This window comes from Pleurodeles waltl, chromosome 9 (assembly GCF_031143425.1).
Source record: "Pleurodeles waltl isolate 20211129_DDA chromosome 9, aPleWal1.hap1.20221129, whole genome shotgun sequence".
NCBI classification, from domain to species: domain Eukaryota; kingdom Metazoa; phylum Chordata; class Amphibia; order Caudata; family Salamandridae; genus Pleurodeles; species Pleurodeles waltl.
This window is the reverse complement of record NC_090448.1, coordinates 1,064,787,029-1,064,931,207: the sequence shown is the minus strand read 5'-3', so window position 1 is coordinate 1,064,931,207 and position 144,179 is coordinate 1,064,787,029.

Genomic DNA, 144,179 nt, shown 5'->3' with positions numbered 1-144,179 from the left:
GCTAGGGGCCATATCTACCACAGAAATTGCATTGGATATTCAGGGCACAGAGAGCGTCATAGATCAGGATCCTATACAATTCTCTTTGAATGACAAACTCAGGGCCATCCACACCCTGTTACCCTGGAAGGTGCCAGGCCTAGATAAGGTTCCAGGTGATCTGTTTATTCTGAGCACGCCGTGTAGTAACTACACAAAAACACATCGTAAAATAGAATCATAACAGGGGAGATAATTCGCCTGCTCAATTATCCCCAGTAATTACGAACCCATCAGTCTTATCAACAACTTATGGAAGGTTATTGGTTCCCAAGTCCTAGATATACTAAGCAGGTTTTGGGACCATGATGGGCACAATAGATTACGTTTTTTGACTCAGCCTTATTGCATGAAAATACTTAAAGCTCTCTAAAGACCATTTTTATATGGCTTTCATGGATCTCTGGGCAGCATTTGACCTAGTCCCTAGACAACAACTGTGATCCACCCATGCCCAATCATTAATCCTGAATTGCTAGGTGTTCTAATTAGACTGCATGAGAAGAAATTTGCCCAAGTAAGATGGGCGGCAGGAGGTAAGCTTATGGACCATGTACCTATAGAAGATGGGGTGCACCAGGGTTGTTTGCTTATCCCCGATTCTATTTTCACTTTACATAAATCATGTTGTTAATCATTTAGGCTCCTGTGTCCACGACTCACCTAGACTGGGGTCTTTACTGCTTTAGGATTGGCAGATGACACTCTGGGGGTTATTCCAACTTTGAAGGAGGTGTTAATCCGTCCCAAAAGTGATGGTAAAGTGACGGATATACCACCAGCCGTATTACGAGTTCCATAGGATATAATGGACTTGTAATACGGCTGGTGGTATATCTGTCACTTTACCGTCACTTTTGGGGCAGATTAACACCTCCTCCAAAGTTGGAATAACCCCCTCTGTCCCATAGACTGGCTGGGCTACAAAATCTGCTCAATAAATTTGTCGACTTCAGGGACCTCCATGATCTGGAAGTGAACACATCTAAGACAAAGATCATGTTGTTCAAACTCCATAGATCATATAAAGGTGGAACCCAAATGAAGGGGACGATACTGCGAATGGTTAACAACTTTGACTGTCTAGGAGTCAGGATATATAAATTATACAATTGGATGTTACATATTCAAAAATGTGAAATGTCATTACCTTATGGTGCACCTGCAGTTAATAAGAGGTACAAAGCTGCTACTCCTAAATCTGTCTCTCTGACTATTGAGATATATAGTGCAAAGGTGAAGGCTTTGGCCCCTGCTGGTTGGAGATTTGTGGAAGAGGGGAAGAAATACTTATGGTTTGACGTCTAACATGAACAGTTCTTTAACATCCTTATTTAGCCTGCCTAAGAGTACCCCAATTGTTCCTTTATTTTTCAATACGGGCTCAAAAGGATAGATGATTTAGCTTTTTTTAAACCTCTCCTCTTATAGGTAAGATTGTGGTCAACCTCAGAATTATCCAGTTATAGGTTAACTATGGAAGTACTATTGAACTTAGTGAAGTGTATTCTCATCCCATGGTTTTCACATATTAAATCACACCTTAGTGGCCTATTTTTGAGCATGTATTAGAGTAACCCCTCACTGATAAATAACAACACTAAAGTTGTTAAAGAGGCATTGGGGAAAAGCATAATTGATTGATATCTTCGTAATACTAAATCAGGAGGCTTGGTACCTGCTTTGGAAGTATACATGGACACATAGGGGGTCATTATGACCCCGGCGGTCGGTGATAATGTGGCGGTAGTACTGGCAACAGGCTGGCAGTACATACCACCACATTATGACTTTGGCAGGTTGGCTGCAGCCAACCGCCTATTTACCATACTGACTGCCGTGGGGGTAGCACCCGCCGGGCCGGAGATAACAATCTCCAACCGGGAGGCCACTATTGTACCACCAGCGGCATCATGACCCTGCTACCGCCATGGTTTTTGTGGTACTCACAATGCACGAAAACCATGGCGGTAGGCCCTACCAGTGACAGGGAATTCTTTCTCTGTCACAGGTAGGAGGCCCACGCACCCCTCCAAACACTCCCCAGACACCCTCCACCGCACCTTCCATCCACGCTCCCCCATCAGATCCCCCACCCCCCATGCACGCACACTTGCATACATGCACCACGCATTCACACACTCACTGACACAGGCATACATACATTCATTCATACGTGCATCCATTCATTCTCAAAAACATCCGTACACACATTCACACTGACACGCAGACACGCATTCACATTTCCATTCATACACACATTCTCACACATGCATACACCCACGCAAACAACACTACACACACATTCTCCTTCACCCACACACTCACATATCCATGCACGCACCCCCCACACACACACACAACACCTTCCACCCCCCTCCCTGGTCGGAACCCCAACTTACCTGCATCCAGGGGGTCTTACAGCAGGGGATGGGACGGGGAGCTGCTACTGCAAGCAGCACCCACCAGCAGAACACTGCCAGGCTGTATTATTTTTCATAATATGGCTGGCGGCAGTCTACTGGCATGGCATTCCTGGTGGTAGCAGCGCCACCTTAACACCACCTGCCAGTATGGCTTTAGCCGGATTTCCGCCCTTTTTGTGGACGGAATCCGACTGTGGTCATAATTTGGCAGATGGCTGTTAGCCACGGCAACAGTCTTTTGGCAGCCGTCGCTGCAGTCGTAGGTGGCATTTCCCGCCGATCTTGAAATGAGGGCCATATTTACCACCTCAGACCCACACCTGGTATAAGACATTTAGGCTTGGCACACTACAGGTCAATAAATGTACATGTAAGAAGATTTTAAACCTGAAGAAATCCTCACAATGTGCACTTTATGTCTATGTAACTGAGGATCTAGTTTTTACCCTGTGTTTGCAAGACCAAGGTGGACGTGGATTAAGACAACCTGCATTGCCTGTAGTGTGAGTAACTTGAAAGTGGCTTAGTACATTTTTTTAATGAATAGCAACCCTTTCATAGTTATTAGTCTTAGTAGCTATTTGTTTGCAGCCTGGCTATTAAGAATATCATTGGTTATTTTGTTATAGTCTCTGAATTAATTATTGTTTATCCAAATGTTCTCTCTCTTTTTTCTTTTCATTGTTGTCTTTTCTTTTAACTTTTGTTTTAGCTTCAATTTTTTGATCTCCTGCAGTTTGGTGCTTGTTACCATGGAATTATACTAAATTATTAAATGTGCACTGCTTTTTGACGATGATTCTATGAATTCCTGATTCATGTGCTATCTCGCATGTGATCTTAGTTGCTGGATTGACCACAATGTCCCTTGCTTGTTGAAAGTATTGTTAGCCAATTGTTTTAGGATTTGCTTATGCATTTTATTTGTGCTTATTTATTTGGGTTTGAAATATGACTTGTTTTATGGGCTAGTTCCAAAAATAAACATTCATACTAACTAATGTCCAATCACAGACATGGTGGTCTGTTGACACAAGCAGGCGACTATCTTTGTGATGGAGCTGAGTCCGAGTGGGTCACCAACTGTAACCTTCCATATCAGTATTCCTGGGGCAGCAATGAGGTCTGCAACCCACTTTCAATCGCTACTTTTAAATTAAAAGTTTCATAAATTAGAAATAGTGATGTTCTAATTGCGATTCAGAAAAAAATACAATGTGGAAATCGTTATTCCCATTGTTAACATACTTGTACCATGTTTCCTTATTTGATTGGGCTTACAAATTACTTTAATCAGTCTGTTTTTTTCAAACATTTTATTGGTTGATGATATATATCATCCATTTGACATATTTAATTCAATATATGGTGTATTATGTTCAAAGAAGTTGTTTTTAAAGGGTAGAATAGTATTGACTATATATGACTTTTGCTAAATATATTTTTCCTTACAAAGAGATAGTGATTTCCCCATGGCTAGTATATGCCTTTAATTAGGATAACGGTAATAACTTTAGTAAACCTTTCCTTAGCTTTCGCACATCCTAAATATGGCTGCTCATCTAACAGAAGATACAAATTGTATGATCTAGAAAAGTTTTAAAATAGAGAAATATTCCAGGCAAGGATGTTCAGTATCTGCTCTTCTTTTACAGTCTATATGGAGCCAATGGAAATATCTATTCAGTAAAATGCAAGTAGTCAGGGATTTTACTAGAGAGATAAAAAATATTGGGCCATATGTATGAAAACATGAGTTTGCGAATCGCAAATAGCGATTTTTAAGAAATCGCTATTTTCGAGTCGCGATAGGCCATGTAACAAAATTGCGATTCGGAATTAACGCTATTTGTGGTTTGCGAGGCCCATTTACCGAATCGCAATTTGCATTCTCACAATTTGCGATTTTTTTGCGATTCGGTAAAAAATCGCAAATTGCGAGAAAGTTCGAGAATGCACACCTGGAGGAGTCTGATGAAATCACCAGCAGGAAATGAGTCATCCCAGGCAGTTTCAGGTGCCACACCCAAACCAGCATCCTGAGAGAGAGCAGCCCAGCCACACAGAGCAGCACTCAGCAGGAGCAGAAACACCTGAGCCAGGATGGAGACCCCAGGCGCAGCACAGGAGAAGGCAGAAAGGAATCGCAAGCTTAAATTTAGTGAACAGTAGCTTGAGGTCCTGACTGAGGAGGTGGTGAGGAGCCATGACGGCCTGTTCGGAAAAAGTTCACTCCAGGTTCCTGAGAGTGAAAAGAGAAAATTATGGCTGGACATCCAATCCAAAATCTGCGCCATTGGAGTGGCACAGTGCTCCATCGAGGAAATAAAAAAAAGGTGGTACGACCTGCGCTCCCATGCAAAGGAGATGGTGGCAAGGAGACTTGCGGAGGCCAGGGGTACAGGTGGCGGACCATCAACAGAAGCACCATCCACACCATTGAAGGACCTGGTGGAATCCACACTCCTTCCCCTGAAGTATGCACAAAAGCCCCTTAGGAATTAGCATGTAATGTGAAGCAGTGTGTGAAGTAGTCCAGTCCACATCTTAGAAGCAGCACAACAATGCATTATGGGAGTGGCAGTCCACAAACTAGTACAGACAGTAGCATAACAATGTAATGAAGTATAGTGACACCCAAGGTAACACAACACACACAACACCGTGTAGAGCAGTACCTGTACCTTTATTGCCATTTTCTGACAGGTAATGTAACATTCAGAACTTACATGCTGCATATTGTTGTTGCAGGTGGGCCAGGCCCAGCAGCCACACAAAGTACATGTGTAGGAGAGACGGACACCCATCAGCCCTCGGATACCAAAACCAGTGGGTCAAGCCACATGTCCACTGTCCGCCGCAGGCCCAGGGCACTACCACTGCCAGAGTTGAGTGGCGACTCGGAAGAGCACTTGGAAGGGCCAAGCACACCGTCAGCACAGCCAGATTCTGTAGGGCAGGAGTCAGCCAGCACCACGCAGGATTGCAATAGAGTCCCAGCAGCAACATCATGAGGCGGGTGAGGGTCCCTCCTTATTCAGGGGCCTTGGGGCTGCTATGATGCAGCAGCAGCGTCTGCAAAATAAGCGGATCTTCAGTTTAGACCGGAACCTGCGAGTGCACGACCGAAACATGATGAGCCTGCATCACTAACAGGACGCACTAAATGGCAATATTTTACAGCTGCGTGAGGGACAGGTGCAGGCTTCAGAGGACACCAGGGACCTAACAAGTGCTGTCCGTGACCTCTGCCAGGAGCTGCGCCATGAAAGGGTTAGCCAGCACAGACAGGAACACAGGTTCCAGACAATGTTTGGCAGCTACTGCAGGTCCTCCAACAGGATGGCAAATTCCACTGCACTAATCGCCCGTCGCACAGTGGCGGCACAAGTGGAGGCTGCACATAGCAGCAGGGACGTTGTCCAGGGACTAGTTCACATCACAAATGTGATTGAACACATAATGGGACAAAGATCTGCCACTCCCAGTGAGGTAGCCTTGGGGGACACTGAGGACAGTTCAAGCCTCAGTAGTGTTGCCGTACCAGCAGCAGACACCAGACGGTGCAGTGCCAGGCACAGCACTGCCACTGAAGGTGACAATCAAGGTGCCAGTGACTTAACTGGGCACCCGTGTGGTGTGCGTGGGAGAAGAAAGTGACTCTTGCCGCCATTACACTGCTGCTGCCACTATGAGGGAATAGTGCATGACTCTGTTCATTAGTTTATTTGCATTTGTGACATCACCTGTTTCGTTTATTTCTCAATCATTCATTACCTGACATAAGGTAATAAATTTATATCACTACAGGTACAGTTGTCAGTGGATTTTTGTCATTCATACTCATGTCTGAAATGGTTGTGCGTGATGTCGGCACGCCTTTGCCTTCCCTCTGCTGCACTGGTCCTGTCTGTTGGCTGTAGAGGTGGTGTGGGATCCTCATCCTCATCTGATTCAGTGTCACTGATTTCTATAGGTATGCCCCTGGTTGTAACTATATTGTGCAAGATTGCACAAGTAGCCACTATTCTACATGTGGTCTCTGGACTGTACTGTAGTGCCCCTCCACTTTTGTGGAGGCAACGGAAGCGATTCTTCAGCAGTAGAAATATGCGCTCCACCAGGGATAAGACAGGGATATATTTGTCAATGCTGATGGACAGATTTGGTAAATTATTGGATTAAAAAGCAAACTGGAATGTGTGAGAAAGTGAATTAGGCTGGATGCTAGCCCACCTCAAGTAATAAAGTCAGTATTCATATCAGGTCTAGTAATGGTGTCATTAATTTAAATCAGAGCTCATCCTCTTATGTCTATGGCACAGAACAGACAGGCTTAACATTAGAAAATGTTTAAAGAACTACCAAAACAGTTAAAAAGCCAAAAAACACAGTAGAAATCTCACTTCAATTTACAAAAATAGAGAATATTGTAATGAACCAAATAACACCCAAATAAACAAATCCAATAGAGGTGGCAGGGATTTGAATTTAAAAGGTTTTTAATAAAAATAACACCAAAAAGCTCAAAGTGCCAACACAAGCTACTGGTAGCTCTTGACAAGGGTTAAGGTTAAGGCCGACCACAATGGAGTGTGGGTCGTATACACAGATTTGATTGGTCCTGGGAAGAAAGTTACCTTCACACTTTGAAAATGTTCAAGAAGGTAGAGTTTTTTGTGGGGGCAAGGCTGAAGGCTGAATATTAAGACAGGCTTAATGACTATGGGTTGACAAAGGATGAGGTTCTGGTGAAGCTGTCAACAAAGGTGGAAAAGGTCCAAGCTATAAATTCTGCTGTTCACACTTAGGAAGTAGGTGACACAGATCAGATGCTGTTTTGTGTCCAGTGAAGTTTCCTCCTTAGGACTCAGACTCTGGTACTGATTTAGATCTTGGCAGAACTGGTCCTGCCATAAATTTGCTGTTAGAATTCCCACCTGCCGCCTTGGCCGTCCACCCGCTCTATTTAGATTTTGATTGTTCCCTAGAGGACAGAACGCCAACAAATCGCTATCACCTCCAGAATTCTTCACCTGCGACAAAAGCACCATAGGCAAAAGTGGTTGATGGCAGGACTCCAGCCACTTTTACCGCTGAGCCAATTACGATGTCTCTTCCTGCTGACGCAACTGTGGTGGCTAACCTGCCACAGCTAAGTTGGCAGATTGGAAAGAATAAAAGCATGAAACTTTTCACATTTCCTGCCTCTATGGTCCCGATCGTACAAATCCTAACTTTTCTGCTGCTTCTGGACCAAGATGAAAATCAATCCCATTGTCACCAGAAATTAAGATAAGTCGCTGTTTTACCTGTCAGCCTCAGAATTGCCTGTGTACATTAGCAATGGACTGGTGCATGTTTAAAAAAAAAACATGCAAGCAACAGGACAATGATGTGCACTGCATGTGTGTGTAATGTGATAGTTGCAAAACATCTAAATAAAATACCTCAACATATTAACACTCACCAATCTTGTGCCAACTGCCTTTATGTCAATGGTAATGTAAACAAAAAAGCACAGCAATCTCTAAATTGGAATGTTTCCATACAGGTGTGTGCACTACCGTTTCATATACATAAATAGTACAGGACATTCTATATGTAATGTAGTATTTGCACTACACAGTGAAACAAGTGGGTTTGCACAAAATGTACAACCAATTACCCTTTAGACTTTAAACATGTCAGAGATATATTAATGTCAAAAGTCCCCTTGGCTTGTGCAATTTCTGTCACACAGTAGATGTCATTTAACTCTAAAGTGTCATATCCCCAGTGTAATGCATATGTGTATACGTTAACACTTCACGTTGAAATAAACACATGTGCATTCTCAAGTGACAAAAATGAAACTTATATACTTTTGGTGTAATTGTCCAGTAACATGACAAATGCTTGCACCAAAATCAACATGTGGCATGGTTTTGGGTGTGGCAGGTGGTTTTTGTGATTGGGAGGGGTGAGTTAAGCTGTGGGAGGTGTGAGTTGGGGTTTGAGAGGGGAGGGACTACATTTTGGAGAGGTGGTTTTAGATGTGGAAGGAGTCAGGGCCAGTGAAAACAAAAGGTATTCTTTAGGAAAATGTGTAGGATGGTTGGCAGGGGTTGGCGCTGGGGGATAGAGGGAGTTGCAGTGGGTGATGTGTGTGTGTCTGCTGAGGGTGGAGTTGCCTGTGGGTCTGTCATACGCAGTGTATGGTTTAAGGGTGTTATTTTTTCTGGGTGTCTTATGTTCGGGTGAGTGTGTGCATTTGTGTCCTGTGGGTGTGGATGTGGTGCTTGCAGATGTGGTGGTGCATGTGGGTGTGGTGGTGGGCATATGTCTTGAGGTGTGCTGGTGATAGTGGTGCATGAGGGTGCGGTGGTGGGAGTGGTGTGTGCAGGTGTGCTGGTGTTGAAGGTGCATTCAGGTGTGGTGTGGGTGTGGTATCTGCAGGTGTGCTCTTGGTTGAGGTGGTGGGTGGTGTGGTGTCTGTACGTTTTTTCTGTATATGTGTTTACGTGCAGATGTGCTGCTGGTGTTTGTTGGAGTGGGAGCATGCAAAGGAATGTATGTGCTTTGGACAGGGCTGGGAATAGGACATTGAGATAGGGAAGGGGTGGGGATTGGGGCATGAGGGTGGAAAAAGTGGGAGGCTGACGTCAGTGAGGGGGCCAGACCTTGGAATGACCTCTGCAGATCAGATGTTGCACTATTAATGCCTTCCAGGTAAGCCAACATTTGTCGCATCTGGCAACTAAGGCCCTCATTATGCCTCTGGCAGTCAGTGATAAAGTGGCGTAATACCGCCAACAGGCTGGGAGTAAGTACCTCCAAATTATGACCATGGCGTTTAGATCTCCGAAAGACAGCCAATGTATCACACAGACCGCCATGGCGGAAACACCACGGAGGTAGCCGCCTACAGCCAGACAGGAGACAAAGTTCCGCTCACCATATAATGACATGCAATCCGCCACCTTTTCTGGGGCGGTACCAACGCCATTAAAAGCCTGGCAGGAACACATCACAGAAGTGAAAGGACTTACCATTGTAGGCACAGGGAAGAACCATGCCACCATGGAACCAGAACTGCAAGTCTTCCCGATGATCTTCTACGTTATGCTCCACCACGAACACCAACGCTGACGAAGACGACACCAGTGAGTACAGCCACCTAGCACACAAGGGAGGGGGGGAGGAAAACGAGAGTGACACAAACATGCACAACACACACCCCACACACACACACCATACACACAACCAGCTGCACTACAAAAACAATTTATCCTCGTAAATCGGCTGAAAAATAGAAGGACAACAGGAATTGACTAAAGTGATGGTAATAAGATCAAAACAAAATGTATAATTTGATTTGGCAATGCAACAGATATGTACATATGTACAAAAAAAGGGACACTGCCCAGTCCTCACTGTGGTGGTGGTGGTAGTGGGAGGAACCTGCTCAGACTCTGCACCCTCCAATGGCTGCACTGTGGTGGTGGTAGTGGGAGGCTCCTGCACCCTGCGATGGCTGCACTGTGGTGGTGGTGGTAGTGGGAGGCTCCTGCTCAGCCCCTGCGCTCACTGATGGCTGCACAACCACAGCTGGGGGTGGGGGCTCTGTGACAGCTGCTGGTGCAGGCTCCTTGCCCTTGTTCGTGGCTGGTGCAGGCTTCTTCCCCTTTCTGCTGCCTGGTGTAGACTCCTTCCCCTTTCTGCTGGCTGGTGCATGCTCCTTCCCCTTTTTGCTGGCTGGTGCAGGCTCCTTCCCTTTCTGCTGGCTGATGCATGCTCCTTCCCCTTTCTTCTGGCTGGTGCAGCTCCTTCCCCTTTTTGATGGCTGGTGCAGGCTCCTTCCCCTTCAGTATTTGTGGCCTGGAATCCTTTCCACCACACGTGGGCGCTGATGGAACTGGGCATGTGGACTTTTTGGCTGAGGTGCTTGGCAGTGTTCTTGATACCCTAGCCATACGTGCAGGACAGGGGGAGGGGTAGGGAAGAGGCCAATGGTGGAAAAGAAAACCTTTTTAGGGACATTAGGACCGGAAGAGGGAGAAGAAATGGGAATTGAGGATGAGGGAGTGGTTGTTGGAGGTGTTTGTCTGCTGTATTTGGGTGCAGGTGGATGGGTTGTATGCTGTTGTGAGGTGGATGGCTGTTGGGTGTCTGAGTGCTTGGGTTTGTATACTTTAGGAGGGGAGGACAGACACAGTGGGAGAGGACACAGGAGACATGAGCATGGATGTTGTGGAGGTGTCAGCCAGTGGGGTGTGTGTTCTGCTTGGTGTGGTGATGATGCAGGTAGTGGATGATGATGTAGTGCATGCAGGTGTGGGAGTGGATGTAACTGGGTGGGAGGTGGAAGAGGAGGAGGAGGGGGAGACAGTGGAATTAGTGGATGTTGCCCGGAAGACATCCCTCCCCCTTGCATGATGCCTTCACACACACCTCCATACACGCACGCCACATGCATCATGCCCACAGTGTACTCACCTGTTGGTCTCGAGGCCCACACAACAGTCTATACTGAGGTAGGACCCCATCCACCAGTCTCTCCAACTCCTCATAAGTGAAGGCTGGGTCTCCTTTCCCTGTCACATGGGTCATGGCAGGTTCCAGACACAGGTCACAACAGCACATGCAGTGTAGGTTCTCTCCTATGGAAGGTCAGGAAACAAGTGAGGAATCAGATAGAAAATGGCGGTCACGTCCACGGTGGTGCATACTGTCACTGCCGGCGTAGATCACTATTTGCCACTGTACCCCATAGGGCCCAATATAAACCAATGAGGAATTGCACGGTGGTTCCCGACCGCCTCCCACCACACCGCACAACTCAGAGGAATTACCTCCCTTCCACCTGTCCTTCCACACAGGACAGGCGGATGCCATTTCAGGGGGGCAGGTCTATGGAATAATGCTGCATCACAGGAGAAATAGGCACATACTGGATGAATCACACCAACCCATTACATGTTTACAGATTGCAAACTACTGTTGTTGCTCCATAGTTCAGTTTGTAAAGGCCTCCTCACTCTTTTGTCCCTTAGATTCCTACCACTGCGGATGAATAGGAGATGGAGACATACCTCCATGTACAGACCCCTGGTGGACTTGGCTACACTGGAGGACAGGCACATAATACTCACCTATAGACTGGAAAGGGCCACAATCACAGAGCTGTGTGCCCAATTGGAGACTGACCTGATATCTGCTATCCGTCATCCCACTGGGATCTCCACTCTTGTGCAAGTTCTATCAGTGCTCTATTTGCTGGCAACTGGTTCTTTCCAAGTGACAGTGGGCTTGGCAGCAGGAATGTCACAGTCAATGTTCTCAATAGTGCTGACAAGAGTATTGTCTGCCCTGAAAAAACACATGTGCAGCTACATTACTTTTCCCCAGGTTGAGGATTTGGCCACTGTGAAGGTAGAGTTTTATGCAATGGCACATATCCCCAATATAATTGGGGTGATTGACAGAACACATATTGCATTTGTCCTATCCTCAGCGCCAGAATGTGCAGATGGTGTGCTTGACGGACCAGTACATCTCCCACATCACTGCTAAGTACCATGGGTCAGTGCATGATGCCTTTGTCCTGAGGAATAGCAGCATCTCAATGTGATGAGCCAACTACAGAGGTGCAGGATGCAGCTAATAGATGAGCCCTGGCTCCTACCCAGTATATGTTGGTGTGTGGATATGGTGTTGGCCATATAGGATAGTGTGTGGCTAAATGTTGTCCCTCAATATTTGCTGGTGACTCTGGTTACCCAAACCTATCATGGCTGCTGACCCCTGTGAGGAATACCAGGACAAAGGCAGAAGAACGTTATAATTAGTCACATGGGCGAACCAGAAGGATAACGGAGAGAACATTTGGTCTCCTGAAGGCCAGGTTTCGGTGCCTCCCTCTAACAGGTAGATCCATGTGCTACTCACCCAAGAAGGTCTGCCAGATAGTAGTGGTATGCTGCATGATGCACAACCTGGCCCTCAGATGCCATGACCCTTTTCTGTGGGAGGAGGAGACTGGTGATGCCCCTGTGGCAGCAGTTGACCCTGTGGACAGTGATTAAGAGGAGGCAGAGGATGAGGACAAAAGAACAACTGTAATCCGTCACTACTTCCAATGACACACAGGCGAGACAGTGTAACTTTACATTTCAATGACTTTGGTTGGTTGTATTCTGTGTGGCATTGGCATACTTGTATTCCCCACTTCTATGCCCACTTACTGTTGCCTCTAGCTATTCATTTTACAGATGTTGGTGATTTGATAAGTACTCTTGGTGTGATCATAACATCCAGCTACAGGTCATTAACTCTATGCTTATTATATTTACAGTTCTTTTGCAATGGTTGTACCTGTTTCAATCAATACATATTTAAAATACATGACGTACTCAAAATTGATTTTTATCAAACAGTGTTTATTGACGTGCTAACATATAGGGGGAAAGTACAATGGGATGGGGTGATGATGGAGGAATGTCCAGAGTATTGTTCCAGTCTGTTAGTAGCAGAGGTACATTGTCCAAGGGGACATAGGAAGGGGAGCAATGGCAGTTCAAGGTGGACAGGGTGACTGTGTGGGACACAAGGGGGACAATCAGGAGAGTCTCATTTCGTGGCAGGGGTCGTGGCAAGTGTCTCTGGCTTCTGTCTGCATCGCAGGGAACATTTGCAGGTTAGTTCACCTTCTGCACGGGGAGGGACGCTGGTGTCCTGTGTGTCCTGTGGCTGAGCCTCCTAGCCACTAGAGGCAGTGGAAGTGGAAGGCTGTTCAGATGACTGGCTAGTGGCAGGGGATCACTGGTGTGGCACTGCCTCCCTCATAATGTTGACCACGTCTGCCAGCACCCCTGCTATCAAGATCAGGGTGTTGTTGATGGCCTGCAAGTCCTCCCTGATCCCCTGGTACTGTACCTCCTGCAGCTGCCTGTTCTTCTGCACATTGTGCAGGATCTGGCCCATCGTGTCCTGGGAATGTTGATAATCTCCCAGGATCTTGGAGAGTGCCTCCTGGAGAGTCAGTTTCCTGGGCCTGTCCTCCCCCTTGTGCACAGCAGTCTTTCCAGTGTCCCTGTTGGCCTGGGCCTCTGTCCCCTGAACCGTGTGCCCACTGCCACTGACCCCTGGTCCCTGATTGTCTTGGGGCAAGGCGTAGCCTGGGTCCCTGTACAGGTGGGCACACTGCTGATTGACGTGTCCTGGGGACAGAGGTTTGGGGAAGCTGGGTGGGTGCTGTGGTGTTGTTTCCTGAAGGGGAGGCTATGTGGTGGTCTGTGACTGGGCTTGGGTAACCGGCTGTCCAGTGGTCCCTGATTGGTCAGGTAGATCGTCTTTGTGGGACTGGATAGTGCTGGCACCTCCTCTCCGGTGACATTGGCTGTGGTACCTGTGGGGATGAAAATGTTGTGTTACGGTTATTGTGTATGACATATTGTACATCCATGGCTTCCTCTCTATGGTTGGTTTTGCCCTGCCAGCTTTTACTTGTGTATGTTGGTGTATGGTGGGATTATTAGTTCTCTATGCTATGCATGCTTTAGTGATGAGTGTCCATGCAGGGCTGTGAGGGGTGTCCATGCATTGGTACAGCATGCAAGGCTTGGCATTGGGTTTTGTGAGTTGTGATGGTGGGGTATATGGGATATAGTGGAGTGGTGGGAGTTAGGATGAGGGTGAGGGTATGTGTTGGCATGCTGGTATGGGGGTGATAATTGTTGAAAGTTGACATGTCAGAGTCCAGTCCTCCTCCGACTCTGGCCAGGCCCTCAGGATGCAGTATTGCCAAGACTTGCTCCTCCCATGCTGTGAGTTGTGGGCGAGGATATAGGGGTCCACCGCCAGTCCTCTGGATAGCTAGCTGGTGTCTTGCTGCTATGGAACGTACCTTCCCCTGTAGGTCATTCCACCTCTTTCTGATGTCATCCCTTGTTCTGGAGTGCTGTCCCATGGCCTTGACCCTGTCCACGATTCTCCGCCATAGCTACATCTTCCTGGCTATTGATATTTGCTGCACCTGTGCTCCAAATAGCTGTGGCTCTACCCTGACAATTTCCTCCACCATGACCCTTAACTCCTCCTCTGTGAAACAGGGGTGCCGTTGTGGTGCCATGGATGTTATGTTATGTGAGTTGGTGAGGGTGTGTTGGGGAATGTGTTGGGGTGTGTGAAGTGGGGTGCCTGAGGGATGTATGGGTGTATGTGGTGTGTGTATGTAGTTGTGTCAGTGGTCTTGTTGTCAGTCTCGTGATAATTAATTGTAATCGTAAAGAGTTGTGGGTAACGTGGGTGTGTGTTTTATAGTGGTGTGGGTGTGGTGTGTGTATGGGTGTCAGGTGTGTGTTGTTTGAATTGTCCAATGTGGTGTTGTTTTGTCTGTGGGTGTCCATTGTGAGCACTGCGGTGTGCACTGCCAATGGTTTACCACCATTGAATGTCCGCTGTGGTGATTCGTGTGTCATAATGTGGTGGGCGTTGTTGTGTTGGTGTAACGGAGTAGGTTTTGATACCGCCACTTTATCACTGACCTTTGGCCTGGTGGATTTATGTCTGTGGCTAAATTCTGTCCGATTGGTGTGTGTGTGCCATAATATGGTGAACGGATATCCGCCGCTTCGGTAAGTTGGCAGCCGTTAGCATGGCTGTAAGCGGGATTTACTACCAATGTCATAATGAGGGCCTAAGTCACTAGATGGCTTTCAAGAGTTCAGTCTGGCCTAGAGAGATAGTCCACACGAGGTCAATAGACTCCCCATTAAGTGCAGGCAGGGGGACAGAGGCGGGAGGGAGGTTCCTACAGTGAAGGAGATGGCACCCCTTGTATGGAGGTGGGTTTGGCCAACTGGGGGAGGAGAAAGAGGGAAGGTAGAGATGGGACCATGGGTGGCGGACAGGGATGCAGATGGTAAAACCACTAGAGAGTACACCACCACTAGGGACTGGTCTTTTGTGGTGGCCTCAGAATAGGACATAGATGAACTTGTAACCTCCGTACCAGTCCCCTCACCATCTGTGGCATGGGTCCCTCGGTCACGGCGGTGTCAGCATTGGAACCATAGTGGTCAGCTGCTTCCCCATCTATATGGCCATTGTCTCCTCTGCCTAACTCTGATGATGCTGAAATGACAGATACAACAGTTTATGTGTATCTTTGTAAAAATAATTTAACATAAACTTTGCTCCCAAAACATTTGCCAAGTCTACATATTTAACCAGCTTCAATGCTCTCAAACTTGGCTTCTTTATCATAAGTATCTCGTGCATGTAGGGAACATTTTCTGAAACCATTTGCTTGTAGTTTTGAAATTCCCCATGCTAGCTCTTATATCTTGTATTCCCTTGTATCTTATCTGCTGTTATTTCTCTGCATGAACTGTTTTATACCTGGTTGCTAGGGCTTTGTTGTTTAGAATGCTGAACTTGTGCCCCCAAAAATTAAGTAACCAGAAATACATGTGTGCAGTGTGTTTACACGATCAAATAATCTGCATAATTTACATTCACCAAAAGTAAAACATGGTTCAATGTGTGTCCACAAATTCTGCAATGTTGTATCAATATGTCTAAAAACTGAAAGTCTGTTTCCTTTGTCTGACCATTTCACAATGGTAACACTTACTTCAAGAAGCTAAACTGTATTTCAACTATACAATATATCATGTGGAGTATGTACTAAATTAGCTTAGCAACGTATTATGCCCCATGTACATGTCTATGCTGTTGAAGATATTTTTAATAATAATTTTGTGGTGGACTGACAAATGGCTTCGACAGCATGAGTAAATACATCGAGTTTGTTACATTTATAACCCACTTCAGTACAGAACAAAACCATTTTCACAATTCCAAAAGAGTCATGTTTTGGGCCTGATCTTGACTTTTCAAGATGGGGTACTTCAACATATGTGTGATGTGACCTTCCTTCTGCAAATGTTCGTTTGAGTATCACATTTCTCACCATCATTGATTTCTCATATGGACATAACAAAGGATATTTAAATGTTGTTTGGGGTATGTGTAACTCTATCATCAATGTGGACATTTTCCTCTCTGGTTCAATCAATACGGTTTGGCTAAAACATTCATGTTGGTTGAAACAGACTGGCTTACATTCACATTGGTGAAGGACTAAGGCTTCATGCCAATCTGCAACTGTCAACAGGAACTGACCTGAATCTTGCAGTGGAAGCATATTTCTAGCATGTTTTGATAAGGAATGATGCCATTGTTCTCATGGCTCCAGTTCTGTTGGACATATGTGCATTATCATTTGGTCATTGTACCAACTTACCAAGGTAAAATCTGAAATATCAACCATAACATAGGTGCTTACTATGCTATGTTACCTGTAATAGAGGCTTCAATACCAAGTCACATTTGTGATGGAGCATCACACCTAACCCAATTCTCAAATGGAGCATGTTTGGTACAACTGTCACTCATAATATAGAAAACAATGTAGGTACCTCTTTTTTCTTCTGCAGCCATTTGTGTACTCAAAACAGTACTTGGTGTTTGATGAAGAATTTAGTGGAAACCTTTAACACCAATCAAGATACCAAACACAGCAAAAGACAACTTCTGAAAAACTTACACCTCCAGCAATCCCTGTGTGTCTTGATTGTGTGTCAACCATCATGTTGATGCCATACAACATTGCTGTAAATAAAAAAGCTTAAATAGCAAGAATGACTACAAACAATAGCTCACCCCCTTGATGCTGCTTTTGGGCCCTGAACTTTCCATCAAGCTCTGGGTAGGCCCATGCAAGGATGCGGGACATTAGGTGGGGTCAAGGTGCAGGGCACATGTTTTCCTCGTTGGGAGGACTGGCTGATTTGGACTTCGGCTGACTTTGTGGTCTGGCGTTTTGGGTCCTCCCACCTCTTCCTGCAATGCAGGCTGCAGTGCTTATGGACCCCCAGGGTCTACACCTTCTTGGTGATGGCCTACCAGACTTCACACTTTTGATGGGCGTTGACCTGCGTAGATGAGAAAAAATAAAAACAAAAGATGTTTTGACTGATTTAGTTTGTCTGTAGTGGTGTGACAAAATTTTGCTGCATCGCTCACGTGCATTCCCAAAGCATTCAGCGCAGGTTATTTTCTAACATTTAAAAGTTCCTAGGAAATACTAATTTGCAGTGATCTGTTGAGTACTCTCAGCACTTTCTATCTCCTCATGTTATAATTCTAAGCCCCGAACATCATCTATGCCAGGGCTATAAAACCTTTCCTGTAGTGAGACCTACTACTGATTAGTCCAAAAAATTGTGAGCTACTAAAGGCTAAACCACCAGTACATTGTTTGCACATACCCTCACACACAGCTACATCGGCTTAATGCCAAATCTTATGAGAGTCAGAAACTATTGTTTGAACATTGTCAAACAACAGTCTGTACATAGCTAAATTATTCGGTTCACTACACCCTAATCACAACACTTCATTCATGAACAAAAAGGGAAACATTAGCTAGTGTATAAAGGAGGAACTTGTTACTTAGTAAAACATTTCCCACTCAAATATGTACCTGTTCCACTGGGTTTTCATACAGCTGGCTGTACAGGGACAGGACCTCCAGGGTAAGGAGTTCTAACTCCTCAGGGGAGAAGGCAGGGGCTCTGTCACCTGCTTTGTCCATCTTCCTGGCTCCAGGAGGTCGGTAGCAGCAGCAAATGTTGAGGAACTGTTTTTGGCTGCAGTTTTGGAAGGCAAGTGAGATTTTCCCAGGTACCACATGCAAATAAGCTGTGTATGTGATCTGCAAAGGAGACAGACACAGCCATTGCCGTCACACATGTTAGCCTATGGCTGTGTCCGTCATGGAGTGTTACACCTACTACGCAGTCAACTTCCATCAACAACCAACAGATAGCCAATGTCCTGACATCAAGGTTAGGCAGCCACCATTTTAGGATGTGAAGCAATGTATTTTTAAATTGTGCATCACCACCACTCAAAATGGTGGCTAGTTCGTTTACCAAAGTCAGATAGGTACAACACTTTTTTTACAAAAAAAATGACACATTGAAAAGTTAACTGTGTTGAACATTGATAGTGCCGTGGTGTGTGTTATACTTCCATTGATGGCAATTTAAATAAATAAAATATAAACAATAATGTGCAAACGATACATTTCAAATGTATTATTCACACATAATTTTTTTTAATGTCAGACATGTTAAAATTGAGAGTTCAGGTTGCAACATTATGCAAAAACTATGTGTACATATATGACACAATAAGATTACTGATTGAAGATGTAAGATGTCTGTTGAATATCAATGTATTGTGTGACCATTTAAAGTGATGGTCTGTTTTTCTTCAGTGCAGAAATATGAGCCCAGGGATAGTTAGAAGCTGTCAACCTCCAGTTTTTAGACTGTTTCCAGACCTTGCCAGCATGGAGGAAAGGTACATCATAGAGAAATTCAGATTAAATGGACAAACTCCACTGTATTTATGTCACCAGCTGGAGCCAGCTCTCCTTTCTCTAAATAGGAATACAACAGCAATAACACCAATAGTGGAACTCATGGAAGTACTTCATTTTGTGGCCATAGGATCTTTCCAAAACTCTTTGGCAGTATCCGAGGGCATGTCACAACCAGTTTCCCAGACATCAGGATTTGACCAATGTGAAGGGAGATTTGTTATACTTTAGGTGGCCTATCACATGTGATTGGAGCAATTGATGACACTCTTATTGCCTTGGTGCCTCCACATGCCAGGAAACAGTTCTGCCACTATCAAAAGAACTTCCATTCCCTCAATGTGCAAGTTGTCTGTTTACCTGATTTGTACATCTTTAGTGTGGGTGCTCACTTTCCAGGGTCAATACATGATTCCTCTGTTCCATGGAACTCTACCATGCCCCTGCAAATGTCTCAACTTGGACCTAAGAGGGTTTGGCTGGTTGGATAGTACAATATGACTTGAGGATCTTTTGCTTTACTCCTAGTTTAGGAATGTACAATGGCTTGATATGATTTTAATCTATCAATTTATGGGTTCCATGTAGGAGACTCAGTGTATCCTAATCGACCATGGTTGTTAGCACCACTGAAGAATCCAACAACGGCAGGAGAAGCGTGCTTCGCTAAGGCCAACGGAAGACCACAGAAGCCAGTGGAGCAGGCTTTTGGGCTGCTGAAAGCCAGATTTTAGTGTCTGGACAATACTGGTAAAGCCCTCCTCTACTCATCGATAAGGTATGCCAAATCGCAGCTGCCTGCTGCATGCTGCACAAGATCACCCTGTGAAGGAACATCCAGTCATCACAGAAGATGGAGACCATGAAGAGTCAGCAGGTGAGAATATCAAACTGCCCAATGAAAATGATAGTAGTGAAGAGGAAGGATTTGACCTATGTCAAGATGTCATTGACTACTTCTTCGCCTAAGTGTAAGTTTACCCTTACATATTGTAAAGTCCTATGTCAAAACAGTTTGTGACATAATGAACATATCAGTCTGTGATGGTAATTTGAAATGAATGGCCAGTTCAGAAAAGCCAAGGCAAAGGTGCTTGTACATCAAAGTTTCCCTGCATTGACTACTTTGCTTAATGATGTAGTGAATCATTGCTTGTGCTAAGTATGTGTATCCTTATCATTTTAGTCAAATGTTTTATTGTGAAATTATTACTTTTCCCTTTTTATTCTGTTTTAGGAACCTTCACTGTGTCATCATTATTTGGACATTTCAAAGTTGTGACCTTGCAGTGATGTGTTGTTGTTAGAAAGTACAAAGGGAACATGGGTCAATCCTGGGACAAACCCACTCTTTGGGTCTAAATATTGTACAGAAACAAATTGCACAGTGTTTCAATTGAAGTTCTTGAGATTGTATAAGACTTTTTTCCTGTTGGATGTCACCACTAAGGCAATATGTGCTGCTTAACTTGATCTAACCCCATGTATATTTCAAGCCACAGCATACTGAGCTCCCTTCACATTGGCTAAATCTTTAATTTGTGTTTTGTATATGAAGCTGTTGATGTGTCTCGTCATATTTGAAATTACTTTTTGTCGCACACCAATGAAAGGTGGTTGTGACAATCCACCAGATACTGCCATAGTGTACTGAAATGATCATGTGGTCTAAAAGTGTAATACTGCCATGATATAGACCATTTGTGTTATTTGTAGGATTCCTATTGTGAGGCGGGATGACAGGCTCCAGCTGAGGTCATGAAACAATAATAGTTTACCTATTTAATTACGTTTCATGAAAATGTCCCTTTCTTCCATGGTGTAAAGGTTGTGGAGTGGCAAGTTCTAAATGGCACAGACTATTTGTGTTATGCATGATTTGTGAAAATCATCTATGATTTTGTCAAAGACTCGTCACTTACAAATGTATGACACAAAAGCATTGAGGTTTAATTTTCTATTTTTTAATGGAAATCCATGATTACGTTGTTATCTCTTATATGTTTTTTAATCCTATTGGTTGACAGATTTTAAAAAATGATTGTGTATACGAGACATAGAAAAGGAAATGCAACAATAAATACTACACCAGCCCTTGACCGTGTTATGTGCATCTATTCTGATAATAAACATGAGTTAAATATCTTTGAAACTAGAATTAACAAGAGAAAATAATTAAAGTCCTTTGTGGTGGATGAAACTATATTTGTTGAGCAAAAATAGTTTGGAGTCCAATGTGCAAAATATAACTGTCCACAGAAAAGGTAAATGTGTCCATGGAATAGTCCACAGAGTGAATGGTAGACACACACTGGAGGAAATCAGGGTTGGTGTCTCTTGGAGGAGATGGTAGAGGTCTTGCCATCCTCTCCTGGTGGTCAGGAAGAAAGTCCCCTCTGCAGGGATGGGATCCACTGTTGCAGGGACTGGAGTGGGTGGATCAGTGTCCTTTTGTGGCATTGCCTCCTTTCTGTGGCTTGTGTAGTTTGTCTCGGTGTTGAAGGACCACAGACAGAGGCAGATGGGAAAAATCGCGGCAAATGTGATGACAAATATCATACATCACCCGAGTCAGGGAGCACAAATTAGAGCTGAGATTCTACATCTCTATGTTGTGCTCCCTCTGTACCTGCTACATCTCCGGATCTCTGGTATGGCCTCACCCATAATGTCTTGGGACTGCTGTAGTGCTCCCAAGACTCAGTCGATGTTGGTCTGGATGTCAGTTATTCCAGTGACCTAAGTTTTGCTGGACCACAGATTCCCTCCCACTACCCTGTGCCGTTGAGGCAGTGTGGTCTATCAAACTGGGTCCTGGCACAACAGGATGAGGTGGTTGCTCACCAGAAGCCAGGACCGGGAAGCACAAGATAGGTGTTGTATTCCTTTGAACACAGAAGGTGGAAGTATCCTGAGGATGAGACGCTGTAGCAGCTGGGGTGGGAGGTATAGGCATGGTCTGAGTGTGACTCACAGAAGCTGTCTGTCTAGACAGACCTGATAGACCAGACATGTCCACATGTTCCAGACTTGCAGGAATGATGTTCTTACTGAAGGCTTGATCCTAGCCTGGAGTGGAAGTGTCTTCTGTTGCAAACAGTGGTCCACTGGCCCTGGGTGTTGAACCTAATATGGATTACAAACTTAAAATGAAATTAAAGGTGTGCATTGTACATCAAATGTATCTTCAGCTACAAGTGAAGCAACCTAAACAAATATAATTAATGGAATGATTCGGCCTTTTATGTGATCTTTAACTTTTTACTCATGCAGATTAATTCACACAGATGCAAACTTCAGTAACAATGAGGGAGAGATGTCCTGAAATGTAAAATGATATTTAGAAAGTATACATTACATGTATCAGCCATGCAACTCAACACAGTAGAGAGGATATTTGTGAGCTGAGCCATTTCAAGGGCTAGTAGCCTCAAAAACAACATATGATACCATATATTAACATTGTTGGCATCTGGCCATCATATGAACACTGCAAAGTAAATTGTGTATCAATACTACTTATATTCAGCATGCCACAGAACATGATTGGAAAACTTTAAATCAACAAAGTATGAATGATGCAAGCAAGTAGACCAATTCAATGGAGTAACAAGAAGTAAACACCACACTGGATCAACACAGCAGATGGAATGTTCATACATACCATGAGATGGTGAATGAGAAATACAGAAAACTTTGACATTTATGCATATATGGAGGAACAGAGAGGTTGGGCAACATCACATTGCATTATTGTTTTCCAGAGACAAAAACAGGACATCATGGTGGTTGTAGTCATTTGTTAACTCCATTGGCAATACGTGATAAAAAGTGGGTTACCCTTACCTATTTAAATTACTTAAGTGAAAATGAACACACTTTCACAATATGTGCACACATATGTGTATAATGTGAACAGGTTAAAATACCACTTACAAGCACTATACCTTCATGTGCAAATAGATAGAGTTTGGAACCTGTTTTGTGAAGTACAACAACTTACATTGAGATAAAACAAGGGTCTAAGCAAATGCAAGGGATGGTCCATGGAGAATAACACACAATTTGACAAAACATATTGCTCATTATTAAAAAGAGGGATACAACTATGGTGCTAGTAATTTGGATGAAATAAGCTATTTTGGAGACTCAAGTTTAGATGCATATGTTTCGATAAAGGTCTTGCAACATTCTGAACAGATAACTTCTATATTTGTGATTACTGAGACATTGCAAAGTTCAATTTATCAGTCTCCACTTCACTGGGGATTCCTCTCAAGCATTCAGGATGTAGGATCTGCAAGACTTTCTTCTCCCAGGGAAAGGTTTACAAGGGGGGTCTGGGAGAACCATCACCTGTCCTCTGGGCCTCCAGCTGACGCTTGGAGGCCAGTGAGCCCACTCTCCCCACAGGTCATTCCACTTCTTCCCAACCTCCTTCAGGAGGCTCAGATTGTTAGCTACAGTATTCACTCTGTTCACTTTTCTGGTCCACGTTTCATTTTTCTGAGGCATGGTTGTATTTTGTACTTGTGCTCCAAAGTAGTGTGGCTCTACTTTAAAAATGTCATCCACCATGACTGACAATTCTCCCTCGGTAAAATGTGCATTCCTCCTCCCTGAAATAGTGAATGTCTAAAAAAAATCAGCTAGTGACCCAAAAGTTTATGAAAAATAAAATAAATGTGAGGAAAATTAAAAAACAACAGGGGGAAAAACAAATGAAAAAACCTGACTTCTATGTGGTAAAGGATCATGGTCTGAACTGGAAAGTGTTTTATAGTGTGTTAGGCAGGAGTTCACATTTGTCCAGTATACATTAGGCATGTCCTGCTAACATCCATCTAATAGCCATAGTACAATGCTGAACAGGTCCCGCAACGGACTCGTGCTGCCATGGCACCACGGCCGGTACACCGCCAGCACAAACTGTTTCTAAATATGGTTGACAAAGTATTTGGGACTGATGCTGCGGTGGGATGGCGGTATCACCATCAATATCTAATTCAGGCACTCTGTCTGGAAGTCAGTTTTCCTCAGCAGGGCCAGGGTCTAGGCTGTAGCTGACGGTCGTCTGATGTCACTGGGTACCGGTCGGCATTGGACCTTCTGAATCAAATTTAGTGCTGTGGAAAAGACTGTTGCTGGAACTGTGGCAAAGTCAGGCCAGCCAGCGATGTACCTCCGCTGGATTGGCTGGCAAGTTGGTCCCGTTCCACAATGGTTCTTCAGGCAAACAGTTACAGCAAAGATTCCCAAGTTTTTAGGTTTATGCAGGAGGAGTATACGCAGGCACCAGCCAAGGGGTTTCAGGACCTAAAGATTATAAATGGAAATGAATTAAAGTCGAAATTATAGAGCACAGGATAACTTAATCAGAGCATCCTGATGCTAGCTCACACACAGATACTATTTACATAGACCGTTGCAAAGAAAGTAAAACAAAGTAGCAGGTTAGAGTAGGTGATGGCACACATCATTCGAAGTAGAGAACAACCATTTTTTAAGGCCCTTGTTAAAGTCAACTTTAATAGTCATAAATCAAAGAGTACCCAAAAGCTGGTTCCAGGCATTCTATCCTAAAGCAGCAACGGATCTTTCTCCTATTGACTTTATTCTGAAGGTGAGGGGTTTAACAAATTAGAGTTAGATGATCAAAGGGTTCTTGTAGACCTATCAGGAGAGAAACAATTGAATAAGTATTTATGCTAGTGAAAAGGAGGGACCTAAAGACCAGGGCCAAAGATTTAAAGAGAAAACTCTTGTGAATGGGCAACTAATGCAATTCTCTAAGCACATTAGTAGTGGAACTTTTCCTGGGAAGTCTAAGCACAAACTTAGCTGCTGAATTGTAACCTGTGAAGATGCTGCTTAGAAAAACCTAAGTAGATTTGTTTTCACAATAGTCCAGCCTTGGTGTTATAAGCACTGTTTTTCTGCCAGCCAAAGGTATAAAGTCAAGAATCTTTTTTGAAGATTTGATGAAAGAAAAAAACATTCTGGCCACTGCCATTACTTTTGGTCAAAAGGACAGTACATTATCAAATGTAACTCCTAAGTTTCTAGCCACTTCTACAGTTGGAGGAGGAGGAGGCACAGAGTCATGCCACCAGATGTTAGAGGAGAACAGACTGCATTTCCCGAACAGGATTATTTCAGCTTTTGTCTGTACTGTATTTTAAGTGATTGTTTTCCTTCCAGAGAATAATGTCAGTAAAACAGTTTTGAAAATTTAGTTCCAACCCAAACGAGTTTTTGATCAAAGATAACACCATTTGACTATCATCAGCAAAGGAAGTAGCCAAAATGCCAGAAAGGTTTATCACTGAGAAGAGAGGGGCCATCTACATATTAAATACATAAGGGTTGAGAGAAGAGCCCTGTGGGGCACTAAATAATAGATAATAGATAATAATCAGATAAAAACTTCCTAGAAGACACCGATTGTCCTTCATGTGCAAGGAAGGATTTAAACTAGGTCAAGACTTGCCAGTGTTCCCAATTTCAAAAAGATACTGAAAGAGTATTGACTATGAGAGGTATCAAATGCTGCTAAATGATCTAAAAGAATAAGCACAGCATTATGATTACCTTGCAGTAGCTTGCAGGGTGTGCAGCATCAATAACAGGATTGGAGCAAGTTTTAGGGCAAGACTATGTAATGAACATAAAACCAAGATGGTGGTCATTAATAAGATCAACTATGTCGGGGCAGTGAGGTCAAAGTTGTCCCCAATAAGTACCCCATTTGCCAGTTGAAATTGCAGCACAGGAAAATGAGCCTTCAATTCTTTACAAATCAACCACATTCTCGACCCTTCCTCCAAGGAACAACTAGACTGTTAACATAATGGCAAAAATGGCGGCAAAGAAATGCCTCAGAACAGAAGGCCCAGACAGTAGTCTCCCTCAAAGCCCAGCAGTGGAATGAACGCAAGCCCTGAGAAATCGAATTATTCTTTTGAAACAATAAATATAAAAATGTCAAAAATGAGCAATCCAGAAAACACTCAGAACTGTATTTGAGTATAAAGTGCAAGGTGCTCAGGGGCATATTTATACTCCGTTTGCGCCGAATTTGCGTCACTTTTTCCACGCAAATTCAACGCAAAACTAACTCCATATTTATACTTTGGCGTTAGATGCGTCTAGCGCCAAAGTTCATGGAGTTAGCGTCATTTTTTTGCGTGAACACCTTCCTTGCGTTAATGATATGCAAGGTAGGCATTCCAGTCTTAAAAAATGACTCCGATGCATATGCGTCGTATTTATACTCCCGGGCAAAAATTACGCCCGGGAGTGGGCGGGTCTAAAAAACCCGCATTAGCGCCGGATTTTAACGCCTGGGTCAGGGCAGGCGTTAAGAGACCTGTGGGCTCAGAATGAGCCCAGAGGTGCCCTCCCCTGCCCCCAGGGACACCCCCTGCCTCCCTTGCCCACCCCAGGAGGACACCCAAGGATGGAGGGACCCACCCCAGGGACATTAAGGTAAGTTCAGGTAAGTATTTAAAAAAAAAAAAAATTGTGGCATAGGGGGGCCTGATTTGTGCCCCCCTACATGCCACTATGCCCAATGACCATGCCCAGGGGACAGAAGTCCCCTGGGCATGGTCATTGGGCAAGGGGGCATGACTCCTGTCTTTGCTAAGACAGGAGTCATTTCAATGGGGGTTGGGCATCGTAAAAAAATGGCGCAAATCGGGTTGAGGCGATTTTTTTGCCTCAGCCTGACTTGCACCATTTTTGGACGCCCATACTCCATTTTCCCCCTAAGCCGGCGCTGCCTGGTGTACGTCGTTTTTTTTCACGCACACCAGGCAGCGCCCGCGGCTAACGCCGGCTAACGTCATTGAATAAATACGGCGCCCGCATGGTGCTTCAGAATGGCGTTAGCCAGCGCTAATTTTTTTGACGCATAACTGCGTTAGCGCAGTTTTGCGTCAAAAAGTATAAATATGGCCCTCAATACCCTAAAAAATACAGATTAAAAACAATCACAAATTCAAGAAGATATTTGAATTAACATTATATGCAGCATTCTAGTGTACTAGTGTAGTAAAATGTGTCCCATCAACGGGGGTTGGGACTCACTAAAGAAAGCCACAGTCAGTGGGCAGCTGACACTGGTCAGCTGGGCTCCTCCAGGAAAGTGAGCTTCTGGCATCTTTTGTGTCCCGGTAGCTTAAAGGAAGGTCAGCAAACTGACTCTTGGAGCTCACTTCTTTGTCTTGTTCCCAGGGGTAACCCTACATATTTATGCAGCAGGTCCTCTGTGCCATAACACTAACAATCCTACAATGCCCCTCTCTATCTAATCAAAAATGACATAACGTTTCTTCCCATCTGCAGAGCTCCTGTTTTTACCATACAGTTGTGGACAGGGAAATGATCAACCCCTGCTAATTGATCCCCCCAAACAGTTCTGCAGTCAGCATCTCTCCTATTTGGAACTATTTAAGATAGCCAAAGAACTATCTCAGCCTGCAGCCTTGAGCCAAAATATCCCAGTCTCGGTCCAGCAGTGCAAAGATCTTGTGGAATTTTTCATGGATAGATTGATAAGATATACTGCACTTCTGAGACCCAACCCTCCTTGGCAGAGTTCTCCCTGAAAATTGTTAATCCACATCCTGGAACTTCTATTTTTTGGGGTGAATTTCAGAAAATCACACAAGAAATGGTGGACAAACACATGAAGGAGGTGAAATCCGTTTCTCCTTTGGACCTTGCCATCATTTTACTTTCTCCAAGCCAACCCCAAATGTAAGCATTTGTGGGGCAGATTTCCCATCAAGCTGAAAATTTGTTCTTGTGTCGCCTCTATTAAAGAAGGCTGGTGCAGAAGCTGCTGATTCTTCCAACTATCACTCTATTTCTATTTTGCCTTATATAGTGAAAGTGCTGGAAAGACTAGTCAACACCTAGCTCTCACAGTTTTTGGAAACCAATAACATCCTAGGTGTGTCTCAAAAAGGCTTTAAAGTCAACATTTGTACAGCGTCTACCTTGCTGGCGGTAGTTGACAGAATTAGATCGAAGAGCAATCAAGGAAAGGCAGCCTCCCTGATCTTATTAGCTGCTGCCTTAAAAACTGTTTCACATTTCCAGTTAGTCCATAGGCTTCAGGAAGCAGGCCTGCACTCTACCACCCTACATTGGTTTGGATTGTTTCTGCCTAACAGGTCTCATTCTGTACATCTGGATCCATTCAAATCACCTCCCATTCAGGCCAACTGTGGAGCACCGCAGCGGTCATCCCTTAGCAGGTCATTGTTCAATGTATATGTCACCCACCTGGTGAGTATTATGTCCTGGGGCTTAGAGGCATTTTCCTATGGGATGATACTCAGATCATCATCTCCATTGATGAGAGTCAGCCTAGAGCACATGACAATCCACTGGGCTGCCTCCCTGATGTGCCTAGCTGGATGCGTTCACATTCACTCATGACGGATGGAGAAAAAACTTAAGTTCTGCTACTGGGATGGGTGGACAAAGTATGAAATAACACCTGTTGGCCCACTGCTCTTGGCACTGCCCTTTTACTCAGGAGGATCGCCAAGAATTTGTGAGTCATATTATATGATTCCCTCTCAATGCAAGACCAGGTAAACTTGGTGTGCTGGGGATGTTTTGGTCTCTTACGCATGTTGAGAAAGCAATTCAGATGGCTACTTATAGCCTGGCATAGCCTCTTTTCATGAACAGATTGGACTGTGGCAATTGTTAAACATGACAGCCTTACTGTGGTCTTTTCCCAACTTGTAGCCTCCTTCCCTCCATTTTTTTTACCTTGTTTTGATGCTTTAATAACTGACCAGTGCTTGTGCTCTCTACCCTAAACATGGTAATATTGGCTCGTACCCAATAGGCATATTTAATTTACATGTACGTCCCTTCTGAAGTGGTACACTATGTGCCCAGGGCCTATTAATATATGCTAATAGTGGGCCTGCAACACTGATTTTGCCTCCCACTCAAGTAACCCTTTAAACTTGTCTTAGGCCTGCTACTGCAGTACCTGTGTGTACAGTTTCACTGCCACATCGACTTGCCACTTAACACCTGTTGCTGAGTCTTAAACTCCCTTTTTATAATAGAAAGATCACCCCTAAGTTAGGCCCTTGGTAGCCCAAAGGGCAGGGTGCTAAGTGCGTAAAAGGCAGGACGTGTACTTCTAAGTTTTACATGCCCTGGTAGTGAAATACTGACCAAGTAGTTTTTTACTACTGTGATGCCTACTCCTCTCACAGGCCAGCAAAGGCACTCTCTTAAGACACGTTTAAGCTGTAATTCCTGATCAGAAAAGAATAGGTACATCAAGTTTCATATCTTTGGAATGTTAATGATAAATCCTCTTTACTGGTAAAGTCGGATTTAACATTACTATTTTAGAGATGCCACTTTTATAAAGTGGACATTTCTATGCTCTTACTGCTTTGTGTGCCTTACAGACTGTCTCCAATACACATCTGGATGGGGTGAATTCCCTTCAGACACCCACAAACGCAGGAAGGATAGCTGTGGCTGAGTAACAAACAACATACACCTGCATTTCAGATGGCTCTTCGTGAGCAGGAAAGGAGGAAGGGCTAACACTTACACCTCAATATGTAGTGGCCTGACCCCACACAAAGGACTGATTACCCCGTACAGATAGCCTGGCAGGCAGGACTGGTTTGAAAGAGATACTTGTGCATGTCAAAGCCACTCTTTGAGGTCTCTCCCACTTCAAAGGCACACTTGAGTATAAGTACTGAGGCCCTCATTACGAGGCTGGCGATCATGAGACTGCCATCCTCGGAGTGGCTGTCCTACTGCCGCAGAGCTGGTGGTAAGGACCACCACATTAAGAGTTGTGTGGCTCGGCAGACGCCATGGCCCATATTTAAACTTTTTTAGCACCGCTTTTGTGACATTTTTCGACGCAAAAGCGGCGCAAACTTGCAAAATACAATTGTATTTTGTGAGTTTGCGCCTTTTTTGCGTCAAAAAGCGGTGCAAATGCAGCGCTAAAAAAAATATAAATATGGGCCAAAGTCTCTACAACCCAGCCAGGCCTGCTGGTGCGGTTGCACTGCTGCGGCCATCAGTGAGCACCTCCAATCTGGCAGCACAAGGCTGCAAACCGCCAGACATTCTGTGACGGTCACCCTGTCATGAAAACCCTGGCAGTCACGCAGCTGGCGACAGGACTCTTCATTCCTGTTGCCAGCACACACATACACATATGTCCGCACACATGCAAATATCCCCCCACCCATCCACACACTCACCCCCCACACCCCTTCACGCATACATGCATATACATTCACACCCATTCAGCATATGCTTACATATACTCAGACACACCCACTCACTCCCATTTATCAACACAGACACCCCCCTTAATGCACACATACACAGCATGCATTCAGCACCCCACCTCCGCAAACATGTAAACACACGACCAAACACACACACACCCTCCCTTGGGACGCTCACTACCTCCTCATTCGAGAGGGATGTCCGGGAAGTGATGGGTCCTGGTGGTCTTCCATCGCCACCCCACCACGCCAGCAGGACTCATCCAAGCCGTATAACGGCTTGTAATACGGCAGGCAGAGTCCTGCTGGTGTGGTGGTGCCGCCTCTACAGCACCGACCGCCAGCAAGACTGCTGGCTGCTTTCTGCCTCAATGATGGCAAAAAGCATCCAGCATTCGTAATATGGCGGTCTGCTGACCACCAGCACTGGCGGTCGTCTGGCGAGTTCGGCTTTGGTGGTCAAGGAAATTGACAGCCAAAGTCCAAATGAGGGCCAGAGGCCCTCATTGTGAATTTGGTGATCTTCTCAAAGACCCCCGAAGCCGCGGGTGACATCATACCACCAGTGCTGGCAGTATGCTTGCCACCCTATTAGGAGTTATCCGCTGGGCCAGCGGACGAAAACAGCGTTTCCACCCCCGGCCCAGCGGAAAACTCAACACAACATTGAAGCCAGCTCGTAATCGATCCTGCAGCAATGTTGAGGTGCATCAGGTACAGCAGCACCCGTCGCACATTTCACTGCCTGTAATTCAGGCAGTGAAATGCACTATGGGGCTGTGCATGGTGCCCCTGCAATACCCGTGCCAATTGCATGTGAGGTGCAAAGGTCCCCAGTGCTACCCAATGGCCCCATTCTGCCAGCCTTTTCATGGTGGTGTTTACCGCCAGGGAAAGGCTGGCAGATGGGGACTCGTAATCCCCAGGGCAGTGTTGCTTGCAGCGCTGCCTTGGCGAATTACAACTGCTGGGACCACCAGGCTGCAGGCCTCCTGCAAAGATTGCCACTTATCACTTCCCAAGGTGGTGTGTCCCACCCGGATGGCCAACGGAGCAAGTCTCTCCATGCACCAGGACCAGCATTTGTCCCAATCTGCAGTTAAGCTCTGTGCTCAGGGCTCCGTGGATCCCAGAAGCAGCTCTTCATTCTGAGTGGCAGCGGAGTCCAGATGAAGAAGCAGCATTTCATTCACAATCACCACATTCCTTTCCCTCAGAATTGCCGGAGCAGCGCTTACACCAGTCAGATCAGGAGCAGTGATTTGCACCCGAGCCCCACCTTCCTTTCCCCACATGTTACCAGGGTAACAATGACCCTGACCGGAAACCAATACTGGTCCTGATCCCCAGGCCGACAAGCCCACCATTGAAAGGCACTATGTGCACTCGGGACCTTTGAGGTTCCTATAGCCGACCTGCCCACTATCGATTGTGGGTGACTGAAGGCCCTTAATCACACCGGTCCCGAGAGGTATGCTGAGTTCCTCAGTACTGGCACCTGTTGGATCCCGTGACGTGCTGGAAACTTTGAGGAGACATATCCATTGATTCCCTCCTGGGATTTGTGCCAGTGAAACATACTAATTACTTTTGATTTGAACACTGTGGTCATTGTTATACTTTTGCAAAGTGCATATCTTGAGATTCCTTAATGGGATTCTTGTCATTTTGGTGTTGTTTTAGAGAGTAAAGGAAATACTAGTTTTTTATGGCTCTGTTTGGAGTCTTTTAATGGTATTTTCACTTTATTACTGTGTGTGTGTTGCACAAATATTTTACACATTGCCTCTCAAGCCTGCCTCTTCTGTGCCATGCTACCAGAGGGTGAGCACAGGTTAATTTAAAGTGTGTATCTGACTTATCCTGGCAAGGATGTTGGCCCCTACTTGAACAGGGTGCATACTTCTGCCAACTAGAGACCCAATTTCTAACATTAGTGGCAGTGGTGGGATAGGACTTGTGTTTGTGCAGAACCATACCATAGCTAGGTGTACACTACCAATCCACATTTAGGACCATTTCAAAATGTCCTTCTGCCATTTTCCCTTCTTTGCCTTGTTGTTGGTACATCCTATACATCAGATCTCTGGCTGGTTCTGAAAGTCGAGCAATGGAGTGTGAGATGGTCAAGCTAGAGGTTTATACAGTTAACCCGCTGAAAGGCTTCTGCAAGGAGATGGGTCTACCTGCCCAAGCAGCCACCAAGAAGGCAGACTTTTAAAAGATGCTGAGGGCCTGGTCAGAAACCCGCTCCCAAGAGAATGATGAGTTGGAGGATCCTGTGAATGGCTCTTCCAAGGTGCTACTTGCATCACTTAAGGGGGGCACCCTTGGATTTGTGCTCTCTGTGAGAGCACAAACAGTAGGAAGCAGTATCTCTAATTAGGGCCTGTCCCCAGAGGAGAGGAGAGAGGAGAGAGAATTCCAATTGAAGTTGGCATAATTGAAAATGGAGGCTCAGGAGAGGAAAGCTGAGGCTGAAAGAGCCCTGGCTGAGATTAAACTTTTGTTGACTCATGAATTGAGTCTAAAAGATCCGGACTCAAGGTCAGGCAGGTGGATTCCAGCAGTGATAGTGGCAGGATGCATGCAGTACCTGATGAGCCAAAAGAGTTTGTATACCAAAGGATTTGGTGCCCAACTATGTGATAGGAGGTGACACTGATAAGTGGTTTTCTGCTTACGAGGTTGCACTAAAGGTTCACAAGGTTCCTGAGAAGCACTGGGGAGTGGTCTGTGGAAACAAATGCCTACATTTGGGAGGGACCACCTTCTTACATTAGAGATTGGGGACCAGACTAAGTACAATCCCATGACATTCTGATTGCCAAATTTAGACTGGGCCCTGAGAAGTATCACCAAAGATTCAGGGACAGGCAGTAGCTCCCCAACCAATCCTGGGTAGGTTATTGCAATAAGGTATTGAATGGCTGGTGAGGGGGCAGCAAAGATAATGATTATGTTAGGTTGTACAATTTAATCATGAGAAAGCACATGCTCAGTATCTGTTTTACAGAGTTGTGCTAGCACCTAGTTGACAGTAAGCTAACTGACCGCAGGAAGCTTACTTAGGAGGTGGTCCCCTGGGACAGATCCTTTGTGTCCAAAAACGTATCTGGGGTGACATTCAGAGAAGTGGTCAGGGTTTCGAAAATAAGAAAGAGGGGGAGAAAAACCTAAAAACAAGGGGGCATATTTATACTCCATTTGCTCCAAATTTGCATCATTTTTTAATGCAAATTAGGTGCAAACCTAACTCCATATTTATATTTTGACATTAGACACAACTAACGTCAAAATATTGGAGTTTGCACCATTTTTTAGATGTGTGACCCTACCATGCGTCAATGAGATGCAAGGTAGGCATTCCCATCCAAGAAAATTGTGCTAACCCCATAGCTCCATATTTATACCCCGTGCTAAAATGATGCACAGGTGGGAGGAGGGGCTAAATAATGGTGCAAAGCTTGCTTTGCACAATTATTTAACGCCTGTGTCAGACCAGGCGTTATGGGACATGTGGACCCATTCCCATGGGTAAACACCATTGAATGGGTCCACAGGTGCCCTTCTCAAGCCCCAGGAACACCCCCACCCATACCAGAGGGACAACGGCAGATGGGGGACCCCATCCCAGGTAAGTGGGGTAAGTAGAGGTAAGTTTTTATTTATTAAAGTGCTATCAGGGGCCCAACTTGGGGACCCCTGCATGGCACAGGGTGCAATGACCATGCCCAGGGGACACTGGCCCCCTGTGCTGGCCATTGTGGTGGCGGGCATTACTCCTGTCTTTTCTAAGATAGGGGTCATGTGGCATGGATAGTTTCGCATCAGAAAATAAATGACACTAGGCTGTTTAGAGGCATTTTTGAGGCCTCTAACCAGCCTAACATAATTATTTGGTGCAAACCCCCTTCTCCCATACCACCACCCCCACCCGGCTAACGTCATTTTTCTTACGTTAGCCCTCACTTTGCACCGGCTTGCACCATTCCATTAACTGGACGCCCAGCTGGTGCTCAGGAATGGTGCAAGCTGGTGCTAAACATTTTGATGAAAAACTGTGTTAATGCAGTTTTGCACCAAAAAGTATAAATATGCCCCAAGGGTTTCTCAAAAGGCCCCCCAAAAATACAGGAAGTATTGCTTACCAGTCCCAGTCTGCTTCTAAAATGAAAGGGTTCTTTCACCATAAGAGAGGGATGTATGTACTCCAATGTACAGAGTATGGTCACTCTAAGCGTGACTCCAAAATGTGCCAAAAGGGCACAGCCCCTCACCTGTGGGCAGACACCTCGGGTTCGCGAGTGTAGCTCTCGGGGATGAGGTATCCCAGTTAGTTTTGGGGAACAGATAGAGGTAACCTTAAAGTTTCTGAGGTATAGAGAAATGGTGGCAAAAGCTCACATGCCTGTATTGCTGGAATGTGAACTTACCTTGAAAAAACAAAAGACAAGAGCCATTTGGCAAAACAGGAACAGTTCATTTACTTGAACGCTACAGCCGAAATGGTGCCCGAGGACTGTCTCAAGGTACAATTGATCTGATTGGTGCTTCCTACATTTCTCTGGGCATGATTGAACAATTTTGACATTCTTTTCTAGAATGTGAACAGTTGTCTTGGAGTCGTAATAAGGCCCTGAAAACAACTGCAAGTGGCCCTGGACCTTGCGTGGACACAACGAGGACCAGTGGGTAACATGCCCAAATGTCTGACATGAGAGGCACATAATTGTGGCGTGTTACTCTGCCTGCTGTGTTCTGATTGGCTGAGTGTTCCTAAGTACATGCAACATCTGACTTTATGGTGTTTTGGGAATGTGTGCACCCCTGTGGCCATACATGCTTTATTGAGGTCAATCTCCTGGGCCCATTGTGGTGTGGCTGTGCCTGTCTATGGGACTGATCTGAGTTTCCTGTTTATGCGTTTGTCTGCCAGCTCATGCTGCCCTACCTATGACCTGTCAATCAGTTACCTCAGGCCTAGGTCTCAGAGCCTACCTGACCGCAACTTTTTGAGTCAAGGTTGATGGGGAGTTCTTGGCGGGTGAATTCGATAATAGTAATGCAATTGAATTTTTATATGTGAATGTATCATGGTCCAAATCTCCATCAAATTTTTCTGTATAAACATTTCCCCCTCTAGTTGATTTTAAACTACACAATCTAACTCATACTTCATGACAGTCACACTATTGGGGCCGTGTTGTTCTTCAGCTATTACTACTTCCCTAATTACTTACACTCTAGCCAATTGGAAGACCGTGCAAAAGCAATATTAGTAGGAAGATAGGCAACAATAACATGCAGACCGGTCAGCCACCTGGGAAGCCAGGAGAACCAGTTTGTGAACCACTCCTGCTCAGGGGCACCTCCTTTCTCATTCATGTCTCTTTGTAAATGATGCAATGCTTGGATGGCAAGAATCAGAGTCCCCTTGTCCATGACATTGCCTGGGGTAAACGTGCAGCAGAATGCACTGTTCTTGGTACACACCCCTCCCTCCTTTGCGGTCATTAAGTCTAACATTTATCAATGTTGCATCACCATGAGGTGGATGGCTCTTAGTTCTTTCTTGATCAAATTAAGGCAGAGCTCAATGCTGTTAATCATTTTGAGCATTTCCCACCTGGTATTTGTAACCAGCGGGTGTATACATTCATCTGCACTTCGAAGAAGGGTTTGGAACCTCCTGCTGATATCTGTGCATCAGAAAACAGTCCCAATTCTTCTGGAATATCTTTGCACTAAGCCCAGCCAAAATAATCAACAGTTTATGTGATGAGAGAGCAGAGTCCATGCTATCCAGGGATGAGCTGAGTGTAGGCAAATGTGCTGCACTGCTAGTAAGGATCCATCAGTGCAGAGGTGCCCCATTGCATGTCCAGAACATGCAGGATTGTGCAACAGTTTTTATTTGTTCCCAGTGGAATAGGGCCCTCATTACAACCCTGGCAGTAAATCCCACTTACCGCTGTGCTGAAGGCCGCCAACATACAGTACGACCCACATCTCGGAATTCAACACAATACAGAACCCCACACAAGTCCGCCACACCAAAGGTCAGTAATAAACTGGCAATACCAAAACCCACACTGTCCTGTCAACAGGAATACGCCCACACTATCACCACCCACGAATCAACGCGGTGGTCTTTCAACCACGGTAATCTATTGGTAATACACTCTGCCGCGCTCAAAATACACACACACTTTCAAAACACAACCACATTTGACAATTCAAAATACACACACCTGATACACATATACACACAACACCCACAAACTCACAATACTATAAAACACACACCCACATTACCCACAACCCATTACATTGAGTTTTTTTTTTGAAGAAGCAGAAAGAGAGAATAGCAAACACAACACCAGCATCCACAGGCACACAACAACATCCACGCACCTCAAACAACACACCCCAACACAACACATCACACAGCACAACAAACAGCACCTCACACATTACCCACACCACATCATGGCACCTCAAACACACCCCAGGTTTTCTGAGGAGGAGCTCAGGGTCATGGTGGAGGAAATCATCCAGGTAGAGCCACAGCTTTCTGATCACAGGTGCAGCACTCCTCCATTGCAAGGAAGATGGAGCTATGGTGGAGAATCGTCGACAGGGTCAACGCAGTGGGACAGCATCCAAGAACCCTGGATGACATCAGGAAGAGGTGGAACGACCTGCGGGGGAAGGTGTGTTCCGTGGTATCCAGACACCATATAGCAGTACAGAGGACTGGCAGTGGACCCGCACCTCCTCCCCCACAACTAACAACATGGAAGGAGCAAGTCTTGGCAATACTGCATCCTGAGGGCCTCACAGAAGTACCTGGAGGACTGGACTCTGGTAAGTCATATCTTTACTACTATATCCCCCCACCTCACCTGCATGCCATCACATACCCCCACCCTCACCCCATCTCTCCAACACCTCACATATTCCCCACCATCACAACTCACCCATCCCAATCATAAGCCCTGCATGCAACACCTCTGCATAGACACCCATCACCAAAGCATGTCCAGTACAGATACTCACCCAGGCCCCATAATCACTAATCACAGAAGGGCAAACACAATAATGCAAGCACAGGAGTAGAGGGTAACTCACCCATTGCACAAGATGGCACACACAGAAACAATAACTATGCATTTACACCCCAATAGGACCCCTACCCAACATCACCGGACAGGAGGTGCCAGACATATCCAGTCCCTCCACAGAAGAGACCCACAGTGATGACAGCAGCTCTGCACGCCTGGATCAAGATGACCAGCCCGGCCCATCAGGGTCCTCTGGACAGTCGGTTCCCCTGCCACTGTCACAAACCACCACAGACCCTCCCCCATCAAGAAACACCAGCACAGCACCCACCCAGTGGACCCATCCCTCTGTCCCTAGAACACATCAATCATCAGTGTGTCCACCACCACAGGGACCCCAGGCAAACCCACCAACCCAAGACAATCAGGGACCTGGGGTCAGTGGCAGTGGGCACACAGCTCACAGGACAGAGGCACAGGATAACAAGAGACTGGGAGGACTGCTGTGCAACAGGGGTAGGACAGGCCCCGGGAACCCACTCTCCATGAGGCACTCTCTAACATCATGGGAGCATATATAATCATTCCCAGGATACCAAGGGCACAGTAATGGCCAAGTTTCAGGAGACCCAGCGGCTGCAGGAGGAACACTACCTTGGGATCAGGGAGGACTTGAAGTCCATTAACACCACCCTAGTCACCATTGCAGGGGTGCTGGCAGACCTGGCCAACACCATGAGGGACACAGTGGCACACAAACGGGCCCCTGACACTAGCCTGAACGATGAACAGCCCTCCACCTCCGCCGGCGCTAGTGGACAGGAGGTCCCGCCACAGGACCAACAGGCCACCAGCACCCCACCCCCTGAAGAAGGAGAACCATCCCACAAACGGTCCATGAGATCCAGAAACAAGACAGAGAACATTTCCAAGACCCCCACCAGGAAATAACACTCTCCTGATTGTCACCCTTTTGTCCCACTTTGTCACCCTGACAACTTTGAACTGCCATTACTCCACTTCTTAAGCCCCCTTGGACAATGCACCTGTGATGCCAAGAGACTGGACTCTACCATGGACACTCCCCACCATCACCCTAGCCCATTGCACAGCCCCCTCCACTTATATGCACAGAAATAAACAACCTTGAATCACAAATCAATCTGGAGTCAGTCTGTACTTTCACAAATGTGTAATTGCAACCTCTCAGAAATATAGCAATGTCAATGTTCATAGCAGAAGGCAGAAAGTGGGACCCAGATCTGTGAAATGGAAAGCCAAAGTGACATGTCAGGGTCCATACACAGAAGCAAAAAGGCAGATTTATGCAATGTCCTACAGTAGTATGATATGAGAGAAGCAGTGCCATCCTCTTGCATGATGATGTTGTTTTGGTTGTCTATATCTTCTTCTTCTGCCTCCTCTCCTTCACTGTCCACAGGCTCCACAGCTGCCACAAGACCATTATCAGGCCCATCCTCATGCAGAAAAGGCACCTGGTGTCACAAAGCCAGGTTGTGCAACATACAGCAGGCCATGATGATCTGGCAAACCTTCTTCGGTGAGTAGTATAGGGAGCCACCTGTCAGATGGAGGCACCGGAATCTGGCCTTCAGGAGGCCGAAGGTGCGCTCTATTATCCTCCTAGTTTGCCCATGTGCCTCATTGTAACATTCCTCTGCCCTTGTCCAGGGATTCCTCACTGGAGTCAGTATCCATGACAGGTTGGGGTAACCAGAGTCACGTGCAAATATGGAGGGATAACTGTTAGACCTCCTCCAACCCTTAGGGACTCTCCCATACCCAGACACCTATGTCAACTGTGTTGGGACCTTGGGCTCAGCTATTAGCCACACCCGGTGCCTCTGGTGTTGCCACATCACATGAGGGATGCTGCTATTCCTCAAAATGTAAGCGTCATGCACTGAGCCAGGATACTTGCCATTGACATGGGAGATGTACTGGTCTGCCAAACACACCATCTGCACAATCATAGAATGGTAGCTTTTGCGGTTTCAATACACCTGTTCTTTCCTGCGGGAGGGGCAAATGCCACATGTGTACCGTCAATGGCACCAATGATGTTGGGGATATGTCCCAGGGCATAGAAGTCACCTTTCACTGTGGGCAAATCCTCCACCTGAGGAAAAATGATGTAGCTGCGCATGTGTTTCAGCAGGGCAGACAACATTCTGGACAACACGTTAGAGAACATTGGCTGTGAAATCCCTGATTCCATGGCCACTGTTGTTTGAAAAGTCCGAATGGCCAGGAAATGGAGCACTGACAGAACCTGCACTAGAGGGGGGATTAATGTTGAATGGCAGATAGCTGACATCAGGTCTGGCTCCAACTAGGCACACAGTTCATGGATTGTGGCCCGATCAAGTCTGTAGGTGATAATGATGTGTCTATCTTCCATTGTCGCCAGGTCCACCAGGGGTCTGTATACCGGAGGATGATGCCATCTCATCACCTGCCCCAGCGGAAGTGCTCTATGGAGGAGAAGGGTGAGCAGAGGGTCATACACCACATAGGTTTCACAAGGCAGTTTAGAACAATCTTGATGTAATCGGTGTGTGGTGCAGTCTGTCTGTATTCCTGGCCAAAAGTGCAGTGACGCAGTTAGTTGCCTTGCCATGTGCCCCCCTGAAATGGCGGCTGCCTGACCTGTAAGGAGAGACAAGGGGAAATGAGGTAACTGCGCTGGCATTGTGCAGCGTCGCGCTAGGCGTTCGAAGACCACAGCGCAATTCAGCATTGGTTATCATTGGGCCCTATGGGTTCCAGGAGCCATTGACGATGTACGCCGGCAGTGACGGTACACACTGCCGTGGACGTGACAGCCATTTTCTATCTGTTCACTCACTTGATACCTGACCTTCAACAGGAGAGGACCTACACTGCAAGTGCGGCTGTGACCTGAGTCTGGAAGCTACAATGGCTACAGTGTCTGGGGAAAAGGCCCCTGCCTTCACTGCGGAGGAGTTGGAGAAACTGGTGGATGGGGTCCTCCCCCAGTACACATGACTCTACAGTCCTCCAGACAAACAGGTGAGTACACTGTCAGCATGATGCATGGCACATGAATGTATGGAGTGGCTCGGATGGAAGATACGGGGGGACAGAGGCCAGCATGTGAGGATGGTCAGTGTATGTTTTTCGGGGCCAGGGTGGGAGGTTTGTGGCCAATGATTAAGAAGAACCAGACGGCGGAGTAACATCCATTCTAACTTCACTATTCCTCTAGGTCAGCACCCACCAGAAGAAGGGGATTTGGCGTGCCATCGCCAAGAAAGTGCGGACCCTGTGGGTCTACCATAGACGGAGCACCCACTGCCGCAAAAGATGGGAGGGCCTACACCGCTAGAGCAAGAAGACGGCAGAGGCCCAGCTGGGAATGGCCCCCCAACGTAGAAGTGGTGCCCGTCGCACCATGACCCCCTGATGTACCGGATCCTGGCGGTGACATATCCTGAGTTGGATGGGCGCTTGAGGGTATCACAACAGCCACAAGGGGGTGAGTACAGTCTCATTCAGCTGTCTCTGCACGCTTAATGAGGTTTCTGGGTGGGGAAAGTGGGCTTTGGGTTCCCCTAGGCCAGGGCAGAAGCGCCAAGGTAGATCCATTGTTTTGCAGGTTCAGTGCCAATCCAACCCCAAAAGTGGTAGTGGCCCTCTACACCTAGTCAGGCTCCGGTGGGTTCCAGCTGTGCATCAAATGGGTCTAGGCAGAGTCCCTCATGGACATGTGCTTTTCCCCTGAACTCTTAGTTCATGGGCTAGTGCATAGGGCTGCTCCCTGTGTGTTGTGTCCGCCAATGGCAGTGGTGTTGCAGGCATTGACCATGTGTCTCTTCTGTCTTTCCCCCCTTTTTGTTTTCTCACCCTGTCCTTGTGTGCATTAGCATCATCTGGCGGAGGAGCATTGGCACTGGAGCAGGAGGGAGCTGCAACCCACATGGCCCTGGAGGGTGAATTTACGGAGTCTGAAGGCACCAGTGGGACGGAGGGCAAGAGGAGCTCCCCGACGGGGACAGGAGGAGACACCAGCAACAGCAACTCCTCCTCTGATGAGCTCTCCCTTGCGGTGGTGGGCACCTCTGTGCCCCCCGCATCAACAGGTACAGCCGCCACCCCCCCTACCAGCACTGCCCTCCCAGCAGCCCCTCAGCATGTTTCCCGTGCCCGCTCACCCAGGATGGTGGGCATCTCCATCGCCCCAAGCAACTCAGGCCCTGCCCCAGTAAGCCCTGCTACCCTCAGTGAGGAGGCTATTGACCTCCTGAGATCCCTCACTGTTGGCAATCAACCATTTTGAATGCCATCCAGGGTGTCGAGAGGCATTTGCAACAAACAAATGCATATCTGGAGGGCATTCATTCTGGCGTGGTGGCCCAACAGAGAGCATTTAAGGCTCCTGCCTCAACACTGATGGCAGCCATTGTCCCTGTGTCCAGCCTCCCCTTCCAACTTCCACTACCCAGACCCAATCCCCTGTACCTAAGCCTATCCCAAGCACACCATCAGACCAGCATGCACACAGATCAACACACAAGAGTGGAAATGGCACACATAAGCACCACACATCCCACAGGCACTCACGCAAGCACCATTCCCATGCAGACACACCAACATCCACTGCCTCCAATGTGTCCCCCTCCTCCATGTCCTCCTCCTCCTCCCTCCCAGTCTTGCCTCCACTCACACCTGCATGCACTACATCCTCAGCCACTACCTCCATCACGAGCGCGCCCATCACCATATACCGCTCACGTGCAATCACCACCGCCACTACCATGCACATGTCCCCTGTGTCCTCTCCCAGTGTGTCTGTGAGCCCTCCTCCCAAACTACACAAATGCATGCACACACCCACTCAAGAGCCATCCACCTCACAACAGCTTCCAGCCCATGCACCTTCACCCAAATGCAGCAGACGTACACCTCCTACAACCACTACCTATTCCTCCACTCCCAAACCCCTCCATCTCCCATCCCACTGTGTCTAAAAAACTTTTCCTGGCTAACATTGACCTCTTCCCAGCACCTCCCCGTCCTTCCCCTAGGGCCAGGATGACCAGATCCCAGCCCAGCACCTCAGCCACCAAATCTTGCAGCACTGTGGTCCCTGCAAGTCCGGGAACATCGAAGGTGGCACCCATCAGGGCTGCCAGTGTGCCACCTAGCGAGTCCAAAGATGAGCCCATTCCTCCACCTGCCAGTTGAAGAAGGTGCCCACATGCTGTGGGGAAAAGCCATACCAGCCACCCAGCAAGGCCTCCTCCAAGCCAAAAGGGGACAGTGCCAAGGTCCCAGTAGCAACTTCCAAGGTGGGGAAGGGACACAAGGCTAAAGGGAAGTCAGCACAGGGCACGGAGCCTCCGGCTGAGGGACTGGTGTCACCCCTTCTGACAAACAGAGCAGCAACCTGTACGGCGGTGGACACCGCCACCTGCCCCGCCACCTGCACCACCACCTGCACCGCCACCTGCACAGCCACCTGCACGTATGCTGCCTCAGCAACAGTCCCCAGCATCATCCCCAGTGGGAGCCATCTGAGGCTGCAGGAGACGTCCTGCTGTCTCCCTCGACAGGTGCTGACACATGCACCACTGGCAGCATCTCTGCCACAGACAACACGCTGCCACCGCCACCAGCCCTGCGACGTGCACAGACAGTGCCACCACAGCCGACATGGACAACATTCCCAGTGGACAGGCGTCCGAGGCTGCTGGAGACGTCCTGGACCCTGCACAGTGTATGTGAGGCACCACATCCAGCAGTTGGCAGGCAAAGTCGCAGCAGGGTGGAGTGTGTCTCTGAATCCATGGAGTATCATGCTACTTGTTCCCAGGCAATCTTGTGTCATACACACCCAGGGGAGGGAATGGGACCTGCCATACAGCATGTGCAGCACTCTGGGCACTAAGCCCCCTCCAGAACCAGTGGAGAACTGCATCCACTACCCCAGTCCTTGGCAGGATGAAGCACTCTGGGCACTAAGCCCCCTCCCGAACCAGTGGAACATGTCACCCACTTGAGAGACTGTGGCTTTGCACTCCCCAGGATAGATCAGTGGGCAAACCAACCACTGGAAAAACTTGTGAGACTGTGGCTTTGCACTCCCCAGGATAGAGCAGTGGGCAAACCACCCACTGGATAGACTTGTGAGACTTTGGCTTTGCACTCCCCAGGATAGAGCAGTGGGCAAACCACCCACGGAAAGACTTGAGAGACTGTGGCTTTGCACTCCCCAGGATATAGCAGTGGGCAAACCAACCACTGGAAAGACTTGTGCGACTGTGGCTTTGCACTCCCCAGGATAGAGCAGTGGGCAAACCACCCACTGGACAGACTTGTGGGACTGTGGCTTTGCACTCCCCAGGACCAAACTGTGGGCATAGAGCCCCCTTGTGGAACAGTAGCGTTGTCCGTTCATCCAGCTGCGGTGCCCCCCTCCCCCTGAGGTGCCTGTTTCATTTCGATCTGATGCCCCTGCAGTGTTCTCTCCATTTCGAGTCAGGTATCTTGTGTGGGCTTTGCCCATGCATTGTGGGACACTGATCCACGGGCGATGTTTGATTAATATCCGGACTTGTGTAGTTGGTGTACATATTTGTAGATACTGATTTTTGAACTTGCACTACCTGATTTTTATTGATTACAATTCTTGCGTTCTTCCAGGGGGTGAGAGGGTGTGATGTTGCTGCATGTATTTGTGTGTATGGTGTTGTGGGTGAGTGTGAGGGTGGGGGGTGGGGGTGCTGCATGTTGCCTGTGTGTGTCACTCTCTTTTCCCTCCCCCTCCCCTGTGTTGTAGGTGCAGTACTCACCGTGGTCGTCGACGACGTCTTTCCTGCTCCTGAAACATCAGGAGGAAGACCAGCATGGGCAGGACATGTAGTTCGGGTTTCTTGGTGTCCTGGTTCCTCATTGGGTGTTGAGAGGTGAGTGGTTTCCCTTCTGTGTACTGTTTCCACCATGCTTTTGATCACATTGGTACCACCCCGGAAAAGGTGGCAGATAGGCCTCTTGTAATAGTGTGGGCGGTACACTGTCTTCCGCCTGTCTGTTGGCGGTTACCGCCTCCGTGTTTGTTTCCACCTCCGTGGCGGTCGGAGTGTTAAAGTGACTGTCTATGTTGGCGGTTTCCGCCATGGTCGTGATTACATTTTTTTTCCCACTGGGCTGTTGGAATTACCGCTGCTTTAACTCCAACCTCCAGGGTTGTAATGAGGGCCATAATGTGGTTGGAATGTAGACAGAGTGTGTCAATCACAGTATGTAGCAATGATGTACACGTGTCAGACAAATATGTGTAGTCCACACATAAATCATCCATAAACTCAAGATTAACATATGGAGACATTTGTCAGGTAACATTTGCAAATAGCACTCATCAGCCATCATCAACAATCCCTGAGCTGTGAATATTGTATGAAATGTATTGCTCTGTAAGACAACTACACACAGCATATAAGTGAACACAAATCACAATCACATACCATGACGCTTGCATAGTACTGAATGCCGTACATATGTGAGTACACTGTTGTCACACATACAGACAAATGCATGACATGTATACATTTGCATGCTGTTGATTATGTAACACACACACATTGGTGTAACAGACCAATTAGACACAGATCACATTGTACAATGGACTACTACATGTGGCCATACACAAAATGCCATACTGCAGCCCAGCACATGTATGTTGATACAGGGTGTACACATTAAAAAATGACAAAATCACGCAATCAGGATTAGAGTAAAAAAGAAAGACGCGAATGCGTCGAAAATACCCTACATCACCCATGGGCCCTTAGCGTGTTTTCCACCTTCGCATCCATCACAATGCTGTTTTACTGTTAAATTGACGCATAAGGGTAATGCGTAAATGTAAATAGATGCACGTAAGAAAGACGTCTGAAATACTCAGGCAAATATCAGATGCGTCAAAAAAATACACCCATAACAGAAAATGTGTTGCAAGGGCACAGGAAGTGATGTAATAGGATATATCCTGTTTACAGGCATGGTACAGTGGGTATACTTTCACTTTCTCTTTACAGTCTGTGCCTCTTTTGACTGTGTGGTTGTGTTTTAGAGTTGTGTGTGTCTTCTTGCTATTTAGTGGATCTTGTGCTGTCCCTCCTGTTGTGTTTACTGTTGTATTTGATTGCCATTTGTCCCAGTGCTTGTGAATTTATGTGTCTAATGTATTTTACCTTGTACTTGTGCTGTGGGCTGTCTCTTTGGGTTCGTTCTATAGGTGGATTAGTTGGGTTAGTGAATTTTTTAGTGTTAAGTTTCTGGTGTCATCAGCTAAATGATTGTCCACTCCCTGACTCCATGTAAGAGTGGGCATGCATTGGTGGATGACCTGGACATTTGAGATATTGAGCAGCATGGCCATACCCCCTGAGGCACAGGGGGTGTGATCAACAAACGTGTAGGTGACAGTCATTTTGATCAGGCTTGCATGTGTATCTATCAACGCTGAACCCTTATGGTAAACAACAGAATCCCATACTTCCAATAACAGAATCAAGTTTCAGGTATACTAGAAAATTTGACACATATGAAGAGGAATAGTGGCCCTGATCAATGTGATTTTGATGCTGTCTTAGCATTGTTACAGATGGTGCAAAGTCTAAGCATGTCTAAATTAGTTTGTTACCTAGGTCCTCAAAACAGCCTTGGTGGACGTCCTCCGCCGCCCGGCAATGTCCGCCACCCACCAAATTTGTCCCGCCAAGCAGGCATCTATGCGGCCGTAAACCAACGGGCCACATTACAACATCCCCGTTGGGCCAGCAGGCGGAAACAGTTTCCGCCCACCTACCCAGCGGGGATGTCAGCCGTAACATTGCAGCCGGCTCCTAATGGAGCTGGTGGTGTTGCGGTTGTGCGACGGGTACAGCTGCACTCGTCGTGCATTTCACTGTCTGGGACATGCTTGGGTAAAGTTTCTTTCAGTGCTGAGAACATAAATTTCCAAATGGAAAGTTAGGGACAATGGCAGTCCATAGCAGAAAGGTCAACAGTGTGTTGAGGAGGAGTGCATATCTGTCACAGTGCCAACACTGGCATGATGTCATGGACAGGACAAAGATACACATGGCCCATGTGGCATGGGCTTGTGCTGCCGGGAACTCCTACGGGTGAAGATGATCCGTTACACATCTTTATCCTCCGATGTGAGTGGTGCCTCCTCTACTCTTGAGTAGGGGAGGTAGAGGGGGCCACACACACCTCAGCGGTTGCAGATGTGGACTCCCAATTCCTGGCAGCTGCCATCTGCGGCACTACATATGGCATCACTGCAGCAAGGAGGAGCTGAAAGTGACGCTCCAGTGGTGCTAGGGGCCTATGATGCGCCCATTAGTTCCAATGGATTGTTACAGTACATCATAACTGCAGTCTACAGCCCTATGCTCAACCTGCATGCCACATGAATGGAAGCCCAGTTGCCACTGTTGGCTGCATCATATCTTCTAAGTGTGTTGTATATCCTTATTGTGTCTTGACTGCCTCTCTTCTTGTTCTACCCTCTCTTTGCATCCATTTACATGGTGAGGCCTTGCAATGTGTGTTGCTGTGCTCATGCCACAGCACCACACATGGCAATTTTCACCTGTCCCAGTCTTACATGTTTCACATACAGCCATGCTGTGCTGAGACTTTCCACCACCCCAGGGATGGCATATTCACAGCACTGTGCTCTTGTTGCCATTGTCATTTTTGTTTGTGTGCTACTTTGCATAGCACTCATGGACCTGGCAGAGTACTGTTTCAACTCCTGTCAGTGTAGGTTGTTTACCTTACTAAACACCTATGTCCTTCCCCTCAATGCAGCCCTCCTTGCACTATGATACATGAGCGCAGCATGGTGACAGTACAACTCATGTGACAAAAGCACAAGATTGAACCCAGGGATGGGCAATATGGATATGAAATTTATGCTGTGAACATCATTCTGTATGTGACAGTGCCTGATGGTAAATGTGTCAATGGACATTGCCAATTCAGAGGTGTTGTACTTCAGGGACTGAGGTAGGTTCATATTTCATGTCCAAGAGGCAGCTGACTGCCACTGTGTAATTGTTCACCCCTTACAGCACAGGTGGTAGTGGCAAATATTGTCAATTTGTAATGCCATATGGGCAATGGCCTGGACATGGCAGCTTACCAGCAGCTGACAGCCTGGCTATGGCATCTGTCCTGTGACACCAGACCAGTGGTATGTTTAACACTACCCTCCAGGTATATTTCCAAATATCCTCCAGCCTTTTCATGGCGGTGTAAACCCATGAAATGGTTGCTGGTGAAGTGGTGCGGTGTGGCCCTGGGTGCCCCTGCATAGTACATGCACTTGGCATGGGCAGTGCATGGTGTCTCATACCTTGGCCCTTTGCCCTTTCCACTGCCTGATTTGCAGGGCTGAGTTCAGCTTGTCCTGTTACACCCAATGCAGGCCACAACTGGCACTGACTCTATTTGATCCATCCATAATGCCTAGTAAGTGCCCCAGAGAGCTACCATGTGCAGACATATTACCAGCCACCATCACAATGTGAGACTCATACTGCCAACTTCAATGGGTACACTGCACTGGCAGTCTTGCCCATGCACCATCCCCTGCCCGTTGTGAAATTAATCACCATTATGTGAAAGCCATACCCCATGTGTTGTATGTGTGTGTTTATTTCCCCACTCCCATGTGTCTGACATGGTTGTGTCCAAATAGTTGTTGGCTCATTCTGTGACTGTTGTGACCTGCTGTTTGTAATCTGTGGTACATATTTTCTGTAGTGGCACATTTCAGTTCAGCATCAAGATGCGTGGTTGAACACAACTTCAGTTTAGTTGATTCGGGTAGTGGCATGTTACCAATGATACCAGTCCATCCTGCTTTTCCCCCAGCACCTGTTGAGGTAATTGTTCCATGCACCCAGGGGACACCCTGACTGCATGATGTAGGGATTGCTGCCTCATGTGGATGTGTTGTCTAAGTGTGGTGATGCTACCGGCACATACCTGGGTACTGCTGGGACAGTTACAATGACTAGTGTGCTGTGAGATGCAGTACACATGTGTTTGGGGAATGAGGCAAGGCTGTTGCAAAATGTTAAAGCAAATGACGCTGTTATGTAGTTACCCCAGGAATTGTGTTGAATGACCACCTGGTCTCTGAGGTCTTGGTCGTGTTAGTGGTGTTGATGTGATTACATGCAAGGGATATTGTGATGTTACATTCAGTGGCATAGTGATTATACATGCTATCCATCCCATGTGCTGCATTTGCACATGTGGGTATTTAGGCCTGGTGTTCTTAATATGTCCAGGTTGTGTATGTTTCAATGGTGCATGGCACTCCTGAGGCGTAGGTTCATGAGTAAGCTTAAGTTGGCATGGTGCAACTTGCTTAAAGTGCATTGTATCCCTCTGCGCTCCTTTGACATACATTGTGTGAGTCCTATGTGCCTCCCCCTGATTGCACATAACATTTATGCATATATTTCCCCCATGCAACTTACCCTGCATTTGTGGTGTTTCTTGGTATTCTGCGCTGTCCTGTCTGTGTAGCCCTGTGACGATTTCTTCTGGGATGACTGATGGAACCATCTCCTCCATCTCATCCATGTCCTCTTGAGGTGCTGGACTCCCACATCCTGTTTGCAGTGCTGCCTTCCAGTACTGTGCCATTTTTAACTTGGTCCTTCTGTAGCAGTCATGCCAGTGTTCCTTGCACTCAGTCACAGTTCTCCTAACCTCTGCCACACTGTTGATCTTATCCACAATCTCCTGCCATATTGCCTCTCTCCTTCCAATTGGCAATTTAGAGGTGACAAAGAGTTTATTTTGATGGTCCGTCACCTCTCTCACCAGTATTTTATGCTCCTCTGTGCTAAAACAACACTTAGGGGGTCATTCCGACCCCCGCGGGCGGCGGGCGCCGCCTGCGAGGCGGAAACCGCCAAAAGACCACACCGCGGTCAAATGACCGCGGCGGTCATTCTAACTTTCCCGCTGGGCCGGCGGGCGATCTCCAAAAGATCGCCCGCCGGCCCAGCGGGAAAGCCCCTGCAAAGAGGAAGCCGGCTCCGAATGGAGCCGGCGGATTTGCAGGGGTGCGACAGGTGCAGTGGCACCCGTCGCGATTTTCAGTGTCTGCAAAGCAGACACTGAAAATCTTTGTGGGGCCCTGTTAGGGGGCCCCTGCACTGCCCATGCCAGTGGCATGGGCAGTGCAGGGGCCCCCAGGGGCCCCACGACACCCGTTCCCGCCAGCATGGTTCTGGCGCTGTAAACTGCCAGGAACAGGCTGGCGGGAAGGGGGTCGGAATCCCCATGGCGGCGCTGCAAGCAGCGCCGCCATGGAGGATTCCCTGGGCCAGGGGTAAACCGGCGGGAAACCGCCGGTTCCCCTTTTCTGACCGCGGCTTTACCGCTGCGTCAGAATGGCCCGGGAAGCACCCCCAGCCTGTTGGCGGTGCTTCCTCTGCCCTCCGCCCTGGCGGTTTCAAACCGCCAGGGTCGGAATGAGGGCCTTAATCTTTTTCTTTTGTCTCCCCTGGGTCTTTTCTGGGTCCTGCTGGCTGGTTCCTGGTTGACTGGGGTCTCCCTGGGGCCTCTCCCGGCTTCTGGGATCCATTTTGTGGCTCCTTTGCACTGTTTGCTCCATTAGCGTCTGTTTTTGACGATATTGCGGCCAAAAATGGTACATTTCTGTTTTGTGATGTGTTTCCATGTCGTAAACTTAGTAATTTTTCCTCCATTAACATCATTTTGCCTTACGACAAGGCACATTGGTTAACATAGGAAACAATGACTCTAAAAATGTTATAGGGCCACCCAGCGTCAAAGTATAAATTAAAAAATGGCACTAGTCAGCGCTAACCTTTTTGACGCAAAACTGCGTTAGCGCAGTTTTGCATCAAAAAGTATAAATCAGGGCCTTAGTGAGGTCTCTCTGGGCTTGCTCCTGTCTTTCCCTGTTTAGGAGGCTGGCCCTCTATGTAGTGTGCAAAGATAGGCACACTGTGCAGGGGGTCCAGCAACCACAAGATGGTTTACACAGGTAAAAACTAGATCATCTAATGCTCTAATTTTGTATGGTATCTTGGTCGAGCTGTTAGGCCAATCTTGGAGAAGTGCAAGGAATTTGTTGACCTTACAGTATCAATCGTGCAACTCACACATTAAAAGGAATAACTCAAGACCAATTTATAAAAATACTTCAGATTTGCATGACATTTTTAAGACTAAGATTGGTTAAGTACATTTGGAGATACAGAGTTTTGAAGTTTAAGGAAAATAGTATTTGTGTGCGTAATTACCCACCATACGAATCAATGGAAGGTCACCTATAGCAATACATATAAAATTTAACAGTTTCTTTACTGAATACTTCTTTTGCAGGTTGTTTGAGGTTGTTGGTGGGCACACTGTGCTAGCTGAAGAAGTTTGAGTGGCTCTCGGTTCTGGCGGGAGCAGTGGTGAAAAGTCTCTAGAGCTGGTGCAGGGCCACTGCGGAGGACCACTAGGAAAAGGTCTGTGTAGGTACGCTTAGAGGGGGTTCCTTGGGGACTCCTGGGAGTGTTGAGGTCACAAGGGGTGAGGGACCCTTAGGGCACAGCAGGTTCTTTGTTTCAGAGCACAGGACGGCCGGGTGCAGAGCGAATCGGTGAGCCAGGAGCTGCGCACAAAGATTCCCTTTGGTCTGAAGGTAAGTCACTTTAAGGGTCACTTGCAGGACAATGGGGGCATTCTGGTGGGAGGTCTTGGGTGTTCCTGAAGTCCCCCAACTGGTGCTTTCTCCTGGTCCTTTTTCAGTACCAGGCAGACTGGTTTTCTTGGTGTCCACAGTCAGCTGACCAGTACCCAGGGTTTTGGTATGCTTCGGCCACTGGAAGATGCAGTGCCATCAACCTTGGCACCCTTGCTGGGTTTGTCCTTGTGGTTGTTGGTGTGTCATCAGGTCTGGCTGCAGCTTTCAGTTTGGTAGTTAGTGGCCGGTCAGTGAAGTGACCTTCACTGGGTTGCTGGTTTCTTCTTTGTTGCAGAGTTGTATGTCCACTCTGGAGGGAGTTCTTGGGCAATTGGTGAAGCCTGGAGGTCTTCTGGGGTTCTTGAGGTCAGTCCAGTTGTCCAGCAGCTCCTCAGTGGTGATTGTCAGGTCCTGGGTGCAGCAGACAGGGTTTGGCACCTTTTCTTTGTACACAGATCCACAGTTCTTGTGCCTTGGATATTTGTGCTGATCTTCTTTGGGTCCTTTTAATCTGATTATCTGGTCTAGGGATGCCCACTAAATATTGATTTTACAGGGCATTTTTGGGGGAACCCGGTAGTCGCCAGTGGAACACTTACCTTTGGGTGGCTATACCTACTATAGGGACCACTTCCTGTACTAAAAGTCACTTCTCTATCCCTGATTGGCTATTTTTCCTTCCATCCAAGATGGGGGGAAATGAAATGGAGTGTCCACCTCACAGGCAACACCTTAGGGGTAATTTAAGCCATGTGGGGCCACTCCCCTTACTTTTTGTGTGGTTTCCCACTGTTGCTCCCACCAAAAGTGGGGGTTTGAAAAGGGGATGACCATCTGCTCCTTACAGAAGGACTTGGGGTTGAGTTTCAAAGGTGCTAAGCCCTTTGAAGCTCACCGCCAGGGTGGTGCACATTCCTGAGGGAGGGGGTGTTAGAACCTCCACCTCGGAAGGGCATTGTCCTACAAACCACAAGATGTGTAGATTGGGTGTCTGGAGGCGGCAGGCTGGATAGAGCCAGTCAGCAACCATGGCAGGGTTAGTTAGCTTTTGCAGGGTGCACCTCTAAAGTGAGCCCTGGGTACATTTCGAGATAAATCCAGTACTGGTATCAGTTTGAATTCATCATTCTGAGTTGCTTGATAATTAACAAACAAGGGTTCAGAGTAGCCATCATGCAGCTGTGAAACTTGTGTTGACCAGTGTCCAGAACATGTATTAAAGTTGCTGCCCTGTTCACTCACTATGTCTGTGAGTGAACTATGCCTCAGATTCTTCAGGGCCCAAATCACAGCAAAGGCTTCCCTCTCTATGGCACTCCAATTTTGTTCCCTAGGGAGTAGTTTATTGACTATAAAAGCAACTGGCTGGTCATGTCCATCATCATTTTTCTGGGAAAGGACCACGTCTATCTCCATTTCAGAAGCATCTGTTTGGACTATTAATTGCCTGGAATATGCTGGTGGTTATAGGACTGGAACAGAGCACATAGCTTTCTTCAGTGTCAAAGACGGTTTTACATCTCAGTGTCCAGTTAACCTTTTTGGGCATTTTCTTGGAGGTTAGTTATGTGAGGGGAGCAACTATACTGTCATAATCCTTCACAATTCTCCTGTAGTACCCAGTCAAGCCAAGGAATGCCCTGACATGTGTCTGAGTTGTGGGAGCTTCCCAAGCCAAAATAGTATGAATCTTGGGTTGGCGAGATTGTACTTGGCCTCCTCCAACCAGGTGACCTGAGTAAACAACTTTTCCCTGCTGTATCTGGCACTTAATTGACCTTGATAGTGAGGCCTGCCTTCTGCAGAGCCTCAAGGACCTTTCCTAGGTGGATCAGGTGATCCTGCCAGGTGGAACTATAGACAAGTATGTCATCCAGATAAGCTGCATTAACAGTTTCCAGTCCAGCAAGGACTTGGTCCACCAACCTCCGGAAGGTGGCAGGTGCATTCTTTAATCCAAAGGGCATAACAGTGAACTGAAAATGCCCACTAGGAGTAGAAAAAGCTGACCTCTCTTTTGCCCCTGAGGTCAGGCCAATCTGCCAGTACCCCGATGTTAAATTAAAAGTACTCAGATAGTTGGCTACCCCTAGTCTGTCTATGAGCTAATCAGCCTTTGGAATTGGGTGTGCATCAGTTTTTGTCACAGAGTTGAGGCCCCTGTAGTCCACACAGAACCTCATTTTCTATTTCTCTCCATTGGAGTAAGGTTTGGGGAATAAAACTACTGAGCTAGCCCAGGAGCTCTCAGAGGGTTCAATGACACCCAAATCCAGCATCTTTTTAACTTCTGCTTGGATGCTCTCTCTGATGTGGTCTAACTGTCTGTACATCTTGTTCGTGACAGGAGAGCTGTCACCAGTGTCCAATGACACCCAAATCCAGCATTTTTTAAACTTCTGCTTGGATACTCTCTCCAACTTAGTCTGACTGTCTGTAAATCTTGTTCTTGACAGGCAAGCTGTCACAGTGTACACCATTTTGTCTTTCCAGGGGTCAGACAGAACAACTCAGCATACTGGTTGAGGGCTTGCCTGCAATCAGCTTGCTGTTGTTCTGTGAGGTTGCCTGATAAGACCACTCCATCCACAGAACCATTTTGTGGGTTTGGTGGAGAGAAGATCAGGGAGAGGCTCACTCTCACCTTCCTGTCCCTCATCTGTAACCATAAGCATGGTCACATCAGCTGTATCACACAAGGGTTTTAGGTGGTTGGCATGGATTATTCTTTTTGGGTTTTTGCAACTGCCCAGTCAACTAAATAAGTGATCTCCCCTTTTCTTTCAAGTATGGGATGGGGCCCACACCATTTGTCCTGAAGGGCCCTTGGAGCAACAGGCTCTAACACCCAAATGTTCTGCCCTGGTTAAAACTCCACCATTGCAGCTTTCTGCTCATACCAGAGCTTTTGTAGCTCCTGGCTGGCCTGAAGATTTTTGCTGGCTTTCTCCTTGTACTCAGCCATTCTTGAACATAGGGAAAATCTGATGCATCGCCTACCGGATTGACGCAGCACCCATGCCTTCTTTCAGTAGGTCAAGGATTTTCCCTGCATCATCCCTGGGTGTCAAAATATCCCTTTGATCCTGAGAGAGCATATGCTCAGCATTTGTTTTACAGAGTTGTGCCAGCACCTAGTTGACAGTAAGCTGACTGATCCCAGGAAGCTTGCTGAGGAGGAGGACCTCTGGGCTAGCACCAGAGTATCCAAAAAGGTATCTGGGGGGGACACATGCATTAAGGTGGTCAGGGTCCTCAACAGGAGAAAGACGGGGGAGAAAAACATAAGAACAAGTAGTTCTCAAAAGGCCCGCAAAATAATTCTCAAGGGAATAGTGGTAACCAGTCCTATCTGAGTCTAAAAAGAAACGGTTCTTTGATAGTCAGACAGGTAGGTTTGTACCCAAATGCATGGAGTGCACTAAGTATGGTCACTCTAAGGCCGACTCCAAATGACCTCACTGGAGGGCAGACACCTGGGTTGGCTAGCGTAGCACTCAGGGAGGAGGTAGTCCCAGTTAGTTTTGGGGGGCAGACATAGGTAACCCTAGTATCCCTGTGGGATACAAAAATGGTGCTAAAAGCCCACATGCTTGCTAATACTTCCAAGTATAGGCTGTGGATCACCATTAATGGGCAACTGGTGGAGGCTCTGCGTGACACAGGAGCCAGAAAGACTACTGTCAGGGGTCAGCTGGTGTCAGCAGAGCAGGTCCTACCGAACACATTCCACCAAGTCTTAGTCGCTGACAATCGTGAGAGCCACTTACCAGTAGCTGTGGTTCCCTTTAACTTGGGGTGGGGTGTCTTGTACTCTGTAAGTTGCTGTGAGTCGCACCATGCCTATAGATTTTCTGTTAGGCAATGACCTTGAGCACACTACCTACAAGGAGGTAGAGCTAAGGTCTTACTTGGAGATGTTGGGATTGCCTGAGTGGGTCTGCATGACCACCAGGTCCATGGCTGCCCAGGAGGGGAGTCAAGGGCGTCTGGAGCCTGGAAGAATGTCCCAGACAGCTGCCAATGAGATGGACAAGAGGTGTGGGAAACCGGTCCCAGTATTTTCCCCGGTGGTTGATGGGGTCCCTGGGGAGGAGGCCCCTGAGCCAACCAGGGAGGACATTGCTGCCCAAGGTGACCAACCTGAGCTTGCCAGCTGGCAAGTTGAGAGTGGGCCCATCAGGGAGGAATTCTGCCAAGTGCAGAAGGAGTGTCCCACACTTGAGGTCTTGAGGAGCAAGGCCTCAGTCCATGCCCTTTAGGCAGCAGGTGATGTTTCTGGGCATCACCTATCATTTTGGGAGAAAGATTTCCTCTACAGTGAGCCCAAGGTTGCTGGTGCTGGGGCATCCTGTGTGCTGGTGGTACCTCAATGATACTGAACCTTCCTACTGGGTCTGGCTCATGACATACTCCTGGCAGGATATGTAAGGCAAGACAAGACCTTTGCCAGGCTTGTCTCCCACTTCTATTGGTCCCAAATGAAGCCTTAGAGGCAGTTTGCAGGTTTTATCCCATTTTTTAGGACAGTGGGAAATCAGGAAAAAAGCACAAAATGCCCCTGATCCCACTACCCACTGTTGGCACCCCCATTTGAAAGGGTGGCCATCAACATCATTGGACCTTTGGACCTAAAGACAACCCTGTGCAACAGTTTAGTTGTGGTTTTGGTGGACCATGTAACCTGCTACCCAGAGGTAGTCACTCTGAGGTCAGTGAAGGCACCCATGCTGGCGAGTGCTCTTATGGGGATGTTTTATCCATGTTGGGTTCCCCAAGGAGGTACTGTCAGATAGAGGCACTAACTTAATATCAGTGCAAATGAAGTCCATGTGGGTTGAATGTGGTGAACACGTTTACCACATCCTCTCAACCCCAAACAAATGGTGTAGTTGAAAGATTCAACAAGATCTTGAAGGGCATTATGACAGGCCTACCTGAGCCCATGAGGCATAAGTGGGACATCACCTTACCATGCCTTCTGTTTTCCTACAGGGAGGTGCCCTAGAAAGGAGTAGGGCTCAGATATATCTTGGTTTTGGTGGACCATGCCTCCCGGTACCCAGAGGCAATCCCTCTGAGGAAGGTGACTGCATCGGTGGTAACCAGAACTCTGATTGGGATTTTTACCCATGTGGGATTCCCAAAGGAGATTGTGTCTGACAGAGACACAAACTTCATCTCTACATACATGAAGTCCATGTGGGATGAGTGTGGGATGACCTACAAGTTCACCACACCCTATCGTCCTCAATCCAATGGTCTTGTGGAGAGATTCAACAAGACCTTGAAGGGCATAATCACATGCCTCCCTGAGGCCATGAGACATAAGTGGAACGTTCTCTTGCCATGCATTCTTTTTGCTTATAGAGAGGATCCCGAGAAGGGGGTAGGGTTCGGTCCTTTTGAGCTTCTCCAAGGGTACCCTGTCAGGGGACCACTAAGCATTGTCAAAGATGGGTGGGAGAAAACTCCCAAGGAAACCCCACAGGGATGTGGTCAGCTACATGTTGGCCGTCCTCAACCAGATGCACCACTTCTGAAAGAAGGCCAAGAGCAAACTCGAGCCCAGTCAAGAGGTTATGAAACACTGGTACGACTAGAAGACCATCCCGTGGAGTTTCAGCCTAAAGATAATGTTTGTGTGATGGAGCCAGTAGAGCCCAGAGCTCTTCAGGACTGCTGGACTGGCCCATTTGAGATAAAGGAGCACAAAGGGGAGACCACGTACTTAGTGGACCTCCAGTCCCCTTGGAACTTCCTGAGGGTGCTCCATGTGAATAGACTGAAGCCTCATTTTGAGAAGACTGAAGTCAACTTGCTTCTGGTGACAAATGAGGGTCTGGAGGAGGAGAGTGAACCTCTCCCTGACCTCCTCTCTGCCCAAGAAGGTGATGGGTCTGTGGAGGGTGTCAATCTCTATTGCTCTCTGACCCTGGACCAGCAAAGAGACTGCTACCAGCTACTGGAGCAGTACTCCTCCCTGTCTTCCCTCACCCCTGGACTCACACCCTTTTGTGTCCATGATATTGACACAGGAGACAGTTCGCCATGTAAAGAATAAAATGTACAGATTGTCACACAGGGTGAAGGCCAGCAACAACGAGTTGCCAAGATGCAGGCTCTAGGGGTAATTGAGAAATCCCACAGTCCCTGGTCCAGCCCTGTGGTGCTGGTACCAAAGGCTGCCGAGCCAAAACCTAGGTTCTGCATGGAATACTGGGTCTCAATTCTGTTACTAAAACTGATGCTCACCCCATCCCCCTATCTGATGAGCTCGTAGACAGGCTAGGCGCTGCCTAATTCCTCAGTACTTTTGATCTCAAATCAGGATACTGGCAGATCGCCTTCACTGAGAGGTCCAAAGAGAGATCCGCTTTTTCAACTCCTGAGGGACATTACCAGTTCAGAGTAATGCCCTTCGGTTTGAAAAATGCCCCGCTACTTTACAGTGGTTGGTTGACGGGGTCCTGGCTGGTAAGGATGCTTTCTGTGCCACCTATCTAGACAGCATTGCCATCTACAGTTCCAGCTGGACGGAACACCTGCTCCACCACCAAGAGGTGCTCCAAGCCCTGAAATAGGCAGGCAGGCCTGACAATCAAGGCCAGTAAGTGCAGGATTGGGCAGGGTTCTGTGGTGTACTTGGGACCCCTAGTAGGTGGTGTCAAGGAGCAGCCCGTTCAGGCCAAAATTTGAGACAATCACGGCCTGCCAACCACCTAAAACCCAAACAGAAGTGAGAGCCTTTCTAGGACTCACAGGGTACTACCATAGGTTTGTTAAGGGTTATGGCACCATGGTGGCCCCCTTAACAGAACTTAGTTCCAAAAAGCAACCTAGCTTAGTGAATTGGAGAGAGGATTGTCAGAAAGCCTTTGATTCCCTAAAGGAAGCCAGGTGCACGACACCTGTGTTCAGGGCCCCTGACTATTCCAAGGAGTTTATCATGCAGACAGACCCTTCAGAGCATGACATAGGGTCAGTTCTAGCACAGCTGAATGCAGAGGGACTAGACCAGCCAGTAGCCTTTATTAGCAGAAGGCTATTACCACTGGAACAGAGGTGGCCTGTCGTTGAAAGAAAAGCATTTGCTTTGGTATGGGCACTGAAGAAGCCGAGACCCTACATGTTTGGGACTCATTTCCAGGTTCAGACAGACCATAGGCCCTCAATTGGCTTATGCAGATGACGGGTGAAAATCCTACACACTTGAGGTGGTCCATTTTTCTACAGGGGATGGACTTTAAGGGGGAGCATTGCCAGGGGACTGACCACGCCAATGTTGATGGTCTCTCCATTCTCTTCAGCCTTAGTAATGACAGCTCCTGGGGGTTGGGTAGCTCTCCCCACTTTTAGCTGTGGGAGACACATGTTAGACCTGACAGCCTTAGGGTGGTCATCCCCAACTTTTTGACTGCCTCCCTCCACTTTTCTGATACTGTTTTTGCACAACCAGATGCACCGCTTGTGGAAAAAGGCTAAAAGTAACCTATTGGCCAGCCAAGAGGTGACAAAAGTCAGGATTTACAGAGCATGCTAATCACCCGTGAGGGTATCCAGGAGCTAGGTCCAGGATGCTCGAGGGCTTCAGTCTAAGAGCCAGGTCTTGAGTCCCCTTTTGGATTCCTGGAGTGAGGGAGATGTTTTCAGGTGGATGGGAAGGCTGTTCCAGGATTTCACTGCAAGATGGGAGAAGAAACAACCTGCACTTTTGCTACGGCAGAAGTGGGGGGTGTGAGCGAGGGAGAGAGAGGCAGAGTGCAGGAGTCTGGAGGGTCTGTGAAAGTTCAGGTGGTGGTTGATGTAAGCTGATCCTTGGTTGTGAAGGGATTTGTAGGCATGCATCAGAATCTTGAATTGGCATCTCTTGTGTACAGGGAACCTGTGAAGTTTCTTCAGGTGCGGTGTGATATGGACTCACCTGGGGAGGTCAAGGATGATTGGCCGCTGAGTTCTGGATGGTCTGATTACTCTTAAGGAGATGTGATGTGATTCTGGAATAAAAATTGTTGCGATAGTCCAGGCGACTAGTGAGAGGGCTTGAGGGATGGTTCATCTGGTGGATACAGGGAGTCATTTCAAAATCCTATGAAGCATGAAAAGGGTGTGGAAACAGGCAAGTAGACAGCATTGATTTAGTTCTTCATGGTGAGTTTGCTATCCAGGATGATGCTGAGGTTCTGGGCCTGGTCTATGGGGAAGGGGGATCCAGGGTTGGTGGGCCTTCAGGAGTTGGCCCATGGTGAGGCAGTGTTCCTGAACTTCAGAACTTTGGTCTTGTCTGTGTGAGTCTGAGGCAGTTGTCTTGCATCCAGTTGGCGATGCTGGTCATTCATAGGTGGAAGTTGGCCTTCATGGTGGAGGGGTCTTTGGCACAGTTCTCCCTAAAAATAATTAATCCACATCCCAGAACATCCATCACTGGGGTGAATTTCAGGAAATTATACAAGAAATGGTGAACAACAACATGAGGAGATAAAATTGGTTTCTCCACTGGACCTTGTCCTCATTTTATTTTCTCTAGGCTAGCCCCAATTTTAAGCCCTTATGTGGCCTTGTTGTTCAAACCCTCTCTGGAAAATGCAGCTTTCCCAACAAGCTGGAAATTTGCTCTTGTGCTGCCTCTATTAAAGTAGGCTGGAGCAGAAGCTGCTGATCCTTCCAACTATCACTCTATTTCTCTTTTGCCTTATATTGCGAAAGTGCTGGAAATGCCAGTCAACACCCAGCTCTTGCAATTTTTGCACATCAATAACATCCTGGACATGCCTCAAAAAGGTTTTAGAGCCAACAATTGTACAGAGTCTACCTTGCAGGTGGCAGTTGACAGAATTAGATCAGAGGGCAATCAAGGAAAGGCAGTAGCCTTGATCTTATTAGATCAGTCTGCTGCCTTTGGTACTGTTTCAGATTTTCCGTTAGTCCATAGGTTTTATTAAGCAGACCTGCACTCTACCACCCTGCAGTGATTTGGAACATTTCTGTCTAACATCTCATTCTGTGTATCTGGATCTGTTCAAATCAACTCCCATTCAGACCAACTGTGGAGTACCACAGGAGTCATCCCTAAGCCCGCCATTGTTCAATATCTATGTCACCTCCCTGGTGAGTATTGTTAAGTCCTGGGACTTAGTGACATTTTATTATGTGGATGATACCCAGATCCTCATTTCCATTGATGAGAGTAAGGCTAGAACACATAAGAATCTACTGGGCTGCCTCTCTGATGTGGCTAGCTGGATTCGTTCACATTGACTGAAGCTGAATGCAGAAAAAACAGAAGTTCTGCTATTTGGAGGGGTGGACAAAGTAAGAAATAACACCTGGTGGCCCACCTCTCTTGGTGCTGCCCTGTTACCAATGAGGATTGCCAATAATTTGTAAGTCCCTTTAGATGATTCCCTCTTCATGCAAGACCAGGTAAACTTTGTGTGCTGGAGATGTTTTGGTCTCTTACTCATGTTGAGAAAGCAATTCAGATGGATCCCTATAGCCTGGCATGGGACAGTTACTTAGGCTCTTTTCATGAACTTATTGAACTGTGGCAATTGTTAGACCTGACAGCCTTAGGGTGTGTTTTTCCCAAATAATAGCTGCATCCCTCCATTTTTCTGAACTCATTTTGCTGCTTTACAAACTGATCAGTGCTAAAGTACTTGTGCTGTATCCCCTAAACATTGTAATATTGGCTCATACCCAATGGTCATATTTAATTTGCTTATACATCCCTTGTGAAGTGGTATACTAAATACCCAGGGCCTGTAAATAAATGCTAAAAGTAGGCCTGCAACACTGATTTGGCACCTCCTTAAGTAGCCCTCGAAGCATGTCTCAGGCCTGCTACTGCTGAGTCTGTGTGTGTGCAGTTTCACTGCCACTTCGACTTGGCGTTTAACACCCCCTTGCCAAGCCTTAAACTCCACTTTCATTATACAAAAGTCACCCCTAAGTTAGGCCGTTGATAACCGATTTCAAAATGCCTTAGGGGTCAGGACACATGCACTTGGGCCTAGTTAGCAGAGTCCCAGTGCACAATGTAACAAACAGCAGCATAACTCCACCAAATGAGGGTGACCATGCAAAAAGAGGCATTTCCCTGCAGGAAAAACTGAGGCTTTCCCAATTAAGTGTGGATACTTCCTAAATTACTTTGGAAAGTTGAATATGAAATGGAACAGAAATATCATCGTCTGCTTAGGATATCCTTCTGTGATGGAATGTCAATTAGGGGTGTATGAGAAAGACAGATTGCAGGGTCAGACCCAGGGTAACACCATCACCACATAGACCACCACGCTCCAACCGCCACATAGGATCACTCTGCATGGGCAGGCAGCCTTGCGCAAACTCTCTCAGGAGCAGGAGGTTGAACCATCCAGGGTAGCTCTACTGGCAGACATTTAGCGCTTCAGGGATGTATTTGAGGGGCAAATAGCAAACGTATTAATCAAAGTCAATCTCATATATGAAGATCTTTCCAAAATAGCTGACAAGGTAGAAAAATGGAGAGTCCAAAATCAATACATCACAATCGGAGGTCAGTCTGCTTAAGCAACTGAAGTTCACAAATATTGGCTGTCACAAATTCACTGAAAAACTGAGTTGCCGATGCTGAAGGTTGCTCATGCTGAAACAATGTAAAACTCTTGGGATTTCCTAAAAGGGTGAAGGGTCAGTCAGCAGAGACCTTTCTTGAGCAATGGGTGCAGCACATTCTGCGCACTAGGGGCCTCTCAGACATTTTTGCGGTGGGAGAGACTCATTAGGCATTGGTCCCCTCACTGCCACTGGGGGCTTCTCCCAGGGTCTCATTGTAGGAATTATGAACTACTGTATAAGGGATGCTATATTGAAAATCACAACATTGCCATATACCCATACTACACTCATAAGGTCCAGGAGAGGCACAAAATCCTTCCTTGCTGTGAAAAAGAAGCACCAGTAGATGAATCTTAAATATATGCTGTGATATCCTGTTAAACTCCGAGTCATTGCAGCTGGAAAACCCATTTCTTTGAACACTCAGAGGAGATATTATCCTTCCTGGTTGAATTTATCTCCCCAGATCTCAGCACATCTGCTGAGCAATGTTGACCCCTTTCATGATCGTATAAGAAGGGGCTCAAATGGATACACTCAGGGTGGACTCGATTTAACCATATACTGTTCTCAGACACCTTGTGGGGGAGGGTGGTCTCAGTGGCCCATTTGTTTCAGTACCTCTCCGATCACACCACTGTTCTCTGTGAGTTCGGCTGGGGGAATTGCACTAGGGATGGATCCTTGCCCCTGACATACTCAAGAATGCAGAATGGCAGGAGACTGTTGTGGAGGCTCTGTCTGACTTTTTCAAGGTGAAAAGGTCCTCCACACCATGCGACTGAATGGGAGGCAACAAATGCAGTGATCTGAAGGCTTTGTGTGGGTCTCTCTTGCGGGGTGAGACAAACACTATAGTCCGAGCTATTATAGGGGCAAACTGAATTGGCATGTATTGAACAGCCGCCGCAGGTTGGGACCTCTGGATGCCGGGAATAAGTGCTTGCACCACAACATGTCCAGGAGTTGAAAGATAGACAGGAGAAATATTTCCTAAGATCATATTACGAGCTCCTCTCCAGGGAGTGCAACACTTATGGGCACCTGTTGGCCTGGCTCCTTAAACAGGAGACTATTAGCTACCCTGTACTCCACCTCAAGGTCTCTATATGAAGTGATGTGTGCACACAGTGGGGAGTAGTTGAAACTTTCAGGGCCCACTTGGAGAGCGTCTACCATAGCCCTCATTCGCCCCCCTCAGACTGCACCATCACTTTCTTGAAACTTGTACCCCTGCACAGACTGAACAAAGGAGGGATCATGGATTTAGATGCAAATTTCACTTCAGAGAAGATCCAAGTTGCACTCGGACAGCTCCCTGCGCACTAAGGTGCTGCTAGCGATGGCCTTCCCACAGAGTTCTGTCAGGTTTTTTCCCTTTCCATTACACATCACCTACTGGAAGTGTATCTGGAGGCCCATGGTGCTGGGGTCCTGCCTGAATCTATGCAGGAGAACTAAATCTCCATAATGCTCAAACCAGAGTCTGACAGCTCGGATCCTTCCTCCTACAGACCTTTGACCATGGATATTGCAGACACAAAAATTATTTGCAAAGCTCTCACTTTCAGGCCCTGCCCAGCCATTCAGGAATTAGTCTATGAAGATCAAAGTGAGTTTAATCCTGATTGTATTAACACCATGAACCTCAGGAGGCTTACACATGTCTTGCACAAAGTGGACTGTAGGGAGGACAAACTTTTCATTGTCTCCATAGACATCAGTAAAGCCTTCAAAACTGTGGAAAGTCCATAGCGTAAGCGTTTGCAGGCCCTGGTGCCCCACGGGGATTGGCCCTCGATTACACTCCTGAGTGCAGGTATTATGTATGTTTCATGTCACCAGGGTGCTAGTGGGTAAACTACTTTCAGAGAACTGTCCCATTGGCAGGGGAATGTGGCAGCATTGCCCCCATCCCCATTTCTTTTTGCCCTGACCCTAGATCCAATGCCTAATGGAAACAGATGGCACCCTGGTAGATCAACATGGGGGACACCTATCACCTTGTGTCCCTGCACGCAGAAGACACACTCTTTACTTGACTGCACTAAGACACTTATTTCCCTGGTTAAAGGATCTTATAGACGGGGTCGGGGAGGTGTCTTGCCTTCAGATTCACTATAGGAAGTCCCTGCTCTTCCCATTAGGAGCACTACAGTCTCAAGATCCTGTGACCTTGCAGGCCCTCCCCTTTCGATGGGAGACCAATAGATTTAATTTCTTGGGCATGATGGTGGCACACACTGCTCAGAAGTCTTCACAATGCAATATCCTCAGAATCTTCGAAAGTCTCTGTTCATCCATTCGGTTTTGGAATAGCCTTCCACTCTCCCTCATGGAACAAGTAGTTATATCAAAACATTTCTTTCTGATGCTGTGTGTGAGAGAACAGGGCTGACTGCAGAAGCCACCTAACTTTTTGCCCCCATTTTTCCCTTTTTGCTGGTGTTTTCGTGACTCTGATAGTGGACTGGGTACTGCTAACCAGTCCCAGGGCCTGTGCTCTGTGTAAAGTCAGTATGCAAATTAGGCTAATTATAATTGGCTTAGTTAACCTACCTATAAGTCCCTAGTATATGGTAGGGCATGTAGGTTTAGGGACCCCAGCATAGGTGGTGCCCCATAGGTGCGCTGCTGAGGTGCCTAGTGTCATTTTAAAGGCAGGCCTGCCTTGCTGGCTGCTTTTAAATTAAAGTTACATGCAAATTCGACTTTGGAATTAAAAGTAGCTCTAAAGTGTTAAACTACCTTATTTTTACATATAAGTCACCCCTAAGGTATGCCCTATGTGTCCCTAGGGCTGGGTGCCATGTAACTATAAGCAGGAACCTTAAATAAATAGTTTTATAAGCCCTGGTGAGGTAAAACAGCCAAATTCGTTTCCCCCCATTGTAGTGAATGGCCTCCATAGGCTAGAATGGGGAGACTTTATTTTAATTTTAAGAATCCCCTTAAGTAACAGATACTAGAAGTTTGGTATCATATTAAGTGTTATAATAAATCCCACAACACTTCCAGTTGTTGGATTTAATATAACGTGTTCAGGTAAAGAGTTTTCAACTTTACGTGAAAAGTTGCCAACTTCAGCCCTGCAGTGTTTTTGCTGCTTTGTTCTGATAGTCCAGCATCTGGAAGCCTGGTCAGGATGCCTTGATGAAGTGTGAAGTGGCCTGGCTCCACACAAAGAGATGTGCCCGGGATGAGTAGACCTCCCCTCAGCATTTGGGGAAGCAGGAAGGGGGAGGGCTGCCAAACTGGTCTTCAAAGGCAGAGAAGGACATTTGGAGCAACTCAGCAACACCCTCACATCCTGCAAACCCAGACAATTAGGTGCCCCCTTGATTAGATTAGGAGAGGGCAGGAGAAGGCTGTTTTTAGGATTTTTAGCCACACCAGTGGGTGGGCTCAGCCAGATGTAACCTCCATTTTTGAGGAATGTTGCTCCCTGGGATTGATTTTTGCCACTCTTCCCAGGAAGTGGTTGTTACAGGGGGAAAGATCCTGCCCCTGATTAGATACCTAGGACCCCCTGTTTTTCACCCAGGAGCAAGGATAAAACTGGCAGACCTGCACCCACACCTCAGTTCCCTACCAGATCCCTATCAGATTCCTACAAGGAAGAACTACAGGAGAAGAAGGACTGCCATGCTGGACCCCTGCCCTGTACCTGGACACTGCACTCTGGAGGACTGCACCAGCTGCACACTTGGGCTTCACCACTAAAAGGACTTTACCTGTCTTCTACTGCTTCAAGAAGGGACTCCCTGTTTGCTACAGGTACAAAGGAGCTGCCTAGAGTCCCCAGCATCAAGTCCTGCAAGCAGAGCCCAGCTGACCAGCGTCCAGTGGCCATTTGAGGATTCTGACCAGACGCATTCTGGGAATTGTAGTCCCAACTCCCAATGAGCAACTCAGAGCTTCTGGAACCTTGGATCATGTCGTGGACACTTCAAGGACACAAAAAGGACCTCTGGAAGAAGATCCAGAAGTTTGGAGACGTTTGGAGCAACTCCATAAGTTGAAGAGGTGCATTGTGGGAGTTGTAGTCCCAGACCCCAAGAGGCATACCAGAGCCTCTGAACCCTTGGCTGGTGCTGTGGACCACTTTCCTGAATCAAACACTTCTGAAAGTAAGTGTGACAGTGTTACCTCGTGGGTGGCCTGAACTCTGGACTTTGTTCCTTTCCAGTGTGACCTTTTTTTATTTATTTTTTATTAAAGAAGAATATAGGGCAGTACATAGTATACATCAACATATCTTCAGTACTCCACATTTCAACCAATAATTTTACAATCAATATCTGGGTGTATGAAGTCTGATAGGTATACTGATCAATAAAAATGAGTTTTGGGTGAGAGGTTGGGGGTGGATCGGGGAAGAGGGGGGTAGGGCCTGAATAGAAAATAGATCCTAGGAGATTGGAGCAGGGCAGAGGGAGGAAGGGTGGAAAATTGGGGGGCGGGAAGGTTAGGTGGGGTGCGGGGAAGGGAGGGGGTCCTTTGACATAGTGTTTCCGGGCTGTTAAATGGATGTTCCGGTTATTCCCCATCCGTTACCAATAATCTTGCAGGGTTCTGCCATGTAGTGTATATGTCAAGATACATTTAGGGTGGAATAAGAGAACCTGTGCATGAGAGAGGATAATGCTGAAGGAGGATGATCGAGAGGGGGTATCTGTGTGGATGTGGGTTTAAGTGTGTAAGGGGTCGGGGCTTGTCTATTGGTGTTGGATAATTAGCCGCTGATCGAACAAATTGGGAGAAAATGAATTTTATAGTACATGTTTAAACGGGTCGGTATGGGGGGTGTTTCCTGGGACGAACAGTCTCAGGAGTAAAGGGAGAGGATAGAAGGGCAAAGAGGGGAGAGAGAGGGAAATAAAGGGGGGAAAGTGTTGGGGTGTCAGCTGCTGTCCACTGACCATCCACCAGCTGCCTCATGATCCTGCCAGGAAGGGGCTCCAGATTTCCGTAAATAGAGCCGCTTGGTCCTGTAGGTTGTAGATCACTCGCTCATGGGTGGCTGGTTGGAACATGGTTGTCATCCATTCTGTTGGTGTTGGGGCAATGACAGACCTCCAATGTTGGAGTATACAGATTTTAGCGTAGGCAATTGCCGTATGGAGCAGCCGTTTGTGGGGTTATGATAGGGAGAGATAAGGGCGCGTGTCATGTAAAATAATGAGTGTTGGTGTTGTCGGATTTGGTATAGGTATAAAATCCGCAAGTGTATGGCGCACAGTTTCCCATAAGGGTTGTATCGTTGGGCAGTGGCATAGAATATGGAGTAAGTCGCAGTGAAGATCTGTGCACCGCCAACACCTCACGTGTGGTATCAGACCTGCCTTGAAGAGTTTTATGGGGGTCCAATACAAATCTTGGAGAATTGTGACTAGGCAGAATTTCAAGCGGCTCTCGCGGACGCCCTATCCAGGGCCTCAATTATGTCCGGCCATTCTTCTTCAGTATAGGCTATCGCTAGTCGTTCTTGCCACTTGAGGCGTAGTCTCTCTAGAAGGGGTTGCGAGTAAAGGTTAGTTATCTCTGCGTATAGGCCGGCCATAACACCTCTATCTCGACCCCATTTCTGCAGTTAATTGACAATGCGTGAGATTTTGATCGTCCACAGGGGGGTTCCCAGGGCCTTGCACATACAGTGCGTAAGCTGCATGTACCTCCATTCTTGATTTTTGTGAACGCAGAACTCCTCCCGTAGAGAGTCAAAGGATCGAAGGCGGTCGCCATCTGTTATTTGGGATATATTGTAAATGCCAGCATTGCTCCTCTAGGGCCACCGTAGGATATTTCCTCCTATTTTTATGTATGTATTTCCTGCTATAGGGGCCTGAGTATGTAAGGAGGGGTGTATGCCCAATAGGTGGTGTGTTTGTGGCCGCGAGGATAGGGTTGGACGAGTGAGGATAGTCAGTGTATATCCCTCCTAGCTCGGCATGCTGTCCCAGTAGGAGTTTCTCCGTAATTGTCCATTGTGGGGAGTCTGGAGTATCTGGTAATGTGTAGGCTAGTTGCGATAATTGTAGGTCTAGAGCATATTGTTCTACTGAGGGTAGACCTAGGCCTCTGTAGGGTCTTCACGCTAACATTGTCACCGATTTTAATCTTGGACGTGTAGGGCCCCAGACGAAGGACCTTATTGAGGTATCAATCATTCAGAGAAGGGAGAGAGGTATCTGTAAAGGGAGCATTCCTAAAACATATGTGAAGGGTGGAAGGGTGACCATCCTGACTGCCTGTGTCCTGCCCCACATGGATAAGCCAAGTAATGACCACATTTGGCGAAGTCCTGTTTCATCCGGGATTTAAGAGGTTCTAGGTTGTCCCTGACCATGTGTTCTAGGCTGCGATTGATATATGTTCCCAGATATTTAAGGTGGGTCGGGGTCCATTTGAATGGGAGGCCATGGATTGCAGCTCTCGTTGTTACGCGAGATAGGGACAACGATTCACTCTTGTCCCAGTTTACTCGGTATCCGGACAGGGGTGCAAGGCCCTCTATGATAGAGAGCAGTGATGGGATAGATCTTTCTAAGTCGGATAAGGTTAACAGAATATCGTCTGCATATAGATAGATTTTGGAGGGACCCCCTGGTAGAAAGATAACTTTTATCTGTTGGGAGTTCCTTATAGTTGCCGCCAGCGGTTCCATTGCTAGCAGGAATAAGAGCAGTGAAAGGGGGCAACCCTGTTGGGTGCCTCTGCTGATGGGGAATGGATCCGACAGGAAGCCCCCACAGTTAACTTGTGCCGTGGGGTGGTCGTACAGTAGTCGGACTTTGGAAATAAATTGGTCTCCGAGGCCAAAGTGTTTCATGGTGGTAAATAGGTAGGGCCATTCAATACGGTTGAATGCTTTCTCCGCGTCGAGAGATAGGGCCAGCGCTTCCTCTGATAAGTTTAACGATTCAAGTAGGGCATGGCATAGTGTGCGCATATGATTTCTAGAGGTGCGACCCTGTACAAATCCCACCTGGGTGTTATGGATTAGGGACGCTATCAATTTACATAGACGTGTTGCAAGGACACTGGCTAGTAGTTTAACATCTCCGTTCAAGAGGGAGATGGAGCGATAGCTGCCACAAAGTAGGGGATCCCTTCCTGGCTTAGGCAGAACGACAATTGTGGCCCTGTTGGACATGGTGCCCAGAGATCCCTGCTGGCATGCCTCCGTAAGTGCCTCATGTATTGCCGTGATTGCCTCTTCCCCTGCCCATCTGTAGAATTCCGCAGGGAATCCGTCTTCTCCCGGGGATTTATGATATGAAAGCTTTGTAATAACCTGCGTTATTTCTTCCCTGCTTATATCGCCCTCAAGGAGAGCTCGGCCAGCTTCTGATAGACAGGGTAATTTGGCTGCAGCAAGAAATGCCTCAGTCTGTGCCTGGTCAGTCATTGTTTCAGAGGTGTAAAGATGCTGGTAGTATGCAGCAAATTTGTTCACAATGTCTTGCAGGCGGGTCAGTACTGCTCCGGAAGGGGACGTTATGGCTGGGATAGCTGAGGCAGCTTCTCTCTGTCAGAGCTGTGCCGCTAAGAGGCGTCCAGCCTTTTCTCCTTGCTCATAGTGACGGCCACGTAATCTTTGCAATGCATATTCTGCCTGTGTTGTATAAAGATCCTTGTGTGCCATTCGGGCTTGTTAGAGGGAGCGACGTAACGTGCGGGATGGCTGGGCAGTATATTGTTTGGTGAGGCACTGAATCGTCTTTTCTAGGGTACGTTGGCGAGCCTCTCTGTCTCTATTGGCTAATGCTGCATTCCTCATCATATTCCCTCTTAAAGTAGCCTTTGCCGCTGCCCACAGGACCCGCTTGGAAGTCACAGTGCCTGTGTTTTCGGCCATATAAGTAAAAATATGGGCCTTAAGTTGCTCTTTCCCTTGGGGAGAGCGGTATCTGTGTATGGCAAAGCGCCATGGTTTACAACTGGGAGATGCTAAGCCCACTTGGATCGAGAGTAGGATCGGGGAATGGTTTGAAAGTCCGCTGTCTAGGATACTAGAGTCTTGTATTTGGGGGATTATGGTATGTGATACGAGAAAATAATCCAGGCGTGATTGAGTGCCGTGGACAGATGATATGAATGTGAATTAGTTGTCCTTTGGATGTGTTAGTCTCCAACAGTCGACTAGGCCTGCATCCGAAGTGATATCCCCCAGTAGTGCTCTGTCGTAATTATTACCCGCATCAATGGGACCTGTCCTTTCTAGTATGGCATCTCTAGCAAGGTTCCAGTCTCCCCCAATAATATAGCGGGTGGTCCCTATTTCGGTCAGTATGCGATTGAGTTGTAGAAAAAAGGACCGCTTTGCGCCGGTTGGTGCATAAACAGAGCCCACACATAGGAAAGTATTTCCTATTTTCAATTTTGCGAATATATATCTCCCTTCCGCGTCATTCCATGTTTTAATAATCGTAATCAGTAGGGATCTGTGTATTAATATTGCTACACCGCATTTGCGAGATGTGCCACCCCTGGTCCACTGGGCAGCAGCTAAAGATGACCCTTCCCACCCAGACACGCCTAAGTTTACTGGACTCTGTATTGTCAAGGTGCGTCGCTTGAATCAGGGCTATGTTTGCTCTTTTAGATTGAAAATAGGACAAGATCTTTTTCCTTTTAATGTAGCTCGTCATGCTATGAACATTCCAGGAGAGGATTCGTAATGGGTGCGTTGTGTGAGGGGCTGTCCCTGGCATGCTGAATTGGAGAGTGAAATTTCAGCAGTCCTGGGGGTGGCAGTCGTGGGGGCTGTGCTCTTTGCAATATGATTGTTTGGAGGTTGGAAGGGGGAGGTGAGGGCAGTTGGTGGAGATTGGATGTCCCAAAAGAGGGGAGAAAGGAGCTGAAACCAGGGAAGTTTGATAAGAGGGGAAGGAGAGATGATATGAGAAGAAAAGAGGCGGGGATTAGTGTTGATATGTAGGATGGGTGGAGTAAGATGATTGAGAGGATCGGGGAGGGGAGGACGGGGGAAGAATATGGAGGTGCAAGGAGTCCTGTGCTCCCTGGGGATCGATCTGTAAACGGCGAGTCCGAATCCTATCCGAACTCCTAATGCCGTCGGTGCGATCTCTTTGCCGAGGAGGCGGCGGTAGGGCATAGGGCGGCCGATGTTGGTTTATGGCAGACGAGTACGCGAGTTTCGAGCTCCGGAGGGGGGAAAGAGTGGGAGGGGGAGCCACGAGTGCGTTGTGAAGGGGGGGCCTGGGGAGGGACAATAGCTATGTTGGTGAGGGAGCGGTTGGTGTATAGGCGGTGAGGGGAGTTTGATATATGGGATATACTTATTTTATTTTAGTGAGGGCTTAACATCAAGTTTAATATGATAATGATAGACGTAGGGATAATAGTAGCAGGGAGAGGCTCGTGCTGACATGTGCTGACATGTGGGGGGATGTCCATCTGGTAACAAGCGATGTCTATTATCTAATATAGTAGTTTGAATATTTATCGTGCTTCCAAGTAGAAGATGGTGAGCGGTCACCACACTTGGTATATATCATCGCATTGGGTTCTGCGTTATGGGGATGCAATAGTAGAGGGGGGGAGTGAGTAGGGACCAGGGTTTGTATTTGTAATTGTGATTGTAATTGTAATTGTAAATGTAAATGTAAATGTAAATGTAGATGTAAATGTAAATGTAAATGTAAATGCAAATGTAAATGTTAATGTAAATGTAAATATAAATGTAAGGGGGGAGGGAGTGATTTGTAAGGGCGGAGGGGAGGTGCCAAGGAAGCCGAAGGAGGGGGGAAGGCGAGGCCGGGAGGAGGAGGATGTAAGGCAACACAATGCCGGGTCAGGCAGAGTTTTGGGATACATTTGCACATAACAGTTGGAATACTTCCATACTTATATAATATCACTGCAACAAATAACATAGTATCACTGCAACCTATTAATTCGTATAACACAATATAACATAGTATAACGTAATTCCCCGCAGGTAGTTGTGTTGTCATCTATTGGGTTATATGTCATAGGGCCTATCCCAGGGTAGGTGATGGGAGTTAATGAGTCCTAGTCTATATGTAAATAGCTTGTGTGTCTTGCTACCCCATATGTGCCGTGGGTTGTATTATTGCGTAATAATACTGCAAAGTACTTTGAGGGGTTGCTGTGTGTTCGGTATGGACTATGGGTAATTTAGTTTATAATACAACAGTTTGCTGCATTACATTATAAGGGACAGAGGTATATTGGTCGCCTGGCGGGGCATCAGTCGTTATATAGGGTGAACGTGAGCAGTATATCCAGGTGATTGATCTACTGCTCATTTGTGTGGTCAGGCGCAATCGCGTGCGTGTGACGGGGTTACATTACCATTAGGCGGGGCTTTAGAGTATGCATGTGTATGTCATCCCACGTATTGTGCTTCTGTTGTAATGTAGTATTCCCGTAGAGGATAATAGCATGTCTCTGTAATATGTTATATTATCCCCCGTGGTAGATGATCATATCGTGCCATCGCTCTGGTAAGCATCAGGATTTGTGTTATTGCGTATAAGTTATGTTACTTCCATTTTCCATTTTGGCCGTTTGAGGGAGAAATGGGGGTTGATGATGGGGTCTGATGGGAAAGGTCACTGATATGACTTGCATGTAAGGTCGGACATGGTTATCTGGCCTTGATGCTGTTGTATAATGTTGTATTGTGAGATGTTCTATAGTACAGTAATACTGTAAGGGGAGGAGTGCCAGCTTCTCTTTAGGTAGTTGGTCGTGTCCCTACTGAGCAGGGTCCTGGTGTATGTATAACCTATGGAAACGGTAAGATCTGGTCTGTACGCTTTATATCAGGCAATGGTCAATCTACGCGACAGTTTTACAGAGTAAAGCCCCATATTATCTTATAAAAGATATAAACATAGTAATCGTCTAGTATTGAAAATGATATTAGCAGTTGTTAGATAAGCATATATACAAGATCCAAATTTGTACTCATCCTTCCATGGAGTTATCGCCCTTCATGCTTCAATGTTTCGTTATTGTCCCACATGTACCATGTGGAGGGTCGGCATCTCAAGGGGACACAATCGTTGGTTTCAAAGGTGACCTAGATTTGTCTCTGTCCGATAGCTGAGTGTAGACTGCCACGGCGTGTAGAACCTGGCCCGAGTCGTCGTGCAATCTGGCTAGTCTCTCTGGGTCCCTGCCCCTTTGGCAGGTGTCGTGTCATGATGGGTCGAGCTTTCTTTCTCCTTCATCTTCCCCTATGACATCTTGTGGACGACTTGAGTTAACAGAGTCCATAGGCTGATGTTGAAAAGAATCAAGAAAAAGGCTCAGTTCTTCTGGATTATAGAAGTCCTTGGATATTCCGGTTTTGGTGACCCACATTCTAGCGGGATCAAAGAGGCCGTATTTCATCTCTAGTTGACGAAGTCGGGGTCTTAGAGCTAGGAAGGCCTTTCTTCGTTCGTTGGTGTCTTTGGAATAATCGGCCGTTATTCGGATGTCATATTGGCCTATCCGGAAAGGGCCATGGTTGCGCGCTGTTTGTAGTATTTGTCAGGTCTGATTATGGTGTAGTAGACAAGCGATAATTGGTCTGGGTCTTAAAGATGTGTCAGAGCATTTCGGGCCTACTCTGTGTGCTCGTTGGAATTCCAGCGGTGGGTCAAAGTCTAGGGAAGTCATGTTGGGGAGGATGGAGCTCAGAAAGGTCTGTATGTCTGTACCCTCTACGTGTTCCGGGATCCCGAGTAGGCGAATGTTATCTCTTCGACTCCTGTCCTCTAGGTCTGTAAGTTTGCTCCTGAGATAGAGGAGGTCCTGATCCCTGTCTCAGGATGTGGCTATCTGCGTTTCTAGTGACTCCATTCGATGTTCTAAACCTATCACCCTAGATTGAAAGCCTGCAGTGTCTGATCACATAGATTTGGTTTCCAGGGTCAGTGAGGATATAGAAGCGTCCACTCCCTCTATTTGGCAGCTGACGGCGGTGATCTCATATAGTACCCTTTCCATGGTTGTGGGTTGTTCCTTGTCGGACATCGCCGTGGGTTGGGTTGGGGATGGTGATGAGTGAGGCCCTGTTGCCATGGAAGTTGGCCGCTTATGGTGGAGAGCTTCAGAAAATAATAACTGTCGCGCCGGCTTACCAATGGATTTCTGGTTTGCTTTGCTGACGGGCATCACCTCGTCGGCCTGTAAGGGCTGTCCGGTTGGGTCCAAGGCCTTCCTCAGGGTCTGGCGGGGCGGAGATGCGCAAGTCAGTCAACCCTCATCGCTGTTCCTTCTCCTTTATGTTTTTTTTTTTGGGGCGGTGACGGGGGTTCTTATTCCTTCTTCTGCATCCGAATAACTTGGGGGGGGAGGGGGGTGCGGAGGCAGGGGATGGTGTAATTGGTTTCCTTATTCTTGCTCCTTTTCTTTTCCTTTTCCCCCCTTTTTTCCCCCCTTTCTCCCCTTTTTCTTCTGTTCCTCTTCTTCTCTTCTTTGGTTTTTCCCTTTTTTTTTTCCCCTTCTCTTTCCCTCCCTCGCTTTACTTTCCCGTTCTTCTCTTTTCCTCTTGTTTGCCCGTCTGTATTCCTTGTTTCTCTGTTCTCTTTGTCAGGGGATCCTGTCCCTCTTCTCCTCTCCCCCTCCTTCCTCTCTCTGTTTCTCTCTTGGAGGGGAGGAGAGTATTAAACAGATGGGGGGGGCCAAGAGAGGGAGAGGCACGCTATCCCCTGCTGTTATTGGGGTGCGGGGGGTCGTACCTGCTGCACCGGTCGTTGTAATGACAAGGAAGCCACTCCTCTCTCGACTCGAGGACACGGCTCCTCCCCCACAGCTGGGCCTCCATCAACGAGGCACACCGCAGGTCCCCTGGTGTTCCACGGCAGGTCTCCTCAAGAGGCCGGAGGTCCAGAACACCTGGTGTTGCGCCGCGTGGTGCGGCGCGAGCCGAGCATTCGGCTCGCGCCGCGCAGCGCGTTCTCAGGACGCGGCGCACCCCGAGTCTTCTTTGTACAGCGCGAGGCCCCAGATATTATTTTGGGCCTCGCTCTGCCTTCTGTTGTGTCCCTGTTCTCCCCTGACCCCTGCTTACCTGTTTCTTTTTCTTTCTTCTTCTTCTTTTTCTTCTTTACTTTTTCGAGGCATTTTCTGTCCTTTCTTTATGTCTTTCCCCCTTCCTATGTTACCTTTTTCTTCCCAGCATTCCTTGGTCCCTATTTTCTATGGTTCCTGTTCTATTCTATCCTATGTACTTTTTCCCTATCTAAAATGGTGTCTTTTTACTTCCTGTTGGTCACTTCCTGTTTCTTGGTATATAAGGGCTCTGTTTTCTCCCTTTCCTTGCGCTGCATCACTTTCTGCTCAGATTGTGTCTTCGCTCCTGATTCTTAGCCTTCGGTTCTGAATCTTTTCAATTTTGCATTTACCTGCATTTTGTTCCTGTTTGATTCCTGGTTTTGTTTTCATTTCAGGAATCCATTTTTTGGAGCTTTTTTCCCCTTATTGGGTTTTTTTCCCTCTGGCACTAATTCTAAAGGGCACGGTCTGTTCTTGGCGTTTCCACTGCCTGCAGCACCGTGGCTACTAGAAAGAGTCGCCCTTTTCTGGGCCAAAGCCGAACCCTCAAGACCTACGCCATTAGATCTGCGGTTTCCAGGCGCCAGCAGCACGTGAGTCGTGACAGAATGCAGCGCCAAACCATTCCGACATCTTCTGATACTATGGATGACACAGTGGCGGCGGCTGCAGATCCTGATTCATCTTTTTTGACTACTATTCAACAACAAGCTCAGGAATTGCAACAATTGCGCAACGAGAATGCGGTCTTACGACAGGCTTTGGCCCTCCGCAGTGGCGATGTTCCGACTATCTCCGCCTCAACGCCTCGCTTCTCTGGTGAACCAACTAAACTGCGTGAATTCCTGGATGCATTAACGGTTTACTTCGCCTTCAGACCTAGCCAATTCTCTCATGACAGGACAAAGGTGGGATATCTTATTAGTGCATTATCCGGTCCTGCCTTGGCCTGGGCAACCCCGATGGTGTCATCCAACGATCCAGTATTGTCGGACTATTCTGCCTTCGTGACCCGCTTCAAACAAATGTTTAGTCGCCCAGGATTGGAAGCCTCGGCAGAGGAAGCATTATGTGATATCCAGCAAGGTTCCCAGGATGTCCTCCGATATATTACACGTTTCCGTCAATTAGCGGCAGAGACCACTTGGGTGGAGCGTACCCTGGTAACTTTGTTTCGCAGAGGACTTAAGGAAGAAATTAAGGATGAATTAGTACATTCCACCAGAGTTGAAGATCTTCGTGGCCTCATGGATCAAGCACTTTCCATCGAGTATCGTCTTCAAGAACGACGAATGGAGAAGAGAAGGAGTAGAGGAGCGTCTCAGCCAAGCTCTTCACGGATGTATCCACTTCATCCTGAGGAATCTCGTCCTCCTGCTAAAGATATAGAAGGGGAACCCATGCAAGTGGATACTGCTCGAGGGCCACTCTCTGCTAGTGAGAAGGAAGACAGACGGAAGAAGGGATTGTGCCTCTACTGTGGTTCTGCTGGTCACATGCTTCGTACATGTCCTGTACGTCCACCTAGACCCTTGGGAAACGCCACCTCCCGTCCTCTGTAAGAAGGGAGGGGACGGGATCATCGGCTATACCTTCTATCAGCTCATTCAACGACAATACAACTTACTTGTTCGTGTTACCAGTCATATTACAACTACCTGATGGCCGCCAAGAAAGAACTATGGCATTATTGGATTGTGGTGCTAGTGGTATATACATGGATAAGACATGGGCCACTAATCTGCAAATTCCCACTCAACCCAAAGACATTCCTGAACAAGTACACACCGTGGATGGTTCTTTAATATCCTCAGGTCCAGTCGATACTACGACCTTGATGTTAAATTTACAGTTTGGTAATCATCAAGAACACCTCACTTTTGATCTCATTTCATCTCCCAACCATACCATTATTCTCGGAATTCCATGGTTTACTAGACATAACCCATATGTGAACTGGGTAACCCGGACAATTTCTTTATCCTCACAGTTTTGTCAAGAAAATTGCTTTGCTTCCGATAAATATTGGTCACCAAACAGATTAACACCTATGAAGAGTACTACGGAGTATTCCATCAACACTGTCCAAGGGGTTCCTGAACATTATTTAGAGTTCCAAGACGTGTTTCAAAAACCATCCAGACCTGTATTACCTCCACATCGAGAGTACGATTGTGCTATTCCTTTGGAACCTGGAACAGTCGTTCCCTTTGGGAGGATGTATTCTCTCACGGAACCTGAAAAGGAAGTTCTTAAGGAGTATCTGGAGGAAAATGTACAGGGTGGTCTCATTGTTCCATCATCTTCTCCAGCAGGGGCTCCTCTCCTTTTTTGTACCTAAGAAGACCAAAGATCTTCGTCCTTGCATAGACTTTCGAGGCCTAAACAAGATAACTATAAAGGATCGTTATCCTTTGCCCCTCATTAAGGATATTTTAGAGGCAGTCAGAGGGGCTCAACGTTTTACCAAGTTGGATCTTCGGGGAGCTTACCACCTTTTACGTATAAAAGAAGGAGACGAGTGGAAAACAGCATTCAGGACACCGTTCGGTCATTTTGAATATAAATTCATGCCCTTTGGTCTTACGAACGCTCCTGCTATATTTCAAAGGTTTATGGACTCAATATTTTCCGATCTCTTGAACCAGACACTCGTAATCTACTTGGACGACATCCTTATTTTTTCCAGACACCCCGAACTCCATTCTTCTCATGTGAAACAAGTCCTTCACAGACTCCGAGCACATCAACTATTCTGTAAACCCGAAAAGTGTGAGTTCGATAAGACGGAAGTCAAATATCTGGGTTATCATTTAAGTTCCACCGGCATAGCTATGGACTTAGAAAAGGTACAAGCAATTCTAGAGTGGCCTTCTCCCTCTTCTATCAAAGAAACACAATGTTTCCTAGGATTAGCAAATTTTTACCGACAGTTCATTCAAGACTTTGCTAAACAGACCAGCCATATAACCCATACCTTAAAGAAGGAAAATCTAAAACAGGGGTTTGTCTGGACCAAGGCGGCTGAAACAGCTTTTCAAGAATTAAAGAAGGCATTCACTCAAGCTCCCATCTTGAGACATCCAGATACCAATAAACAGTTTATCGTAGTTACCGATGCTTCCGAAAAAGCTATTGGAGCAGTCTTGCTTCAACTTCAAGAAGATGATGGTCTTGAACATCCTGTTTTCTATTTGTCCCATATTCTCTCTTCAGCTGAACAACATTACTCTGTACTAGAAAGAGAGTTGTTAGCTCTGAAGACAGCCTGCATCGAATGGAGACAGTTTCTGATGGGATCCAAGGAGCCTTTCGAGGCGAGAACAGATCACCGTAATCTGCAATGTCTACGTAATTTTGTATGCCAAAATAGTCGCCAGGCGCGTTGGGCCTTTTTCTTTAGTCAGTATGACTTTTACATCACCTATATTCCTGGATCTCAAAACATTCTGGCTGATGCTCTGTCTCGACGCTATCCAGATTGTACTCCTTCCCCATCTCAGTTTCTACTGGAGCCTAGTAAGATCATTGGAGTTGCTCAATCTTTTCTGGATGAGGTACAACTGGAGTATTCCAGCCTGTCTAATAGCGAAATAGAGAAATTAAGAACCTTTTTATGCAAGAAAGAAGGATTCTTTTTTCATCAGAAGCTGTTATTCCTCCCTACTAACAGAGTGCGAGACAAAGCATTACAGATGTGCCATGATTCACCGGTTGCTGGACATAGAGGTATTAAGGCCACACAAGAACTTCTTTCGCGATCTTTCTGGTGGCCTACCTGGAAATCAGATGTCGAAAGATATGTTCAGGCTTGTCCCATATGTGCCCAAGTCAAGATTCCCCGTAGCAGACCTGCAGGATTACTACAGCCTTTGCCAGTTCCACCAACGCCATGGCATACTATTTCCATTGACTTTATGTGTTCACTTCCGCCATCAGCTGGAAACCAGGTTATCATGGTCACTGTTGATTCTTTCACTAAGATGGCCCACTTTACTGCTCTAAAGAAATTACCAACATCCCAAGAATTGAGCCAGATATTTATCGACCATATTTTCCGTCTCCATGGACTTCCACATACCATTGTGTCTGACAGGCGTCCCCAGTATATTTCCCGGTTTTGGAAACATTTTTGCAAGACACTGAATATCTATATAGCACTATCATCCGGTTTCCATCCTCAGACCAATGGACAAACTGAGCGTTTGAATCAAGGACTAGAACAATACCTTCGTTGTTTTTGTAATTCCACCCAAAGCAACTGGAACACTTATCTTCCTATTGCTGAATATTCCTACAACAATTCTGTCCATAGTGCCTCCAAGGTCACTCCCTTTTTCTGTTCCTATGGCTATCATCCGACCTCTTTTCCTACTGCTCCTCAATCTACCTCTCCTCTGCCTGCCATTACATCTTTTTCCAAACGTCTCCTGCAACTCCATAAGCTAATTAGATCTAATTTATTGCACACTAAGAGATATATGAAGAAGATCGCTGATAAGAAACGTGGACCCACTCCTGATTATCACCCTCAGGATAAAGTCTGGCTTTCTTCCAAATTCTTGCCCTCTCGCCTTTCTCTGAATAAGTTCACGCCTCGCTATTATGGGCCTTTTCGTATTCTTCAGTTGTTCAATCCTGTCACTGTTCGTCTTCGCTTGCCCCATACTTGGAAAATTCATCCGGTCTTTCATGTATCCCAACTCAAACCTTATGTCCCTGATCCTTTCTCTCGTCAGTTTCCTTGTCCTCCTCCTGTGTTGGTGAATGATGTCCCTGAATATGAGGTTCAAGAAATTTGTGACTCTCGCCTTTTTCACCGGCGTCTTCAGTATTTGATTCACTGGAAGGGTTATCCTCTTAGTGAATGCTCTTGGGAAGATGCTTCTTCTGTTCACGCCCCTCTTTTGATTTCTCATTTTCATCGTTTGTTTCCCTTCAAACCTAGACCTTCGGGGGGGGGACCTACTGTTGCGCCGCGCGTTCTCAGGACGCGGCGCGCCCCGAGTCTTCTTTGTACAGCGCGAGGCCCCAGATATTATTTTGGGCCTCGCTCTGCCTTCTGTTGTGTCCCTGTTCTCCCCTGACCCCTCCTTACCTGTTTCTTTTTCTTTCTTCTTCTTCTTTTTCTTCTTTACTTTTTCGAGGCATTTTCTGTCCTTTCTTTATGTCTTTCCCCCTTCCCATGTTACCTTTTTCTTCCCAGCATTCCTTGGTCCCTATTTTCTATGGTTCCTGTTCTATTCTATCCTATGTACTTTTTCCCTATCTAAAATGGTGTCTTTTTACTTCCTGTTGGTCACTTCCTGTTTCTTGGTATATAAGGGCTCTGTTTTCTCCCTTTCCTTGCGCTGCATCACTTTCTGCTCAGATTGTGTCTTCGCTCCTGATTCTTAGCCTTCGGTTCTGAATCTTTTCAATTTTGCATTTACCTGCATTTTGTTCCTGTTTGATTCCTGGTTTTGTTTTCGTTTCAGGAATCCATTTTTTGGAGGTTTTTCCCCCTTATTGTTTTTTTTTCCCTCTGGCACTAATTCTAAAGGGCACGGTCTGTTCTTGGCGTTTCCACTGCCTGCAGCACCGTGGCTACTAGAAAGAGTCGCCCTTTTCTGGGCCAAAGCCGAACCCTCAAGACCTACGCCATTAGATCTGCGGTTTCCAGGCGCCAGCAGCACGTGAGTCGTGACACCTGGAGGCTCCTCGGGATCTCCCAAACTGGGTTCCCCTCATCTTTAGAAGGGTCGGTCGCAAGGCCGAAGTGACGCGACTCCGCCCTCCCTACAGGTCATTTCTTTCCGAGACGCGCTGCCATCCGACAGGATCTCAGCGGCTGGTCGTTTCGGCTCGGGTCGGGAACTCGGCGGTGGTGGGGGGATTCCGACACGGGTTGAGGTGATTATTTCGGCCTCCGCACGGCCTCCGCAGGGCCCCCACCACCTCCTCGGGACCGCTACAGCATGGAGCTCGGGGTTTAGGCGGCCATCTTCTTTCGTGGCCCGGCCACGCCCCCAGTGTGACATTTTTTTAACCCTTTGAGCGCTAGTTGCTTTTGTGCGCTAGAAAGCATTAATTCTTTAAAATTTCATATCTCCGGTTCCCCTTATCCGTTTTATTCATTTATGTGTCATTTTAAAGATAAAAATATAATCTATTTTCATAAATTGATTTTGGATTTTTAAACTGTTTCCTGTCTTTTATTTAATTACTATTTTTTGATATTTGAATGCTTTATGCTTTGTCTCCTAAGTTAAGCCTTATCGCTTGTTGCCAAGCTCCCAAGGGTTGAGCTAGGTTTAACTTACTGAGACCTGACTGGACCTAAGTGGAGGCTAGTGGCCTATTGCTAAGTGTAGGTACTTACCTGCCCTTACCAATAAACCATTTCCCAACACTGTGCCTTTACTGCATCCAACGTTTCTTTAACTGTCGGCTGTGTTCTGGTAGCTGATCACCCTGCTTTCCTCTCTGTTATGGGTCGGGGTGACTCACCAGTGGCTAGGGACATTCTGTTTCATCCGCGGGTAGAGGGTGGCTTTGCAGACCCAAATTTGGAACAATACTACCTGGCTTTATAACTACAACAAACAGCAGACTGGTTCACAGAAGGAGATGACTGGGAAAATAAATTGATATCAGACCCCTCTTGTGCCTTTTTATACCTCAGATCCTGAAGGCAGGAGGGAGGGGGAAGGGTTATGTTCCATTCCTGGTGAAACACACTACAATGCTGTGGGAACGCACAGTCAAATTGATATTGAAAAAGGCCCCCTTTGCCAGGGAGTTTACTTTCTGAGACCTACCAGGGTTTAGGGCACTCACAAGTTTGGTGGACATGGCCACATGGAGGTGCAGAGGGTTAAAAATCATAAGGGTTCTTTTCCCTAATGAAGAATTTATATCCTTTGATGCTTTTAATATGGGATTGGATACATCCTTCAGCACGTAAGCCTCTTGGCTATTGCCAGAGACATCTGGACCCCTTTCACAGCAGCCCCAACCACTTCACACAGCTTCCACCCTCTGCTGGAGCTGGGAGGAGGACAACATTTATACAAGGCCATGTTGTGGGATAGAAGGCAGGTTCCACCATCCTGCTAGAGTGACCTGAGATGGAGAACTTGGGCTACCAGTTGATGATGCACAATGGTGATGAATGTGTGGTCTAGCACAGTCTATCTCCGGCAATGCCAGATTCAAACTCATGCACTTTCATTTTTTACATCAGAGATAACTAACATCATCCATGCTACACAGAGTAGAACCTTCGAGGCCACCATTGCTGTCACCACACAGCATTCTTTCTTCACCTTGCATAGCATTGACCAGTAGTACACACCTTTTAGGCATAGATGGTCAAGAGGACAACAGCAGTGGTAGCGACCCTCTGTCTGGCAGACCCCAAAGCATCAATTTTGGGGGACATTCACTGCAAAAAAGGTCAGAAAATGGCTTTGTGGCACTTTGTAAATATGGCATAGCATTTTTGGCCTTCCAGCGCCACGTTAGCGTAAATAAATTACGCTAATGTGGCGTTGGAATGGCGCTGGGCCCCTGTAAATCTGGGCCTATATTTGTGGATAAGCTTCGGAAATCCATCTGTATTGCTTGTATTTTGTATCTTTGAACCTGACTAGCTCTGCATGTCCTGTATAGAGGATATATACCAGAGACTGTCTAATTCTCATGTGCTTGTATTTTTGTATCTTTGAACCTGTCTAGTCTAGCATGTCTTGTATAAAGGATATATACCATATATTGTCCAATTCTTCTGCCCAACACCATGTCATTGTGGTTTTAACATGAAACCGTCATAGACCATGACAAGTCTGACCACTTACACTACATATTCCACATTGCAAGCACCTGTATGGCAGAGGGAGGGAGTGCTGCCATATTGTTCTGTATGTACTGTGGGTGGAGGTTTGGGAAGATATAATTGCAATTGTTTGAGCCGCCTTGGTTTAGCAAACTCATGTAGGGGAACTGGGGGTATAATGAAGTGGTGCACCTATTTTCAGGCACATCATCCTGTTATTCTCTCGCAGGCTTCCTCTCACCCCACAACGCAAACATGAGGGCTGTAGTGTGGAGGAGGCTCCTTTCTTATTCTGCCTGCATGACTCCCTAGTGAATGGTACTAAATGTACTGAGGGTCTGTAAATGAAATGCTGCTAGTTGGCAGCAACACTCATTGTGCCACCCACTAAAGTAACCTATTTAAACATGCCTCAAGTCTGCCACTATAGCCTGCAGTTCAGTTTTAAACTGCCATTTTGACCTGACACAATGAACCTTCTGCACGCCTAAACCCTCCTTTTGAGTACGTATAGGTCACAATTAAGGTGCATGGTATTTAAACCTTAGGACATATGTTTTAATATTTTAAAGATCCTCACAGTAAAAAAAAACCTTCTTAAGTTGTTTTTCACTATAGTAAGGCCTGTCTCTCAGATGGGCTAACACTGGGTTACGTCATTGCATTTAATAAGTGCTATCTTCAGATTGAGAGTCGATAAAGATATGCTGTTTAAACTCAAATGAATTGCAATTTAAAATCCTCTTTAATGGTAAGGACATATTTTAGATTGTAATTCTGAAAATACCACTTTCAGAAAGATGCATTTTTCTGACCAAAGTTTCAGATGCATTTCTAGCAGTTTCTAACTAGCTGAGCCTGTTAGCGGTTCCCCATCAGGAAAATGATTGTTGTGGACACTTCAAGGACACAAAAAGGTCCTCTGGAAGAAGATCCAGAAGTTTGGAGACGTTTGCAGCAACTCCATAAGTTCAAGAGGTGCATTGTGGGAGTTGTAGTCCCAGACCACAAGAGCACAACAGAGCCTCTGAACCCTTGGCTGGTGCTGTGGACCACTATCCTGAATCAAACACTTCTGAAAGTAAGTGTGACAGTGTTACCTCGTGGGTGGCCTGAACTCTGGACTATGTTCCTTTCCAGTGTGACCTTTTTTAACCCTTTGAGTGCTAGTTGCTTCTATGCGCTAGAAGGCATTAATTCTTTAAAAATTCATATCTCCAGGTCCCCTTATCCGATTTTATTCGTTTTGGTGTCATTTTAAAGATAGAAATATTATCTATTTTTTAAAATAGATTTTGGATTTTCAAACTGTTTTCTGTGTTTTATTTAATTACTGTTTTGTGATATTTGAATGCTTTACCCTTTGTCTCCTAAGTTAAGCCTTGTCGCTCGTTGCCAAGGATTGAGCTGGGTTTAATTTACTGAGCCCTAACTGGACATAAGTGGAGGTTAGTGGCCTATTGCTATGTGTAGGTACTTACCTGCCCTTACCAATAACCCATTTTCCAACATTTGCCACATAAATTGGTCAACCCTGCCTCACAATTTGATCCTTTACTACCACATAATTCCACTATGCAAGCAGCTCTGAAAGACCATCCATAACAAAAGAGAACTTTTAATGGAAAACAGTGAAACAATAATTGTCAAGAATAGGGTATCACAGCACCATACAATGATGAAGAAAATGAGAGTGCTTAATTATACTTAGACAAGCTTTGCCCTGTCATTTTGTAAGCTGTGCATGAACGGGATGCACTGTCCTCTCCATAACTGTGACGTGAGGTAACTAAGAAACTATGTGAAGTAACTTGTAGTCATGCAAAGCACTCCAATACTGCCCATTGCGCTGTGAAACACTTGATAGCGTCTTGTCCACCGTGAGCACGAAGGAAAAACAAAAGAAACAATGTGAAGTAACTGGTAGTTATGCAAAGCGCTCCAATACTGCCCACTGCGCCTCGTAAAACTTGAAAGCACCATGGTCACCATGGAGTGGAAAGGGAAAACAAAAGAAATAATGTGAAGTAGCGGGTAGTCATGCAAAGTGGTACAATACTGTCCATTGCACTTTGCAAAACTTAAAAGCTCCATGGCCAACATGAGTGCGACGGTAAAACAAAAGTAACAAAGTAAAGTAACTCATAGTCATGCAAAGCACTCCAATACTGCCCATTGCGCTGTGTAAAACTTGAAAGTGCCATGGCCACATTTGAGTGCAAAGGAAATACAAAAGAAACAATGTGAAGTAACTGGTAGTCATGCAAAGTGCTCCAATACTGCCCTTTGTGCTTTGTAAAACTTGAAAGCACTATGGACTCCATGAGTGTGAAGGAAAAAGAAAAAAATGATGTGAATTATATGGTAGTCATGCAAGAGCTCCAATACTGCCCATTGCGCTCTGTAAAACTTGAAAACTGCATGGCCACCATGAGCACATAGGAAAAACAAAAGAAACAATGTGAAGTAACTGGTAGTCATGCAAGAGCTCCAATAATGCCCATTGTGCTGTGTAAAACTTGAAAGCTCCATGGCCGCCATGAGTGCGAAAGAAAAACAAAAAAAGCAAAGCAAAGTAACTAGTAGTCATACAAAGCACTCCAATACTGCCCATTGCACTGTGTACAACTTGAAAACGTCAAGGCTGTCATGGAGCGCAAAGGAAAAACTAAAGAAACAAAGGCCCTTATTACAACTTTGGCGGTAACTGGCGCCTACCACCACGGTGATGGCGACAACATACTGTCGCCGTGGCTACCAGCCGCCCACCTGCATTATGACAGTAGATGGAATTCCCCCAGAAGGCTGGGGGAATACAGTTGACGGTCATGGCGGCGGATGGCGGTGAGATGGTGCTGCTGTCAGCAGCAGCGCCACGCCAGCAAAACACCGCCGACCGTATTATGAGCAATGAAAAGGCCTGGCGGTGTTTTGCTGGTGGACGCGCCGCATCCCGTCTCCTGCCGAAGGACCCCCTGCAAGCAGGTACGTCAGATTCTCCACCAGGAGAGGGGGTGGGGTTGTTGTGTGCTTGTGTGATGGTGTTGTGTGTGTGGGGGTGTGTGTGTCTGTTTTTGTATGCGTGCATGCGTGTGTGTGTCACGATGAATGGGTGCATGAATGACTGAATGTGAGTGTACATGTATGTTGTGTGTGGTGAATGCGTGTGTGCGACAATGTATGTTGGTGTGCGTTGCGGTGTGTGGGAATGTATGTGTGCATGCATGGGTGGATGTGATATGCATGTGTGTTTGAGTGTGTGTGCGCGTGTGGGTGTGTAAATATGCGGGGCAGGAGAAGGGGAGTGGGGGAGGACTCTGGGGAAGGGGGAGGGGGCCGGGGAGACCCCATCAGTGTCAGGGAAGGAATTCCCTGGCACTGATAGTGCCTACCGCCATGATTTTCGTTGCAGTACGCTTGCCACAGAAACCATGGCGGTAGGCGGGTCATAATCCAGAAGGTAGGATTGTGATGCCTGCCTAGCTGAAGACCAAAGTCTCCAGCCCAGCGGCCGTTACCACCCTGGTGGAGGGAGTGATACATTGGCAGTTTGGCTTGAGCCAAACCGCCAATGTCACAATTTGGCAAAAAAGATACCGCCAGCCTGTTGCCAGTACCTTTCCCCAAATTACCGCCGAACGCCAGGGTCGTAATGAGGGCCAAAGTGAAGTAACTGATAGTCATGCAAAGTGCTCAAATACTGCCCATTGCACTGTGTAAAATCTGAAAGGGCCAAGGTCGCCATGGAGGGAGAAGGAAAAACAAAAGGAACAATGTGAAGTAACTAGTAGTCATGCTATGCACTCCAGTACTGTCCATTCGCTGTGTAAAACTTGAAAGCACCATGGGTGCCATGGAGGATGAAGGAAAGACAAAAGAAACAATGTGAAGTAACTGGTAGTCATGCAAATCAGTCCAGTACTGCCCACTGCACTGTGTAAAACATGAAGACACCCTGGACGCCATGAACAAGAAGGAAAAACAAAAGAATCAATGTGAAGTAACTGTTAGTCATGCAAAGCACTCCTATACCGCCCATTACGCTCTGTAAAACTTGGAAGTGACATGACAGCCATGAGCACAAAGGAAAAACCAAAGAAACAATGTGAAGTAACTGGCAGTCATGCAAAGTGCTCCAATAATGCCCATTGTGCTGTGTAAAACTTGAAAGAGCCATGGCTGCCATGGAGTGTTACGGAAAAACAAAAGTAACAATGTGAAGTAACCGGCAGTCATGCAAAGTGCTCCAATACTGCCCATTGTGCTGTGTAAAACTTTAAAGCGCCATGGCCACAGTGGAGCACGAAAGAAAAACAAAAGAAAGAATGTGAAGTAAGTGGTAGTCATGCAAAGTGCTCCAATACTGCCAATTGCGCTGTGTACAACTTGAAAGTGCCATTGTTGCCATGGAGCACAAAGGAAAAACAAAAGAAACAATGTAAAGTAAATGGTAGTCATGCAAAGCGTTCCAATACTGCTGGTCGAATTTGCACTGTCTAAAACTTGAAAGCACCATGGCCGCCATGAGCGCGAAGAAGCAGCAAAATAAACAATGTGAAGTAACTGATAGTCATGAAAAGTGCTCCAATACTGCTGATTGAGTTTGCGCTGTGTAAACCTTGAAAACGCCATGGACCGCGAAGGGGAGAGACAAAATAAAAATGAGTTTGCTCACTGTAAAGCGTATCGGCAATCGTGCAATTATTCATGTAACAGGGTCAGTGTCGAAGGCGTAACTTAGCAGCCTCAAGGCGGGACAAATGTAAAGCATGTAGCAATGATGTCAAGGGATTTTCGAAAGGTAAGCCCATGATCGATTGAAAATGATGGGTGGGAGATGGGCGTGGTTGAAGTCCACAGAATAGAAAACAACCGGACTGTACCGCTTGTGGACTTGATCTAAAAAACAATCATAAGCTCCAAGTGAAGCGATGCACAAGCATCCCTCACGAGATCCGATCCTGGCAGAGACCAGCCTGCCAACCATCCTTTTCCCTGTGCTCACGTCCTACCACGCAACCCATGCCCTATGGGTGCCATGCCCTGACCACTGCCCAATGATATCCACTGCAAGAAGCAGTACGCTGTGAGCTCGATATAATGTATAAATTGTGCAAGTTGTTGCACCAACCCGACGGTAGCCAGCAACAGAGAGTAAATGCAGCAGGCATTTAGGGCTGGGACCCACAGGAAGGAGAGAACTGGTAGAGTGGATGAATGCAAAATAACATATTTTTTCTAGTATTTTTGCTTTCGACCAGTCGTTCAATATTGTTTACCTTTCAAGCTAGCAGTGATAGTTTACATGTTAGCAGCCTCTTAATGATACGTGGGGTTACAAGATGGCTAACATAATCTAGTAGTAAAAGACAATAGCTTCATACTACAAAAGAAAATTTGGCGTGGCATTAAACTAAGCTAGTCGATAAAATGGGGGGGGCAAGTTAAACGTTCTTGTCTGACATCTGCTGAGCTCTGCCACCTCTGTTCGAATTATGGCAACAGATTTTAGGCTTTTGATTGAGGTCATCTGAGGGCCGCTAAGGCCTGGTAGATGAGGCATCGCTTGTTTGGAGCCATTCAAAATGGTAAAAGTGCTGTATAAAACACCATGTTTGAAAGCATTTTGGTATTACTTTTACAAACATAATGTAACATAGGATATAAGATGAAGACCTTACGTTTTGTGAATCATTAGCATGCCTTTACACTTAAAAAGCTGGATTTTAGGAGTGTAAAGATAACATTCATGTACTTTGGGCTTTGCGCGCTTCCCTGATTGCTGCAGCCTGGGGTGTGCGTAAGTAGTAGGAAGGGATACCTTTAATCATCATATTAAAAGTGACAGTTATCCCGCCCCCAGGAAATGACGTCATTTCCGGTGGCTGGGACTTCCGGTGTCCCTGAAAGCCCTCCCCGGAAGTGACGTGGGTGCATGGGGGTGTCAAGTGGGATGTGCCCTCATGGTGTCACGTGTTAGCCCCCCCTTTTTTTTAAATGTTGCATATAAGGAGCTGGTTAGAACCGGCTGTCAAACCGTGAACCAGGGCTGAAACAGTTTGGCAAGGTGTCATGAAGAGATACAATCCGATCGCAAGAAAAGCCGCCTCCTCAGGGGCCCTGAACACTATTGGTAGATATTACCGGACCCTACCCCCTCTTACAATGGATGAGAATGCACAACAGGGTGTCCCTGCCACCCATGATACCGATGTTACCGGTTTTGAAGAGGAACTTTGCTATCAGCTTGAAAAGCTCAACCTCAAGGATGTGTCGACCCTGATATCCCCTATTAAGGGGGCCGACAGCGACAGCAATGCCTCGAAAGATGAATTAAGTGTTGCATCTAACTTCATAGACATTGAAGATGTTGAAGAATGTGTAGCACCACCGAATTCGGCCATCTATGAAGACATGGGCGTCCAGGAGGACCCTGAGTCAAAGGCCGTTATTGTACAGCCATCAGGTGTAAGCTCCGGCGATGTTTCTACCCCAATGGACCTCTGCGACTCCCAAGATTTCAGAGGAGCCTCTGAGTGTGACGCGAATATGGAGGTTGGTAATGACAGTTTTTTTTTTTTTTTTATGCCTGTATACTCTAATGTCATACTTTTAACTAATAATGTGTCTTGTGCTTTCTGTTTGAACCCTAGAACGTAGCTGAAGAAAGAGAGCCTCTAGAAGGGTCAACTCCAAAGGTTAACGCCGTACATTTTTACTGCTTATGCTGTTCCAGACAGTCTGAAAGTATTACAAGCCAGAACAAAGAGCCTCGTAAGAAATGTGTCTGCACCTACACTAGCTGCGATTTTGAAAAGGAAGCTCCGGGCGTACCCTGGGCCACCATATGGCCAGTTAAAGGTTTTGCAGCGGCCGCTGTGAACGCTTGTGTTAAACGGGATTATTATGATCTTTGTTACGGGCATAAAATTAATGAGCCTCAACAGGAGGCTCATGAATGTTTATACGATGCATACACAGCAAGAATAATTCACCACATTTGTAGTCGGATAGACCCTTACCGGGTATATAAGTTGTTAAGGGTTGTGTATGGGCTGTCTGCTGTGAAGAAAGGTGTCCACAGTGATATGATTAAGGTCTTGGCTGCGGCTGTCAATGAGATCCGATACGCTGCTGAGCCCTGCTCAAAACTCGACCGCATGCACGGATGTGTCCCCACTTTGACATAAGTATGTTAGAACGGGTTATAGAAAGACGAATGTGTGACATTTATTATAAAAACAGAACAATGATGTCTTTAGCCCCACGAAAGCTGTTTAAAAAAAAATAAAATAAATAAATAAATAAATTTAAAAAAAAGTAGACCATAAATGTGTTACTTAACGCTCCATACTTACTCACTTTTAGGCGGGGAATCCGGGTATCGAGATGCAAGATGTCTATGAGTTACACCCGGGCTACATCTGTATCGGGAGATTGATTTTTGTGCTGGTTAAAGAAAGAATAGCTGAAATACATCCTGTGACTCTGCGGTATCTGAACATTTCGGAACCTTCGGCCTTGTTGCAATGTAGCAGTCATGTGTGTATCGCCAAGTGGTGTATCAATGGACGGCTAAACGCATCTGTTAAATGCCGGACCTCGGACAAAGATCACAATCGAGAGTTAAGACTTTCACCTGAGACGGGGATACACGAGGCTTTGGAGAACATGACTGAAGATTATCTCACAAATAAAGGTTCCGAATGGTCCTGGCTAGAACTGTATGAACTGTTGAATTCTGTCAGTATCCTGAGTGTTCAGAGTTATAGGCGTGGGGAGCGGGAAGTAATGTCTAGAGCTATTGAGAGTATAGCTATAAAAATATCAAAGTTTGTGGCGCTTAGGGTTTGTAAAAGGACATGCTCTGAGTAACATGTGTAGTGGGTGTTGTACTATGTATACGATTGTAAAAAGACCACAGCGGTCCAGCGTTATGACATCTATAAGCTATGTAGCACAAAATGTCAAATACACGTTGGTTGTGTAGCCCAGCCGCACTTTTATGTTTTTCATGTTTAATAAAATGACCTTACACAAAACAGGCGTCTTTCATTTTGTGGTGTTGGTGGGAGACAGCATGACGGATGCGGATTTAAGGAAGCTTTATTACGATAAACATGGGGTTGGAAGTTTCGGAGGCTCCGAAGCTCTATTTAGAAGGGCTCGAGCTGAAAATGAATCTGTAAAACGTGCCAGTGTGAAGACTTGGTTAGCTGGGGAAGAGGCTTATTCGCTGCACAAACCTGCCAGGAGACGCTTTAAGAGGAGGGCCACCGTTGTTAACGCACAGCTCGATTATCAGTGGCAGGCCGACATAATCAGTCTTCAAGATCTAGCAAAACATAACGATGGCGCCATGTATATATTAACAGTCATAGATGTCTTGTCCAAGTACGCCTATGCAGAGGCATTAAACGATAAAAGTGGTACCAGCGTTACATCTGCTTTTAAAGACATCTTCGCTAGCGGGCGTGTGCCCCAGAAACTACAAACAGACGCCGGAAAGGAATTTTTAAACAAACATTTCCCAAAATTATTAGACCAGCACGCTGTTCAACATTTTGTAACGGACACAGAGGTAAAGGCTGCTGTTGCAGAGCGTTTTAACCGTACTTTAAAGTCGAAGATGTGGCGATATTTCACCGCCAACAACACCTACAGATACGTGGATGTTCTAAAGGCTTTTATAGATGTTTATAACGCCACCTACCACAGCACAATCAAAATGGCCCCTGTTAAGGTAACAAGGGATAATTCGTTAACGGTGTGGAGAACGGTGTACGGTGGGCGTCTCACGCCGAAGGTCAAGAAACCGAATTTAAAAGAAGGGGATCATGTTAGGGTTTCAAAGTTGAAGGGGGTCTTCACCAAAGGCTACCAGCAAACATTCAGCGATGAGATATTCATAGTGGAAAGTGTGCAGCTTAAAGAAGGGATATATATTTACAGGTTAAAAGACTACGCTGGGGAAGAGGTATCGGGTGTCTTTTACACCGAAGAGTTGCAAAAGGTGCCCTACGATCCGAACAGGGTGTACAGGGTTGAAAAGGTTCTGAAAAGGAAAGGGAGCGGTGCCCGGAGACAGGCGTTGGTCAAATGGCGTGGGTGGCCCGAGAAATTTAACAGTTGGGTCCTGGCCAGCTCATTGCACGGTGTGTGAGGTCAAGCTGTAAGCGCCATGATGGAGAACTCCCCTTTTTATATCACGCTGCCATCCAATGCTTCGAAGGACATGTTCCCAGACAATCAGATTTCGAGTTATACGGTGAAACTTGCAAAACCAGTGGATTTGAAAGGCCCGTGGGAGGTGGCACTAACGGAAATACAGTACCCTAGAACTTGGAATACCTTTACAAAGGCCGATGTTAAATTTCATATAAAGCGCCCTCAGGATACCCTGACCTATCACCTGTCTTTCCCACATGGCTATTACCCCACCGTAGCGACGGTAGTCGAGGCCATCAACAAATCTATAGGCAGCATCGAGACGTATGCGAATATATATCTGGTATTGGATTACGTTAGAAGAAAAGTGTTTCTTAAAGCCCCAGAGCTCAGTACCGTGTTTAAAATGTAGTGGTAAATTACAATGGGTTTTAGGGACCGTACATCAGCAAAGGCAGGTGGATCCAGACCCTACATGTCCCGATATTAACGGAGGATTTTATACACTCTACGTTTATAGCGATATTGTAGAGCCGCAGAGGGTCGGGGTCAGTTATTCACCTTTGTTGAGGTGGGTCCCTGTGCAGGGCGAAAATAACACGATGGTTAATATACAACATCACAAACTCGACTATGTTGCAATTTCTAAAAACCATTTTGACACTATTACCATCATGGTGTACAACGATCAGTCGGGGCCGGTTGCCTTTAAATACGGGAAAGTTATTGTCAAGCTTCATTTAAGGCCACGGCGCGAAGGTGACTATTAGACAGCTGCAATGGTCATCTTGAAAACCTACGGGGATCCCTCTATGTACAGGGACTATTATAGAGTTCAGGCGGGGTATGGAGGCCCCCAGCCCTACTTTCAAGGGGCTCCGGTTATGTATGGGGCGGGATTGGGTGGTTTCTTCCGGAGCATGTTTAGGAGAGCCATGCCCTTTTTGAGAAGAGGGTTCGAAATTGCAAAACCTCATGTTAAAGCGGCTGCTACAAACATCGCCCAGGATGTCATGGGTAGTGTAACGTCTGCGGTAGCCGAACGCATGAATAGACAGCCCCAAGAAGGAGCGGGGTTGCTGTATAAAGCGCATGGTGGTGTTAAAAGGAAGCGCAGGGCTTCGAGGCGTAGGGGTCCACCAAGGCCCTATAAGAAGCGCCGGACTACTTCAAAAGGCCCTCACAAAAGAAGAGCCGTAAGACGGAAGAGATCGACCAGGAAGAAGAGAACTCGTTCTAGTGCGAATATTTTCTAAAACATCGATCATGGCCTTCGTACACTGTGCATCGGGTGAATGCGCCAAATCTGAGTTAGATCTGTTTTCTCTCAAACCCACACAGACCAGCATTGAAAACAGTTTTTTCATGGAAGTGTCGCCGATGGCCGCTCTGACACCCCTTGCACCGATAGAGTTTTATGTGTCGGGGTCCACGGATATGTACCTTGATCTCAACAACACTCTCCTACACCTCGTCTGTAAAATAACCAAAGCGAACGGTGACAACATCGAGGATGATGCTAGAGTGGCCCCGATAGCCTACCCCATCGCAACAATGTTTAATCAAGTGGACATTAACCTAGGCGATCGCCTCGTCACACAGAGTGATAACATGTATGCCTACAGGGCCTACATAGAGAGTATTCTAAATTATAGTCGCGATGCGCTGGACACACATCTTTCAGTGGGCTCTTCTACCGAGATACCGAAGCGCATTTGGAGAACACGGCTTTGGACGGGGACAATGAGGGATTTAAAAAAAGAGTCCGCTTCGTCGCCGGCAGTAGGCATTTTGACCTCCTAGGGCGCGTACATTCAGACCTTTTCTTCCAAGACAAACTGTTAGTCAACGGTATCGATCTTAAGATCAAACTCAATTGTAACAAAGACGCTTTCTGTCTCATCAGCGGTGATGCAGAGCAGTATAAACTGGTTATATTGTCAGCGAGCCTGTTTGTAAAGAGAGTAAAAGTGTCCCCAAGTGTCAGACTGGCCCATGCTGAAGATTTACAATTATCGAACGCCAAGTATGCCATTGAAAGAGTTGCTCTGAAGATATTCAGCATCCCCGCCGGAACCCGATTAGCGCAGCAGCAGAATCTATTTCTGGGGCAATTACCGAAACTCATCATCATAGGGTTTGTGGACAATACCGCTTTTAGTGGCGTCTACAACTCAAACCCTTTCAACTTCAAACACTATGATATCAACTATGCTGCTCTGGTTCACGAGGGCGCCGTGATCCCCGCAAAACCTTTCACGCCGAATTTTGGAACATCAAATTTTGACCGGGAATATCTAGGACTGGTCTCGATAACGGGGAAACAGCTGAGGGACTCTGGAGTAGTTGTTTCAAGAAAAGGGTATGCTGCCGGCTACACTCTGTTTGCGTTCGACCTGACGCCTGACATGGAAGACGGCGACCATTACAACCTGATCAAAAACGGAAATCTAAAAGCGGAAATACGTTTTACACAGGTGCTGGCGGCCAATGTGAACATGGTTGTGTTCTCGGTATTCGACAGCGTTATCCATGTCAACCACGCCCGTCAGCTTATGTTTGACTACCATTGAAAGAGTGTAAAATAAAAAAAATTAAATTTTAATTTTTAAAAAAAATATATAAAATGGACACTACGGAGATACGGGACTTCTTATGTAGACATAAACATGCTAAGAAATACTTTCTAGGGGTATATCCTAGCGATGGACTACCTGAAAAGATAGGTCCAGAAAGGCCCCGCACCCTCGTCTTTAACACCGATCCCCATTACAGGGGTGGTGCACATTGGGCGGCTCTGTTTCTGGATGTGGACAAGGTTATAGTGTTTGATAGTTTAGCCGAATTCCCTGAGCATAGTATTTATACAAAGCCGATATTCAAATATGTAAAAAAAGCATCACCCACTGTTGTGTATAATAAACTTCGGGTACAGGATCCTATGGCCATCACATGTGGGGAACATTGTATATACTTTATTAGTAAAATGTCTGAAGGTATAACGTTTAGACATTTTTACAATCTCTACTCAGACGATCTAGTAAACAACGATGGTGTTGTTATGAAATATGTGAATGAAAACTCCAGGACAATGTCGCACGTTGTTAAAGCAGAATATGGTCTTTGTCAAAAGTGTAAGGTACTGTAAAGCTGTTATTTGTACTTATGTGTGCCTAAAATAAAAAACATCTTAAACATGCTTTCATCCTTGGTATTTTTTGTTTTAATTCACACTGCGCAAATTTTCAAACCATTTATAAACAAAAAGATGGCAGACTACTGATGAAAATTTAAAAGTGTTTATTACAAGCATGTTTCAACACTAACATTTACAAGGTTAAACATATAAAATGAAGCACAATTTTTCGAACCGTAAAAACTTTTAACAAAAACTGTACAGGTGTGCAAAATTAGAGCGGTAGCCAGGTGTTCATTTTGAATAGTCTCTTTTTAGGCTCCATAGGAAGCGCAGCACTGTTCCGAACGGGTGTTAGTTGTGGAAAGAAAGGTGATGTCGATATAGCGGGGCTCCTTGTAAAAACAGCTGGGGCCGGATCTTTTATTCTTTCAAGCTTACGGCGATTCTCTGCATTACCGATAATCGTGGAGGGAATGTTGAGTTCCGCAGCTGCACTTAGGAACTGCTCCCAGCCTCTAGGAGTGTCTTGTGTCGATAGGGTTTTACCGTGTGTGAGACCCCGGACCAGATCATACATATGGGAACCAGCAACAGGCTGCCCTTTGTAAACGAATTCACCCCGGTCGCTCCAGGTGGTCAAATCTTTAGTAGTAGTCATTTTACTGAGCAACATTTGAGCAGCCCCTCTATATTTCTGACTGATATTTTTTAAAAGGTCTAAGACAAAGGCATCCGTTGTGGGTGTGGGGCCTATGTCTTGAGACGCCGTAGAGGGTCCTGGCTGCTGTTCAGCATCTGGGGTATACAGCGTCAGTTTGTTTTTTTCAGAGGTTAGCTGCTTGTAGTATTGTAGAAAGTTTTGAAGGGCTCCTGAGTAAAGCCCTGCTTTGTCGTGGGGTTTTAAATCAGTTCGGTTCAAAATGGCTTTGATTTCAGCATCGAGACGCTGCGTTTCGTTTTTGCGTATGTCCCAGACATCCGTGTTAGAAGGGCCAAGATGTTCCAGCTGTTGCCGTGGTACGAGGTACATTTTGTGGGCGTGCTCCATCAGGACCTCGACAGTAACCCTGTGATTAGGGGTATAGCTATACCTAACAGCGACCCTATAAAGCCTCCTGACTGTTTGAACAGTTTTCTTTTGGAAAGGAGCGATGCCCTCTTATTGCTGAGCTTCTTAATAATGTGGCGCTTCTTCTTCAGAATGCGGAACTGGCTCGTTGATATCGGGACATTACCTTTTAGGGTGTTTAGGGCTATTTCTGAAATGGCGGCCACTAAGTCGTCCGAGGCAGCGCAAAGGATTGCTTTTCTTTTAGAGGGGCTGGCTGTGATCAACATTTTTAGAAGGCCTAAATTACGCCGCAACTTTGCAGACATTGTGGGGTCCTTATATTACAAGGTTTAGAGTGTAAATGTTATAAACATCTTTTTACTTGTTCTTTTTATAGGTTTTGGGCATTGTTTTAGGCGTGTAGGCGACAGGGAAGTCAGGTGGTAGTATGCCGGCTCGTAGTCTGTAGTCTTCAAGAGTGTTGGGTTTCAAATCCACCAGTAAGTAACCATGGGGTTTTGCTGTAGCATCGTTAAAGGCCTCCAAGAAAAACGGTGTGTTTCCGGGGTACATTTGTTTAGCTATAATTGAGATCTGAAGTTTGTCTCTGGGGTTTTTAAATAAGACCAGGTATGAGGCGTTGAGAGTTATGAACCGGCTGCTCTTGCCCTTGTAAAACAGGTTCTGCACTATATAGCATATGCTCAGATTACGGTGGTGTGAATATTGCGTAAAAGCCCGCTCAATCTCGGGGTGGTCCCCACCTTCACGCATGAGGTCATCCACCACGACCATGTTTACAAGTTGTTTTGGTAGCAAATCATCGTCGTTGAGATTATCGGGGATACCCTCTATAAACCGAATGTGGGGGAACTTTAGGGTGAGCTCCGTGTAAAGATCCTGCCAGCATGAATAAAGCCACACAATGTTGTTAGGGGTCTGAGATAAAACACCGGGAGCGTTTTCTAGCAGTTTCTTTATAAAAAAACTTTTACCGCTATTGGAGGGACCTGCTAAAACGCAGGAGAATGGGTGTTGTAGTCTAGTGTCCATATCTGGGTGGAGTTCGAGCCTCTAATGTCTTTTAGTAACCGTAAGGCAGTGTTTTGTAGTCCGATGTGATAACCCGTTTGTCAAACACTACTCTTAAGGTTTTATACATAGGTTGGGTTGTAATTTCCCATTTTTTCTTGGACCTGACAATGCTCGGGTGTTTTACAACAATGGCTTTGCTATTTTTGTGATTGCTCGAGGCGGAGTATTCGTGCACCAGACCCTTCAGACTGTCAAAGTTTATTTTAATCGTATTGTTGACGTTTAAAGTGATACCTTTGACTTTCGTGCAAACCTTGTTGTTTGATGTCTTATAACTGTACGTCTTAGGGCCTGATGAGGTAAATTCCTGTATATACTCCCCCCTTTTCGAGCTCGCTGGTCAAATCGCCTAGATAATCACCCAGCGGAGGATCTTCATCACCCTCTTTACTCACAAAGATAACGAGTCAGTGTCATGGTACAAACACCGTTCCTGAAGCTTGTCCAGCAACCTGTAAAGCTCTAGCCTGGCGTGAGCGGTTGTGAAGCAGGCTATAAAGATGTTTATATTGTTACACGTTGTGGAGTACTCTTTGGCGTATTTCCAGCATAGAACGGCCGTCTCGTCGTCAATAAATTCACAACTGGATATGTCATAAACCGGTGTGAATATATACTTAAAAAGCTCATCTGGATCTGTGACGATGGATGTGTTTGACAAATTGGTACGCTGTGCGAACTTTCCCCACAAGGAATTGAGACAGAGCTTAGCTAGCTGACGGCGGGCAGGGTTAACCTTAATGAACGCAGGTCTCAGTTTAATACCCTCGCGAGCTTTGTAATCAGTTATATACTTTTTCTTTGAGGGCTCATCGACACACCATTCTGGATACCCCGAGGCCTCCTGCTTGTCTCTGAGAAACAAGTTGATGTACTCAGAAAAGAGCTGGGTTGTTGTGTTTGGAAAGTGCCAGACTTCCAGGATTTTACCTAGGCGATACCCTTTCTCTAGGGCCGTCTGCACCTCGATGGTACACCATGTCCCTTCCAGCACCCTCTGCACATCACTATGCAGACATTCGCTAAGCTGTTTACTTTCAGCGCAGGTACGGCATAGGGGGAACATTAGCTTACCCTCGACTCTGTAAGGGAGCACCGGAAAGTAAAGTTTCTGCGGTGGGTGAATCTGACACTTAATGATTCCAAAGTACTCTTTGAGAGGTTTAAAGTTCCGGTATATGATTGTAGGATGGCCCATAGGGTACAACTTCACCTTGTTCACAAACGGATACAGACTTGTGAAGTCGTAGTAATGTATTTTCTCACCAGGGCCAGCTACACGGTACAATTGAATGGCGTTTGTACGACCACCGAATAAGGCGTCACGGGGTTCCAGCGGTGAAGGTAACTGCTGGCTCTTAATAAAAGTACTTAGTTCACCATCTTTCGATAGCTCAGTTACCCAATCATGTTCCCAGAGAGTTCTCAAAACAAACCCACAACTCTCAATATACTGCGCCTTCGCCATAGTCCTGCGGTGCAGATGTTCAAACGTGGTTCCCTGCAGTCTATTAAACTCATGGGGCTTGTAACACTGAGGGCATCCATGGTAAAAACACCTGTTGAACTCAACGGCCGTTGGTACACCGTTAATTAATGCATACCCGTCTAGATAGTAGCGACCCAACCGGTATTCGCCGCCCTGCAAAGCGTGCTGAATGAAGATGCTCTCATTCGCAGAGACGTACATGAGCCACTGAATAGAGGGGGTGGAGTAACGTTTCTGCTTGCCGTTATAGAGGTCAGGTGGTACTAAGGCGATAGTTCTATACAATAAAAACATGTGTTTATAAATAGACATGCACATTGAAGCCAGAGTAATGTTTTGAAATGGGTCCAGGTATACAGTTATTTTTTCTTTACTCTTGAGTGATTCGGTTTCAACAAACAGGACCCGCTTTGTCATCGCCACCACAATATCTCTGAAAAGGTTGCATGCTTTTCGCAATATCATAACATCCGCCTGACAGTATGCTTTCACTTCAGTTTGAAAATGAAACCATTTTTCACGGTTTTCATCGTACCACTGTAGAAAACTCTCTTTTTCAGAGGGCATCATGTACTCGCAACCATAACTGTCGGGCGGAGGCATAGGTCCGCTGTAATTCTGATTAGCCCAGGTGTTAAAAAAGTTAGGGAAATAACATTTACAGCCTTCAAACCCAAAGGCTTTTGGCAGTTTGCTCAACTTCATGGGCAGAAAATTCAAGGTGTCTATGAACCTAATGTCAAAAGGTACAACCTTAAGCAGCATTAGTTTGGAACCTTGGGTTATGAGACTAATGGGCAGCTTTTCATGTATCAGGTCACAGATAATGAAGAATGAGTCATATGCTTTGGAGTTGTGAGCCAGAAATGTATAATCCTGGTATCGAGGTTGCATGAACGTGATGAGGAAATTATTCAAGCATGACCGTCCTTCAAACTCCCAGCTCTCATCACCTGTTAGATGGTGGGCGTAAATATAGTTTGGCTGGTGCACACCCGTCTCTTGCGTACACTCTATATCAAATACTATATAGTCTTCTGTTTTTTTCTGGTGGTGACTTCTGAGCATGTAACACTCATGTGTTGTTCCGGCTATAAAAGCCTCGGTACACCTAGGGCATTGCATGTCTTTACATTTGTGGTCGACAGGTTTATAGCGACCGCATGTCCCACAGTCGGCTTTAAGAACACATTGGGCTAGGCCGATGTGCGTGATTAAGCAGTCTTGCAACCGACAAAACAGCTTACACTTTGTGCAGTTCACTTTCTGAGCATTGTCATTGACACAACCGTCCCTCTGACACATTTTACAGTGTAATTCACACTGGTGTTTGGTCCGATTGTTGTATATATGATCGCAATGCTCGCACACATACTTGGCCCCTAGAAAACCCTTCAGGTTCAAGACACCGTAAAAGTGGTTTTCATGATGCAGCACATACACGGTCTTGTTTTTCACACCTTCATTGGTAGTGAAGTACTTCCAAGAACCGGCTTGGTATAGAACTTTAACCATCACGGCAAAGTGATTCTCAAAAAGGCCCAGATCCCCAAAACCTACCATTTTGTCAGACGGTATTTGAAGCGTCTCATGTGCCGCTACAGCCATCGACATAATGACGGCGTCTGGGGTAGAGCGGTCCATCAATAAGCCCGCAATGCTTGCGGCCAGACACATGTTGGTAGCTCCGGTATTAAAATCGAGCAACCACCGAGATTTCTTGCCAATGATTTTACTGTACATAACGCTCTTCAAGGCTCTGGAAGCACCACCCTCGCGACCCCTAACAACGAGGGCGATGATTCTAAAGGACCCGTACGCCAATAATTCAGCCTTGCTCTGTAAAAGTTTAGATAGGTTTTCTAAAAACGTTACAGCGTCAAACACATCCCGAGATGACCGTCTGGTGAACAGGGGACTATTGAGACCCTGTCCCTGAAAACGCATCTGAAAGAAATCATTAGGACACACATCGTGTAACAATCGTTCGATTAGCGCTTGCACAGCCTGAAGTATAGCTATAATGCCATGATCTGAGGAGTGTAGGCGATCTAGGTTAACAAACCTAAACCGCTCTACAACTCGACTATACTGTCTCACACTTTCCATAAATACTGGTTCTGAAGCCTCAGTTTGAGAATTACTGGTTGTTGGAGAGCTCACAGGGGTATAGTTAGATGTAGGTGTGTTTTTAGACCTTCTGGTAACGCAGAGTCTGGCTTTCTTTAACTTTTTTATTACAAGCTTGTGTTTTCTAGAGCTACCAAGCCACTTTGGCTTCTTATGGGCCCATCTGGTTTTTGGTAACTGTCCCCCGCCGATCTGAACAATATTTGTGTTGTTTACAAATGGTGACACTGACCCTACACCTACTTCGGATGGGTCTCCTTCAGACTGCTTAAGGCTGAGACTGCTCGGACCATCACCCCCAGAGGGCCTGTAAAGACCATCAGCACCTCCTAACTCTATATTTTGAGGTCTTATGGGTGTTGGTTTTGGGGGTTGACATGACCTCTGACTATTGAGCGCTCGTAAAACTCTTAGAGCTCTACTAAGCAGGTGCTGTGGCTTCTTTTCATATTTAGACCTACGGCCCATTGTACTGGTAAATGTAGCTCTAACATTCCCCGTGTATGTACGCGCGCCTAGTCATGATGGTATGTTACCCATGGCTATAACTGTTGAAGCGCAAGTTTGGGCCATTGTGTTTCTACACCGAGCCATCAGCTGTTTTAAAGCCTTTATGCTAGCTCTGGATGCCCCTATATTACCGTCGTTCTTACACAGTTTTAAAGTTTTTAGACGGAGTTGGCATTTTAATTGTCTGAACGACTGATGGATTTCTTTAATGTAGCTGTCTAGAACTTTAGTACGGTTTGAAAGGTTGGTTTCAAGGCCCGTACTTATGACATTAGAGGTATGATTGCCAACTCCCTGAGCCACCCCGGTTATAGGACAATGGCTGGCGTTATCACCACCACTCACTGTTGATGGACCAGAGCGGGACGTAAAAACAGGGTTCCAGTGTGAACATCCAGGTGTTTGAGAGCCCTGATCATCGTTCAAGGGTGTTCCAAAATTCTGATTTTGCGTTCCGCTACACCCTATACTGCTGTCGGGGTATATTGATGAGGATGGTGAAGACCACTGTGCACAGGCACTTGGCGTAGGACTGGTGGGGTCGTATGCCCCCGGGGGTGTATCGGGGGACATCAGACATGGGGAGGTTAAATGTTTATCGCAATAACGAATGGCCGCTGATGTAAAGGCAGTGTTGTGGCTGGGTGCTACTGATTGAGACCCTACTGATTGTAACCCTGAGGGGATCATCTTAGAAGTATCACAAGGGGATGCCGGGGCTTCAGAACTTTGGGTAGTACCAGCTAGAGCCTTAAGAAGTCCTATACAGTGGGAGTAAGGATCCTCTGCAGGGTGATCATTTTCCAATGACGAGTCATATAACATGGAGGGGATAGTTGTACACCCTGTAGGGGTTAGGGTATGGCCTGACACCCCGGTATTAGAACTCTGGGCCCTAGGGGAACCGGTTGTACCTTAACAACATTTTTAAAAGACAGGTCTAAAGGCCCAGATTGCAGCTCAGGGGTCTGGAACTTCTTCCTACGACTCTTTAAGGACAGCCGATTTATTTTAGGACTGCTGCACTGTTTTGGGGACCCTCCAGAGACCTCACACGGTACAAACAGTTGGGCTTTTGGTGATGTAAGAACGATAATGTCCGTTTGTCCATGCCCCATCCCCGGGATAGTTGTTGCAGAAGTGTTCGCTGTACTAGGTATTCCCTTTATGACGGATGGTGTGGTGCCGTTAAGAGTTGTACCTGGACCATGATCGGTGGCTGTAGAGGGGTTGTAGGGTGGGTCTTGATGTTCGGGTTGGTTCATGTGTACCGATGACGCGGTGGGGTTTTGAGCAGTCCCAGTGCAGACCTTTAAAGACAACATCCGCTGCTTAGGCTGAGGGCCAGCGTCTCCGGAGCTCTGGTGTGATGATTCTAGGATGTAAAGATAGCAAAATACATATTAGGGCTAGTTATAACTGCTATACTGGTGGGTGTGAAAGACATTTAGACACACTAAGGACAGTATACATCAGACTCTACATTTTCTAAAACTCACCTTGGGTTTTTCGGCTTGAGGAACCCTTCTTAATAGGCGGGCCGTCCTTAGACCCAGGGGACTTCCTTTTGCGGAGCTGGCTTTTAAGCTTTGCATCCAAATTCCAGATCGCTTCTTCCATCGGGACCCCTCGGGATAAAAAACTTTAAAAAAATAATGTTACACTTACAATATAATACATAGACTATACGAACTCACTGAGATGACCAAATATAGGTCTGATTGTAGGGCTTGTTAGGTTTTCAGAGGGGTTACAAAAAGAACCCTAATATTTACCTGCAGAAACGTTATCCTGTGACAAGATGTTTGACCCATCTTGAACATGAAGGATTTGTTGGAGAGAGGCAATCGCACACCTGAGTTCGGCATCATAACCTATGCAAACACATGGGTTCCCATTAGCAGTAAAATAAAAAAATAACATTCCTGACAACGTAGTTTAGAACGACCTATGGCCTGTAACTCACCTTGCTGCACGGTCTCCATTTCCACATGGGATTCCCCAGACTCTTGACAGTCCTGTGTACAAGAGAGACAGATTTGCTTTAAGCACCCCACAATTCATCTTCTAGGTCAGAACCTTTCATAAAAGCACACCGAGTGTTGCATTTATTTTTTATTTTTTAAAAATTTTAGAAAAAAAAAAATATATATATATATACATATATATATATATATATATATATATCAAGATTCAAATTGTTGAATCCCTATGTTCTGTAAGTATAAATACATATTGACAACTGTAAAACTTTTCTCAAAAACTATACACGGTTTAATAAACAAATTCCACATGGTGGCGCTCTTGCATAATACGAGCTCTAAGATTGTCTCTATAAGACATAGCCAGGAAACCGGATCCTAGGAGCCATGCCTGGTTTTCACCTTAGCTGAACAAGGCTGTGAACCATGTGTGGGGGCGGAGCTCAGTCTAAACTCCAAGCTGAGCCAATTCCAACACCACACAGTCTTTGTTTTAAAAAAAAAAGAAAATGGCCGGATGTGGATGCAACATGTGTGAGGTCCTGGGTTTTTCAGGGCAACAAAATCAGATCCAATGCCATCCTGAACTATGGTGAGTGGTGTGGGGTACTTGAGGGGTCTGAGGCTCCCTACCAGGGATAGTTATTTTTTAATCATTATTATTTTTTATTTATTTCAACAGCTTTTATTTTTTTTTAATTTATGAGATTTTCTATTTTTAAAATGTTCTAGACTTCAGGGTCTCCTAAACCCCTGGTCACACTTGCCATATATATATATATATATATATATATATATATATACATTTATATATACAGTATATATATATATTTTTTTTTTTTAAAGCATGCCCCATGGAGACCTGGGGTCTCTGAGCCTGGTGCTCAGGGCCCTCATGGCCACCCAAACTTTATTTGTATTTAAAAAAAAAAAAAATGCTGCCCTAAGGGACCCTGGGAGCCCCAATCCCAAGGCCCCCAAAACGCTATTCATTTATTTTTTATTTGATATATATGTACGGGCCCCTCGGGCCCTAGCGCGCGTGGTCAGGGCCCCACAGACCATGGCCACGCGCCATTAATCCTCCTTCTTTTTAATAAAAAATAAATAAAAATAAAAAAATGCCGCACCCTGGCGGCAAGCGATCGGATCACCGAGGCCTCAGGAACCCCTACGAGTTCTCGGTGAGCCGATCGGATGGTTTAATTACAGAGAATGCCGCGTTGAAACAAACACGGCATTCTCTGTATTTAAACCATCCAGGCGGCTCTCAGAAGCCGCTAGGGAACCCCCAGCGGCTTCTGAGAGCCGCCTTACCCCTTGTAGGACACCTGGTCCCCACCCGGAGACCGGTGCAATTATTCATTAAAGCTGTAATGCTCGCAGGGCCCGCGTGGTCCCTGCGAGCATTTCAGCTTTAATGTATAATTACACCGGGTTCCCGGGAGGCCGCGGCCGCCCTGGAGATCCGCTGTAATTATTTACTTATGCTGAAATGCTCTCATGGACCGCGTGGTTCCTGAGAGCATTTTAACATTAGTGAATAATTACAGCGGGTTCCCGGGCTCCTGCGGCCGTCCGGGAGACCCGTTGTAATTATTTACTAATGCTGAAATGCTCTCAGGGACCGCGTGGTTCCTGAGAGCATTTTAACATTAGTGAATAATTACAGCGGGTTCCCGGGCGGCCGCGGGAGCCCGGGAGACCCGTTGTAATTATTTACTAATGCTGAAATGCTCTCAGGGACCGCGTGGTTCCTGAGAGCATTTTAACATTAGTGAATAATTACAGCGGATTCCCGGGCTCCCGCGGCCACCCGGGAGACCCATTGTAATTATTTACTAATGCTGAAATGCTCTCAGGGACCGCGTGGTTCCTGGGAGCATTTTAACATTAGTGAATACTGTAATTACAGCGGGTTCCCGGGCGGCCGCGGGAGCCCGGGAGACCCGTTGTAATTATTTACTAATGCTGAAATGCTCTCAGGGACCGCGTGGTTCCTGAGAGCATTTTAACATTAGTGAATAATTACAGCGGGTTCCCGGGCTCCCGCGGCCGCCCGGGAGACCCGTTTTAATTATTTACTAATGCTGAAATGCTCTCAGGGACCGCGTGGTTCCTGAGAGCATTTTAACATTAGTGAATAATTACAGCGGGCCCCTGGGAGGCCGCGGGCGCCCAGGAGCCCGGTGTAGTTATACATTAAAGCTGAAATGCTCTCAGGGACAGCATGGTCCCAGAGAGCATTTTAGCATTAATGAATAATTACACGGCCTCCGAGTGTCTACGGACGCCCAGAGGCCGTGTAGTTATTCACTAGTGTTAAACGGCTCTCAGAGACCATGCGGACCCTGAGAGTAGGGCGGAGCATAGTTAATAACAGTGCGCCCCAGAGCTCAGGACTACTCTGGGGCGCATTGTTATTAACTATGCTCCGCGCTACTCTCAGGGACCGCATGGTCTCTGTGGTCAGGGCGGGAAATCAATAATAATAATAAAGGGTTCCCCAGAGCTTAGGGCATCTCTGGGGGGCACTGTTATTAACTTTAGAGCTCAGTGCAACACAAAGCAGAGAGCTGAGCTCTAAAGTTAATAACAGTGCCCCCCAGAGATGCCCTAAGCCACAATTATATATGTATGAACACATAATACCAAGGCTGAGTTACACATGTCTCTGAGAACAGCTCTGAAAAAATTTATAACGTGGTGTCCCAGAGCGCTGGTTATCTCTGGGGAGAACCAGAACTAGATAGTACAACTTAAACCTAAAACCAACCCCCAAAATACAACCACCCAAAAAAACCTGCCCATGCACAACCCCTGAACCATCCCGTACAAATTAAGCCCTAGAGCAAACCCTGAAATAAGTGCAGACCCTCAAAAATACCTTCAAATGCATAACCCCTGAACCAGCATGTACAAATTAAACCCTATAACCAACCCACAAAATAAGTGCAGACCCTAAAAAATACCTTCACATAACCTCAGAACCAGCAAGTACAAATTAAGCAATACAACCAGCCCACAAAATAAGTGTTCCCCCCTCAAAATACCGACACATACACAGCCCCAGAGTGAACATGTACAAATTAAACAATACAGCCCACAAAATAAAATGCTTACCCTTAAAAATACATGTACATACACTTCCCCAGAACCATCCGGTTCAAATTAAGCAGTACAGCCATCCCACAAAATGAGTGCAGATAATCAGAAACTCATGTAAATGCTCAACATAAGAACCAGCCTGTACAAAATAAGCAGTACCATTACATCCCACAAAATAAGTGCGCTCACTCAAAAATACAAATACATAGCCCACGACCCTACAAGTACCAATTAAACAAAACCATCCCATAAAGTAATTACAGTATCTCAAAAATACACTAATAGCTTTTAAATTTGTATTTGTTTTTATTTATTTTTTAAAAGCAGGCATTTTACATATCTATTTATAGTTAAACAGGTTGGGGCTAATGTCATTGTTAAACTTTAGTAAAACACATACACACACCACACTGTTACAGACCTTAAGTAGAAGATGTTCAGCATCACCAGTCTGAGCTCTGCCCTTCATGTTTCCAGCCATGATGTCCTGATACAGCCCTGCTTGCCACAAATGTCAGTATGTAGTTCAGAAAAAAGAGGTCTGTGAAGGTGGGGGGTTCTTATACCATGCTCACAGTGGTAATTATGCCTGTGTTCTATGATTGGTGGGACCTGGAAATAGACATCTGTTATAGGTTAGCAATACTTGGCCTTTGTTGTGTTTCAACTTTTAATTACTGGGCCAGTTTCTAATTTAGACCCCACTGTGTCCCTGGGAAAGGCTGTAGGCACACATCTGTTTTAGATTTGCTATGCCCCTCATCCTCTGTTGTGTTTCAAACTTTTAATTACTGGGTCAGTTTCTAATTTAGACCCCACTGTGTCCCTGGGAAAGAATGTAGGCCCACCTCTGTTTTAGATTGGCCATGCCACATCAGCCTCTGTTGTGTTTCAAACTTTTAATTACTGGGCCAGTTTCTAATTTAGCCCCCACTGTGTCCCTGGGAAAGAATGTAGGCCCACCTCTGTTTTAGATTTGCTATGCCCCTCATCCTCTGTTGTGTTTCAAACTTTTAATTACTGGGCCAGTTTCTAATTTAGACCCCACTGTGTCCCTGGGAAAGGCTGTAGGCACACATCTGTTTTAGATTTGCTATGCCCCTCATCCTCTGTTGTGTTTCAATCTTTTAATTACTGGGCCAGTTTCTAATTTAGACCCCACTGTGTCCCTGGGAAAGGCTGTAGGCACACATCTGTTTTAGATTTGCTATGCCCCTCATCCTCTGTTGTGTTTCAAACTTTTAATTACTGGGTCAGTTTCTAATTTAGACCCCACTGTGTCCCTGGGAAAGAATGTAGGCCCACCTCTGTTTTAGATTAGCCATGCCACATCAGCCTCTGTTGTGTTTCAAACTTTTAATTACTGGGCCAGTTTCTAATTTAGCCCCCACTGTGTCCCTGGGAAAGAATGTAGGCCCACCTCTGTTTTAGATTTGCTATGCCCCTCATCCTCTGTTGTGTTTCAAACTTTTAATTACTGGGCCAGTTTCTAATTTAGACCCCACTGTGTCCCTGGGAAAGGCTGTAGGCACACATCTGTTTTAGATTTGCTATGCCCCTCATCCTCTGTTGTGTTTCAAACTTTTAATTACTGGGCCAGTTTCTAATTTAGACCCCACTGTGTCCCTGGGAAAGGCTGTAGGCACACAGCTGTTTTAGATTTGCTATGCCCCTCATCCTCTGTTGTGTTTCAAACGTTTAATTACATGGCCAGTTTCTAATTTAGCCTCCACTGTGTCCCAGGGAAACCCAATAGGCACACAGCTGTTTTAGATTTACCTCTCTAAATTGATAGGCTGGCTCTAACAAAAGCAGCATTTGACCATTCCCACTTTTTTTTGGATTAGCCAACAGTGTGGAGGTTTGACCAGACCGCCCACTTTGCAGCCCTATGCAGAGGCACCCTAACAGCCACTTGGGCATGAATGTCTGACATGTCCAGACCTGTCCCTCTCAAGCTCTGAAACCATGTGCACATCACTAAGTCATACTTTTTACACATCTCATAGGCCAAAACCCAGGGGCTAGGACCCAGACACAGGGCTAACACGTGACACCATGAGGGCACATCCCACTTGACACCCCCATGCACCCACGTCACTTCCGGGGAGAGCTTTCAGGGACACCGGAAGTCCCAGCCACCGGAAATGACGTCATTTCCGGGGGGCGGGATAACTGTCACTTTTAATATGATGATTAAAGGTATCCCTTCCTACTACTTGCGTAGAGCACTGGCATCTTTCAGTACGAATTATAGTTAGGACGTGGGAGCAACTTACTTGTTCGGAACATGCTGGAGATCGGCATGGAGGGTTCAAAGGCTAACAGCGCAATTCTTTTCCTATATTCCAGGTGCACTGCAGCAGAAGAACTCATGGAGACAATGGCAGCACCTCAGGTGGGGAGTGCACACACTCAGCGAGAATGCATCAATCTGCGGCACTTGTGTTGCAAAATCCTTATTTGCAACAAAGAAAACACAGGCAAACAGTACTATTGCCTCACATAGCCAGTTTTTGTAGAGTGGCCTTTAAGGAATTGCTACTCGGTTTTTAGGGGTTGGAGTGTCCATCTTCCTTAACGTGTTACTAATTCACGACGGGCTCCAGCCCCAATGCTTTACTGTTCCACACAGAAGTTCACAAATATACCAGCAACCGGTGGGGGAGGGTCTGTCACTTTTGTTCACCCTTGGTCTGCCGTTCCTCTTATGTTTATGAAGCTGTGATGGCTCTTCCCTGGGCCACAGTACTGAATACGCAAATACAAGCAAATACATCAGCACTAAAAAAATATAGCGCCCACCATCCTGATGTCACAAGGCTATCTTGTGCCTTCAGGGTGGGTAAACCCTCGCCCGGTCAGCTGCATTCCGTTGAGTTTCAGATAACTACGACCTACAGCTGAGATCCACCAAGCCTTTTGTTAATGCAGTTTGGTGGATTTTACTTTCTGTTTATTGTTAGTAGGACAACACCCGGTGCACCCTTTGATACCATCCACCCATGTTGGTGAGTCTCTTGACTTGCTGTGACTCAAGGCGTAGAATGTCGCCATTGATGGAGCAGAATCCAGCCATCCTTTCACATGGTTGTTCAATCCATCAGCATCTTTCTTGACCTGAAGGAGTGCAGGATCCAGTGATTGTAGTATAGCTAGTTCACTGGGCTCTAATAGTTGAAACCAAATTGAGTTCCAATAAATTTGTAAGGCCTGGCCATACTGCAGAATCAATCAATCAACAAACATTTGTAAAGTGTGCTACTCACCCGCTAGGGTCTCAAGGCGCTGAAACGGGGGGGTGGGAAGGAACTGCTACTGCTCGAATAACCAGGTCTTGAGGTGTTTCCTGAAGGTCAGGGGGTCCTGGGTCTGTCGTAGGTGGGCAGGGAGGGTGTTCCAGGTCTTGGGGGCGAGGTGGTAAAATAATCTGCCACCGGCTGTAGTTCGATGGATGCGAGGGATGGCGGCAAGTTCAAGCTTGGCAGAGCGGACCAGGCAGATGGGAGCGTGGAAGGTGAGTCGCTCGTTGAGGTAGGCAGGGCCCGTGTTGTGAAGAGCCGTGTGGGGGTGGATAAGGAGTTTGAAGGTGATCCTCTTGGTGACTGGAAGGCTGGGTGCTGATCATGTCGGCGATAGAGTCGCTGAACTGAGGTTGGGGGCCTGGGGGCCTGTAGACAAGGTTTCCTCTGAGGGTGGTGTTGGCGTTGATGTGGATCTTGAAGTGTAAGTGTTCAGCAGCATCGAGGGTGTCAGCGGTGTTTGTTGAGATTTTGATGGTGTTCTTGTGGACTATAACGATTGCTCCTCCCGGTCTGTAGGTGCGGTCTCTGTGGGAAATGCACCATATCATCATCCTGACCATGGAGTCACCAAAACTTCAAGTTCGCTGTGACTTTTGCTTTGTGTAGCCTGTGTTAAGACCAGTGGTAGTCATGGAGAATTTTAAAGATACTGAATGTTAATTGTGTTTCTCAAAGACCCTTGTTGTGAATAGCCAACTGCTGAATAGCTGACCATTGAGCTTCAGTATGCACCCTTTGCGTTTGGGGTTAGCACTTGTTTCTGTGTGCATGATGGTGGGTTTAGAAAACAGTTCTGCGCTGAACGTATCATACAGGCCAGAGACCAATATTTTTAATCTACACCCTTTCTCTAGATAGGACTAGAGAATAGAGTGTATTATAGCTGATAACTGATTTCCAAGCCACTGCTGAGGCAATGTTTCAACCTGTAAATATTGCAGAAATTGGTTGGGACTAAGAAGAATTTCTGCACACTAGTCTGTGAAGGATTTAAAGGAATCATTGGAAAAATATGTTTAACAGTCATTATCCCATTCTGAATCTACAATTTCCAGTGCAAAGGCTGGGCAGTGAGATGGAGTGCTGTATTGTCCCAAAGGGAGGCATGCGAGTTTAAAAATATTTTGTTTGGGGACTTTTGGGCTGCGATTCACGTCTGTCTGGAACTTATTAAGATAGGATTGTCCTCACAACCCTGACAAACATATAGAACTCATGGCCCTACTGCATCACGCTGCAAGTGGTTCTCAATGAATTCAATGAATACCCAGATAGGGGATTTAACATCAGAAGTAAAATGGTGTTCCAGGTGTGACAGATATTGAGTCATGTGATATACTTCAATCTTCAGAAGGCACAAGCTGTCTGAGGTACCCACTGCATGTAATTTTAACATAGCTAACCTTTTGTTATTTGATAAGACTTTCTATTTGCTGGAGCTAAGCTTGTGGTACCAGTTTTAGCAACATGCTGAAGATGGAATTAAAACATGAAGCCACCCCATATTGTTTATGAACTGCCCCATGATGACAACTGCAATTTGCTCCATTTCACCAAATATCTTCGCATTTGGTACAGGAGCGCTGCTGTTTTTAACCATTGCATGAAGGTTGCAATAATCCAACATAATTCATCTTAGCTGGTGGGGAATAACAAAATGGTTAGCCAATGATTGAGTGTGAGATAGTGGAAGTGTAGTGAAAGCACACAAAGATATGCCTAGAACCTCCATTTTTAAATGCACATTCTAATTTGTACACTCTATCCAGGGCTGAGCACACAGAACACGATGCCTGAACAATCTGATTGTCTATGGAGACAGCTCCATGTTTGTAGACATATCACAGCATCAAGCTTGCACCTCTGACACAGTGTGACACGGAGTGTGCTTGTGTCATAAAAACTGACTGCGCTATATGCCACAGAGGAGCACTTCCGGTGGGCTTAACCTGGAATTTAGCATGCAGTGCCTGAGATGCAGCTTGACTGATTCTGATGCTAATCCTGAACCCAACTTCCCCCATAGGACCGATAGCCTGCACTACACCAGACCAGCTTCCTGTGGTCCTGGTACATCTTACCACGGTATGGGGGTTCAGGTTTTCTGGCAGAATGGGCTTCCACTATGCTGTCAGCAGTGTAGGTAGTTGCAGATAGGAGTTTACCAACAGAATCACAGAACCATGGTTGAACTGTTTTTCTTTTTGACTATCGTAATGCTGGTTACCATGCGCTGTCTTGTTAGCCTCATAATTGCAGCTCATGTTTTCTATACAAGAATAAGATGCTCTAAATGATAGTTTCATGTATATTCTTGTGTCTAATCGTGGCTACTCTAAACGACAACAAAAGGGTAGTTCAGTTTCCACGATTTCCTTGGGAATTTGAGTAGTCATGTTCCAGGTTGCAAACTCCATCTGGTACCATGGTGTGTTTAGAGGTTCAGACCGGGCACTGTGAGCCAGCTAGGGATCGTGTCAACATATCCTGATGGTATACGTGGACTGAGTCCTCATATTCTGCTATTTATGTTGACCAAATACACAGTCCTACTTTATGTGTATGAACGGTATAATAGAGGTGCCTTAGACAGACCTTCGCTTTTAGTCCAGTAGCCAGATAACAAAAAAAAAGTGAATACGGTTGCCATTAGTGCTTACATGGATTATTTTTGGAGAAACCAGGGGCAGAAGGATGTTATAGACATTAAGCGTTATCTTAGTGATTATGAGCACATTATCAATATCTGATCTGATGTTGAAGTTTTGTACAGCATTTGCAGGAAGGGTACTAAATAATTATTGAGATCTAGGTAGTCCTTAAAGTAAACCTGCAGTATCTGCTTTTCCTCTGGCAGCATGTATCTTAAAGTTTCCATTCTCCAGTTTCTGTTCTTTGAGGTAAAAAGTAACAAGTGCAGTTGTAAATTGATCAGAGATTGATCAGATACACAGATAATCCCTATTTGAAAGTTAGAAAATCTAGGAAGCACTCCTGGAAATAGTCTATTCTGGAACCAGTGCCAAGGAAGCAAAAGTATATTCTCTCTCTAAGGGATGGAGACAAATCTTTGGGATGGTGTCTGTGTCCCATTTGCGAATAGCCATCAATTGCCTTAAATGTTTCTGATACAGACTGAGCAGGATCTATTGTCAGAACATCCCCTCTAAGAAGTGAGGGCATCATATTCATTCAATGTCAATCCAGCAATTCGAGGAAATATTTGAGTTCTGTAGGATCTTTCAATTTCTTTGTTCTCGCCTCAACCATTACCAGCATCATTGTTGAATCTTTAAAGCTGTATCTAATTCCTTTGTGTTTCAATACAGGATGGAAGGCAAGAAATTGTCTCTGGAGAGCACATGTTTTGTAGGACAAATTAGGGTGAAAGATAGCCTGGAGACCTTGTAAACATAAGGGCTGTGATTTTGAACATTTTGAAGAATGTGCCTCCTGTGCTATGTCGCAAAATGCACATTATTATCAGTCTTGGTAAGTTTCTTTTTGAATTCCGCCTCAATTTTAGTTTGTGTGCCCTTTGAAATTCTAAATAATGGTGAATGTCCACTTCTCATAACCTGGACAGCAAGCTCGCCAAACAAGCATTTGCAATGCACTAGGGTCTCGCATTTGTCCGAGTTACAGCTCTTACCAGTTGTAAACTCCCAACCGGATTTTTCTTTCCACGTTGAAAGAAAAAACAGTGCGATCGCGCTGCTACAGTTCACTCGTAATGAAACCTATTGGCAAAAGTGCAATTATGTACGTAACCGGCAAAAGTGCAATTAACTATGTAACAGGGTCGATATTATGCAAAGAGCTCGACTTCTGCCAAGCGATATCGCATTGCGAAAATAGAGAAAAAGTAGTCCACAAACCTGATGGGAAACAGTGAGCCAAGCATGTTTTCAGTACTTGGTCGCTGCGCTCGAGGAGGGCTAACCACCGGAAAAGGCATGACGTATGTGTGCCTTCCACTAATGAAAGCAAGCAGATTTTAACAGGCAAGCCCATGAACCAATGAAAGACACTGACGTGACGTGGACGGGGCTCCGAGCCCTTTTCTAACTCCTAAAGCATTTCACAAGCGCATGCGAGGCAGGCTCGACTCCAAAAAGCATGCTTTCTGATTGTTTTACTTTCATGATATATTTTGGTATAAAATCCATCCAGCGTTTTTTGTTATACGCTTCAGCAAAAGTTCTGTTGGGAGCTTAATTGGGAAATTAATGCCTCTTAACTTTTTTCTCTTGGGAAGCATCTTTACAAAACTGTCCAAGTTATAGGGAAATCAAAAAATGCCTTCTCAAAGGAAATGCTGTCTCAAATATAAGCACACAATGGCTATTGCCACTACCCCTTATCATATCAGCCTTAATCCTATATTCCAAACATTAAACCCTTACCACTGCCCTATTGCATCTTACCAGAATGTATGTACCTCTGCATTACCGCATTTGTGGGGGAAAATAGATTTAAACAGTATTTCTATACAATTATAACAGGTGAAAGAAACATTTTGGGACTTGACTATCATCTACAAACTAGAACCTTACAACACAAGAATAGAATCGAGCAAATGTAACTTCCAAAGGTCCATTGGCTACAGGGAGAGGTAAAGCTTGTACACCTGCAGGCTTAAACCACTAAAGCTACTTATTACGGTGCAATGCTTTTATTGATTAGATAGCACTTTGCTAGGAGAGCGAATGAAGGCGAGAGGCACATAAAAGGGAATAGGTTTTGTAGGATCTTCCCCTGTTTTGGGTGTGAGTTTGTGTTTAGAACCTTCGTTCAGATATCTCCAACTCGCCTTGTTTCATTACAAAATGAAAATGATGAAAGGGGTTGTGATGCTATTAATTGTGTTTGACCAATGACTTTGTGTTTCACCACTGCGCATATTAGTTGCTCAATGTTCACCAGTAGCACATTATTCAGTTTAGCTGCCTGTTGGCTTTAACATGGCATTAGACATTACATTTGGTATTTAGGTTAGCTGCCTATTGGCTTTAACGTGGAGTTAGACATTGCAGTTGAGACATTGCAGATGAGCTGTGTTTTTCCACATGATGGACCAAGCTGTGTTTTTCACACAAGACCCTAGCTGATAAGAGCGCATAGATGTTGTGTTTACCTCTCAATCCAGTCTGCGAGAACGAGTGAAGTTTGGAGAATTGGCCACTCTCCAAGTTTATTCGGTTCTCACACTTTTAACAATGGCTCTGGGCAACAGCAGAATTAGGAAATATCTTGACTTCAGACAGGAACGGACGTCAGTTGCCTGTCCCCGTTTGGGTAGAAAATCTCTTTCTCACAGTTGAACCGGAGACATCAACTTGAAGCCCCAGAAAGATGAAGCAGAGGGATAGGCTCTACAGCCCTACGGTGTTGCAATTTTGGCTTTTATGCTTTGCTTTGAAGTTATGCTATAATATAATCACATGTGTTTGCTGTGTTCATTGCAACTGAGAAGTACTTTGATATATTTTGATTTCATTGCTGCGACTACTTTTGAATGTGTGCTTCCAACCTACTAATTTTGTCTCTCACCTCGTGGTGAAGTAATAATAACAATAAATGTCTTCTTTAAACTCAGAGGTGCATTCGAGAGAGGTTTTGTAAGCTCAGTCATAAGATAAGAGAAGGAAAGCAGAACAGGGGTGTGAGCAGATTAGGACCCTTAAACTGTATTACTTTTAACAATATAAAGTTAACAGGAGCACACCCCAACACTGTTGCTACAGCAAACCTAATACCGCCTAGATAGGGCTAACACTAAACCACTCCGTCAGATCTTCATGCTAATGTACACACCGAAGTGTGTTCTTCTGTGTACGCAATATCCCTTTATTAATGCATTCTTGTCACAATATTTACAATCTATTAATCAGGGGGCTATCAGTCACTAATAAGCCGACATTTTTGCTCCATGCCTCAAACTAAAGACACATTCTTCCAATGTTCAGTACATGTACTGAAGCCGCATGTTACCAGAGTTGATACCTTTTATAAGCGAATCATGCCCAAGTGGCCACAAAACTGATCATGTGGCCTGTAATAAGAATTGCATGAAACAGCAATACATGTAGATACTGTCAGAAGATAATACTATCAATCTACGGACTTCTTTGGAGAGGCATGCATCACGCATCTAGGAACTAACCCATTTGTGAAAGTTATAGTTGGGATAAGATTTCATTTTCCCCAGCTGTAATCTTTTAGGGTTGATGTTCAAACAAAGCAAAACAGGCAGTCGAGCAGATGCTTTATGTGACATGTGGGTTACTTAGATTTTAAATAATTATCAACAGTAAATACATATACTTGTTTACCAAATATTCTTAAATGTAATTGACACGTACAGCACTTTATAAAAACAGCCCACTGCCTAATATTCTTCTAATGTACAAGAATAGCAAGCGTTGTTAAATCTATCGTATCAACTTCACAAGGGATATAAATAGAGGGCAAAATGAGCCATTTGGAGACTTGGGGGCTCAGGTGAAAACCACTGTTATGCACTGGAACAACCTTTAACTTACTGGGTCCTGAAAGAGATTGAAGCTTATTTTTAATTGGTGGTTCTATGAAAGAAATGAATGATAATCATTTTACGAGGGCAATGCCAGATGGCAGAGAGGGTGACACTCCTAAACCGTAATGGAGCACGCTGCTATAAGTGAATTTAACTGAAAAGACGTGCATACCCTTCATATGAATATGTGATGACAGGTAGGACAAGCGAGATCGTGCTGTGAAAATAGAGAAAAAGTAGTCCACAAACCAGACGGGAAACAGCGAGCCTCACATGTTTTCTGTATTTGGTCGCTGCGCTCGAGGAAGGCTAACCACTGGAAAAGGCATAACGTATGAGTGCCTTCCACTAATAAAAGCAAGCAGATTTTAACAGGCAAGCCCACGAACCAATGAAAGACACTGACGTGACATGGACGGGGCTCCAAGCCCTTTTCTAATTCTTAAAACGTCTCTTGTGCATGCGACGCAGGCTCAACCCTAAAAACAGGACATATCCTGCCCTTTTTCTGCTCAGGAAGGCCATAGAGGCAAACATTGTGACTCCTGCTCCTCTCTTCCAGGCCCATGGTCTTTTTCTGTAAATGCCATATGTCCCTCCCACAGTTCAGTGTCTTATCAATCCCCTTTTCATAGGACATTATCTGACTTGCTACGTTGGGTTTTGAAGAGCAAGAGCACTGTATGTATGAATTTTAATTTTCAGATTGTTTCTGCTGATGATGTTTTTATTAAGATTTTAATTTGGAGTGGGCATAACTTGAGTAATTCTGTATAATGTAGTCACATGGAATCACCAATGAATTCACTGAGATTCAACAGAAGAGTAATTTTGAACTTAGTGGTATTTTCTTAAAAGTGCTCCCTCATCGACACAAGAATGTCTTTTGTGCTAAGGGAATAGAGCTAAAAGCAACAGAGCATGAACAGCAGTGTGAGCAGATGGCTGTGCTCACTAAGCCCCTCATCATGAAATTGGCAGTAAATCCTGCTTACCTCCGCTGTGACAGCCGCCAACATACCGCCAAAGTGGCGGATTTCCGTTCGACATATTATGATACACACACACCAATCTGACAGAATACTGCCACATATACAAATACGCCAGCCCAAAGGTCAGTGCTAAAATGTCAGTACCAATACCCATACCGTTACTCCAACAAAACAATGCTCACCACATCATGACCCATGAATCACCATGGTGGTCATTCAATGGCGGTAAACAATTAGCAGTACACAGCAGTGCGATCAGAATGGACACCCAAATACTAAACTACACAACATTGGCCAATACCAAATACACAGACCTGATACTCATACACACACCACACCCACCCACCCACAACACCATAAAACACACACCCACATCACCCACAACCTTTTACGAATAGAAGTTATTGCCAACAGACTGAACTCAAGACCAGTGCGACAACTAGACACACACACCCATACATCCTTCACGCACCCCACTTCGCACACCCAACCACAATACTTAACACCCACATACTTACACACACCACACAACACCCATGTACTCACAAAGGCACCCCCATTTCACAGATGAGGAGTTGAGAGTCATGGTGGAGGAAATAGTCAGAGTAGGGCCACAGCTGTTTGGAGTACAGGTACAGCAAATATCCATTGCCAGGAAGATGGAGCTATGGAGGAGAATCATGGATAGGGTGAATGCCGTGGGACAACATCCACATAAAACGACATCAGGAGCAGTTGGAATGACCTACGGGGGAAGGTATGTTCAGTGACAGCAAGGCACCAGCTTTCCATACAGAGGACTGGTGGTGAACCCACACCTCCTCCACAGCTCACAGCATGGGAGGAGCAAGTCTTGGCAATACTGCATCAAGAGGGACTCACTGGAGTTGCCAGAGGACTGGTGTCAACATTTACTACTTATCACGCCCCATACCAGAATGCCATCTCACACCCTGACCCTCACCCTCATTCCCATCACTCCACTCCATACCACACTCTGCACTCACACATATGACTAACCCCACTGCCAAGCCCTGCATGCTATATCAATGCATGGATAGCGCTCCTAGCCCTGCATGTACACCCATCACCAAAGCATGCAAAGCATGGAGAACTAACAATCACACAATACATCACCACACACAAACAAAGGTGGCAGGGCAACAACAATGATAGATGGGAAGCTAGGGATGTACATGCAATATGTCACAGACATGAAGCATAATACATCACTTACATCCCCACAGATGTCCCAGCCAATCTCAGAGGAGAGGAGGTGCCACTACTAACCAGTCCCCCAACAGAAGATTCCACCAGTGATGACAGTAACTCTGGACTTCAGAATCTGCATGAACTACCTGGTCCATCAGGGACCACTGGTCAGTCAGTCGCCCCAGCCCACTCACAGTCAACCACAGAGCCTCCCCCATCAGTATCCAACACCACAGCACCCACCCAGCGTCTCCACACCCCTGTCCCCAGGACACGTCAATCAGCAGTGTGCCCACCTGTACAGGGAATCCAATCCATACCTCACACCCAAGACAATCAGGGACTTGGGGTCAGTGGCAGTGGGCACACCGTTCAGGCACAGGGCAACAGGGACACTGGGAGGACCACTGTGCTCCAGGGGGAGGACAGGCCCAGGGAACCGACTCTCCAGTAGACACTCACCAATGTCCTGGGGGCCTACAAACAATCCCAGGACACGATGGGCCAGATCCTTACCAACATGCAGGAGAACAAGCGGCTGCAGGAGGAACACCATCAGGATATCAGGGAAGACTCGCAGGCTCTCAACACTACCATGATCTCCATAGCAGGGGTGCTGGCAGACATGGCCAACATCATGAGGGAATGGACAGCACACCAGTGGGCCACTACCTCTGGCCAGTCTATTGACCAGCCCTCCACTTCCACTGCAGCTAGTGGGCAGGAGGCTCTGCCACAGGACCCACAGACCACCAGCACCCCTCCCTCTGCAGAAGGTGAACCACCCCGCAAACGTTCTCTACGACCCAGACAGAAGCCAGAGACACTTTCCAAGACCAAGACCACCGCGAGGAAATTAGAATCTCCCGATTGTCCCCCATGTGTCCCACTCTGTCACCTTTTCCACTGTGAACTGCCTTTGCTCCCCCTCCTATGGCCCATTGGACACTGGACGTGTGCTACAAACAGACTGGAACAATATCCTGGATGTGCCTCTACCATCACCCCATTCCATTTTACAGTCAATTATTTGCACTACAATAAACACCCTTGAACACAATTTGAGTGACACTATTGTATGTGTTGAAAATGTGCATTTATGGGAACAGACACATTGAGTGCAAATGATCTGAACACTGTGATAGCAAACAAATAATGATCTGTAGCTGTCTGCAGTAAACAAATCAGGACACTGTTGTCATATCACCAACATCTGTAGAAGGACAAGCCATAGGTGACAGTAAGTTGAGATGCAAAGGACGTGAATGCCTTCATGCTACAGCCACACAGAAAACACCAATAGTCAGAGTAATGGTCAGTTCCACTGTCTCACCTGTGTGTAATTGGAAGTATTGACGTATAACTGATGTTCTGTTGTCCATATCCTCGTCCTCTGCCTCCTCATCCTCACTGTCCTCAGGGTCCACTGCTGCCACAGGGGCATCTCCAGTATCCTCGTTCTGCAGAAAAGGCACATGTTGTCTGAGGTTGTGCAAAATGCAGCATTCCACTAATATCGGGCAGACCTTCTAGGGTGAGTAGCACAGGGATCCACCTGTCAGATGCAGGCATCTGACCCTGGCCTTCAGGAGGCCAAAGGTCCTCTAGATTTCTCTCCTGGTTCGCCAATGTGCATCATTATAACGGTTCTCAGCACCTGTCCTGGCATTCCTCACAGGGGTCAGGAGCCACAATAGGTTTGGGTAGCCAGAGTCACCTTCAAATACTGAGTGACAAAATTTAGCCTTACACAATCTTATGGGGAAAACACTTGAAAGCATACACTGACATCCAGTGGGTGTGGACTCTGGCTCACCTATTAGCCACACCCTGTGCCTCTGTAGATGGGCCATCAGATTTGGGATGCTGCTATTCCTCCACTGACCCAGGATACTTGGTAGTGACGTGGGAGATATACTTGTCTGCCAGGCAATCCATTTGCACATTCAGTGAGTAGAAACTCTTCCGATTCCTGAACACCTGTTCATTTGGGCAGGAGGGGACAAACACAATATGTGTAACTTCAATAGCCCCAATAATATTGGGTATATATCCCATTGCATAGAATCCGGCCTTCACAGTGGCCAAATCTTCCACCTGGGGGAAAGAAATGTACTGCACATGTGTTTCACCAAGGCAGACAATACCCTTTCCAGCACGATTGAAAACATTGGCTCTGACATTCCTGCTGCCAAGTCCACTGCCACTTGGAAAGAATCAGTTGCCAGGAAAGCACAGATAGAACCTGCACAAGAGGGGGGATCCCAGTGGCATGACGGATAGCTGACATCAGGTCAGGCTCCAATTGTGCACAGAGCTCTGTGATTGTGGCCCTGTCTAGTCTATAGGTGAGTATAATGTGCCTGTCCTCCAGTGTAACCACGTCCACAAGAGGTCTGTACATGGGGGTTTGTCTCCTCCTCCTATTCATCCACAGTGGTAGGTATCTAAGTGACACAAGAGTGAGTAGGCCGTCAAAATTTGAACAATGGTACCACCAGATCAGTGTGCATACAGCATTAATGGATGGGACAGTGGGAATGGCAATGTATGTTCAAATTTCGGCAATGACACAGTTATGGAAGATCTGTATGTAGTCCACCACCATGAAATGGTGACCGCCTGTCCTGTACCCAAGGACAGGTGGAGGTGAGGTAACTCCGCCGACGTTGAGCATCATGGCGGAAGGTTGTCTTGCACTGCTGTGCAATTCCTCATTGGCTAATATGGGTTTCTATGGAGTACAGTGACCAATAGGGATCAGCGTCGGCAGTGATGGTGTACACCGCTGCAGACGAGACCGCCATTTTCTGTCTATACCCTCACTTGATTTCTGACTTTCCACAGGAGAACACCTAGACTGCGTGTGTCTGGAACCTACCATGGCACATGTGACCGGGGAAAGGGCCCCTGCCTTCACGTCAGAGGAGTTGGAGCGCTTGGCGGATGGGGTCCTACCCAAGTATGGACAGCTGTATAGGCCTCCAGACCAACAGGTGAGTACAGCTTGGGCACGATGCATGTGGGAAGGTTGCAAAGAGATGTGTGTGCAGGCATTGTGCCATTTGGGGGAATGTCTGTAGGTAGTGTACATGGTGGGCACCGTGGGTGATATGTGTGCCAATGGATTTGTAAACAGTATTTGTGGGCCATATGTGTGACAGGCTGGATTGCATGTGTGATGGTGTCCTCCTGTCTGCATTCACTCTGCAGGTCAGCGGCCATCAAAAGAAAGGATTGTGGCGTGCCATCATCAAGGATGTGTGGACCCTGGGGGTCTACAGCAGAGGAGCATCCACTGCAGGAAACGGTGAGAGGACCTGAGATGCTGGGCACGGAAGACCGCGGAGGCCCAGCTGGGGATGGGCACACAATGAGGAAGGGGTGGCCGTCGGAAGCTAAGCCCCCTGATGGCCTGCATACTGGGGGTGGCCTACCCAGAGCTGGGTGGGCACTTGAGGGCATCACAGCAGCCACAAGGGGAAGAGTACATTGGGCATTACTACAATAATTGGTAGGTGGCATGGGATACGGGTGGTGCATGAAAGTTAGTGGGTGCCCCTTAATGCAAGGCCAGACATTGCAGCATGATCCAGCTCAATGGTAATGGGTGAATGGCAAACGCAGGTAACCTAGCTCCTTTTGCATGCCATGTCAGTCAGGGCTTTGTGCATCCCAGGAGGTGTGTAGTTGGCGGTGGTTGGCCTTCATCTTGCTGTGGCATCTAGCCAAATCAATTCCAGTGCAAAACACAGTGCTCAGTCCTGATCCCTTTGTGTGACTGTGCTGTATATGCCAAGGGTGTTGTTGGCGCTGTAATTGACCCAGTGCTCCCTTTCTTTCTCTCCCCCTCTTTCTCCTTCTGTCATCCTGTCCATGTGTTCATTAGCATCATCTGGCGGAGGAGCAGGGGCTCCGGCGACAGAGGGAGCTGCATCCCACTAGGCCCAGGAGGCAGAGTCCACCGATGCTGAGGGAACCAGTGGGAAGGAGGGCGAGGGGATTACCACAGCGGAGACAGGAGCTGACAACACTGACTCAGATACCTATTCCGATGGAAGATCCCTGGTTGTGGCGTACACCTCTGTGACCACCCCAGCTGCAGGTACAGCCACCAACCCCCATACTAGCACCGCCCTCCCAGTAGCCCCTCAGCGAGTTGCCCGTGCCCGCTCACACAGGAGGGTGGACATCTCCTTCGCCCCAGACACCTCAGGCCCTGTCCCAGTGAGCCCTGCTGCCCTGAGTGAAGAGGCTATTGACCTCCTGAGATCCACCTCTGTAGGGCAGTCTACCATTGTGAATACCTTCCAGGGGCTGGCATCCCAGATGCAGCAATGCAATGCATTCCTGGGGCATCCACAGTGGATTGGCGGCCCAACAGAGATTGATTTAGGCTCTGGCCTCCTCTCTGATGGCAGCCATTGTCCCTGTTCCTACCGTCCCCCCTACAACTACCACTTCCCAGTCCCAGTCTCCTCAACCCCAACCTATCCCATGCACACATACCGACGAGCATGCACACAAGGCATCACACAAGAGTGGCACAGTCAAACACAGGCACCACACTTCAGTCCACAAGCACTCACACAAACAACAGACAGTTACACACACATCCACATCCACTGCCTCCACTGTCTCCCCCACCTCCTCCTCCTCCACCTCCCTCACAGTCACGTCTTCACTCACTCCTGCATGCACTGCTTCAACACCCACCGCCAGCATCACCAAGCAGCACACACACCTCCACAACATCCATCCATACGTCCCCTGTGTCCTCTCCCACCCTGTCTGCCCCTCTCCTAAAGGACACAAATACAGACACTCAGACACCCAACAGACATCCACCTCACATCAGCACATCAGTACACTGCCCATGCACCTGCACCCAAGTCTAACAGACGTACTCCTTCAACAACCACTCCCTCAACCTCCACTCCCATCCCTCCTCCTGCATCCCGCCCCAACGCCCCTAAGAAGCTTTTCCTTGCATATCTTGACCTCTTCCCTTCCCCTCCCCTGTCCTTCCTGTAAGAGCAGTGTCCCAATGACCCAGCCCAGCACCTCAGCCAAAGAGTCCACGAGGACAGTGGAGGCACCTCCTAGTCGTAGAGGCAAGACAGTGAATGATTCCACTCCACCAGCCAGGAAAGGGAAGGATCCCACTCCACCAGCCAGAAGGGGTGAGGTTCCCACTCAACCACCAATGACAAGCAAGAAGCCCTCACCTCCAGCTGGGACACAGCAGCCTCTACCTCGAGCAGAGACTGCCCAGGTGACACCTCCCCAACAGAGACAATGCAGCCCTTACCTCCAGCAGTGGCTGCCCAGGTGACACCTCCCCCAGCAGAGACAATGCAGCCCTCACCTCCAGCAGAGGCTGCCAAGGTGACACCTCTCCCAGCAGAGACAATGCAGCCCTCACCTCCAGCAGAGGCTGCCCAGGTGACACCTCCCCAGCAGAGACCATGCAGCCCTCACCTCCAGCAGAGAGCATGTAGGCCACCCTCCAGGGACTGTTGTACAAGGAGCCCCCTCCAGGATCATTGGACAAGTTCCCCACTTTAGTGACTGTGACCTTTCACTCCCCAGCATTGGGAAATGGGCATGGAGCCTCCTTGAGGATCAGTGGGCAAGTTCCCCAGCTCAGTGACTGTGACCTTGCACTCCCCTGCATTGGGAAATGTGCATGGAGCTCCCTCCAGGATCAGTGGGCAAGTTCCCCACCTCAGTGAATGTGACCTTGCACTCCCCAGCATTGGGAAATGGGCATTGAGCCCCATCCAGAACAAGTGGGCAAATTCCCGACTTCAGCTGAGGTGCCCATCACCCCACCCCCGAGGTGCGTGTCCACTTCCATGATGATGCCCCTGCACAGCTTTGTGCGTAATTAGTCAGGATCAAGTTGGGGCCTGGACTATGGCCATGTGGGCCTTATGTACTTTTGACTGGGCATTGGCCCTTTCTGTACAATTGTTTATGTCTATCTGTTCAAAATTGGTTCATATGGTGGGTTTTGCCTTGCAAATAAATTTTCAGTACTTCCGAACTCTAGTCCTTGTATTATTCTGCAGTGTGTTGTGTGCCATTGGTTTTCCTCTGCAGCTGGTTGTGTGTATGGTGTGTGTGTGGATGGTGTGTGTTGTTCATGTGTGTGTCACTCTCCTTTTCCTCCATCCCTCCCTTGTGTGCTAGGCGGCTGTTCTCACCGTCGACATCTTTGTCGGTGTTGGTGTTCCAGGTGGAACATGGCGTAGAAGAGCATCAGGAAGACTTGAAGTTCCGGTTCCATGGCGGTGTTGAGCTTCTCTGTGTCTCTGTTGGTGAGTCTTTGGTCTTCTGTGATGTGTTTCCACCAGGATTTTGATGGCGTTGGTACCCCCCGGAAATTGTGGCCGTGTGCTGCGTCATAATGTGGAGGGCAGTACCCTGTCTTCCACCTGGCTGTTGATGGCTACCGCCGTGGTACGTAGTGTTTACGCCCTGGCGAATGGTGTGGTACATTGGCTGTCTATGGGAGTTATCACCGCCATAGTCATAATTTGGCAGTAATTACCGCCAGCCTGTTGGCGCTATTAGCACCACTTTCACAGTCACCGCCAATGTCATAATGACCAACTAAATGTGCTATGGATGTAGTTTTTTTACCTCAAAATTACTCTTAATCTCATGAGTGGGCATAATTGCAGTATTATCGGCAACAAAGAAGAATTACTGAAGTTACTCCGGTTACTCAAGTGTAATAAAAATTACTCCCAGGCCTGATTGCACAGTAAAGTCTTTTAACTCCTTTAGTGGGCATATAGAGGTCATGGCTAAATCTTCAGGCATCTGGTGATTTTTTTTTCTTGCCGCCTGTCGGTGCCTCTGAGCAAGAAAGCTGTCAGGATGCCAGACATTTACATGGCCAGTATGTAACATGAGATGGCTCCGGTACATATGAACTACTGCCTATTTTCTGATCATTAGAAAAAGATATTTAAAGGCCCAATACAATCTCAGAGAGGAGAAATGCAGAAAATATGGATAGTTCAGTCACTGGTGCAGTACTTCTGTTTCACCACTAAATGTCAGTATGGCATTTAAAAAACCTTTCTATTGTCCAAAAGAGGGACACACCTTGTGGGTACAGTATGTCTCTCTTTAATTTCTTACCCTAAAATGACTGTCACCTATGGACCCTAGTGCTTTTTATCATAGTCGCTAAGTGATATTCAAGGCACTGTCCGCTCAAGGTCCTGGTTTTCCCTACTCATGGTATAGGGAAGGCAAATGACATACAGCTGGTTAGCAGTGCCGATTTGCAGGGGAGGTGAGAAGAGAGAGTTGCCACTGTTAACTTAGTCGCGCCACCAACACACCACAGAATGGTCCTATTGAGGCTGTCTCTCCTGCTGGGAACGTTTTACATTTTTTGGAAAGGGTGCTTTTAGAAAGTTACAATTTCACGCTGTGAAGCATCTTGTAAACCTTTGCATGAACTCAAACTGTCACCTGCAGCTGAATAGCCTTCTTGCTGAGGTTTAAATCGGCTCACATAGCAGGGACAAAATACTTTGGGTGTGGGGGGTGTTGTGTCCTCTTGACCGGATAGCCTGTGGTCTGGGCCCAGGAACTCAATAATCTTAAAAGAGGCACCAACTGCCATAGGCAAATGTTAGCTGACACAAGGTCTACCCCTTTCCTTTGCCCCCGTCAGGTAGGCACCAATCCCAGATGGAAGGGAGTTTCTTCCAGAAGTAGTCGTCAATGACTATAGAGGAGGTGTTGCTCATTTCCATGGCCACACCTCTGGAGTGAGCACAGGTGCATTGCACAGGGATAGAGAGGTTCTGCTATTTTGACTTTCGGTAGAGAAGGCATTGGTAATTGTTTGCAGTAGGGCATACAGGAAAGGCTTTTAAATGTGGTAGGATTACCCATATGAACTTTTACCTCATTGGTTATACAGTGGCCAGCAGTTTATCCCTCCCAGGCACAGATGTGGCATCCTCAGTACCCTGCTAAGACCTGCTGTCTTTGACAAGCTGAGAAAGCAGAGAACACTGGACCTGCCCTCCCTCTTGTGCCTAGAACATAGAAGTGGACTACAAGTGTCATAGGGCTGACCTCCTTTTGAAGGTACAGATGCACAACAAACTATAAGGGCCTTTTGTTGCAACTTACTAGCTGACCTTTTCCAGTAGGACCTGTCCTGGACTTTGCTGCTGGCCCATGCTGAAATGAGACTTGACCCCAGGGTCCTGGACCTTTGGCTTGTGTTAAACTATACTCCACCTGTCATCTCCTGAAACCTAGACATAAGAAATAGCTTGGCTTCAAGAACCTGTGGAAGTCTGAAGAACCTACCTTCCAAGCTGATTTAACAAAGCTGCATTTTCACTGGGAGGTTGCTCTTGCTTGGAACTTCTCCTCAGCGGTAAATAATTCCTAGTGGGATCTCTTAGATACGTGTCCAGCCTTGTGGAGCCTTGATTGACTACAGTCTGCAACCTTGGTCTGCTAGAAGAATCTGAGCTCCAAAATAGTGCCTAAGCATAAATGTAGAAATCTTCACAAGGCGAAGGTGCCAAAAGTGTCCAGATGGCAAGTTGTTGCGTATGTTTACATGGCCCCTCTCGCCAACACTGCATGAACTCACCACATCAACATAGTATCCTACGCAGACGACACCCAGCTGATCATCTCCCTCACAAAAGACCCTACAACCGCAAAAAACAACCTCCACAATGGACTTCACGCCATCGTCAACTGGATGGAATCAAGCCGCCTCAAGTTAAACACCAACAAAACAGAGATCCTCATCTTCGGCAGCAACCCCTTCACCTGGAAAGACTCCTGGTGGCTTACCTCCCTAGGAGCCACACCACACCCACCACTCAAGTACGAAACCTGGGAATCAACCTGGACTCAGCACTCAGGATGACTCAGCAGGTCAACACAATCTCCTCTTCCTGCTACAACACCCTTTAAACGTTCCGCAAGATTTTCAAGTGGATTCCCATCGAAACCAGAAAAACAGTCACCCACACCCTCATCAGCAGCTGACTGGACTACGGAAACGCACTCTATGCAGGAACTATGGCCAAACTACAAACGAAAATGCAACGTATCCAAAACGCTTCCGCCCACCTCATCTTTGACGTCCTACGCCATGACCACATCTCTGCCCACCTCAGAGACATACACTGGCTACCCGTATCGAAGAGGATCACCTTCAAACTCCTCACCCACGCACACAAAGCCCTCCACAACACAGGTCCGGCCTACTTCAACAACAGACTCACCTTCCATACTCCCACCCGCCATCTCCGCTCCACCAGCATCGCCCTCGCCTCCATCCCCCGCACTCGCCGCACCACTGCCAGAGGAAGATCCTTCTCTCACCTCGCCGCCAAGACCTGGAACACCCTATCGCTCCACCTACGCCAGACCCAGGACCTCCCGACATTCAGGAAATGCCTCAAGACATGGCTATTTGATCAGTAGCTCCCCCCCCCCCAGTGCCTTGAGACCCTGACGGGTGAGTAGTGCACTTTATAAATTACTTGACTGATTGATTGATTGCCCAAGAGCAGGGATGATTGTGGCAACCGGGCGCATGACACGAAAGACTCCTCAGGGGAATCAGATCTCACCCCTTTCTCTCAGTTACTTTAGTCTGACACAGGTAAAGACAACAGAGTCAGAATATAGTTCAGTAAAGAGTGATTGAAGTAACTGTTTCTAAGATAGAATGGCATGTATTTCTATAACACACTAAAAGCAAAAGGGTGACAAGGAGTGTGAATCACAAAAACAGTCCCACCATACTGTCACTAAGAGTGACATATATCTTTCCAACCTAAGCTATGTTACAGCACTTCATAATAAGCCTAATCCGCCCTTCGGGTTTCCCGTCTGGGAAGATATCATGCCCCATACCTGAGGAAGGAAAGCCTGTAGTCTAGAGAGACACCGTCCCCATGTAGGCCAGGGCTTCAGAAGTCTGAGCAAGCAGCTGTAGCAAAGGCAATCAGCAATCAGCATACAGGTGTGGTCATTTGGCTGGAATCTCCCTTTAACATGTATAGGACAAAGGGGTGTTTTAATAATAAAACAGTTGACATTCTAAGGAAGAGTCCCCACATAGGAATATGTGTGTTTCTGTGAATGTCGGAGACACAGTGTATCACTTTTTACAGCAACCCTATCTGAGTGAAGCTTTGAGGAAAGCACAAAGTAAAATGACTGTCCTGCTAAGAACGTAATGCTTTCTTAGGCGAAAGAACAACTAGATAGAAAAAAATAAAACAATAACCCAAATGTGATTAATGCTAGAAAAATAAAGCAGTGCTGAATAAAATGTAACTGGGCTAAAGTGCACAAGGGCAGGCCTAGTTTGGTAAAACAACGTGTCTAAAATATGGCTAAAATACCTATAACAACAAAGTGACCTACATTGGGTGCGAAATTCAAATCTCCCCCGCTGTGAGATTTCCCATCAAAAGTCAACAGCTTCACTAAGACATTGTCCAGGGGCTATCCCACAATGTGGCACCGTCTTTGTCCACAACCTACTGTCTTGCCATACTGAGCATTTGTGCCTTCCATTTCAGAGACTTAGGGGCATATTTACAAGTCCTGTGGCACACAGCTGCGCAGCAAGTGACTTTGCTGTGCTGCCCTGTGCCACAGGGAAAGGGAAGAATTACACTGTATTTACAAAATACAGTGCATTTCTGTCCTTTCCCCCTACGCTGGTGCACAAATTGCTGCCTAGCGCCAGTCCAGGCAACCTTGCAACATGGTGCAAGGGTATCTGCGTTGTCAGCAGGATTGTTTTCGGGCAGGAAGGGGTACCTTCCTGCACAAAACAATCCTCAAAGGCATTTTCTTCTTTCTGTGTGTGCTATAGAATGCAGCATACATGGAAAGAGGAAACAGCGAGGAGAAATAGAGATATTTCTTCTTGCCCCTGCCCTCGGGAAGTGTACAGTACTGAAGCATTCCCAGGTTTATAGATTCTTGTAAATATGGGAATGCATCAAAACCCATGGGTGTTTTGTGGGAACAACCATGCAACGCCCATGAAATGCCTTCCCAAGGCAGAGTAACACAATGCAACGATTTTTGCTGCAGTGCATTACTCCAAATTTATGAAACCACGCAAGGCCTTGCGTGGCTTCATAAAACTGCCTTAGAAGTTGTGTAGCTCTTGCACCATGCTACGTGGTCCAAGAGTGAAGCAACCAGGGTCGTAAATATGGCTCTAAGTCAGAAAGTAAAACTTCTGACCATGTGGTTTCTGTGACCGACATTGTGCGCAGACTTAACATTTGTCATGGTATCGGTCAAGTACAACCAGAAAGCTGTGGTTGGCCCTTACTGTTTTTAGAACTGTTTTGATATCTAAACTTTTAAAATGTATAGCTCTGGGTTCTTTAATTGGAGGTTTTGTTGTTTTGATCTCTTCACAAATTAAAATGTTCCTTTTATTTGTTTTTGGCCTGGGTTTTTTGTGTCGTGTTTTGACATTACTGTTTTAGTACTGCATGAATACTTTACACATTGCCTGTAAGTTAGGCATGTCTGCACAGTGCCATAGCTAACAGGAAGTCTAATTTACTGACTTTAGTGATTCCCCTAACAGGAATTTTGGTTATTGCTTGAGTTGAGTACTTAACCCCTCAACTAAGCCCCCAATTTCTCATAATGTAGATCTCCTTCACATTGCTACACTCACAAATCTTCTTTCTTAGTTGGGCCACACTGGAACTCCATTGTCATTTGCCATTTGCTATGGTAATGTGGTATCTTTTGTGGCAGTTTGTTCTCCCAACACTTCCCTTGAGTGTTCAGACAGACTGATTATTTATATGTCTTCCTGGCTCAGCTGGAACATACTCCTTGGCGGCATGGTGTCACGGTATGTTTGAAGACAAGCCCTGTCCCTGCCACTCAGTGGCAAAAGTGGGTCAACAAAAGGAAACAGATCCTGTTTCTAGCCAGAATGCCAAATCTATCTACCTATAAAATTGGCAGGCAGCAGAGTCACCAGCTGTCACACAGCTGCAATGATCTACTTCAGTGCTACAGAATGAAGTACAGGCCAGATGGTCCACTCTGTTTACTTAACCCGGTTGCCATCAAAGGAGCATAATGCAAAACATTGAAACGTATGGAGAAGAAACTCAGGGATTGAGGACGAAGTGATTTAATAATCATGACTTGAGGGTACTGGAAAAGGAGTGGGGGATGATAAACAGCCAAAGCAGCATTTGGATAAGTGAGAGGTAGCAATGCAGAAAAGAATTAAAGGAAATTGAAATGCACCTTAAAGCTACACTTTGGTCCTCACTACAAGTTTAGGGTTGAATTTTGATTGTTGTTCCAATGCTTGTTTGCACAGGGATTGGAATTGCAAGTTGTGTGATAATTATCACGCCTTCACAGTCACCTAAATTTACTGGGGGAAATGCCTACAAAAATACAAATCATGGAAAATTCGATAGATTCAACACTGATTGGGCTTCTCGTTCTTCATTTGCAAGTTCACCCGGGGTAATTGTATTTACCAGTTGTGGCAAATACCTCACCCTATTCTGCCTAACTTGTGACTAAGGCTTAGAAATGGAGTATTTAAGAAACACAGATAACTGGTTTGTTAATGGATGCTGTACTCAATAGTTGTGCCCTTCCAAAAGCAAGAAATGCAGACCACAGGCAAAGGTATAGTATTTAGCTACTCTTTCTAACTGGTTCCCTATATATCATTTGTTCACCTATTTCTAGTCCTCCTCATGGTTCTAATTACCTTAAGACATGTCTGTCTCACAGGCTGGTCAGCATTCACTAAAATGCACAGAGTATTGAAAATGACTTTGAACACCCTCTGGATTACAGGGGCTTCATGTACTGAGATTATATTCCACAAAGTAGGCTCTCAATATCCTCCTACTAGCTGCTGTTGATCTTCTGTACGGAGAAGGAGAAGAAACTCCTCAAGATTATTAGGGGTTTGTAGATGTCTGGGCTGCTGCTGTCTTTATGAATCCTGACACCAGGAGTTGTATTACAATGGAGACCCAAGGGTGCTACAGGCGTTTTTGTCCCCTTTGCGTGCCCCAGAAACTTTGACATTACAGGAGCCAGACATGCTTGTGTGGCCCCTGCTGTAATACCGATCGTGCTGGTACACATATAGTGCCAGCGCTATCACCAGAGGGTGTTCCCTCATTTACATGGGGGTGTGGCCCCAGGAACATGAAGGAATCCCTTTGCCTCTGCACCTGCAACGTATTATAGGCGTGGGCGCAGATTCAAATAAGCTGTCAGTGCACCCTCTGATGGCAGCCCTCTGGAGTGGGGAAAGTGGGTCCTATGCCCTCCTAGACATCCCCTTTAAAAGTGCAGGCAGGTTGTCCCCTGCACAGTGAAACACGGAGCAGCTTTAAAGGAGCTGCTCTATTTTTCACTTGAATGTGCTGCCCCAGGACAGCGCAAGTTCACGGCTGCTTTGGGGCGGCGCGTTCAACGTAATAGGGCACACTTTCTCTGTTTATGCATGGCACACCTCTTTTAGGGTGTGCGGTGGTGCAAACAGAGAAAGTGCACCTGCTGCATAATAGGGCCCCAGATGTGGCAAAGGGCAGTGCTGAGATCCCAGAAGAATGAGGTAACAGTAGCATCAGCTACCTTTGATTTCTGAACAGATGACAAAGTACCATGTGCCGTGCAACTCTCGCAGTAGGCATGCGTATTTGCCTGTCCCCTCTTCAGCCCTCACAATAAATCAGAACATTTTGCCTACTGATACACTAGCTGGTAATGGAATAAGTGATAATGTACTGTCTGGCAAGCTTACGATCAATTAAGTAGTAAATTCCAGAAAGATGAGTATTATAATCTCATAATATCAATCCAGGTGAAATAATGTCCCACACTAATGGCAATGAGTAAAACATTTTAAGTAATAAAGATAAGATGGATGATTTTAATCTGCTTCTATTTAATCACTCCAGAGACTGCTCTTTTCTTGTGATACTTCAGAGTTCTGCGTTGCAGATGCAGTGCAATGTTTCTTGAGGATCTGTCACTTCCTACAAATCTTCTGACGACAAAAATCATTTAAAATCCATTCCTGTCTTATTGGGTTTGCAAAAACATCTTGGAAAAGAGCTCTAAAGGCAAAGTCTGATTAAGTATGAGTGAACATGCCATAAACCATTTTAAAGCTTACATCATTCTTGTAAATCTTTAATAACATAAAACTGCCGAAGTTACAAGTAACATAAGTATTAAACCAAGTTCCCAGTTTTCTATTGTTCTCTCAACTTGAAATAATACGTCTAACAGGCTTCAGTCAGCACAGAAATATTCAGTCGTGTACTTTTACATTTTTGTAAGCACTACAGGAACAACACATTGTGGCCCTAGAGAGTTCCAGCTAAGGCTTTGCTGATTATCTCACTTGGTATCCAATTTATTTGCTGTCTCTCTCTCATGAAGGTTTGTACTCATCACTCCTTAAGATTTAATGTGGTCGTGTATTTTTAATCTGTTACTGTCGGAAAAGTCTACAATGTTCTCGACAAGTAGATTGAATCAAGGGCATAAGGTAAGTTGAACTAAGCATTTCGGGCATAGTTTTGGTTTAAAGTTCAACAGCTGTTGCATTATATATAGATATGTTCTGGATGCTAAGGTGTTTTTGCAGTGCAGTGACTGTCCATATGCTAACATTCTTGTGAAGATGCATACCTGGTTTACAATAATGAAATACATCCGGAATACTCCCCTTTGTGTGGTAATAAATATTGCAAATCCAGAACCCTGATAGCAAAAAAGTTGAACTGTCCCACAATTCACTTTATTTTCTATCTGTAGACGTGTTGTTTGCTAAATATACTCTTCAGCCCCAATGTACTGTGAAGGAATAGTACACTTTAAATTGCAAATTTTTAATGTCCTTACAATGTGCATTGTACTTGAAACAGGATTTATGATAAACATTATTGCGCGAAACACATTTCAAACATTAGCACGTTATCCGCAACATAAATGCATTGACAAACAAATATGCAGTCTCAGTCAGCAAGTGGGCAATACAACAAGCGAGTATCCAGGCATATAAATTAAAGGAATTCATCCTCTCCTACAACTCAAAACCAATGCACTATACAACAATTGATGAAGCCACAGTCAAGTCCAAATTTACAGGTCATGCAATGGAAACTTAAGGCCAGATGTACGGCTATCAGAGGTTGCAACTCACAATTTGCGAATTATAGAGGTTTGGAAATTTTAAGTCGCAAACTCTGATGTACAACAATGTCTGACACACTGGTTGAGATTTTCAAATTGGTCCCAAGCGGCTTGCCTCATTAATAGCAATTTGGGTCCAATTGGGAATGGCCGACACTCACAGGGAGGATGGCCTGCTGGAGTCAGCCGACCACCATATCTGTGACTGATTTTTAAATAAAGCAGTTTTTTTCAGAAATGTAGCCTGTTTTCCTTGGAGGAAAGCAGTGTGCATTTCATACAAAAAAACAGAAAAGTCCACTGCCTGCTCTTACAAACTTTTGACACCCACATTCACAAAGGGGATGGGTTCCCTTTGGGACCCTTTCAAAATGCGAATGGCTTATCATCCTCTTCCCGGAGTCAGTAAATTATGAATGTTCTTTCATACATGCCAGTGCGATTCGGTATTAGGAAGGGACGCCCTAAACACGCCACTTCCTAATACTGAATCGCAAAAGCAAAATGCGAGTTGGTAACAAGTTGCTGACTTGCATTTTGCCTTTGGTACATTCCATAACACATTTTACCATTCGCAAACGGCCAAATTGGCTGTTAAAATAAATTGATAAAATGTGATAAAACTGATAAAATGTGTCGAACATCTGGCTCAAAGCAGCTTTACACAGTCAAGGTTTATTGCCCACCTGGGCTTGATTGTGGCTTTATCAATTGCTCATTTGTACCTTGCATACCATTGTGATTTTGTATTTTGTAACTATATTTACCTTTGATTTTCTTGTCATGCATTTCTAAAGCTTTTCCATTTACACATTATTTTCCAGGGCTTCATAACTGTTACAATATGATGTCCCACGCCATATTATGACATGAGGCCTTGCTCACAGATGTATATGTATATATATATATATATATATATATATAAAAATATATATATATATATATATATATACATATATATATATATATATGTATATATATATATATATATATGTATCTATACCATTAGTTTCACTATTTTCTTATTCAACAAAGTACATATTCATGAGTGAAGGAAAACAGATGGAACTGCTGGGCAGAACTAACTTAATACTAGTGAAAAAATGTGATTCTTAAATTAAATTACCTCACACACTTTGCACAATTCACGAGTTACATGTTAGGCAAGATAATGTAATGGTTTATTTAAAATAATCATGTCATATTTTTCTTGCAGGAAACCCTGAGGAGGTAAAATGCTCTTAACCTCATAAAACGGGTGCCAAATTACAAATGAGTGACTGGCATGACTGCTTTATCCGACCCTGTGGCAGATCTCTTAATTGTTTGCCAAATGAGACACGTATCAGACCCCAGCGTTAATTTTACGGGTAGTATATTAATAATATCTAACATCCTCTCACCACCTGTAATGGTACTAGGCAGTTCTATTTCAGTTACAGGAGCATTCAGTTATGGTTTTTAGTGGATAGGGTGGTTGATGCTTTTTCATTGAGAACACAACCCAGTTGAAAGCACAGGTACAGTCAGCATCTCCTAGGATTTTTAGTTTGAACTTAACCCCTTAGCTGCTGGGCCTTAGGAGACCAAGTAAATAGCCAAAATATAGCTAAAATGTCATGTTTTTTTCAGAAACAAAGAGCTGCAGAAGAAAGCATGTGTTTTTCCCCTGAAAAAGGCATCAACAAAGGGTTTGTGGTGCTAAAATCACCATCTTCCCAGCTTTCAGGAACAGACAGACTTGAATCAGAAAACCACATTTTTCAACACAATTTTGGCGTTTTACTGGTACATACCCCATTTTTACGATTTTTTGTGCTTTCAGCCCTCTTCCAGTTAGTGACAGAAATGGGTGTGAAACCAATGCTGGATCTGAGACAGCTAAACATTTCGGGAAAGTAGACAACATTCTGAATTCAGCACTTGGTCATTTGTGTAGATCTTTCAAGGTTTTCCAGCAGAAAGTAACAGCTGAAATAAAAAAATATTGAAATTGAGGTGAAAAAAGAGCCATTTCTGTCCACGTTTTCTTCAATTACTTTTTCCAGCTATAGCAGACTTTTAAATACAATATACCGTTATGTCTGTTGGACCCGTATGATTGCGCAGATATATAGGGCTTGTAGGTTCATCAAGAACCCTAGGTACCCAGAGCCAATAAATGAGCTGCCCCTTGCAATGGGTTTTCATTGTATACTGGATATACAGCAATTCATTTTGTGAAATATGAAGAGTTAAAAATAGGTATCAAGGAAACCCTTGTATTTCCCAAGTGGGCACAAGATAAGGTGTTGAGAAGCAATGGTTATTTGCAAATCTCTAAATTTCGGGGTCCCCATACTAGCATGTAAGTTACAGTGTATTTCTCAAATAGACTTCTTTTTTTACACAATGGCTGACATATGGAAGAAAACAATTTAGAGAAAGGCAAGGGACAATAGCATTTGTTCTTCTATTTTGTGTTCTCTCAAGTTTCCTGATAAAAATGGTACCTCACTTGTGTGGGTAGGCCTAGTGCCTGCGACAAGAAACGCAATATGGACACATCACATTTTTACATTAAAATCTAACGTGTTTTTTGGAAAGTGCCTAGCTGTGGATTCTGCCCTCTAGCTCAGCCAGCACCTAGGGAAACCTACCAAACCCTTGCACTTTGAAAACTAGACACCTAGGGGAATCCAGGATAAGGTCAGATCAGATCAAAGATACTTTATTCGGCTCAAAAGAGCCACATAAGACACAATCGATTACAAACATCATATTCATGATAAACAGAGGTAAATAACAATATCAGATATAAAAAACAGATTAGAAAAATAATTAATATTGATTACGAATTTGAATAGCAGCATTTATAAAATTTAGCACCGCCTCTATTATCTCCTCTCTGCCCAAGTCCTGTCAATAAAAAAAACCAGGATAACTACGTCTAATGCCCGAGAGAAGAAGGGCAGGGCATAAAAACCTTGTTCTGGGGGCTCTGTATAAATTACAAAAAAAGATAAAATGAAAGTGCTTTGATGCGATCTACCATTACAGCCACATGGAGGCAGTTTCTTGAACCAGGTGCCTTGAGTAGGAAATGCCAATAAAAATTGTATGGTTTTCAAATGAAATCTAGTAAGTAAAAACCTATGCTGTTCGGAAGTAATCATACTAAGATATAACTTACGAAATAGTGACTTTAAAGACAAACGCTCCCGGGCCCCAGACATGTTACTTGTTAAATCTGAATTATAATTAGGGTGCAAATACAGGTCCTTAGTTCTCAGTATAGCCCCCTCGACAAGGAGGTGGGATCCTGGAAATATTCCTTTACCCCAAGGCGCGAGAACATAAGATTCACATATCTGATCCAAGAGATATCCACAGAGCGCGTCAATGACAGACAGTCCCTGATCACAGATCTGCATAAATGAGCTTCAGGATCTGTTCATACTCTTAACCAAAGCAATAAAGGTTGCACTCTTATATAATCAGCTATTTCCCTGAGCCCCACTTCATCATGACAAAAAGCAGCTGGGGTGGATTGGGGGACTGCTAATAATCGTCTCAAAAACTTATTTTCCGCTACCTGTAAACTTGAGCAGTTCATGTAACCCCACACCCCAGCTCCAAATGTGGCAATTGAAAGACATTTGCTTTTGAAGATGACCATCTTTTCCTTAACTGGTTAAGAGGCAATTTCTTTGAGAACCTTAAAAGCTGCGTTAATGGCTCTCCAAAACTGCAAAATATGAACGTTTATTAAAGATTTCCAGTTAAAATCCACATCAATTGTGACCCCTAAATAAGTAAAAATGGGTATTTCATCCCCCTCCAAGACAAATGTCCTGCTTTTTTATGACCTTGGACCACACTTCATCACATATGATTTTGATCTGTTAATTCTAAGACCAAGATTTCCCATAAAAAATATTAAAAGCATCTAATAGGGATTGCAGGCCATTTGCAGTCCTTGACATAAGGACAGCATCGTCCGCATAGAGTAAAACTGGAAGTGGCTGAAAATTAATAAGCAGGGATTCCTTCCCCATCTTACATAAAAAGTCTTCGAAACCATTAATGTAAAGCAGAAAGAGGAAAGGGGCCAACACACCCCCCTTTCTAACTCCCTTCAAAGAGCAGAATTCTTCAGCAAGATCACCCTTCTGGCTAAAATGAACCCGGGCGGTGGTGCAAACATGGAGTCTACTGAGTAAGGAGATCAGTTCCTCATCAATTCCCATATCTAACATAACAGACCACAATTTGTGTCTATCAACTGTGTAAAAACCACAGGATAAGTCCATAAAGGCTATGTGGAGCCTTTTTTAGCTTTGGTGTATTTCTGTACTATCAGGGTTAAATTGAGAGTCTGTTCAATTGTGACCAGTCCTGGTCGAAACCCAAACTGGATCTTCGATAGACTATTCAACTCCTTAGCCCAGTGTTCTAACTTGCTCAATAACAAACGTCCTAAGATCTTCACGGAACTGTCTAAAAGAGAAATTGGGCGATAACACTGCTGATATGCTCTGTCTCCCTTCTTAAAGATGGGCACAATGATCGCTTCACTCCAGGTGTCTAACAGAGGGCCAGCCATAGCAGCCCTTAAAACATTAGTTAGGAGTGGGGCCCAAAATTCGGGTATAGCTTTATGTATGTCAGCTGGAATTCTGTCTGGGCCCGGAGCTTTATCAGAGGGGCAGTTTTCGATAGCCTTGAATACCTCAGATACTTCCGGTAAATTATGAGGGGCTATTAAAGATACATTCCCCCCTTTAACCAACCCAGACAGGTCTCTCTGGGAGTATTGGCTTCTATGTTAAAAATTTTGGAGAAATACTCCAACCAAGTTTGCGAGGGGACAACAGTATCTATTATCGAATTATCTTTCTCCACAAGTGGGGTGGAGCTGACCACCTTCCAAAAAGTCACTACTACTAGCCTCAATTAATTAATCCCAGGCAAGCTCCCTGAATTGTTTCTTCCTAGAAGCAAGGGTGACCTGATAAGTCCTTCTGGCCTTTTTTATATCAGCTTGATTGCGTGGAACAGAGTTAGAAATCTTCTTTAGATCTTTGAGGGCAAATGTACAAACGTGATTAAACCAGTGGGGATTTCTATTTCTATTAATACTTGACTGCTGTAATTTATCCTCCATATAACTATCCAGGATGAGGTGCTTGTGGGGCTCTCACCAGATTCGGTTACCCAGAATACTTTGAAAACCTCAAAATTTGGCAAAAGAAACTTTTTCCTCACATTTTGGTGATGGAAAGTTCTGGAATCTGAGAGGAGCCACAAATTTCCTTCCACCCAGCATTCCCTAAAGTCTCCCAATAAAAAATGGTACCTCATTTTTTTTGGTAGGCCAACTGCCTGCGACTGGAAACGCCCCAAAATGCAACATGGACACATCAAATTTTTACAATGAAAACTGACGTGTTTTTTGGAAAGTGCCTAGCTGTGGATTTTGGTCTCTAGCTCATCCGGCACCTAGGAAAACTGTTAAAACCTGTATATTTTCTAAAACTAGACACCTAGGGGAACCAAGGATGAAGTAACTGGTGGTGCTCTCGACAGGTTCTGTTATCCAGAATCCTTTGCAAACCTCAAAATTTGGCAAAAAAAACACCTTTTCCTCACATTTCGGTGATAGAAAGTTCTGGAATATGAGAGGAGTCACAAATTTCCTTCCACCCAGCGCTCCCCAAAGTCTCCCGATAAAAATAGTACCTCACTTGAGTGAGGAGGTCTATTACCTGTGTCAGAAAAGGATCACACAACGGTCAATGTTAGTCCTCACATGAGGACAACTGTGGACCTGGGGTGATCCATTCTGACGCAGGCACTAGGTACAGGCACTCAAGTGGGGTAGAATTTTTATCAGGACAAGTGGGGAAACACTGGGTTGTAGGAACTTTGTGAATCCCAGCATATTCCTGTAGTTTGTGTGACAGAAATGCAATAAAAAAATAGAGTTGTTATTCAACATTTCACATTTGCGGGGTATTCTGTGTAAGAAAACTTTGGGGAATCCACACAACTACACCTCCGTAGACTCTCCCAGATGTCTAGTTTCCAGAAATGTTACGGTTTGGTAGGTTTCCCTTTATGCCAACCGAGCCCTGTGCCAAAAACGTAGGTACCTGCCTTACAAAACCAAGTTGTTTTGTGATAGATAATTTTGATGTCTCCAAAATACGATTTGGGCAGTGGAATTTGGGGCTGAACTAAATTAGGGCGATCCCAAGAGAGCACTCTCTCCTTGCTTGCCGACGCATGCACCTGTTCTCTGTGTTGGGCTAACCTGCTATTGTCGGGCTGCACAGCTGTGCTTGCGGAGGGACAGCAGGATTGTCCTCATCACCTTCAGAATCACTGGAAGAGGATTTGTCGGACGAGACTCCTCCAACTGAAAAATCACTCACAAAGTCTGTGCCATTGTCCTATCCCTCAGATGCTGATCCGACGTCAGAGCTGTCCTCTATAACCCGAATTAGGGCTAGAGCGATAGTCATCTGACGAGACACAATCTCTGCTACTGACTAAAATTTTGCTCTAAAATACTAGCCCATGTAGACAGTCACAAAATTTCTGGTGGGTGTGTGTGTGTGATGCGTGTAACAGAACAGTAAAGGTCACATTACCTTTGCTTCTTCCCTCAATCTGCAGGTTCTTCAAGACACTCAAAAAAAACAAAAAATACACACTTTTACTTCACCTTGTCACATACCAATCATCACAGTTTTCAGACCCTCTGGCGCACAGTCCAACAAACATTATTGGTGTTCCCACTCCCATGACCACCTCTTTGGATTCCCTCACTACCACCCAGCAAAAGTTCCCTTCATCTTTCCATAGCCCCCCTCACACATACATTTGATTTGTATTATAGTGCAGGTAATGGCTGTCTTTACTAATCCACCCAGCTATTCACATAAAATACAGATTTGATCTTCGCAGTAGGCATATAAACCTTCTGTGCTGCTTTATGGCATCAAAACTGCCACTAGACAAAAGTCAGATCGTTTTCTAGGAGAAACATAATCACAAGAGTTAGCCTGACTTTTTTATTGTCGCGTAAAAGCTACAGTTGAAATGCACTGGTTGTGAATATATATATATATATATATACATATATATATATATATATAAAGTAAAGCGATCACTTTTATATGTGGGTGTGGTTTCCTTGGGGGCCCATTGCAGCTCCCAGGGAAACCACACATGTATTGACAAAAGTGATCTCCCTAAATACATGTATATATATTTGTATCTATATATATCTATATATATATGTATATAGATAGACAGATAGATAGATATCTATTAATATACATATTTATATATAGATATATCTATATATGCATATACCTGTATATATATATAGGTGTATATATATTTTTTAATAATAGCTGTATGGTTTCCCTGGGTGCGGAGGTGATTGTGGCTGTGATCCATGGCCAGGAAGGCCTGGTTTGGAATGGGAGAATCTCCCCTTTCAAATGAGGCCATTCCGAATGGTGGGGAGGCCCTTTCGGGCTCGTTTTCCCCACCAGAGCAGAAAGTTTCCTTACCTGCTGCTTCCTGCTGCAGTGAGGAAAATGTAGTGTGACGTCAGTGCACATCTTAGTGCACTGACGTCACAGAGGGGTGGGTGTGGGGTCAGGAAGAGACACAGAAGCTGTTCTGTGTCTTCCGAGGGGTTTAAAATGCGACACACCAGAGGATTTTTCAAACCCCTCCCTGGCGTTGGCCATTGATCGTGTCCTGCCACTAACCCATATCTATCAGGTTAAAGTGGGATATAGAGTCTGCAGGCAGATGCCAATATCAAAATCACTGGATATCCGAAGCCCATGCAGATTCAGAATCCAAGAAAGTAAGTTGTTTGAGGAACCAGATGTCCTACTCTGCTAGACAAATGGGAAATGAATTATGTCATTGGCCATCATGAGCTGGGGAGAATCCATTCACTCATGCAAATGTTCAAGTGTAGCCATCTGCTAAACTGCCAAGATTCAAAGAGCTGCAGTCATGGTCCCGGATTGTAGGATTTAATTTTATTGATGAGAAACTCTCGCACAATCTGCCAGTCACCTGCTCACCTGCAAACCTCACATCTGGTGTGCTAGAGGAGCAGCGTGATCCTTTTCCTACCTAGTGAAGTAAACAATGAGAGTGAAACCCAAATTGTCTTTGATGTCACTCGGAACCCTGAGTTATCCATTTAAATTTTTTTGTGTGTATGTCCCACCCAAACATCTGCCAGTGCTTTCAACAGCTCTTCTGGGCTACAGGAGCAACAGGGGAGCCAAGCACAACATTACCTAATTTGCCTTAGACCCATACCTTATTGTTAGAAATGGGTTTTTTGGTTGGCAGTCAGGTTACCCTCTGTCCAAGCAAGAACCCTCACTCTAGTCAGGGTAAGTTACACACAATCCAAAATTATCCTGTGTCCACCCTCTGGTAGCTTGGCACGAGCAGTCAGGCTTAACTTAGAAGGCAATGTGTAAAGTATTTGTAAAATAAATCATACAATAACACAATATAGCACCCCAGAAATACACCACACAGTGTTTAGAAAAATATATAATATTTATCAGGATAATTGTAGGTCAAAACGAAATAAAGATGCAATGTGAAATTGTAGAGATATCACTGAAAAGTGATATAAAGGGGGTCATTCTAACCCTGGCGGTCGGTGATAATGCGGCGGCCAACCCGCCAACAGGCCGGCGGTCGAAAAAATGGAATTCTGACCCTGGCGGGAACCGCCAACACAGGCCTCCACATTAACACTCCGACCGCCACGGCGGTACAGACAAACAGCGCGGCGGTCACCGCCAACAGGCAGGCGGCAGACAATGTACCGCCCACACTATCATAACTCACCAATCCGCCACCTTTTCCGGGGCGGGAGCCCCGCCGATAAAAACACGGCGGAAACAGACCACGAACGTGAAAACGCTCACCAAAACACACTCCACGAGTACGGAGGACAGCATGGAACCCGAATTAAACATCCTACCTGCTCTCGTCTACCTGCTCATCTACCACGAGTACGAACGCCGGCGCAGACGACAACAGTGAGTACTGCACCTACGACACACGGGAGGGGGGAGGAGGAAAGGTTACGGCCACACACATATGCGACCCCCACCCCCCCAAACTATGTACACACCAATGCAGAGCAACAATGCACAGTGACACCACCCAAACCCCCCTGAAAAATGCAAAGACATAATGTAATTGTGAAGAAAAATTTATGTAAAAAATAGGCTCTGAAAAATATAGGTCAACTATGCAAAATATCCATACCAAAATAATACTATATACACTGCCATGGAGAACCGAGGCAATTAGTCCTGTACATCAAAAGTAAATAGAATTGTCCGTGGGTCAAAGTGTAGCGACACAAGGGCAAAGCCCACACAGGAGACCTGAGTCCTTTGGAAAGAACACTGCAGGGGCATCTGATGAAAAAACTACAGGCACCTCAGGGGGAAGGGAAGGGGGGGGCACCACAGCCACATGAGTCCACGACGCCAGATCCACGAAGGGGCCACCATGCCCACTGTGCCATCCTGGGGAGTGCAAAGCCACAGTCTCTCAAGTCTCTACAGTGGGTGGGCTGCCCACTGTGCCATCCTGGGGAGTGCAAAGCCACAGTCTCACAAGTCTCTACAGTGGGTGGGCTGCCCACTGTGCCATCCTGGGGAGTGCGAAGCCACAGTCTCTCAAGTCTCTACAGTGGGTGGGCTGCCCACTGTGCCATCCTGGGGAGTGCAAAGCCACAGTCCATCAGGTAGATTACAGTCTCCACTGGTCAAGGAGGAGGCATGGTGGGCACAGTGAACCGTTAACAGTGCTTGACAGGAAGGGCCCAGCGGAGCGGTGCTTGAGATGGCGGTGCCCAGCGGAGTGGTGCTTGACAGGAAGGGCCCAGCGGAGCGGTGCTTGACAGGAAGGGCCCAGCGGAGCGGTGCTTGACAGGAAGGGCCCAGCGGAGCGGTGCTTGACAGGAAGGGCCCAGCGGAGCGGTGCTTGAGATGGCGGTGCCCAGCGGAGCGGTGCTTGTCAGGAAGGGCCCAGCGTAGCGGTGCTTGACAGGAAGGGCCCAGCGGAGCGGTGCTTGACAGGAAGGGCCCAGCGGAGCGGTGCTTGAGATGGCGGTGCCCAGTGGAGCGGTGCTTGTCAGGAAGGGCCCAGCGTAGCGGTGCTTGACAGGAAGGGCCCAGCGTAGCGGTGCTTGACAGGAAGGGCCCAGCGGAGCGGTGCTTGACAGGAAGGGCCCAGCGGAGCGGTGCTTGACAGGAAGGGCCCAGCGGAGCGGTGCTTGAGATGGCGGTGCCCAGCGGAGCGGTGCTTGTCAGGAAGGGCCCAGCGTAGCGGTGCTTGACAGGAAGGGCCCAGCGGAGCGGTGCTTGACAGGAAGGGCCCAGCGGAGCGGTGCTTGAGATGGCGGTGCCCAGCGGAGCGGTGCTTGTCAGGAAGGGCCCAGCGTAGCGGTGCTTGACAGGAAGGGCCCAGCGGAGCGGTGCTTGAGACGGCGGTGCCCAGCGTAGCGGTGCTTGACAGGAAGGGCCCAGCGGAGCGGTGCTTGAGACGGCGGTGCCCAGCGTAGCGGTGCTTGACAGGAAGGGCCCAGCGGAGCGGTGCTTGAGACGGCGGTGCCCAGCGGAGCGGTGCTTGACAGGAAGGGCCC